Source organism: Electrophorus electricus, chromosome 25 (genome assembly GCF_041902795.1).
Source record: "Electrophorus electricus isolate QZ-2024a chromosome 25, ASM4190279v1, whole genome shotgun sequence".
NCBI lineage: Eukaryota > Metazoa > Chordata > Actinopteri > Gymnotiformes > Gymnotidae > Electrophorus > Electrophorus electricus.
In genome coordinates, this window is record NC_137521.1 from 436,147 (window position 1) to 580,325 (window position 144,179).

Below are 144,179 nucleotides of genomic sequence, written 5' to 3' on the forward strand. Positions count from 1 at the left end.
AGCTGAGGACGTTTAACATCCCTATGAGTTGACTGAAGAAGCACTGAATCTGGAAGTTGCTGCTGAACATACTGTATGAAAGACTGACTGTACATACTCATTAGTGTGCTGAAATGGGTCTTGAGTCAATTATCAGAGCTAAGCTGTCAATACGCTCCTCTTCAGCTTCTTCTGCTGCCTCATGCACTCTGCCTCTGCCTCAGAGTATGCAGGGCCCTATGTTGTGAAGCTCTAATAGTGCTCTAATGGCATAGATTATTCAACATCTTACCCTGTGTATATATACATTTATGGTACTGTGGCAACCCTGGACTACCTAGGAAACGCACAGATACATACAAGGTTCAAGTTCAAGTTTGGTTTATTTGTCACGTACATAGTCATACATAGTATAACTCACAGTGAAATGGTTTGAGAGTGCTCTGTCCAAACTGTTCAAAAAAACAGGGGTGCATAAGGATATATATATATATATATATATATATATATATATATATATATATATATATATATATATATATATATATATATAAACAATGTATGTACAATATATGTATTATATGTATATATACACAATGTACAATGTATATATGGATATATGTGTATGTACACAATGTACAATTCCAGTTTACAAATTTACAGATTTACAGTCACATGGTGGTGGTCACCACACTTTATCAGTTGCCCTGATTCAGGGCCTGAATGGCTTGTGGGAAGAAGCTCCTCTTCAGTCTCTCTGTATTGGTTTTCAGGGAGCGAAAGCGCTTCCCTGACCTCAACAGAGAGAAGAGCTTATTGTTGGGATGGGTGAGGTCCTTCACAATCCTCCTGGCCTTTTCTGACACCGCTTGTAATAGATGGTCTGCAGGTCAGGAAGTTCCGTATGAGTGATGCACCCTGCTGAACGCACCACCCTCTGGAGTGCTTGTCTGTTCTGCTTGGTGCTGTTCCCAATCCAGACTGTGATGTTCCCCATAAGCATGCTCTTGATAGTACAGGTTTAGAAGTTCCGCAGTACCTTGGAGGGCAGTCTGAAGTCTCATAGGCGTCTCAGGTGGGAAAGACACTGACGAGCCTTCTTTGCCAGGGAGTTGGTGTGGCGTGACCAGGACAGGTCCTGCGAGATGTGAACTCCAAGGTACCTGAAACTGTCTACTCTCTCCACCGTGGTTCTATTGATCCTCACAGGTTGGTAGTGCTGCTCCTGCTTCTTGCTGCAGTCCACAATCAGCTCCTTTGTCTTGCTGACATTTAGGAGAAGATTATTTCCCTGGCACCAGTTTTCCAGGTGTTTAATCTCCACCAGGTAGGCCCTCTCATCGTTGTCCGAGATCAGGCCCATGACGACGGTATCATCAGCAAACTTGACAATGATGGTGGCTGCGCAGTTGTAGGTGTACAGTGAGTAGAGCAGGGGGCTTAGGAAACAACCCTACGGAGCTCCAGTGCTGAGGGTGAGGGTGGGTGAGACACAGTTGCCCACCTGTACTGATTGTGATCTGTCTGTTAGGAAGTTGGAGATCCAGTTGCACAGGGATGTATGCAGTCCTAGATCCTCCAACTTAGTAGTGAGTAGGGAGGGGATGATAGTGTTAAATGCTGAACTGTAGTCGACAAACAGCATTTTAACATAATTACCCCTCCCTTTGTCCAGGTGGGTCAGTGTGGTGTGGAGCAGATGTGCAATTGCGTAGAACTAACTAAGAACTAACACAAAATATACAGTGCAAATCCTACCATAGAAATGTAAGTTCTCATTTTTATGCTTTTTTTGCTATTAACATTGCTTAAGTTTTAAGATTTTATTAACTTACAGGCATATATTTTCCAGGCTCAAACATAAAAGGGTGAATATGGAAGGGAGTGCAGTACAGCTTGCCTAAACTATGACTGAATACAAAATGGAGGATGACTTACTATGTACAGATTAAATGCCTGCAGGTGTAACCCAGCATTTGTATCATTTTATGCTGTCGTTGTTACTGTTTATACTGTTTGTGTATTCCTGTCCATTAATGTTATTATGTGTGAGTACCACAAGTGTCCTTTATGTTTTATGTCATTAAATGTTTCACATCGTCAAGGGAGTCTATGCGTCCTGCTCAACGCCCTGTGGCACTCGAACCGATACAGGAGCTGACGCTGGATAAACAGTGGCATTTTGATGTCAAGCCCCATTCTTTAATAACCATTATCCCGTGCCCTGAAAATGCAGCCAAATATAGACCAATTTTGTTCTGATGGTGAAATTCGATGTGTGACAGTAACTATGTTCACCAGTGTTGGGCCAACACTGCAGTCATCAGCATTCAACTGAGTTCTCTTGATTTCGGTGGCATTCCAAGGTGTTAGCTAGTCAAAGTAACATTTATTACTAAAACATACAGTTTCGTTTTAATACGTTACAATTAGCTTAGAGAGAAAAACAGTTGCAGTACCTCAGACATTTCTTTGACAATGGGTCCTTAGCAATGCACCTGCTCACATGCTTTGTAGTTAGAAAGTAACTATATTGTAAGTTGGATACTATTGAGAAGCATGTTGTATCTGAATGAAAACAGGACACAAAAGTATTTTTTACAGATTTTTTCTGGCTACTACCTCTTAGAAGGATAGCATTCAATAGTAGGAAAGTAATTTATTCAAATCAGTTGAAATCAAGATTAAGTGGAGCACAATAGACCATGCTCAGACAATGCAAATAAGATACAATTCTACATATAATTATAAGAAGAAAAAAAAAAGGAAGGAGGAAATATGGTAGTGGTTATCTAGAAAGACAACAGAACACAACTGCACAAATTAATATGCAATATCCTATAAAACAATGCAGTGCACAAATGAACTGTTTCAGTGATACAAGAATTAAATTTACTTCTCTGTATACCCAATGGCCCTTACCATTACTGGGTAGACATCTCTCACTCACTACCTAAAATTGACAGTAATTGAGAAACATGAGATCCATGAAAAAATAAGTAAAATTTAAAAAAGGTAACAATATTAGCTTTATTGGATGACTGCAAGAAATACCTACAAGTTATAACAAAAATGACCAATATTAGAACATACCATGCTAGCTAGTGTAGAATGAGCATGACATCCAGTTCCAGTTTTTCATGCTGATTTAGCAAAACTTCAAGATACCAATGCAAAAGGTCACATGTGCGAATGAATTAATATAACTTCACTTCAGGTCAAGTTTATTTGTAATTTTTATAAACATTTTCATGTATTGAAATGTTTGTGGTAAGGCATGGGTAATTCCAGCACTGGCATTGATACATGTAACTAATAATGTACTATTTTCACATTTGTATTAATGTACCAATATTTACTGTAAATATTATATGAACGAATTAATCAAAGTCAGTAGTTTGTAACTTCAAGAAAATATGAAAATAATTAAACTGACTGTCCCATTAGCTTCACACATCCTCTGGCTTGATACTTTAGTTTGTAAACTTCATTCTAAGACCATGAGGCATTCAATTGTTTAAAAAATATATGATTGTTTGTTTTATTTAGTTGAATTCATTTGTGGTGAACCATGCCCATATGTCTAGGTCATGCTTTAGTTTTAGTAACTGCTTAGTGATGGAACACACTTCCCCCTAAACTTTACACAACCCAGTTCCTTCCACTAGGGCCTCTAAACTCACCTTTTCAGGCAGTACTTGGGGTAACTTTTTTGTGTGCTAATTTACACTTAATTCTCAATAAATTGTCTTAACAGCTTAGCTGTATTTAACTCACTGTTAACGCTAATACTAAATGTATATTATGTCTCTTGTTTCTTAGGGTACAGATATGTGCACTCTAATCTCCTATATTATTGTATTGCTTTAGCGACCATTGTTTTTACGTTTTGAAAGTCAAATCTGTATTTCAATTTTCTTATTTTCTGTTATGTCTTTGGGTAGAGCAGTAGTAATTGCAAAGCAAACAAGTATTAACTAAGTATACATTTCGATTGGCTTAACAGAAATCAGTTAACAGAGGGTTTCAAGTACCTCTCAGAACCATCACCTTAAGCATTATTGATGGAGAACAGTGCATCAAGTTTGTTATTTAAGGAGGAATAACAAGTCATTAGAGTAGAAATGTAAACAGTGATAATGCTATCTAAGGTATAGATGGGCGGGTTATGACTTTGTTTTAAGAATTTAAGGCAGTTAAGAATTTGTTTCACGGATGTACCACCATAAATTTATATATAATATATTTACATGTCGGTTATAAAATGAAAACTGAAATAAAATAACCCGTGTTGAATGTAATTCTACGCTCATTCTTTTGATCAACATAGAACTAAAATAAACAGGACTACCTCCATTGGAAGTTGTACCGTAACATTTAGTTGTATACCGCAACATCTGAGTAATTCCATCAGCGATTTCCATCACTTTTGACTTAAATGTGTGATCTGGTCTTTCTTTTGATCCATATAGAACTAAAGTAAATGGACTGCATCGGCTTTCGCGTGAACCTCGCACCGCGCACGCTCCGAAGAAGGCGATGTCTCTCTCGGTAGAAATGCACCTCTGTAGCTTGTTCCCCCAATCATTTTTGTTTTCGTGCTTTTCCCTTTTCTTTTTTTTTCATTTGTTTAACCACACTCGGTTCACTACGAATCTCATTTGGGTTAATTTTGTTTTCCTACGTGGTTTCTTACGTTTGTTTTTTCTATAGCGGGTTTAGAGAATTCATTAGCTCTGGTCATTAACATCTTAATGAATGGTCTTTGTGCATATTCCTATTTCTTTTTATTTAAAAACACGTCCCCTTAATTGCAACGCTTGTGATTCAAGAGTGGTATTCTCATTTTTGGTAAACTACAAATAATTACGTTGTCGAACTTACGACTTTCATGAGTTGAGACTGAATTAATAGTCATTGATAAAGTCATTAAAGTGTATTATTTTCCCCCCTGCTAATCAGGGCAATGCCCCAATTAATCTCATCAGTTCTGATTGACAATTTATTAAAGTATTCATATCGCTACATACTTCTGTCACGGTCCCACCCTGCAGGAGGGACACAAGTCTAGTGGACACTCACAACACAATTAAATTAGGCAGTTTAGCGATGTTTTAGTTTTCATTTGTGATATGTCGCGACTTTAATATCAGCTATCTACGTCCATGTTCCATTTGATCAATAAAAGCTTCTGAGTGAAATACTGCAATGCTTCTTTATTGAGAACGAGCTTGAACAGTGTCCATCAGTTGTTCACTACATTTACGGTGCACCATGAGTAACAAACAACATAGTGAAATATATCGTCCCCTGGATTATCCTTATAGATGGGCGATTCCGACTGTTTCCGGGTCACGGACTGACGTGGAAGGACCGAAGATTAAAGAAATGCAGGGAAAACCAGCGGTACTTTCTGTACGTTATTTCAAATGTCTTAAAACGTGTATATTTTAATTATTCCGAAAATAACAATGTGGACGTTAATGATGTCCGTGATGATTTGGTTCAGTGATATGGAAGTTATTTTCTGCAAATGTCTGTTTCTAGGGTTGTCCTGAAGCAGCAAGCCTTGTAGCTAGCTAGCTAGCGTTAGGTATCGTAAGTAACGTTAGTGAGTTAGTTAGTTCCTGAGTCAGTGGTCATTGCATAATTTGGTTTTGACACAACTAGTCTAGTATTCCTATCAACCCATCGGTCTTTTACATATCTAGCTAGCAGTTTAGCGTTACCAGCTTGATCTTTTCTGTACAGCCCTTTAGACTTATGGCTAGATATATAAGCTAAGGGTGTATTGCGCTTTCTTATTTCAGTGTGAAGAAGCGCAATAAAGTAAAAGAATGCCCTTTTTACACGGCTTCAGACGAATAGTTTACGAATACCAACCTCTTGTGGATGCAGTGATGTGCGTTATAGGGCCGAAAGAAGAAGAAGAATCTAACCCCACCAGGTAACTAGGCACTGATATGTTTGTTAGCTCTCTCTGTGTGTGATATATTACACACACGCTCGCTATACTTCTGTTGACTGTACTAACCATGTTTCAAGCGTGCACAAGAGGGGCTGGTTTGTTAGCTGTGTTTTTATTTTCAAAATTTACAGGTTGGAGAGTGATGAAAATGTGTGTAAATCTCTGATGGAGCTACTTGAAAAAGAGTCACAGTCACTGGTATTTACAGAAGGAATTAGCTACTCTCTTTTTAAAGTGGCAGAACTTGGGAGAGTGAGTCCTGCCAAAGTGCTCTTACGTTATGGAGCTGACGTAAACTTTGAAGGTGTGTTGTCTGTCTGATTGATTCGAGTTTTATTTATATACATTTATTATGTAGCTAAATTAGTGCTCCGCTTAATCGGCTGCATGCAAAACCATTCCTACATACGTGTTTATTTTAAATTCGCTCGTTTAAGAAAAATTAACTTGCTGCATTTGCTAATTTATAGTTTATTTAGAATTCCCTTTAGACATGAGAAAAATGTCAGAACCCTATTCAAATGACAAAATAAGCTGTCTAGCAGTTTGTAATGACCCGTTAAAGGGACCACATAGACACATGGTGTGTAATTGTGAACGCAAGCTCTAGTAGGTACACAAATGTTCATGTAAATTATATAGGATCACTTTAATTTTTACTGATAATTGACAGTTTGATGAATCTAAAGTGGAACAGTTACGAACTCTGAGCTGACTTTACAAAAAAATTGAATAATTTTAGATAATACAAAAAGTTTTTGCATAAGGTTCAAAGTATTCTTATTTATCGTCCTGAAATATATATTTGTGAGACTTAATCAGATTTCATAGATGACAATAGGGATAGGTCCTTTCATCAAAAGACTAGTCTTCTGCCTTATATTCTTATCCTTAACAGATCCAGTGTCTTACTACACCCCCCTGCACATTGCAGTGCTAAGGAATAAACCACACATGGTACAAATGCTGGTTGGTCATGGGGCAAAAATTGACAAAAGAGATAGGGTAAGTGTATTATGACATTTTAGAAGCCATTTTGCTATTCTTCAGCTTTAAGGTGCTGTCTTTAATGCTGTGTTTTTAGCCCAGTAAGTCTGACTAATGTTTCACACTTGCAGGTTCATGAGAGTAGTCCTCTGGACCTTGCTAGCGAGGAAGCAGACAGACTCTCTTGCCTCTGCATGCTTTTGGATCTTGGAGCTGATGTTAATGCCAAAGACAAGAATGGTACTTTTAAATTGACAGAGTATTAACCACGATATTAAAATCACCACTGGCACTATTTTACTGTTCATAATTTCGCATTGTTATGGTGTAAGCGTTGCAGGGAGATTGGGTTTTCTACCATGGTATGTCATTAAAACCAGTAAGCAGTTTGTAACATTTCTTGCAGGCAAGACTGCCTTGCTCCATGCTTTGGCTTGCAGTGATGGCTTGACAGTCAATAATACAGAGAACATTCAGCTACTGCTGGAGAGAGGTACTTTATTGCACATCTAATTTTCTTTAAAGGTGTATAACCACCATGGTTCAACGATGTCATTAACAGTGCTTGCTGTATTTACTGAGTTTCACTGTGTGCCTGAAACCTGGAACAAAATGCAGAACAGTCTAAAGCCTCATTTTTATCCTAGAGAAATTTAAATTATTTATTTCTTCATATTTCACTTCTATCTGTTTGTTATAGTTGATGCATTGTTTTTTATTATTGTTATTGATATTATTATTATTATTATTATTATTGTTTAGTTGATGCTTTTGTTTTAGGTTTTGCATTAGAAATAATTGTAGTTTTAATGTTTTATTGTTTTTATCATTTAAAGTTTTATTGTTCTATTTTATCACCATTTTAACACAAGTTTCTTATTTGTATTTGTCTTATTTGCATTTGTCTATTTTGTATTTGGCTATATTGTAAATGAGATGTCTTTTTACTAGTGATACACTTGGACACATCATCAGTGATGTTACCTGTGGGTCACTGGGTGTTTAAGGTCTTTCAAACATTAGACACCCTCTCCCCGATGATTCAGATGAAACTGGGAATGATCAGTTTCCAGCTTGTGTCCAAGTAGCATATGCCAAGGATCCTTTTGATCCACATACATTGAGGCTTTTGCTGCTGCCTTTTCTGCTTTTTATAATATTGCTGGCTTGGATGGCTTTCCGTTATGCTTGTGATACCCAGGAGACTGTAGAATTTACACAGAAACTGAGATGCAAAGTCTGTGCAGCCCATCCATATCCACCCCTTTCTGTGGCATTATTCCACCAAGTCTGCCTACTTGCCTCACTTCCTTTCGTTGACTTCTTCCACATCCTCTCCTCCTCACAGGGTACACTGAGCTCTGGTATGACCACTACTTTGATGTTTCTGAAACCAGCACAGTGTCTGGTCTCATGGAGGTCTCTTAAATTTGGAAATATATTGAAATCACAATGAATTTGAATAGTTTATGGTATTCATTTATTCTATTAATGTTGACTTATGACCAAAGATGAGTAAGAGGCATTTTGAAATGGTGCAAATGCAATTCATCAATAATCATTTATTAGAGATATTGTGATGAAAGACTGAACTAAAGATACATTTGCTAGTTCTTAGTGGCCTAGACCCATTTACTTGACAGTTTGGTTATTCACATAGAAATAGAAGAAATCTTTGCTAGGTTTGGACCATGGAAGTTACTAAGACACACTTTTTTTTTCAGATTAATAACTCCCTTTCTTTTTATTGTATTGTCATTTGTTGGATTTTTTAATTAGGTATATTTTTAGCAGATTCTGTTATGTTTTTTATAATCATTCTCAAACTGCTGATTAGAGGCTGACACCTTTTTTTTTCTTTTCTTTTTTTTTTTTAACTCTAACTTCATACACTTTTTATATAATATATAGTGTGTGTGTGTAGGCAGGCAAATGGGAATCATATATGTATAAACACAAGTACTTTGGAATCCCACAGGCAAATGGGAATCATGGGGAGGCCCCAAAGAAAGCAGTTACAGCCAAATACTTACAGAGAGTGAGGCAAGTCCTGAGAGGTCAGCTAAATGGGGGTGGGGGGAAACAAGATCTGTGCCCTACCAGTCATCAGGTACCCTGTGGGAATAATAAGATGGCCTAGGAGGAAATGACAACAAGACAAGGAAATGCATTACAATGCATGGAGGGTTTCATCCCAAATCCAGCACTCTGAGACTGTACACTAAGCGGAAGGAGGGGGGCTGAGGACTAGTGAGCATCAGAGCCTCTATCCAGAATGAAACAACCTCAAGTTCCAGGAGCACACCAGGATAATGGGCCCCACGTGACAAAGTGCCTCAGACAGCTGAAACACGATGAGAATGGGAATGAGAAGGAACAGGAATAATCATGGGAGGAAAAACCTGGCAGATAGTGGAAGTGGCTGAAATGGAGAAATCCTACCAATGGGTGGAAAAGGCTGGATTGAAAAACAGCACAGAAGCACTAATCATGGCAGCACAGGAACAAGCACTGCATACAAGATCAATAGAGGCTGGGATCTACCATACCAGTCAGGATCCCAGATGCAGGCTGTACAAAGTTCCTGCATTACAATGGCATACAAGATGCTAGTAAGCGGGGTGTGCAAGGAATGCCATAACCAAGTCACTGGCATAGTGTACAGAAACATTGTGCTGAGTATGTGCTGGACATTCCAAAGTCTAAGTGGGATGTACCACCAAAGGTGTGGAAAATGACCATGCTAAGATTCTGTGGGACTTCAACATACAGACAGACAAAATGGTAATAGCTAACTAACTGGCCATAGAAGTAGAAGACAAACAGCAGAAAATAGTGATAGATATGGCAATCCTGAGTGATGGCAACATCAAGAAAAAGGAACATGAGAAACTCGAGAAATACCAAGGCCTGAAGATGGATAGAAAGATAAGATGTGGGGGGTGAGGGCAACTGTAATCAGAGCCCTAGAGTCTGTGAACTCCAAACTGGAAGAATCACTCCAACAGATCCCAGGACTGCAGTCTTATGGACTGAAATCTCAGATGTTGTTCCTGGTAACAGCTAAGATACTATGCAGGACACTTAAGCTCCCTGGCCTCTGGTAGAGGACATGAGCTTGAAGGGAAAAGACCACCTAGAGCAGTGCGAGTGGGGAAAATTCTTCACAGGCACAATACTGTGCAAACGTCTTAGGCTTCCATTAGATTTTTTGTGGTGTAATGACCATATGTAATTATTCCTCATAGTCTTTATTAGAATACAAACAAAATACAGGAAACTTGTTTGCATTATTAAAAACTAAATCTAAAGATGAACTCTGAGAAGTGCTGAAAGATGAAAAAAGTGATATTCTGCATACCTTGGTGGAGGACCCGATGACACTGCTGTAGCAGATACCGACACATCAGCGGGCTAAATGGAGATAATGTACAGTGTGTGTTGGCAGTCTGGCAGATGAATATAATCATGTTGCTAAGAAACTGCTTTTGTAGTTGAAAGTCATCTAAAGATAAAAATGTAATATTGTCACAATTCCATATCTAGTCTTTAATTCATTAGCAGACCAGTAGAGCCGAATTGGCCTAATTTGATTGAAACTGCATTAGCCATCAGGTATGGTAAACTCCGGAATCGTCCCAGAGAAAACGGGGTCACCAGAGTGGAAGCTAGGGATATGTGGATACAACTCCTTGCTCAAGAGTTAAAAAGATCACCCTTTTGTTTATTTCAACACTCAATGTAATCACCAGCTAGGCTTTAAGGGAAACATGGTTAAACAATCTACTAACAGTAGCTAGAATGTAAAACACATAAGAACATAAGCAAGAATTACGTTAAATATAGTCCTGTATCCATGTGGTCACCATCAATTGTCAAATAATCATCCAAATAATTCTTCTGTGTGTTTTTTTTTTTTTTTTCTCCCCCCCCCCTTGTTTAATTTGTTTTTGTTTTCCTTCAATGAAAAACTTGTAATGAAAATCATACGTTTGGAACCAAAAACTCATGCATATGTTTGCTTCTCTGTAGGTGCTGATGTACATGCCACCACTCATGATGGTGAGAACCCCTTATCCTCACTCATCTTTCTAGTAAAAGAGGCCCTAGATAGTAGTGTGGAAGATGCAACAGTAGTTGGACACTTCTGCATCAGAGTTGCCAACCTTCTTCTTGACCATGGTGCCGACCCTAGCTGTTGTTTGAACACCAATGATGGAGAGGAATGGGAACCTTCTCTAACCTACACTAGCTTGGAGCACTTTGACTTGCTTTTCCCTTTAGCTGTGGTTCTCCTTCAGCGAGGTTCTTCATTTTTCTGTTCTTGCCACAGCATGTCATGCTGGACAGGTTACAACCTGATTTTCACTAGGCTAAAAGAAGCCCTCCATGAATCTCTAAATGCTGTTAATGTGGCTGACCTACTAGCTAAAGCTGAAGTACTGATAGAGATTGCTCAGCTGTGCTCCCCACATTTTCCTCCTTTTCCTACTCATTCTGTGTTGTCTATGCAAGAGAAGGAGTCAATCCCTGAGCCATTGCTGGAGCTACAAAAACGACTTGGGGAGCAGGAAGCTCGGCCACTACCACTTCGGAGTCTCTGCAGGGTCCATATCCGCCACTGTTTGCAACCCTGGCCCCTAGACAAGAAAATTAAGGCCTTGCCTCTGCCAGACAGACTGAAGGATTATCTGATGCCAGACCACAGTCTAACATGTAGACCAGGGTGGGATAGTTTCAAGCCCCTCTCTACACTTCACTAGAAAAGATATGAGACAGAGTATGTTATCTTAAATACTGTCTCTTATCCTGGCTTTTTTTTTTTTTTTTTTTTTTTTTTGCCAGATAAGCCCGATGCAAGTAAGTAAATGAGAACCCATCTTTTGTTTGTGTAGACAAGCAAATAAACATAGATAGTTCTGTATCTGTGACCGTTTTCTGTATTTCTGTCATTTATTTCTAAGCACACTTATTTGAACCACATTTAGATACCAAATCATTTTGATAAAACATCATGATAGTGTACCTCTATATACAAAAAATAAAAGAAAACTGTATATATTTGAATTATTTCCCTTTAAGTGTAAATTAATCTTTCCATCTGATCATTTTCTATTTAAACATGTCCTGATCACAGTCCTTTTGGCAGGAGATCAGTAGAAATTGAGTAGAAAGTCATACAACATTGCATCATCTTCACTTGTCCAATTGTGGGTGGGTGAAAGAAAAAAGACTATATATGGGGTTGATAAAATAATGTGTAACCCAATATCATTCTGGTAGACATTCACACATATGCCACATTTGAGTATAACTAATTGTACTAAATCATCTGAACACAAACTATTGTTTACAGGATTTATTTAGTGATACTGTAGCAAGTGCTGCAGAATTTTTTCTACGTTATTTTTTATGTAGTAGCTAACTATTGTCATGGTGTGCTGTCAATATGTATAGCTGACCAGTGCCTTAGCGTGACCTGTTGTCTTTTAACAGATTCCAGAAAAATTGATAGTCATGTAAATAGTACAATATTGTCATCCTTTGTTGGTAGAAAATCTCATGAATTATGTTTCCTTGTGAATGTTAGATTGTTCCCATATGGTAGGTCTTTTAGGTATTGTTAAGGTATGTCTGTGTTGTTAAATCAGGATGTTTTGCATCAAACAGTTAATAGCATGGAATTATTCACATATTTATAAAGACAATGAAGTGGATGTTGCATTTTACTTTGTGAAACAAGTGAAATAAAAGTGTACCTTTTACCTAAAGTCAAAAGGTATTTATGAATGGCAAGCTACCTCAAATACACAATACAGAGAAATATTCTTTGTATTCTGTTGTAGCACCTTAGCCATTCCATGTAGACTTTGTTACTAAAGGTGTTCTAGATTGCATTTATTTATTTAGTTTCTTCAAATTTTTCTACTTTTAGTAGAAGGTATGTGACTTTGGTCAATGAAAAAAAAACAAAAAAAAACCTCAGATGCAGTTTTACGTGCCCATTTACAACCCAGTGATTTGGCCCTTTGTATATATTTTCTGTTTTACTTTCTTTTTTTTTTAAACAACCCTGTTATTTTGGTGGGTTCATGGATATTTTATTAGCATTGCTCTCATTGGCTAACTTACAATGAATTTAGTAGGAGCTTAAGAGAACTTGCACGTTGTTTTATAATTTCAGATAATTTCAAAGTTACTGCAAAGTTTTTTGCATGGGGGCACAAAGTGTAGGCAACATTTTACTTGGATTCCTCAGTTTTGCATCAATTGATAAGATGAAAAAAACAGTACATTTTGCTTTGTCCTTTAGATTCAAATTTACAAATATATTTAAAAGCATTTACAAAGAGATACTAAGTAGTATACTGATTTATTTGTGAGATTCCTATGTAGCAATAGTATTTTCGTATTGAAAGTAAATAATTTTTTCAGTCTATTTACAAGTTCAAAAAGATGGTAATTGCTAAAACGGATTTGGCAGCAGCACTCATATCATAGCTCAGTATGAGCATCTGGCAAAGGGTAGGTGTGGTAAAGTTAATAACGTGGTAGAGAACATGGCCAGACACAAAGAAAACTTTGGCAATGCTATAAATGAGGCTGTGGAGTACACACACCTGCTGAAATGTTGAGATTTAGAGATCCTAATCATGCTAATATTGCTGACCATTACACAAAAACTATTATTTAATTATTTTTTAAATAGTTTGAGCTCTAATCATATGAATTTTAATTCAGTCATTTTAATGTTTAATCTTTGAGCAGAAGAATATTTGTGAATTGGAAAATGAGCACAGGACAATGAAGAATGGAATGGATTATTATCTCAATATCAAAACCTGCTCAATGTTGGACATTGAAATGGCAGCTTACAGGTTAGTAGTAACAATGAAGTAGCTGGAGATTTGTCCCAACTGAACAAACACATACTGGTAGGTCATTTGCTTGTGACACTGTCACTGCATCATTAGCTGCTAATGTAATTGCGATCAAGCAGAGGCAGGATGCAAGGGCCGGATGTTTATTGAAAGCAAATCCATAGTTGTAGGTCTTATGACCATCCGTGCTGGAAAACCCAGTGTAATCATTGAGAAACACAAAACTGATAAAATAACAGAAAGAAAGCAAAACAACACTAAACAGGAAAATGAGCAAAATTAAGTAAGTACACAACGTCACGGATAATTTGTAGCCAAACCATAGAACAATTACTAGCAAACAAAACTAGAAAAAATGGTTTAAAAACGTTGATAAACACTGACTAGACACAGGTACACTGAAAGAAAGCAGATTTAAACCAAAACAGCATATGGCAAGGCAAGTAAAATATCTGATAAAATCCAAATATATATGATTGTGTGAAATCAGCCTGTTTATTTAGCAGACATTGTTTTTATATTTTCCACAGGTCAGAGTAGCTTTGTTTTATATATTTATGTATGCAATACATATAAATTTGTATTGTTTGTGCTGCCCTCTTGATCTTCCTAGTGGACAAAATAAAGGGGTTTAATTTACTATAATTTATACATAACAGCATCTGACCTATGAGAAGTGAACTCGATATTACCTATGCTGATTAAAACTGCTTTTCGTATCAGAGCCAATCCTTTCCAGGGGGGCACAGGTAAGAACCAGAAAAATAAGATGCAATTTTAGTGGTGGGGGTACTACTTTCCGTTTAGGTCATTGATATTGCACATAATTGAATAACTTAAGGCAATCCTTGGTTCTGTAGAGGAAGATTTTTCATGTTTATTACCATACCTATAGGAGTCAGATCTGACAAAGAGGCCACTGGAATTAATGGCTTAATTGGAATCAATAAATTAAAACATGGACTTGATTTGGGTTGAAAGGGGGAATAAGTATTATTGCCTTAAAGGAATAGGTAAAATAGGAATATTATAATTATTTAACAGATTTTAATAGTAAGGATCATTTACATACATATATATATATATATATATATATATATATATATATATATATATATATATATATATATATATATATATATATATATATATGACATTAGGTGAGACATGAATTTTAAATTTTTCAGATTTTTGCATGGCATTTAGTATCACCATCACCAAGCTGAAAACCCATGTATTGTTTTTATAACAATCCTAAAACCATTTTCATTTAAGAATGCCAGATTTTTTGGTAGGCTTAGCTATACTTTGCATTTCTTCCCTCACATGCAAATATTTCATACAACACACATGCAATTGATTAGGTGGGTATTTTCTGGTAGCTGTGAATATTCTGTTTTCACAATTCACTTCATATGGTGTCTCCTCCCTAGTTACTGCTATGTTTGAGGTTGAGTTGAGTCATTTTCACCAATTATCGATCTTCCTTTTATTTCCTTCACTGTTTTCTTTTTTTTCTTCTCCAGAGGTTCTTCTGGAGTGATCTCTTTACCTCCATTAGTGATGGTCTCTACAGTTCTAGTTGAAACCTCTCTGCAGTTGGGTTCTACTTTGATAGGTCCCCCCTGGCCATTATCAAGAAATAGATTTTCATCCTTTTCATTCTCCATTCCATTCTCTTTTTCTGTTACCTCTTCTTCTGTTTCCTCTTCATCATCATCTCCTATGGACCACTCTGCAGGCTCATTCTCCATTTTCTCATCCTCATCCTCCTTCTCTTACTCCTCTTTTTCTCCTGCTTTTTCACTGGTCTCTTCTTCTTCTCTGGCACCTTTATCTGGCTTACTACCTGTTGATTCAGATGTGCTTCCCAGTTCTGTTTCTGCAATCAATTCAACTTCCGGTCCCTCCTCTCCGACTTCTGACTTTTGCTCATCTCTGTCCTCTTCTCTCTCTCTCTCTCTCTCTCTCTCTCTCTCTCTCTCTCTCTCTCTCTCTCTCACTCTACCTCATCCTTTTCTTGTCCTGGTGCTACTATGCCTTCCCTCTCATTCTCTTTCTCATGCTCTTCTACTTCACTTTCTTCTTTCTCTTCCTGTTCAGAATTTACCTTTGCTTCAGTGAACAGTACAATCTCTTCCTCCATTGCTTTATCATTGTCCTCAAGTTCTTCTTCCTGTCCACAGGCTTCCACTGACATCTCTTTTGCCATATCTGCCAAGTCATCATCTATGCCACTCTCTCCTGTAATTTATTAAATTATGTCGTTCACAACTTTCTGCTGGAGTATGGGATTCTTGGAATGATTATAGGTAAATCTAGCATTTGGAGCACCAGAAAAGGTTACAGAGCACATCTTTTCTCTCTCTAGACGTTTCCTGCAAAGAAAATAAACAGTAGTGAGATCTTTATACATACTTAAACAGAGTACAGCATTAAACAGTCTAAATGTCATAAATGTAAATGTAGCACCTGTAGACTGCAATTTCAGCACCTAGGACCATCTTAACATTGAGCAGGTCCTGATATTCTTGGAGATGGTGAGTCATTTCTCACTTCGACCCCTTCAGATCATTTTCGAGCTGGTAGATCATATCTTAAAAATAGAAGAAATTAAGCAATTCCAAAACAGTATAATAAATAATCAAGTTATTTAACTGATTGCACATGAAATAAGAAGTAATGTAAAGTATAGAATCCAGTGGCTAAATTTAATTTATGGTTTCCGGATTCACGCATGGATAACTTTTATGGATGATTTCCCAGTGTATCCGGTACTGTTTTTGAAAGGACAATTACATGCATTAATTCACAGGCATACTGTGCGCAATAGTGTACAATTACACATGTAAAATGCAGCCCAATTACATCTGCCTTTTTTCAACAAATAGGCTTCAGACGTGCAAATCTTTCTGTATCTCTCTCTCTCTCTCTCTCTCTCTCTCTCTCTCTCTCTCTCTCTCTCTCTCTCTCTCACACACACACACACACACACACACACACACACACACACACTTACATACTTACATATGCTGAACAGAAAAGTGAGTGTGAACCTGATCACTGCATATTTCGTTGTTGTGCCAGTCTTGAATATCACTGAGTTGACTCTCCAGTGATTCCTTCATGCTACGCAATGCCTCTAGTTCAATGTTTTGGGCTTGTAATTGGCAGCGAGAATCAGCGATCTCAGCTCTTACAGACTTGATTGCAGTCTTATTCTGTTCAGCCACCTCTGTTAGCACGATATAAAGGCACTTGAGCTCATTTTCACCTTGCTGAAGGTTTTTCGAAGAGAGGCCATCTAATTGCGCACGGATTTCTCGTAGCGCAGAAATAATGTCAGTCTTCTGCATATTTCTCTCTACCGGAACCTGGGCAGTTTGCAACTGAACTAGAAGTTTGTTAACTTTGTCTTTATGGTTATGGCATAAAAAGTCCAACTCATCCAAAACATCCTGGACCTTCTTTTCCAACTCCATTTGTTTTTGTAAGCATTTTTCTTTTTCATGTCATTTCTTCAGTCGCTGAAAATCCTCATCAATGTGGTCCTTGTCAAGGAGAATCTGTGCCTTGTCCCTGTTAAATTGCTCCACAGTGAGGCAAAGCTCCTGAATTTCCTGGTCGTATGCATTCGCTCAAGTGAGCCTGTGACAGTTTTTGTTGCCATGGTTCCTGAATCTCTGCTTCGAGGTGTTTGTTCTGCACCTCGAGGTATCGTACCGTATCGATGTATCCTGCAAAGCAGATGTTGAGCTCTTGGAGCTGCTCCTTCTCATTGCTGCGCATGTGGTTTCCATTAAATACAGACATAAACTCAAATATGCCTCAGGTAAGAGCACACTGGAGTTGTAAGTTTTGCCAATTTGTGAATTTGATGTTCTTTTGAATGAAATAGGCATATTGGTAATTGGTAAAATTGAGAATATTTCGAAAGTTACCCTGATGTAATTTAGGCCTATTGTTTATTATAACATTTTATATATCATGCAGAAATGATCACCAAATATTTTGTGTAACACACATAAAATAGAAACAATTTCATAAGAATTAAAAAAAATTAAGAACATGTCCAGAGCAACTTTTGATAATTTAATGCTGTAAGAAATCATACTAATTCATATCATCTTCACTTTCATACAGTACAAGGCCCATGTGATATCCTGATTAAAAAAATAAATAAAATTCTGTTCAAGTCACTGGTCCACATGAAATATAAAAATAAATAAATGTTTAAATCTTCTGACAGGTTTTGTTTCACATAGATTAGATGACTACCACCTGATCATACAAGAGTGTGCATTCATGAAATGAGAATTTATGTATTTGGCTGAAACTCTTATTTAGAGCAACAATTTCAGTCATGTTACAGAGGTAGGAAAGTGTGGTTTTAGTATTCTTGCTCCAGGACTCTTATAAGTATAGTGCATTATGAGTTCATAAATTAGCATAATCGATGCCCAAAAATTGCTGGGTGTCCTGTAAGTCTGGAAGTGTCATTCTTAAATATGATATCCAACAGTAAAAAATACAATAAAATACAGTCATAGTATTTTAGTTTTTTTTTTTTAAAGTAATGTTTATTAATTAACACGGTGCCTCGAAATAGCTAAAAACTTTCATACATTTTGATGATTTGACAAATTCTCTTTAAAGCAGCCACTAATGACATATTTTGGAAGGCTAAAGGCACCCTTATTTAAAATCAATTAATTTACTTAAATAAAAAAGAAATCATATGAAAAAAATATTTGGGGGAAGACTGTTCATTAAGCATTAAAGGTCAGTATGAGTTAAAATGCCTTTAATATTAATTTACAATGGACTATTGCTAACAAAATTTTTGATACAAAGCTCCAGTGCATAACTAACCTGCAATTAAGTTTCCATTTTAATAGATGTTTTCTTATGAGCTAAAAACTAAACTGAAGTTCATACACAAAAACGTATTGTGGTAAGGTGGTGGTTATGGTGGTGTTCTAAAGAAAGCCAGAGTAGTCAAAACTTTATTCAAACAAAATGCGGTTTATTTGTAATATCGCGAAAATAAAGCGGCATTTTGGAAGTTTTTATATGCTGTTATTGTTCACTATGTCCGCTGTATTTTACGGTGTTTAAATGTCAGTTTAAAATGCCGTAAAAACGCCGCTTGAAGCGCTCTAAAGCGGCGGGTTTTTTTTGTTTTTTTTACACAGCTTTGCTTCCATCCATCGTCGTTAAATGCGCCGTTTTACAATGAAGTAATGACCTCCACATGCCAGTTTTTGACAACCAGTAGAGTTGAAATTTCTTCACCCAATCGCTCACGAACAAGGTCAGACCAGACCAGTTCACTACAGATCTTGTCGGCTGATAAACCAGTGCTCAAGTTTGTTTATTTTTGGGATTCACTAATATGTTAATTTGCTCGATAATTCGTTTATTAATTCATACAGGTCTTAGCTAACTAGGTCTTAGCTAGCTAGTGGTTTATTAGACCTTGCAATAGTGACCATGGTTAGGTACTTTGGACATGTACTTTAAATGGGCAATATACAATATTACACAACATTATACAACATTCTTTCAATGCATTTCTCTCCTGTGTGTTTTTACTGTTATAACTGTACAGCTATACACACACTATTCCAGTCAGTCTACCTGGACCTGACAGTCAATCTACTATTCTGGCACCCTCGGATACTACTTAATGTACTTTGTCTAAGGACAATGATCATCAATGAGGACTGTATCTTCAATGAGGATTAAAATCAAAACATTGAGATAATTTCATACTTTACTCAATGTAACATAATTTGTCTTATTCCATGCTGTCACCATGTTCCTTCAATAATCAGTGCCTAGATTTCTGGCTGTGGTCATGGCTGACACCCCCGCAGACTCATTGCCACTCTACTCCACACCCTTAATGTAAAGAATCCTTTTATGACTCTGCCTATGCAGCAGAGAGGGGCACATAGCTAATGCTCAGCAATAACTGAGAGTGCTGAGCTCTCATTTAAGGCCCAATCTTGGCAAAGTAGAAACACTTATGCCTAGTTTTATTGTAGCTTGTACCTGATGGTTGTTCACATAATAAACTAGTAAATATCAGTAGAGAATAAAGACAATAGAGAAAAAAGAGAAAAACATTTTAGATAATTTGTGTTCACATGCAGGCACTTTTATTTAAGAATTGTTTTGACTACCCACTTTAGTTTTAAGGTAGACAGTTGTAAAAAATATTCATTTACAGTGATGTTTGATTCACTTACCACACACACAAATCCATCATACCTGAAAAAATAAACAGAAAGTAAAATGCAAAAACTGAAAAACTAAACAAACAGGTTAACTGAGAGAAAAACATGAACAGGCTTAATAGAAACAGATAACAATGTAGGACATGAAACACATGCTACATAGATGAATTTATGGCCCTTCCTTGATCAGGGACTTGTTGTGGTTGAGCATTAGGCTACTGGTAGTGCCTCTCATGATGAACAAATGTGAGGATACAGATCCATGCAAACATGGTACATAAAAACCTTTTTGAAGAAGAGAACCACGGAAACAAGAGAACCACGTATTGGGTAACCTGCCTGAAAAAACAATGGGAGTGCCTGGTGGTTGGGTAGCCTATATAACACAGTTGGGCTGAGCCTGAAGAGGCAACGAGGGAGGACCATGTGGGCCCATCACCTGAAAGGTCCAGAGTAACGCTGCAGTGCAATGCCTTTTAGGGAAACAGCAGGAATGGAGGGGCCTGTGGTGTTACAGACCTTTGCAATAGAAACTAGGTAGGAAGGAGCTGGAGCTAGTGTGTGAAGTTGAGAGATACCAGCTAGATATAGTTGGGTTGACCTCTGCACACAATGAGTTGCCTCCAACTGGAGGTATATCAAAAAGGTCAACAGCTAGGAGGGTAGAACCACTCGAGGGATTATATTTCCCAGCTGGATTGGGAACACCTTGGGATCCCCCAGGAGGATCCTGACAGAAGGAAGTACCTTACAGAAAAACTGGTCTCCTTTCCTTGCCTTATTGTCACTATGACCCTGTAATGGATTAAAGCCCCTGTCAGCTTGGTAAAGCCCATGTCAAGCATGGTTGTTTTAATAGCAAAGATGTGAATGGGAATAAGAATTTACCAATGTCATATTAAAAAAATGTGTAGATTGTATATCTAATATGCAGTATATCAGATTGATTAATGGTTGACGATGGTGTCTCTTTGGCAAAATAAACAATCTATTGTTCGTGGTGGTGGTGACTGACACAGCAGGCAGGATCAGTGTATTTTAGCTGTATTTATGAGCCATCCTGCTCTGAACTATAATCTCTCCCATAGGAAAATAGACCACAACAAAACTGATATGAAACTCTATAAAAAACAAACAAAAAAAATATTGAAAATACTAGCTGGTTTAAACTAAGGTTTGTGCAGCCATTGTATGTCAGAGTCTGCTTTCAGATGGGAGAACATCAATGGAGACTTAACTCTCTCTGACACACAGTCCATTTTGTATCTCTTCTGTGATTCTTTACTCTGAAAATCTAAAAAAAAAAAACTTCCAATGCTGTTGTTTCTTCTCCTCCAAATGTTTTTAGAAGGTTTTAGATGGCATTTACTATGTATGTTACAGGACCTAACACTCTTTCTATTACACTGTTATTCCAGGCCTTTTCTTTCCCTCCCTGGAAATCTCAAACCAGCACCTGTTTTGGTATTACAAAGTTTTTAGTCTTTTTTTTGGTTTCTCTGTTTAGCTTTTTCTTGTTGCTTATTCTGCACAGAAGTAGAACATTTATGGTTCACCTGAAATAACCTTTTATGCTTATGTCTTTCAAAAACAACTGCTGAGGTTTTTCCTGTTATATTTTGTGGTATGTTTCTATAAAACTGAAAAGAAGCCTTTTCACAAAATGTTTCAGCAGGAATCTTATTTCCTATTGTCTCTCCAAAGACTGTTGAATATTTGGATCAGTCTTTCCTTTAAACTATTTGACAATTTTTCATTGTTGGACAATGAAAGGAAGTCCAAATTGCAAAGAGTTCTCTCAAGGCCGCTACCCTGGATCCAGCTGTTATTGTAATGCTGCCTTCCAATTGCCAGTAGCCTCTGGCATGCGATAGTGGCTGAGCATGTGCCTGCTTATGTTCTGTGTCTGTGTCATATGTGCTTGTATGTTTTGATTTTGTGCCATGCACACTCAGGTGGTGTGTGTTGTACTTTATTAAACATATGGTATGTTTTATGTTGTTTCCTATTTAAATCTGTTGTGTTTCCTTGACTGTTGCTCGGCCATTGATGTTCCATTGACTTCTGTTGTTCTCGTTAGTGTAGCTTCATTTTTGTTCATTTCATTAAATGCTTCAGTTGGAAACAGAGACAGACTTTTATTGACAGACACAAATAACAGTGGCACTCAGATATAACGTAAACAGCAAACACGGGCATTGACAATGTGAACAAGGACACAAACAGAGGCAATGACTGACAGTGATGCACAAACTGACAGGGGTTTAAATACATAAACACAGAACAACACTTAACTAGGTGCAGGGGTGTGCAAACATGTAGGCGTGAGTACAGTCAAGCCAAAACAAGAAACTCCTACTTCATGTGGCGGGCTGTACCACGTGACCAGTGAGAGGGGAGCATTCTGTGACATCTGCACGTTTTTCACCAATGACAGTTGTCTTTACTTTCACCTCAGGCCAACTTGAATATACATATATTATACTGGTAAAAACTGATGTTTTCCTTAAAAAAAAAAAAATCAACAGTGCCTATGTTGCATTTGGTTGGCTTTGAGCAGTGTCTTGTAATATTTCAGTTCAGTTTTTTAAAATTGAAAAAATGCTAAATGTTTAGTATAACACTGTAATTCGGTATCATACAATATTTTTTATTAAATCATATCAAAGTAATTTTACAATATATTCCAATACAGTATGTTCCAATCCAAAACTTACTTGCCAACCAAACAACTCATATTGTGAGCATTGATGCCATGATACTAGCTATAATGTAAATATCTGCATGATAGCTATGTGAGGGCTATTCCTGAAAGCAGCTTTAAAAAACTGTAAACATGTCAAGCAATGAGAAGAAAATTCAGAAGGTAGGTTAGTAGATACAAGCACTTTTATTGAAGTACAGTATAAATTAACCATGAAAAGGGAAACAAAACAAACACTTTCAGGCTTTCATTCTTCTTGATGTGAACACTTTTGTTTAAATTGCAAACAACCAAACCCATATTAGAAAATGCACTGTCCTTAATTTATTATTGTTTGTCTGTCCTTCTTTTCCAGGAAGTAATAACTTCAGAAAGTACAGGCAAAAATGTAAAATACAGATGCAAGCGGTAATCCCCAGGGTTCAGGCAAATTTCACAAATAATCAAAAGTGCCATGCCCATAAGTCTTCATACATTGATTCAAGAAGGCAAGAATTATTTCCAGGTCAGTTTTCAGACCACTGAGTGAAATCCACAGTACTTTTTTTTTTTTTTTTTGAGAACAAAATATTCAAACAATAGTTTTAACAAATTTTTCTGTTTTGAAATACCTTTTTACATGTTGTAATGCCCCTTACTGTCAGAAATTTCCCAATATAGGTAGGCTAATTCAAAGTCCATAAACGAATGTTTCTGTCAAGTTTCACAAGAATTACTCTGGGAAACAAAAATGGTTCCTTGACGCTCGCTGGGGAAGTCAGAGCCACTTCCATCTTGCACCAGGTGTCCTGTTCTGACTTCTTGACCCAAGCAGCCAAGAACCCATGATGCGATTGCCACATGAGGGAGAAGAGTCCTAGTCTAAGTCTACAGTAGTCTACCCCTAGGACTGAGTTCTCACTATCTGGGACCACCTTGGTTTCTGAGGAAAGGGGTCACACCTTTGGGCGGAGGGATTGGGGGCTGCTCTTCAGGGGCCAACCAGTCCACGCTGGACAACTGTGTGGCAGGGCGGTCAGTCTGCAGGCTGTCTAGGGGCATATTAACCCAATGTTGTTGATGCATGCACTGGCACATCTGCTTTAATGTTTCTCTGTTTTTATTAATATCTTTGAAATAACACAGTGTACAAATATGGTTCAAACATTTCCTGAATCTGTGGAATCTGGCATTTCAATTTTGTCAATTGTCACAATTAGTCCCTCGCATATTCCATGTTCCGTGTTTTCCCTGTCTTATGTATTTTAGTTCCATGCCATTGTTTTGTTTTCTCTGCCCCTTGTTTAATTCAAGTATTTAAGCCCTGCCTTGGTGCTGGCTGTTCATTCTTTATTTGAATGGTTGTGTTTAATTGAATCTGTGCATTTATGTGTTTAGTGAATGTTTTTGAAAGTCCGTCTCTGTATACCTGTAAGTTTGTACTCCGTGTATCCTAGCCTTTGTGTTTCTTAGCCCCGAGTTTTCCCGTCTTTGTCATAACCTGCTTCCCTTGTTTGCCTTTGTGTAGCTTTCCTTTGTGTTTCTTAGCTTTCGTTTATCCTTGTCTTGTTTTGCTCATGTATCCAGGTACCCTCTCTGTTGGCTCTATGACCCTGGACTGCTACAACAACTCTGATTTTGGATTTGCCCATAATAAATCTTGCTCTTCTGCACACATGCGTCCGCCTCCTTACCACTCACCGTTACATTGATAGTAAGAATAAAGAGCCTAGATAGAGAGGTAAGAAATAGGTTAAGATACATGTCATCTGCCTCTCACCATATAATTTGTGTGTTCACTCAGGTCTTATCCATCTAATCACCATGTGTGATATATTTCTGTGTCGGTCTGTGTTAAACTTATAAACAATCCAGTCAAGAAATCAGGTTTTACCCTTCACTTGAGGAACATTTCCTTCCTGGTGCAATCAACATCCAGCTAACTAGCTAGCTAAAATGTTGTGCAAAAATGTACACCTGCTGTCATTGCAGCAATTTTGGAAAATAGTGATGATAACAGAAGTTTGAATCCTTTGATGAAGAATATGAAAATAGAAGAGATAGATGGATAACTTAATGTTATTTTACAGTATGGCTATAATAGTGGACGTAAATAGCTACCGTCACATTTAGCCACAATGTCTGCTACTAGCCAGCTAGCTAGCTAAATGCGGCTTGTGTGCAAAATTTATAAAATTGATTTCTAATACTATCACGGCTCGTCCCTCCTAGCTTCCATGTTCCATGGTTTCCCTGTGTTGTTTGGTTTTGGTTCCATTCCATAATTTTGTTTTCTCCACCCCTTGTTTGTTTTTCCACACCTGTTCCTCATTTCTAGTCTTGTTAAAGTAATGTATTTAAACCCTGTCTTGTGCCCTGTGTCTTTGCTGTTCATTGACGTTTTTGAAAGCTCATCTCTCTCTCTCTCTCTCTCTCTCTCTCTCTCTCTCTCTCTCTCTCTCTCTCTCTCTCTCTCTATATATAATGTGTGTAAGTTCCTTGTCTGTTCATGAAAGCCTGTATCTGTTCATTTGAAATCTAGTTTGAGTATGTACTCCTTGCCTTTATATTTATTACAGCCTCTGTGTATCATAGTCTGTCTGTTAATCCTAGCCTTCATTTGTTCAGTTTCTGTGTGTTTCATTACCTCACAATATCACCCAGCCAGTTTCTGTTCTCTTAGATCTGCTGGACCTGCCGAAAGGCACTGCTATGCCATATCTTCATATTTCCCTCCCATCCTACCCCTGTCTGTGTTTGCTGCTTCCACTGCCTTGTGGTTCCCACCCGTCCCACCTCGTTTGTGTCTGCTGTTCCTGTGACTCCGCTGTTGCCTGCTCCTGTCTGCCTATGTCTCCATTGTTACCCACTGTTTTGCTTTTGCCTTTACCATCTGCCTGGTTTTGTATCTGTGTCTCCTTTTTTTCTGTCCCTGTGCCCATGCATGTGTCTGTTCTGGTGCCCATGTCTGTTTTCATCCCTGTTCTGCTGCCCCTAGTCTGGTCTGTGTTGCATTTTTGTTTTCCTTGTCCAGTTCCTCAGCTTGTCCCTCATCATTTGTCATCGTCTGTCATGGTTTCTGTCCAGCCTGTTCCTGTTCCTAGCCTGAAGGACAGAGCCCAGCCTGATCAAGTTCCTATTCCCGATGTGAAGAGCTCCACCCAGGCTATTCCAGTTCTTGTTCCCAGCATAAAGGATGCCGCCCAGCCTGTTCCTGTTTCTGTTCCTGGCATGGAAGATGCCACCCAGCCTGTTCTCGGCGTGACAGACACCACTAGTCTTGGTCCTGTGTTTTATACCAGGTCTCTTCCTCTAGCCAGATCTCTGGACCTGTCGGACTTGCCTCTGCTGATTGCCCCTGCACCTCCAGAACCCTCTGGGGATTTTGGGGATAGGGCTTTTAGTGTAACAGACCTTAAACTCTGGAAGACTATCTCTTTACACCGCCGCTCTTATACCTTCATCTCATTCAAAACACCAACTGAACACCTCTTCCAGACTGCTTTTCCTCATATATAGTTCCAGACTACATATCTTATGACTACATATACAAAATATATTCTAAATGTAGCCATTTAATTATCTTTTACTGTAGCTCTTTTCTGTTTTCTTTTAATTTCATCTTGTGTTGTGTCCTTGGGTATTGTGAAAGGTGCATACAAATAATAATTATCCTATTATTATTATTATTATTATTATTATTATTATTATTATTATTCCAGCCTGTGATGCCTAAATGTCTTAGTAATAAATTACAATAAGTCTTGATGTTAACAAGTACTTGTATCATATGCATTCATAAAAAAGCCCATGATGGTCATTTTTGCATGTGCTGCTTAGTTTTCAATTTTATAATTTATTTGTGAATCAAAAACAAACTATTTCTTGTTTTCAGTTTCACATTAACAGTACCTAAAATGAGAACTGATGCATTTTTATTTTTCAACATTGGTTTTTGAAATGAAAATCAAATGCTGTTTGAAAATACAATCCTTATTACTTTATGAAGAGTAACTGATTAGCTATATATAAAAATATTATTTATAAAATAGCATTTAATCATTTTCTCTCTCTTAATCCTCACCTTCTTTTATCTCCACAAAAATTATGTCCTTAGTGCAGCACCTTTTATATCTTTCCTCAGCTCATCAACTTAAAAGATGTCATGATGCATCATGATGCATCATGATGAGGAGAAGTGAGCCCATCAGTGATGTGTCAACTCACTACTGCATTGCATCCATAGCAGTTGAGCCTGGCTTCAAATTTAAGGTTATCTTGTAAAGCTCTTTGCACTTACATTCTGCCTCAACATTGCAATATTATTTTTCAGTTCCAGCACATTTGTCTTTAAACATACCATCCTTTACATGTTAATATATACTGTCAGGATGTTAGAGAGCCTTTAAAGTGGTACTTTAGAGGGAAACAGAGGATCTAATTGCCCATATTGTTGAACATTGTACAGATATGAATATAATTCAGTTAATAAAGGGAGAAACATAAGAACCTCAAGATGAATTGTGAATGTTAAAACACAGGGATGCCAGAGATCCAGTTAAAAAATGAGAAAAAGATTATCAAATCTATTTATCTCAATCTTCATAATCAGCATTTTCGCCAAAGGCCACTTGTCTGCATTTCACTGTCAGCTTGGCTGCTGAGGTTGTAGCTTCAGTGAAGCTGTTTTAACAAAAAATGCTGCTAGCTAGCTAAATGTGCTGGTACAGGTTGAGCTTGCATTTACAAATTGAATGCAGTCTTGACTGCTGATAGATTTAGAGTAATGGCTGAAAAACAAACTTCAGAGGGTAATGAGTTTCATCTAAATTAATCAATTTGGTATAACTTTTTCAAGGGTCAGACACCAGTAATCAGACCTCAAACCAACTAATCTTAACCTCAACCTGAAACCTAATTCTAACCTTGACCATAATCCTAACCTTAACCAGTTACAAACCCAACCTTACTGATCTAGTATTATGGCTACCATTGTCTAGCAGCTAAATATACAATAAGTATTGTTGAGTATGCTAAGATGGTATGTATTATAGCTGTTACATGTTCAGTGACCTCTGAGGTTAAAATCTAAAGATATGAATTTGAAAACTCCAAATAAAGTGAAAACAACTGAATTCTTCAGATAATAAACAAATATTATTTACTCATTTAAAGTCTCTTGATTAGTCTACCGAATGTATTCAGATGCTTCACTACTGCTACATCATTGATATGTTTCTGAGAGTTAAGTCAAATGTATGTACATAGCAGTTTTATATAATAGTTGTTGTCACAAAGCAGCTTTACAAATGTCCGTCAAAGCCCCCAGTGAGCAAGCCAAGGGCAACAGGGGCAAGGAAAAACTCCCTAAAACATGAAGAAACCTTGAGAGGAACCAAGATTCAAGGGGCGGGAGGGGCGGGTGGGGGGGGGGGCATCATTTTCTTCTTTTAGAGCTGAAGCTATTTTTTTCCCCTTTTCTCTTTTTATTCTACTCGGACAAATCCCTCAAGTGACCCATACATTGTGGTATAAATCTACATTCATTCATGTTATAAATGATGGGTTTTCTGATTACTGTCTCCCCCTCCTTTGAAACTAGTACTAGTGTGTTACAAGTAGTAGTCATTCCTACTGTGAGTAACCGCTACATTTATATATGCTACCAGTAGGTAAAATTATTTGTAAACATGGTGCCAGTTTCCACTGCTATGCTAATGACACTCAACCAAATCAGAAGACAAATATTATTAATATTAATATGAATTGAAGAATTAATATTATTGAAGAATGTGTAAATGACATCAGACAATGGATGTTAAGAAACTTCTCTTATTTAATCCTGACAAGAAGTTCTGAACAGAAGTGCTTCTTTTAGGCCTAGGAACTCAGGAACATTGCAAAGATGAAAAAATCTACTATCATCTGATAGGACACCTGAACATTTCCCATTTCCCTGGCAACTGAGTCACTTCCGGGTTCTCGTCTGTCTCCATGGTTCCCTATCTCCTCCCCTTTATCCCCAGGGGTTCCTATGTAAAACTTGTTCCTGCGTCTCTTGTTTGTCAGTCATTGTTTTTGTATATCTCGCTAAATCTCACTTCTTGTTCACATGTACTTTCTCCCCGCGCTCTATGTTATCATCTGTCTATTTTGTTTTCCTTGATCATGTTAGCTAAGTTTCATTCTGCTTTCTCGTCTGTTGTACTTTCTCTCTGTGTTTTCATCTACGTTACTTCCTCATGAGTATTCATCTGTCTTATTCTGCTTTCTTTTCTCATTTGGTTTTCTCCCCATCGCTTCACTTCGGTTTACGTTACTCTTCCCCTGTTGATATATGCAAGCGCTGTCTGGTTTTACTTTCAAGTTCTGTTACCTGTGTTTTTTTTTACATAGCCCAGTTCTGTGTAATCCCCGCTTTTTCTAGTTTTAATACCTCTTTGTTGTTGTTGTTCTCCGTTAGTGTTTCCTTTATGTTTAATTCCCTTGTTCCCTAGTTCTTGCCCTCACCCTGTTAGCCTGTTTGTTCTTAGTTCTATTCTGTATTGTTAGTCTGTGTCTGTTATTAAACATATTTAGTTATTCTATCCCATCCATCCCTTCTATTATGGCTTCCCTATATCATTTAGTTCAGTATCATGTCCAAGACGCCGGCACTCTGCAAGTGTGTTCGCTCTCCACCTCTCCTACGTTACAGTAAGCAATCAATGTGACAAACAAAAGTCCCAATGCAATACTTACCTTTATTATCAACAAGAAAACTGTCCATTTGGACTACAAATAAAACATCAGCATTTCAATTACTGACTGGAAAAACTAATGGACTACATTTCAAAAATGATCAGCATCCATCAAAAACAAACTACTAATTTGATTCAATCTAGACACCTCTCAACAATTATCTGCAACGGTGACTATTTCAATTCAACACCACAAGGAAAAAACAAGCACACCAGATCCCCAGCATTACACAATACACCCTGTGTCATGTTGAGGAGTTAGGAGGAAGATGCATACATGGAGAAGAGTGAGATTTATTATGGGAAAATCCAGAATCGTAATAATGAGAACAGTCCAGAGTCATAGAGCCAATATGAAGAATACAAGAATCCATAATAAACAAAAAGGAAACAAAACACATCAAAACAAAAAGGGGAAGAAAGCTATAACAATAACAAGTGACGACAAGAATAAATAACTAATTATTTAATTATTAACAATGAACAGCACACACACAGGCAATAAGGCAAGGTTTAAATACACATACTAATAAGAATTCACAAGACACAGGTGATACAAAAGATGGGTGGAGAGAAACTAAACACAGAAGCAAAACAAATACATGAGGCAGGGTAACCATGACAATGAAGATGCTAGGAGGGGCCAAACATGACACCTACAAATGAATATCCCCCTGGGACAATTACACTCTCATGCACACACTCACACCCACTCATTAAACAACAATTCTATAATTTTAATTCTAATTAATTATACTGCATCTCCCCAACTGGACATGCCAGACTCATTGTACATTGGTTGGGCAAGTCTAAAGGAATTGGCGTATCCCACTGAAAATGAATGGGATAAAAAAAGAACAAGCAAAGCTTACACAAGGAAACACTATTGATTTTATTTGAGAAATCATCAATAGTCTCTCATTAAGGAAACTCAAGTCTCATTTTATTTTCTTGTTTTATTTGTCTTATCTTTTAGTGTATGCTCCTCATAATTCACTCATCACTTTTTTTTTCTTTTTTGACCTACATTTTTGTTTAAGCAAATCCATGTTTATTTGTGCTGACAGAGATGGAAGTTATTGTCATGTGGCCAGTAATTACTTGGTTCTTGAATCTCCAGAAAAGATAAGAATATACATATAGAACATATCTACATCATGACTCCTGTTATGTCATTGTCTAGAAATGCTACAATGCAAATGTAGCTAGTTCTCTGAGTGAGCCATCTTGGAAATGAAGTCCAGTGAATCAGGAACTGCTGGGTCTTTTCTGTGCCCATTCCGTGCCCATATGAGTGCAGGCTTGTAAACCCAGCAATGTGATCCGAAGGGCTGCTACCCAGAACAGCCAGTTCTGACCTGGTTGAACCCATCGAAGTATAAGGCCTGTATCTTTTCATATGTTCATTACTTTGGTACTGGTTAGGTCATCGTAATTTTTATGCATTGGAATTGGATTAGGTAATCCCCTTCTCTTCCGTTTACTAAGTAGCCTAATTACTAATTTGCCTAATTATCCTAATAGCCTGAGTTTGATGAGACCTCTGGGATCATCAGAGTTGGAGGGTGGCTTTGTAAGGCTGTGAAGAGTGCATTTACACCATTATTGAAGGACAGTCAGTCACAGAGGAATTGCATGGAACTGATCAAAGGCCATCTCTACACAGATGCACACTTAGAGGCTGCTCAAGAGCGACCTGACAGTAATGACTGCAAAGAATTCTTTGGCATAAATCACCATGGCAACTCAAGTCAGCTTGGTCCTTTTCATGAAGCAAATATGCACAACATATTTGGGAGCAGTTTTAAAAATGGGCCAATGGGCTGAGCACAATCAGTATGATTGAGTTGCCATAAGTCAAGATTTTGCCCAGAAGCTGATGTCCAGCATGCCAAGGCAAATTGCAGAAGTTTTAAAAAAGAAGGGTCAACACTGTAAATATTAAGTCTTTGCTTAAACTGGATGTATTTGTCAAGAAAAAAAACTTATGAAAAGCTTATAATTGTACTTCACTATACCATATAAATATGTGGCAAAAGGAGCAAAAAAAAACTGAGAGTAAACTTTCTGAACTTTGTCAGTCTCAGTGTGTGTGTATATATATATATATATATATATATATATATATATATGTATGTGTGTGTGTGTGTGTGTGTATAGTATAATATAATACACAGTGTGTACTGGTCATTGTTAATCCATTCTTTTGTTTGCTCTGTGTAGATGTTTGTTCCAGCCTCTGTGTTTTTGTGCTACCTGTAATTTTGTACATAGTCTGTTTTCTGTTGTGTTCCTTATTGTAGCCTTTTTTAAACCTCTTCTGTTATTGTGTGCTTTTTTTCTCTTGTTTGCCATGTATCCCAGAACTCTTCCTATTGGTAATTTGACCCTGGACAGTGACTATGACTCTGATTATGGATTTGCCCCTAATAAATCTCACTCTTCTCAGCAAATGCATCTGCCTCACAATCGCTCTGTTACAGAATGGCTACCAAGGATGCAGCGAGGGAGCGAGAATCTGCTATGTGGTTGTTCCGTTGGGACAAAACCCCGGCTGTTTCCACACGGTCTGAATCTGCCATGTCTCAGCACCACCAAGCCAGAAAGAGCAAATCTCCTGGTGCTGCGGGTTCGTGGGCATCTCATTGTCCCAGGATCCAATGTCTTATGACTACAGCGAGGTGCCAGGTAAGTGCCATGAGCCTGCCTGCCTTGATTAATGCTGCAGGGAGAAGTGATCTGCAACATAAGATGTGAGTATGCAGAGTGAAGGCTCAGATGACCTGTTTTAAGGTATTTGGTGTGTTCTCAAGTGCAATTGTGAGTTCACCATAGCCCATGTGAGCCTTGGAAGCTTCAGAGTGGGTTGTGTATCTGTGTGTTCCTTCAGGGTCACTCCTCCTGTCCCAGTCGCCGTCCTTCAGGCCGCGCAGTTCCTGCTCCCGGCGTGGAAGACATTGGCCAGCCTGTTCCCGGCATGACAGACACTGCTCTGCCAGTTCTTCTCTTCATGTCCAGTACCAGGTCTGTTCCTGTGGCCACACCTCCAGACATACAAATCTCCTGGACCCGCCGCCACTGAATACCACTGCCGTGCCTCCGGAGCCCCCTGCACCTGTTGCTGAACGCCGCAGCCGTGCCTCCAGACCTCCCAGATCCATTTTCAATCACCGCCACACTTTTAGACCTGCCTCCCGACTCATCTGCATCGTAGTTCCCACCTGTCTTTTGTTGTGTCTCCTTGTCCTCAGTCTGTTTCTGTTTGGTGTTTTGCTCCTGCTCCTTATCATGTCCTGTGTTCTGGTCTGTCTGTTCCTGTGTTTCATCTGGTTCCCCTCCCTGCTCCTTGGCTTCACCGTTCTGTTCCTGTCAGTGTCTCGCTCATCCACGCCTATGTGGGTTGCATAAGTTCCCTTTATAATTGTCACTGTTATTTACTGTTTTACTACAAAGAAAAATGATAGGACTTAATGTATAGGGTTAGTGTACTAATGTACAGGGTTATGACATCATTTAAAAATTGATAAAACAAACACTGAGACAGCAGCTACAGTGGACTATTGGTGGTCCCAAAGAAAAGAATTCAAACCTAACCTGCCTAGTCAAGCCTAACCTAACAACAAAAGTACAGTAGCTGACATTTGTCCCTCACCTAATGTATCTACACAAAGCAGTAATACTGGCATGTTAAATATAAAGTTGCACTGTTTCTATGTTATGATGGAGGAATCAAAGTCAAGGTGAAATTAATATAGCAATTCTTACATCAGCCATTCACACAAAGCAGCTTTACAAAAGTTTGAGTCCAAGCCCCTGGTGAGCAAACCAAGGGCGACAGTAACAAAAAAAATTCCTTAGAGCATGAAGAAAAAACCTTGAGAGGAACCAAGATTCAAAGGGGGGGCCCATCCTCCTCTGGCCGACAACGGACACTACAATACAACAATACAAGCAACAATATAAACAAGTTGGAAGTAGTGAGAGAGAAAACAATTATGATAAAAATAAAGAAATAAGCAATCAATGTCTATTCTGGTTTTCTAGAAGTCCTAGTCTGGTCTCAATGGTGTGTGCATATATATATATATATATATATATATATATATATATATATATATATATATATATATATATATATATATATATATATATACACATATATACATATATATACACATATATACACACACACACACACACATCAACTTCATGTTTCTTAAATACTGGCACCAACCTGACATGCCAACTTGCATCAAACATTGCATTTTCTGGAACAGGAATAGCTGGACGAGAATAGCTGGACGAGCCATTACACTGGAGGATCGAGGCTTAGGAACCAGAGCTCTGGCACATGTGGCAGAAACTGGTGCTGGTGAGACCAATTCCTGAGGAAGAGACACAGGCTTTTCCAAGCCCATACTCATCCTCATTAAGGCAACCTCTTACAGCTTCCACCTGAACCCCCCCGCACTCGCAAGTAGTTCCATCTCATGCTCCAGTCGTTGGATTTCCAGCTCAAGTTCTTTTACTCTAATTTCCAACATAGGATCCCTCCCCGGAGACGAATACCTACCAGAGTCCATGGCCAACCTGCCTGCAGAGCCAGTCTCAGCCTCCACTGTTTCTGCGCTCAGGGCTGAGTTAGCAGCAACACCTGGAGAACTGCCTCTATGCGGAAGGACCCAAGCTTTGACTAAGCGTGCCTCCAACAACAACTCCCTCTTAGGAGCTTAACGAGGCATAACCACATCATATAAGTCAGCTATGAAAAGCAAGTCAACCTTACGGCATTTATCAAACTGCTCAATAGTGGGACAAACAGTAAACTTGGCCAGGTCAAAAGTAGACATGGCCCAAAGTCACAAAACCACAAGGTGCCCCACCCAAAAAGAAAGGAAAAAAACAAAAAACAAGACACCAGCCAAACAAAGACCAAACCAACCAAACCAAAGACAGAAAACAGCAAAACCCCAGCCACCAAAGAAAAAGAGGGAAGGAACAAAACAGAGGATGAGCCCCCAATTCTGTAACGACCCTGTCTAGGCGGTGAGGTTTCAACAGCACTGAAAATACTGGTAGCAGGATGGTATGTGGAATGATTAATCACTGGAGTGAACTGGCAGACGAGGTCAAATTTTGTGTATTTAAATCATGAACACATACATACATACATACATCTATTTAAAAAAACAAAACAAAAAAAAAACAGAATAACTTCAGGAGTGGCTAATTGCCAACGTAAAAAACGCACACTAACAAACGAAACACAACTAACTACACTACACAGGACAAAAATAAAATACAATTCTACACTAACTCCCTGACAATAAGCAATAACCTCAAACCCAAACAAACAGGCATCACTCCCTACAATCAGTAACTATACATATAAACATATCATAAACAAAACAGAGTGAATGCCCACATACAGATCTGCACATACACAAACGCAAGATAACTAGGGATATCACAACACAAGGTAAGCACAGCAATGATGACAAACTCACAAATCATACACAAGTATACCAATTCAAGAATGAGCTTGGGCAAGCTGCCATCTTCTTCCAGCAGGGTCTTATATAAGCCACAGCAATCACTCAAGGACCGGTGGGGCCAGTAACGAGGTGCACAGACAGTTCCAAATGCCAAACTGGATCAGGAGTGCACTGCAGCAGTGTAACAACAAGCATAACATTTTACAACAGATTCTTAGGATCAGTTGTGAAAGTGACACCTGAATAAAGTACAACACAGATATTGCTCAAGCATCTACAGCACACACAGACTTGAGCACAGCGAGCGAGCGAGAGAGAGACACGAAGCAGCTGCAGCAAGAATAGTGGATTCCAGACATTCTTTCTCTATAATGGGTAAGACAGACCATAACAATGTAGGCACATCAACATTGCATCATCAAGGTCATGCCCAGTCCTGGCTCCTGACTGAATGTTTGGACATCTTACTTTCTTCTTTTTGCTATTTTTGGTTAATAAAAGTCAGGTAAGAAGTCATATGGGGCAATGCTTCAAGGACGTTGTTAATACTTTCCGTGCACCCATAAGTGTTACTTGACTACGAAAACCTTTATAACTAGGGATTGAGCAGTAGTTTACAGAGTTCTGCGCTTTTTACTCACGCCCGCCCCAAATGAGTCATGAAGTTAGAGTAAAAAGCGTGCCCTGCAGTTATGTGCGTTTTTATTGCTTGGACAGCGTTATTTCTAAATGCCAGCTCTGCTTCTAACGTACTTAAAGCAATTTCTGATTACGCTCTAAATGTTTCTCCTTAAAAAATCAATGGCTAATACTGCCCAATGAGATGGAAAGTTCTACTTTATTATGGTCGTATTTCGCTCCTCTGTAAACCCCCTGTTTATTAAAAAATAAACCATGATTGTGAGCTTAGTAGAAGATCTATAATATAAAAAAAGAAAATTTGATCATTAACGCAGCAATACGTGTGTTGGCGCGTCCGACGTACGATAGGCTTGTCCTTGCACGCAAACACACTTTTTCCCAGCACACTTTTCTTTGCATAACACCGGAACTGTGATGTCCATACAGAAAACGGTGGTATTCACCGCTGGTATTTATATATATTTATATTTATTTTATCCCACAGAGTTTCACCACAATGACTCGGTGGATTCCGACAAAGAAAGAAAAATATGGCGTTGGTGAGTCTTGACAAACCATATTATTTTGTTGCCGTGTTGGTTATGTTCATGTGTTCACACATCTGTCGCCCTAGTCGAACGGGAGTTACCAATTCAAAAACTGCTTAGCAGTTAGTTCAACTTACCTTTGTCATTATATGACCTAGTTAGGAGATGTTGAAGTTGGTTGGTGGATGTATAGATTTGACAGGATTTGTAGCAATATGCAGACCTGAAGTGGAAAAATTGCGACGTCTTAGATTTGTAGACGTCTGTCACAGGTTACAGAAGTTTTACACGGGTTCCGTGTTCCAGATGTACCATCTGAACAGTCCATCACTGCAATTTGTTACTACAGCCTATTAAAAAATTTATAAGACAATTTTTTTTTTCTTTCGACTGGAGTAGATTTCGTTGAACTTTACGCATAGTGATTACTCCAGAAATCTAATTGGGCTTCTCTTAAGGTGGTGTGACGTAGACAATAAGTTTCTATTGCCTTTCTTCAAATTTTAAACTTGTGGACAGAGTGCATACTGCACGAATTTAATCAACCTGTTGTTGCTGGGTTTGTAGACGAAGTGAGCAATAAGAGTAGTCAACTTTTGTTTATAGAGTAAATGTTTTTAATGTGCATAGGTTCTGTATGTATAATAGTAATACTATAGACAGATTTATATTTGGAACGATATATAAAACCTAAGTTAACTATCTTACGTATGTAAAGTATACTAGCTGGGACAGCATATGTTTGTGTTTTTCATAATCTAAATAATGCAGCTGTGTGGACACGAATAGCTGATCCTAGATCAGTATTTTTTACCATGTATGGATCAGGAAATGTTTTATTACCCATATGTTAAATGGTTTAATGTTTAACTTTACACATGTAACTTTGCTGAGTTATTAAATATTTAAATGACTATTCTAACTTTAATTTGGTGGGGTATCCTATAGTATTGCTATAGTAAATGTAACAAGAAAATGTCTAGTTTTGGGCTTTGTTTCTTTAAAAAAAATTTTTTTCTTAATTTTTTGGTTTATTTTTCAAATTTATTTAATTTTCCCAATTTTATAACCTTAAACATGAGTCAAGTAAGTACAATTTAGCAAAGCACAGATAGCATAAAGGCTTGCAAGCTATTCTATGTTATTTTTACAGGTTGTAAATGAGCTTATATATTATCGTCCATCAATTAGTGTTTCTCTCAGATGATGTTACAGTTATTACAAATGTAAAATAATTTTCTTTAGTCCCAGCAACGACCATTAATGTTATTAAAAATGCATGTCTGCTTTCTAATTCTTGATTTACCATGACCCAGGAATACAGGAAGGCAGGGAAACTCATGTTAAAAGCTTAAATGATCAGATTGATGGGGGGGGAAAAACAACAACAACAAAACCATTCTGCATGATAGTATTTTGGGTTTAGTCTGTTATGAAACTGAGATGGAAGCTACCCTCGTTATCAGTACTATTGTAGCTGAGAGTACAAAAATGCAGATACTACTGTCATAATTTTTTATTGCCCATTTAGATCACACATATTAACATGCTTTATATTTTCTTAATTTCTGAATTGCAGGCTGTCATTTGTGTTTGCACATACTTTTGTACTTTCGCCTTCATTTTGTGTCTAGTAGTTTTTAATTCATTGACAGAAACATAACAGTATTTACCTTCATGTGCTACTCCTCTTCAAGACCTAGATTTGCCTGGGTGTGGACGCTGTAAAATTAGTCATCTGGTCCATGTTCTGTGTAAATGATTAAGCTGAAAGGTCAGAATAACCAGGTTTGTCAGACAAGCTGCACAGTGGTAAATGCTGTGCTGAGAATATATGCCCACATTGTTTATTTTTGATATTTGATAGCCTAATATCAAAAATAAACTAACACAAATATACTTCCATGCATTTCATGTGTTGGCATGAAGTTCAGTAGTATTAAGTAAAATTGGGTTATCCTGTGTGAGTCAGACTTAAGAACTGTTAGAAGTGTTGTTAGAAGCCTATAATGAAGGCTTCCTTTCCAGCATTAAGGTTCAGAATGGAGCATGTCTAGACAAAATCTCAATTATTTCTGGTCTGAGAAAAGAAGGTTAATTGAGTTAATGCAGGCCTGTTTTCTCAAGTATAGTCTTTTTTCATCTTGCTTATTTGAATGTTTTTTTTTTCATGATTTAAACCTACTTAAACGTTGAAGTTATACATTATTATACATTATAACATATTATTATTATGAAGTGCTATATGGTATATCTGATGCTCAATTCTGGTCCTTGAATTCAAACTCAGTCAATCTTTTGTGATCACTGAATAATTATTTCCAGTTGGCCACTGCAGTATTACTCTTGACTTCTAGGATGGGTAGAATGTTGCAGAAATGAGCCTCACAAACAGTAATTGGATACTCTTGGGCAAAACGTGGGCCAAACCCAAAATTAAATGTAATGCTCTAACAAAAGAACAACAACAAGAAAATTGCTTGTCACTTCTCATTGCTGCAGTGAACTGTTTTTGGGTCGGAAAGTTGGAAACAGGTCAATTTGCTTAAAAGGCTTTCTTGTACACATTGTTTATATATACAGGATAAGATGTTGAATATCCTGTGCCATTAGAAAAGTATTAGAGCTTCACATAGGGACCTGCTTCCGGTCCCTGTGTTCTCATCAGGTAGGCACCTCCTTTTGTCTGATTCATTGAATTAAGCAATACCTCCAGGAGGCTCAACAGTGAACTCTTGCGTCCCAACCCTCTCCAAATTGACTTTAAAACAAGCCAGGCCTCTTAAACACTATGCCACAAGCAAACTTTGTGACATCCCTTATGCACTATGCCACTAGGAAACACAACTGTAAAATCCATGATGGCCTTCCCAATGACTAAGGCCATACCCAGCCCCACTGGCTCAGTGCTGCCAGTCTCACATGAATATTGACTACAAGCATTCTCCAACACAAATCCTTCCTGGGCTCCCTAGTGACTAAAGCTGGCACCGTCAATGCCTGCTCCACGCCAGCAACTCCATCTGGATCTACCACTTTACACTATGACATGACAACCTCAGCCACTCTGCCTTTATGGGGCCATATCCCAACCAGTCTAAGCCCCCCTTACCTACAACCACTGATGGCCCTTCCCAGTATAAACTATGTAGTTATTTTTTGAGTACAACACCATGTCTGGACTCAGCAGTTAATGCAGTACCATGTTGGACATGTGGTTTTTAGTCTATGGCCACAAGCAATTTCCAATTGCGTGCTTCACCTTATTGATCAATATTTAAAGCCAGTGCTCATTCTTCAATGTGCTCTCCTTGTACAAACTTAATCACTTTATTAGAAATGCCACATCAACGCGTTAACCTCTAGAAGTTTACTATCAAACATGCTAACACTCTAAGCACTTGATTGTGTCTTCATATATAATGACTCTTTGCTGTTGAGAACATTAAAAGCTTATTATTATGCAGTTTTGGGTTTGGCCTAGCTTTTTTTTTTTTTTTTTTGGCCAAGGAGTGTATGTATATTGTAAGTTGGTACTAAGACCATATCAAGATTTTGAAGAGTGAGTTCATCTCACATTTTTTATGAGTGATGGTATAATAAGCATGTTTGTCCACAAATTATATTGAAAGATATTTTGCAATATGGAGAGATCAGTATTCTGGTGAGCATATGCTACTGCCATCTCATTTAGATGCATTTCAGAATGAGAATGGGAAGAAAGGCCATTCAGTGTAAAAATACATCCTTAATTTAAAAAAAGTTCCGTTTCTGTAGTGCCTTTCACAAACCCATGGAGGCTTTGCAGTAAGTAATAATAAATGGATATGTATTAGAGAAAGATTAAGAAGGGAAAAGAGAAGAAAGCTTTAAGCAAGGATATGAAATAAGAGAGTGATGAGCAGTTACACAGAGCTTGAGGTAGAAAGTTTGGGGTCAGCAGCACTGAAGGATCTGCCACCCATGGTTGAGTGTCATGGTTGAACAATAAGAAGTCCAGAGATGGAAGATCTAATTGTGTGAGAGGGACGGTATGGGAGAATGAGTTCATAAAGGTATTATAGGAGCCAAATGATGTATTGCTTTGAAGGTTAGAAGAAGAATTTTTTACTTTATCCATGAAATGACGGGGAGTCAGTGTAAGTACTGCAGAAGAGGTGTAATATATGCAGTGTGCTTGCTAGATGTAAGGACACTAGCTGCTGAGTTTTTGATGTACAGGAGGCAGTCGATCAGGTTTACAGGAAGGCATTAATCAACATTCTAGAACAGAGGCATCCAAGTCCGGTCCTGGAGGGCTGGAGTCCTACAAAGTTTAGGGATTGCTCTGCTTAGACACACCTACTAAACCTAGCAATTGATTGATGAATCAGGAGTGTTTAACTAATATTATTTAATGTAGCACTGTCTCCACTCTGATCAAGTGGGCAAGAGACCAGTGTGATTTCGAGATTGCATACATAAATGCACTGGTAAATTCCAAGCATAGCAGTGGAATTTAAGTCCATGATAGCAGATAATCTGGCCAAGTGAAGAAATGTAGTTATATGAAGAGCGGTCCAAGAACAGATCCCTGGGGTACACCTCAATCAGAAGGGGCTATAGATGATTTGTGTGAGTCTGTTGAAATGAATTGTTGTATATTGGTGATGTAAGACTACAACCAGATAAGGGCTTATCCAGTAATGCCAACAGGTGATCTTGATTAACAGTGTGAAATGCTGCTGTTAAATCTAAGAGAACCAGGATGTTGAGAAATCATCAATCCTTATTGCTAATGCATTAAGGGAACATAAACAAAACCATAACAAAAATCAAAGAACAAACAATCTTATAATGTAACTTTTGCTCTGGAGTCATACCCCATTGATTTTTCAAAAACCTTTTGGTAGTAACATTTATTTGGCAGTATCAGTCCATATTTAAGTAGTTCACTCAGAATTTCAATGTAGCACTTTGTGATAAAGCACTTTGTGTTCTATATTTGGTTTTCTGTTATACCCCTATCTCTGGTTGTAAAAAGGAAAAATAGCTTTAATAATTAATTTTTCTTCTATTCTCTTTTGTCTGTGGATTTGCCATGCAGTTATCTATAACTATGATGCAAACGGGGAGCAGGAGTTGGGCCTGCAGGTGGGGGACACAGTACACATACTTGAGATGTTTGAAGGTGAGTGTCATAGGTAAACATGTCCTGACAGATCTGTCTGGGTTCATTTTAAACATGATTCCACAGCCTAAAGTACTCTTTAATATGCTGGCTTTCTACTGCAGATTTGTATATTCTACAAGTGTATGACCAGGTGTTTTACAAATTCATATTTATTATATTATTTATTATTATTATTATTATTATTATTATCTGGTTTGAGATTTGATATCAGTAGTTGTACTTGTTTTCTCTTCTTACTCACTTATTTTCACTGAACATAATGTAGCGGTTAAACATCTAGTGAGTACAACATTAAAAATGACTTCAGGTATTGCGTTGTACGCTGTGTGTCTTGTTTTGGAGGTGAGCCTACAGACAAAGGGTTGAAAGTGTTCCTCAGTGATGTTGAGAGTGACAATAAAACATTGTTCCATATTTGTCAAGAATGTCACTGTATGCCTTTAATTTAACTCATTAGCATTCCATTCAGTTGGCCCATGATGCTGGGGTCAAAGTTTTTGTGTTTCTAAAATTTTAGAACTGATAAACTTGTTTTTCATGATCATAACTGTTGCCTCAATCATTCACACAAACATACTCTCTCACTGTGTTTCTTAGGGTGGTACAGAGGATACACTTTACGCCAGAAATCCCAAAAGGTTGTGATTTATTAAGAAATTAGATAAACATTGATTATAATTATAATCATCAGCATTCATATGCATACTAAATTAATAAACTTCTTTAATAACCATTTTTTAAATTCAACTCAAAGGGAATTTTTCCAGCCACGTATATCCACTTGAAAGAAGCTAAAGTTGAAGGGACAGGGTAAGACATAGTGACACAGCAAAATAGCTTCTTCTGTTTTATTGCAGTTTATAGAACATCATCTAGTTGATTCCTTTGTTCTTAAGTTAATGACTGCTATAATAATCCTTTCTAACCCTATTTCTGTTTTAAGAATATATGGGTTTGTATCTTTGTTAAAAGATAAATATATGTATAATGTGCTTCTGAGTCCTTTTTCCATATTTATTTTCTTTTTGTGTATAGCAAAAAAGAGACAGTGATACCAGCAGATTTGCCACTGGTGCAAGAGCTTGGTGCTACACTGAGAGAGTGGGTACAAATATGGAACAAGCTTTATGTGGTATGTGGATACCTGATTTTTCATTATACTCTGAATGTTTCCTCCTAACTTATTCTCAAACCTAACATCCATTTTAACTCTGACTTACATACTGATAACAGCATGGCTTGATATACCAATCATCTGTTGGTGTGCCTTTATTTTATGTTTAACAAATGCTTTTAAGCATTTTTAATTATAACATTTCATTAGTTATTTTACATCCAACCTGTTTTTCCTTATAAAATATTATTGTACAGTACTTGATTATACTATATAACAAAAATATTGCATAGTTACTTTGTAAACCATAAAGGAAAAAACTTCAAAATTATATGAACGTCTATACATAGAAAGATGGTAAATTATTGGTATCATGCAAATACTGTTATACCTGGTAGAAATGCAACATTTTTTAAATATGGCAGGCCTATTATCTCATAAACTATAGTGTCTAATAATGTTGTAATGTATTAATCACACATTTGCAATGATGAGTGACTTATGAACATTATAGTGCCCCTCCGAACTTAGCTTCAATGGGGGTACTTTTCTCTGCTGTAGAACTGCTGAGCCTCCCCGGTTCCCATGAAAGACCTGTTACCAGTTCATTTGTAAGATGTAATATAATTTTTGACATCTGTTTATTTCCATAAAAGAACAATAAGGCCGCACTCTTCCAGACCGTTCAGCAGATGACCTACAACCTAATTGAATATCGCTCACAGATTGTGTCAGGAACGCTTCCAAAAGATGACCTTATAGAGCTCAAGAAGAAAGTCACAGCAAAAATTGATTATGGAAACAGGTGGGATGCTGTTTCTCTGAAACTCCCTGAGATGATTCTCTTCCTCCCAAAGCTGATGTTCAGACTGTTTTCACTAGAACAATTTTCAACCTCAGGCACAACTATTAGTGCTCGTTTTGGGAGTGTCTGTCTTGATTTCAGTAAGTGAAATGCATGTTCACTGGAATTCAGGTTATGTGATCACTGAATGGCATTCCATTTTTTTTTTTTGACCGTCTTTGACCCCATCCCAGCCCCAAACATTTTTCAAGTTTCATTATATTTGTTTATAATGCCATTATTTGCTAGCTGATTCATTTTGCTAGGTAACAAAATGTCAGCATACATTTTGTGGCCATATTTACATTTTATTGGAGTGTATTGCTTCCCTTTATGACTGCTGTCAGCTTTGTGGGAGTGTCAGTGAAATACAAGCAATTTACTTAATTAGTATTCTTAATCCAGGATTACTTAATCCTAGAGTTTTCTCTAGGAATCGAACATGTGCGCTTAGTGTTACTAGAACCTTACCCTACTGCTCTACCAGGTGAGTTCCAGCAGCACAGCTTGAAAGATGGCAGGTCTCTAGAAAAAAGCATTATTCTTAGCAGAAAGACAGTAAAGACCAATCAAATTCTATGCTTCTTCCAGAGATTTCCATGCATCTCAGATATTGTACTGTTGACACATGGTGGAAAATGCTGTGCAGTTGATAGTCCGACAAGCTAGATTGGGCTAATTGTTGTTTTTAATTGCAGTTTCACTGTGAGAACAAAGACAAAACAAACAAATCAATTAAAAATAGATTATATTCAAATAAGATATGCACTCCTGTGCAGTTTTTTTTTAACATTTTATAACACAGAATTTAACATTTCTTAATGTTTTAATTTATTTTTTCTGAACATATTATGCCATAATATTTTCCTCTTAATTATGAATGTAGAAATATTCAGTAATTATAACATAATTCAGGAATGTACCAATCCAGAATATGTCTAAATTGTGTGCATATTTATTAGTTGTTTAACTAATATTTTAATAATCTAATTCTGTTTCTCCTAAGGATTCTGGGGTTGGATTTACTTGTTCGTGATGAGGCTGGAAATACATTAGACCCAGAATGTACCAGTACAGTTAATTTATTCAGAGCCCACGAGTCTGCCTCCCGCAGTATCGATGAGAAGATACAAGAAGAGAAGGTAGACTCTCTCTCTCTCTCTCTCTCTCTCTCTGTCTCTCTCTCTCTCTCGCTCTCTCTGTGTATATACATTATCTCACACACATACACACACACACACCTACACAGGTAGGTATACCTGTTCATTACAGCAAATATCTAATCAGCCAATAACATGGCAACATTTTGGCATGTAGACATGGTCAAGTCAACCTGCTGAAGCTGAAACTGAGCACAAGAATAGGGAAGAAAGGTGATTTAGATGACTTTGAACATGGTCTGAGTATTTTAGATACTGATCTACTGGGGTACTGATCTACTTCAAGCACGGTCACCTCTAAGGTTTACAGAGAATGCCGCGAAAGAGAAAATATACAGTGAATGGCGAATCTCTGGGTGAAAATGTCTTGTTGATACCAGAGGTCAGAGGAGAATGACTAGACTTGTTCAAGCAGATAGAATGACAACATTAACTCAAATAATGACTCTGTAAATCTGAGGTACACAGAAGAGAAAATTGGAAAAATGTTACTTGGTCTTATGAGTCTTGATTTCAGCTGCAATGGTAGGTTCAGAATTTGGCATAAGCAACATAAAAGCATGGATTCATCCTGTCTTGGATCACTGGTTCAGGCTGGGCGGTGGTGGTGTAATGGTGTGGGGGATATTTGCTTGGCACACTGTGGACCCCATAATACCAGTTGAGCATCATTTATATGCTACAGCCCACCTAAGTTTTATTCCTGGCCATGTTCATCCCTTTTGACCACAGTGTACCCATCTTCTGAGGGTAGATTCAAACAAGATAACACTGCATGTCACAAGTCATGTCAAACCTGTTCCTTGAGACTCCTTGAGAGTCATTACAGCTCAGACATCATCCAGATTAACAAGATCTGTGTCTAATGTCAAGGAACCTGAACAATTTAATGGAACAAACCAGAGATAGATAAACTGGATAATATGTTACTGGAATGCTACTACAAATCAAGTTAAATGAAAGAGGCTACATGAAGCACATGAAGAAAGTATGGGTGAGGGGAAGCCCTTCATTGATTCACACAGACAAGCAACTTGTTTCCCAGAGGTAAGTCATCGTCAAACATTGCCTTCTTTCACATCTGGAAATGGATGAAATAAAAAGGTAATACCACTGCCCAAATATAACACCTGTTCCTAGTGCACCTGAGACATGGTGCTGAAGCACTTCACATCAAACTTTATAGTTCATTTCACATTAAATCACTGTCACATTAAATTCAATAATGTGAGCATTAGCTGGCAATTATTAGCTAAATATCTCATTATCTTGAAGGATTGAATATGTTAATCTAGCTAATGTTAATTGTGAAATATTTTGCTACGTTGGTAACATATTTTTGTGATGAAATAATTTTTTATCCCAAAACGTAGTTGATGGAAACTGATTGCGGGTGATCATGTATGTGTGTGTATGTGTGTATGTGTGTTTATATATATATATATATATATATATATATATATATATATATATATAATTTTTATTTTATTTTATTTTTTTATTTTTTTATTTTTCTTCTCTTTGTGGTGGTGTTTGCTCTCAGCATAAAGAGAGGGGACATGCAGTATCAAATTTGGCCAGGGTTTGGGCCAAAAATACTGTCCAACCTACAGTTCCTGCTGAACTTTGGCTCAAATTTTGATCTACTGCACATGTGCATAGAAGATGGCATCTTCAAAAATTCACAATGGAGTCAATAGAGACATCCATTCAGACATACATTTTATGAATACAAGATACAAGCCACAGACCATGTCTGCTGTCCCCCTTGGAAAGAAAGTGTGTAAACCAAGATAAAAACAACTGACAGAAGTCAACAAACTGATAAAACTCCAGAGGGGCATAAAGATCAAATATGATCTCTGGCCATGGAGGAAATAAAATTGGAAGCCTATAAGTCAGGTCCTTGAGTCTGTTAAACAAATGTTAATAACATGAGTAACCAGACTGGAAAGATACATGAAAGAAGCATCAATCAAGAACAGTTCAACAGTTCAATCCTAATTTTGGATCCATCCAGAGTTGACACAGAACAGTACTGGAAGAGCATATAGGAGAATGACTGATTACACATCACCAGCGCACAGTGGTTAAGAGATCTGAAAGAGGAGTACAGCAATATAATAATAGATCAGGAACCAGTTAGCATTACAGCAGCTGTCCAGAAGTAGGTGCTCATGTGGTGTTTCAAGCATAGTAAATTTCCAAGTTTACCATGCAAACATCTGCCTTAGTTACTGGCACTGGATTATTGTATGTGTATTATTAAAATGATTTCAGTATTTAATTTTTTAAATATCATGTCAAATATCAAAGATTTTAAATATTATCGTTAATAGCGGTATGACAACCCTTGTATATACCCAAGAGAGTCACTCTCCCAACTGCTGTTCTGCATAGGCCTGAATCCTCTCAGTCAGATCATCAATACAAATGGGTATGGGAAAATTGGAACTACAATCATCTACCTCCAGTACATGTGTGACATCAAGGTGTAAACCAATATGGAATGGGGCATTTACACACTGCTCCACTTGACTAGAATCTATGGCATGGTCACTGGAATGTCACTGAAACCTGGAAAATGTGGTCAGCTAATAGTAAAAAGAGCAAATGTGATCAGGATGGGGCACTGAACTAAGACAAGGCCATATAACACACAGCTACAAATACCTGTGGATTCGCCAATCACATATGTGCCAGAAACAACAAGCACTTCAATGTCCACTGGACTGAAGGACATTGCACTTAGCACTACATCATTCGAAGTAGGGGCACATTATATAAGAAAAGACCCAAGACGTGCACTGCACAAAGGAGCACATGAAAATCCAGCACCTAGTAGCAAGATGCAAAGTTATGGGGAGACAACACACACTGAGAGACACAACTAAGGGTCAGGGATCATGTATAGAATATATAGATCTTAGATAAGTTGGACACTCACAGGTCCAAATGAAAGGGGCCAAAGAGCATGGTTAAGGAACATCTAAGCACCTCCACAGGCTAAGGCAGGACCTCAAGAGCCAGTTAAATGAGAGCATTTAGAGCAAAGCTATAAACGCATATGCCCTGCCAGTCATCAGATATCAAGCAGGCACAATAAGATGGACAAGAGAAGAGCTGGAATTTGTCCATGTCAAGACCATAAAATTCCTCACAATGAATGGTGCACTCCACCCAAGATCCAATATCCAAAGTCTGTACGCCAGCTGGAAGGAAGGGAAAGGGGCATACAAAGTGTAAGAGCTGTTCAAGATGAGACATGAAACATCTATGTCTACATCCAAGCAATTGCCCCCAAGGAAAGGATAATGAAAGAGTGCCTCAGGTAGACAGGGAACATGATCACCATGGAAACATATATACACATGTCTGTACATACTCACACCTGTACATTCACTCACAAACATTGTGTCCACTAGATAAAATTTCACAGTCCTGTATCAAAACAGTATCAAAACAGACAATGCATTTCATTACCCATTAATTAAAGTGTTTGTGCTTTAAAGATTTACAGTAATCTACATTTTCAGTTTTTTTTTTTCCTGGTGGTTGCAGTATGTTTATCACACATATTAGATCCTGTTAGAGGTGTTTAGAACTTAAGGTATCAGATGCATAGCAGAAATGTGAACACATCAGATTTGCCTGAAGAAAATAAAGCATTACATAAGCAATACACTTATCACTAAGCACAAGAAGGCTTATAGAAATACTGGTTACAAGTTGAGACATTGCTGAAAGTTGTGCCTGCTTCTCTTAGACACGTCTCCAAAACCTGGCCATGCGACGGCAGTCTTTCTTCAGCATAGCACACACCTACAGCCTGCTTATGAACCTCAAAAACTTTGTGTGCAACATTGGTGAGGATGCTGAACTCCTCATGTCCCTCTATGACCCGGACCAGTCTGAGTTCATCAGGTCTGATCTTATTCCAAAATATGCAGGAAGAAAATAAGTTGATTTCTATGGCAAGTGATGAAATGACAAGATGAGATTTATGATTAATTCATTTGAACTTAAAAATTTAAGATTGTGTTCTTAATGATAAAACTTTGAAATTAATGTCATTTCAAAGTTCATTGTTCTGAAATTGTTTACTGATAATTGAAAAATGTTTGTCTTTTTATTGTGTGTGGTTAAGGACTGTTTATTTCTGAGAATGTCTTTTATTCTATTTTATATCATAAATTGTCTTTGCTTATTGTTTAGCCACTCATTTTCTCCTTTTCTCCTTTTCTTTGTGCTGAGGTCCTTTCCTATAAAATAGACTTGTAATCTCAAAATAATGTGATATTTGTCCATATCATACAAATGCCACACATCTGCTTAAAGAGGTGTATTGCAAGCTTCTATGACGGGTGCAGCATTTATTACGTTAAAAATAGTTTAATATCTTGGATGGATGTATGATTGTCTTTATTTTCTTTGTCCCTCTTTAGTGAAAATTTTTTGGTACGCTGGGACAGTAAAGGCATGCCTAAAGAGATTGAGAAGCTCAATAATCTGCCTGCACTTTTCACGGTAACCCTTTGATAAATCTAATTTGCACGGCAATAAAACTGAAGTATCATCATGAATTTCATTATAAATTCAGTAATGTTATATACATGGGTATGTGCAAAAAAATTTTGTGTGTGTATATATATATATATATATATATATATATATATATATATATATATATATATGAACATAATTAGTCAGGTTCCACTGCTTTCTGTTCACATGAGATATTATGAGTCAGATAAATGCCTTTCTTCAACCACGACTCTGTCGAGAGGTATAATGATTTGTAAAGGGTGAAACTACAAATGAAAGGAATATAGCCTAACATTAATAGGCTATAGGTTTGCCTTAAATGTAACAATTTGCCAAAAAAAACTATGAAATCTACATGGCAGAAGTATGATATTACTCTCCAGATTCACAGACTAGTATACCAAGAGCTAACACAGCATGAAATGTTATTTTAGTAGGCTATTGCAATTCTCAGGTTTAACACTATTATTAAACTTTCTGAAATGCTCAAATACTCTACAATATTAATGTAGATTTACAAGAGAACATATATTATGGTAGATATACACACAAGGGGTGCCATAATTCTAGCAGATGAATAACCTGTACTAATAGTGTGTTAGAACTTCCTGTATGCTATCATTCAATAGGCAACCATATAATATGCCACAAGGTGGCACCAACTATAAAGGGACTTTTAAAGTTATTTTATTATTGTATTTATGAATGTAGTGAAGAGATATCACTGATGATTGTCATAACCACTTGTGTATTATTCTATGGGTTGTATTAAGTGCCATTAGCTGATATTTTACTCTTTCATATTTCTGTGTTAAGGACCTAAGCAGCAGTGATCTGATCAGGCCTCGTCTGTTCCTGGTGTGTCAGATAATCCGTGTGGGTTGCATGGAGCTGAAAGATGGCAAAAGGCACACAGGAGGCCTACGGAGGCCTTTTGGCGTAGCAGGTCATAAATTCACAGAATGGCCCTTAACAGATTTTCTAATAACATCAAAAATGCTTTCACAGTTGGATGCTAAACTAAACATCAGGATGTACCTGTACCTGTGTTCCCACCATGTTGGTTATAAGTTTAATTAGCCTTATTCATTCACTCACTGACAGAATTAGGAATGTAATTTCTAAATGGGAGCAGATGAGTAATGTTAAATAATCAAATAGCTATGTCTAATCATTTAAACCTTTATGGAGTTTAGGTGTTGTGCTTACTGCAGTGATTCTTTTTATATTGAGGAAGGTAGTGTGCCTTTTTTGTAAAATAAACTGTCATCTGAAGGCTAATGAGCTTTAGCAGCATTTAAAGGCTCTTTGAGGCTACATGACTTTCTTATTGTTATTGTTGCCTTGTTGCAGACCTTTAGCCTGCTATGATCATAGAACCGTTTGCATATGATGTATTGGGAAATAAAAACACTGCACTCTTCTATATGGCCAAAGCGCTTTATATTTTCTGTCCTTGGATCATTTTACCTGAAGGTCCATCACTGAGACTGGAGCTTTCTCATTAAAGTATGTGAGAACTTAAGAGGAATATTTCAGTAGGGCATTTTCAGCAGTTGGCTCCTTGTCATGAAAGGCTAGCACTCCATGGACTACCATGTGTTTAAAACAGATGGGTCTGTATTATGGTTCTAAGTGTTTTGCGTTGCTTATTGTAATTTGTATGGACCAGAAGGTTGCACAGTCCTCTGTTAAAGGCAAATCTTGAATAAGAATACTATATTACTATCATATCTAATTTTACATGAAAATGTCCAGCTTGTGTTCCAAAATTGCATAAGAGTACTTCACTTTAAATTATCTGTCATATCATGTAAATAAGATTTATTTAAGGGTCTAATGCTGTTTTAAGTATTTAACTCATATTTGACTGTTGTCCCACAGTAATGGATATCACAGACATTGCTCATGGGAAAGCTGATGATGAAGAAAAACAACATTTCATTCCTTTTCAGCAGTGAGTGCATATACTACCTTAAGCCACACTGGTCACATTCAGGTTTCACTGACCTCTCAGAGGTTCTTAGTAATGATCAGAGACATTTATACAAAAGTGCACTTAGTTTTACTACTGACTAAGCCATTTTTTCTGTCTATATTTTCTTCTCAGGATTGCCATGGAAACATACATCCGCCAAAGGCAACTGATCATGTCTCCTCTCATCCCATCTCGTGTTATTGGAGAAAATGAGCCTCTTACAGCAGTTTTCAACAAAGTAATTGCAACACGAGAAGTCAACCATAAAGGACAGGGTAAAGTCAATTGGACAGATTTACTAAAGTTATTTATTCTGATCACCTTGTGATAACCATGCAGTATCACGTTGAACCTCATTTGGCCCTTTGAACTTCAGCAGTTTGTCATGGCATAGATTACACTAGGTGTTCACATTGTTCTGGAGGAATCTTTGCCCATGTGGACAAAATAGCTTCTCAAAGTTGCTGCAAATTACCGACATGCTCTGAACAGCCAATTCTACCTTGTCCCAGAGATGATCTACAGGATTAAAGTCTGGGGGATGTGAAGGCCAGGGAAGCAAGGAAAACTCGTTTTCCTCAATCCATGACTATGCGACCCTTATGGCATGATGCATTGTCCTTCTTACAATGTCCTGCCTTAGGGTAAACAGCTACCATGAAGGGATGAACTTGGGCAGCTTCAATGCTTAGACAAGCCCTACCGCCCAAATGTCCATCAACAGTTATCAGAGGACCTATGGTATGCAAAGAAAACATTGTCCACACCATTACTAAACATCCACCAGCTTGAACTGCTGACACCTGACAGGAAGGACTCATCGATTCATGCTTCACCAAAATCTGACCCACCCATCAGCATCGTGCAACAGAAATATGGATTCATCTGAGCAGGCAATGTTTTTCCACTGCTCAGTGTTTTTGCACTCTCTTGCCCACTGGAATCTTGCCTTTCTGTTTCTCTTAAACAGCAATGGCACATGAACTGGTCATCTCCTGTTATATCCTATACATGCTAAGGATTGATGAGTTGTGTATGTGGACATGTTTTGAAACACAGGCCCCAGCTAGTCTAGCATCGATGACCATTTCTTGTTTGAAGTTGCTTAGATTGCTTGATTTTCATGTAAATTCACACTGAAACTGATCCACAGAAAACATGCTCATCTGATTTTATGCTGCACTCTGGGGTCACATGTCTAATTTTCATACAGGGAATCTCCAATCATGAAAGTGTCTCTAATAAAGTGACCAGTCAGAGTGCATATAGTTTGTTAGTTTGTGTTTGTTTGTACATTTAAGCCCTGTTTATACAAAACCAGGTCAAAAGTCTAACATGTTTGTGCTGTACAAAAAATTGATAACATCTTTTCAGATGTTGCACATACATTGTAAAGTCACCCTGACCCATTGACTTTCATTGATATATAATGTTTTATCTCATAAACCAAACTGGCACAAACTATAATTCTAATGACAAAAAAAAATTACAAACAAATGACAATAGTTTAATTGAACACTAGATGTTGTCTCAGTGCTTAAGGTATTTGGCTTGTAATGGGAAGGTTGGCAGTTCAAGCCCCACCGCTGTTAGGCCCCTGAGCAAGGCTCTTAATCCTCAATTACTCAAAAGTTGAACTCAGCTATGATTGTAAGTTGCTGTGGATGAAAGCATCAGATAACTGTAAATCATCTCTGCTTTTGTTGCTCACAGGTCTGTTTGTGACCCTAAAGTTGCTCCCAGGTGATCTGGCACAAGTCCAAAAGGACTATCCTCATTTTGTGGATCGCACAACTTCCATAGTCAGGAAAATGGGTTTTCCTGAAATCATCCTCCCAGGTTAGTAGGCATTTCCAAATGCATGAAACAGTCTTTGCTTATGTTTTTTGTCTTTGAGTGACTGTGTTTCTGAGGGGCTCACTGTTTTCCAGTTTTTGTTGAACTACGATGGTGTAAATGTCTTTCAAACAGGTTTAATGCTTATTCTATCTGTGTATGTTTAATTAATAATTTTCCATGCACTTTAATTGGAGTTTGTTCAATGTGACATGTGTTTGATTCCACACAGGAGATGTGAGGAATGACATCTATGTGACACTGCTGCAAGGAGAGTTTGATCGTGGCAAGAAGAAGACACCTAAAAACGTAGAAGTTGTGATGAGTGTGCTTGATGATGAAGGGAAACAAATAGAGGTACAGAGAAATAACAGTTATTCGGGTTACCCAACTCCAGTCCTGGAGATCACCACCCTACAGAATTTAGTTTTAACACCTGGTTCTAATTTCAGATGCTATTGAATAGTTTGATTAACTGGATCATGTGAGTTAGATTAGGGTTGCAAGTAAACTCCATGGTGATGAGTGCTCCATAAGTGTTAAAAGAGAAGGACATAGGATGTTAATATTCAGAAAGTATTAAAAAGTTAATAAATTGGTTGGGATCATTACATAAGTAATGTACTTTTTCAGAAGGCTTTCACTGCCCTGTCTGTCAAATTCCTTTAAAAATGTTCACCTACTATGCAAAAATGTTTTTGATTTAATAGGTGAAAAAGGTAACAGTGCCTATAATATCTACTAAATATTTTAAAAGCTTTCATCTGTGCTCAAGCAATGAATGACATCCCAGTGATGCCAAGGAGTTTAAGAAAAGCAACATAAAAATCCCTGATCATGTCTTTTGAGGACTGGATAAATAGATTTTTTTTTTTCTGTTATGAGATCTCAGTACTACCCATATTGCATTAAGCAAATTATATTGCATTAAGCAAATTATATTGTGAGTTGGAGCCCTGTTGGCCCAACAGGAATCTTAAAAAAAAAAGCAACAACAACAAAAAAACATTGCACATTGTTGTTATCATTCCTCCTTCATTTAGGGCATTAAATAATAAAATTGTTTCTTAATGAAGCTTATTTCTGGTTAGAATGCCATATTTCCTGGAGCAGGCTATGATGGGATAACTGAGTACAAGTCAGTAATATATTACCAAGTCAAGCAGCCCTGCTGGAATGAAACAGTAAAGGTAGGGGCGCTTACACTGTTTTTATTAATACATGCATGTTTCAAAATATGTTTCAACCATATAGTAATGGTGGCCTAAAATGACAGAAACAAAAGAGAAAATGGATATATACAGTAGCCACATCTTCAATTCAAACTTAATCTATCCTAACACTTCTCAAAGCAGATCATTAAATGTATTCGAGAGTTTGCTCATGTTCAAGAATCTCCATCAGCCGAATGAAAGCTGTCAGTAGAAGATTGTTGACTGAGAAAGATGAACAGAAAGCTGTATTATTCGTGTGTGAAATTGTCATTCATGCATTTGCTTTTCTTTGGATTAGGTGGCAATCCCCATAGAGGATGTGTGCCGCTGCCATCTCAGCATGACTTTCAGACACAGATCTTCTCAGGATGGTGGGCTATTCTTTATAAATTTCTTTCTTAGTGAAAGAATCGTCTTAGATTTTTTTTCATACTAATTTTACTAATCTAAATATTTATTTAAATATATTTATATAATATTTCTTATTTATCTTAAATAATTTACATTGTACATTTATTACATTTGTTTGATTATGTTTTGTTAGTTTAATAAGCAATATTTTGTGCTGTTTTCTGTTTTACAGCAAGAGATAAATCAGAAAAACCATTTGGCGTGGCTTTTGTTCGGCTGATGAAGTCGGATGGTACAACTCTTCGAGATGGAAGACATGACCTTGTAGTCTACAAGGTGGACATGCAGGCAGCATTTTAAGCATTTCCTTTTGTTTTTGCTTTTGCCATCTAATACAGAAAAAGCAACATTTGCAGAAACATTGCTTGCAAGGCTTAATTTTGTTCCACAAACAAGATGCAAAAATGTTTTGCTGAGTATTTTCATTTTCATATTTTCATCTCATCATATTTAATCCCATGCAAATTCATTATTTTGGTATATGGCTTCTTTTTAGGACTAGTGTGTAAGTTCTGGCAAAAATCTTCTTTGAATATTAAGCAGAATTTGACAGCTGAAGAATAAGAATAAGGCAGCTGAAGTAAGCTAATTAATATGTTTCTGTCTTATGCCAAAGGTGGATGTGAAGAAAGCAGAAGATGCCAAGACATATTTGACTCTGCCTGGCTCATGGGCTGAAGTGGAGGAGTATGAGAGACAGAGTGGAAAACCCATTCATCATTCAACCCTAATTCCCATCACCAAGGACAGTTTCCAGATAAGCACGCTCACTTGCTCTACAAAGCTCACGCAGAATGGTATGAAAACCTTGCTAATTTAATATCATTAGGATGTTAAATTTTTAACATCATTAGGAGACTCAGTCTGTTTGAAGGGCAGGAGTTGGAAAAAAAATGGTACCTAATGCATGAAATGGGGGACCTATCAGTGTACAAAAGGCTATGATGTATTATGCATAAGGAAATAGTCTTCAGTCTTGATTAACATTATTTTATTAGCTGTTCCAGATTGGGTGATCTAGATTAAAAGATAACCACTCCTCTGTCTAAGCAGGGTTTGAAATGGAAATTCTAAAAGTGTTTGGCAGCACCCCAGGGCTGATGTCACATTACCCCTCTTTGGGAAAGCCAGGCCTGGGGGGCATCTTGTAGGGGAGATTGTTGGGCACAGCATCACATTTTACTCACTGGGATTGTTTTCTCTCCATTGCAAGGGTACTTCATTGTGTTTTTCAGATTGGAAGGGCATCTAATGAGTTGTGTTAATCAGAAAGGCACCTGTAGGCAATATCAAGTGTATTCCATTTTGAGGAATGCATTAATGGAATGCACTAATGCAGGCACTCATTAAGACATGTTATCACATTTTCTAGATGTCACTTTAGCAATGCCTTTTCAACCACGCGTCACCAGAGTTGCCCTCACTTGAGTCCATGAGTGTTTAACATGTACAGACTCTTCTCCTTCCTTCTCAGTGGATCTGCTGGGCCTTCTTAACTGGAGATCAAATCCTGAGAAATTAGAGGAGAATCTTCAGAGATTAATGGAGGTTGAAGGAGGAGAGATTGTTAAAGTAAGATTTTGGATTCTTGTTTGGCAACTATACTTTCTGAAAAGCCCTTTTATCTCAGATATTTTCTTCCTTTAACTTCAGTTCCTTCAGGACACACTGGATGCACTTTTTAACATCATGATGGAGACTTCTGAGAAGGATACTTATGATACTCTAGTATTCAATGCCTTGGTGAGCACAGCTATTTCTCATACTTTGACACATTGTTTTTCATATTTTATCGCTAAGTTATCAGACTGATGAAATGTTATAAGCATATTTGAGCACAGCTATTTCTCATACTTTGACACATTATTTTTCATACTTTATTGCTAAGTTAGCAGACTGATAAAATGTTATAAGCATATTTTACCTTTAGAAGTTTCCTATAGCACAGTGTCCAAGCTTATCCACAGTTTATTGGTGACCAGGAAAGTTCAGGCATCTATACTGTGATTTAGTGCAGTTTGAGGAAATGAGTGAGGACAGAAGGATAAGTCTTTTTGCTCAATGACATAGATCAGCTGGGGAGTGTCTTCAGGTATTCAAATTAGCAGTTGACTAAAAACAACTCATACTTTCTAGTATTGGTGAATGGTGCAGTAATAACTTTACTAAGTAAACATTTCTTTTGTTCAGGTGTTTGTAATTTCGCTTATTGGGGATGTAAAATTTCAGCACTTCAACCCAGTCCTTGAGGCATACATAAACAAGCACTTCAGCGCCACGCTGGCTTACATGTAAGAGTTTTCTGACTTGATGATTCTTTTCTCTTTTTTATACCTTATTTTCAACTTGTAGTCACTCGATAGCCTTGTAGTCATTTAGTCTTCTCTCTTTCCCACTTTTTTTTCTATATATGCACTTGCATATATGCCATCACCATTATGTCTTGATGTCTCATTTTGCCACTTCTTCTCTATAGGAAGTTGACCAAAGTGTTGAATTATTACATTAGCCATGCTGAGGACCCAGTTCACTCAGAGAGGCTCTATGCTGCCCTTAAAGCCTTCAAGTACCTCTTTCGTTTTATTGCACAGTCTCGAATCCTTTATTTCAGGTGGGCCTGGTCTCATTGTGCCCAGCAATATACTGGGTTTTAATTAATGTGGTTAAATGGATTGAAAAATCTTGTTTTTTCAGTATGCATGTACACATACATTGTATGTCAAAGCATGGGGAATGTTACTTCTCAAAGGAAGAGTAGTCTCATTCTGAATTATTATTTTTTGCATTAGGATGCTTTTTGCCACAAAGTGCAGTAATATTCAGTATGTTTTTATTTGTTCCATGTATGCTCTATATGCATGTATGCAGTCAAAACGTTTCAGACTTGTGTGTAGTGAATTTTTTGCTGAATTCCATCCCTCTTAGATTTTATGGCAGTAGCGAGGATGGTGATGATTTTTTTGACTCCATTCGAACCCTTTTCCTGTCTGTTAACACTTTGATGGACCGGCCTCTGGATGAAGCTGTGAAGATAAAGGTAAGTGTGCAGCAGTGCAAAGAAGCCAAAGATAAGTAAACGCTAAACCGAAAATGTGTAATATTTTCTAAACCATCACAACTTGAAATACAAGAGGATTGTAAGGCGAAAGTTAAGGGAGTGTTAAAGCCACATGTAAGTATGGGAACCTGCATTTTTAAAGGCTGTTGGAGTTTGTTTTACAATAGAAAAAGTTCTATAATTCTTCAGTGTGTGGATTAGCCTACAGTACCATGTTGCTGATCTGTAGTTAACTGAACAGGACCCCTCATTTTTTGTTTGTTTATTTTTCTTCTTTAGGGGGCAATTCTGAAATACATTCCAGCCATCCTCAATGACATCCAGCAGGTTTTTGATCCAGTGGAGCTTAGGTAAAATTACACTGTCAGTGTCTCAGGAGCAGAATATCTGAATATCTTCAGTTTCATTATTCAGTGAGCACATTAAATAAAAGCAGATTTTTGTAAAAGCAGTCCTCACACAAGGGAAAGATGCAGTTGAAAAAAACGTTCATATGCCTTAAATGAATGTACTGATGAAAGCCTTCTTAAGCATTTTTCTAAAACATACATTTAAAGTACATCAGTTTGACACAGGTTTTCTCAAACATTTTCACTCTTATTATCTATCTTGCCGTAACAGTGTCCTGGTGGCTAAGTTTATTGAGAGTATTCCAGACACCCAGCTGGTGAGGCAGAAATTGGGGTGTATGGTGAAGATTGTGGAGGGTGACCTTTTCAAACTGCCTGGTGAGAAGCCTCTTCCCATAAAATTAAGATTTGGCAAAAATACTGCTCATTTTTTGATAATGTTTGTAACCTCTTTAACAGACTGCCGTGATGTGCTGTTACCCCTGTTCACGGACCAGCTTAGTGGTCAGTTGGATGACCATTCCAATAAGCCTGATCATGAGGGTTGCGTGCACCTCCTCAGTGCTATACTGGATATGCTGGACCGCAAAGATGTGGTATGTCTGTCAGTGGAAACCTCCCTACACATATCAAATCAATAGTTCTAACGCATTATGCAATGGTGTGATGCATAATGGTAGATGACTGTGCAATAGGTTAACCATATTGATTGACAAAAGGTACAATAGCAGTATTTTCAGCAAGAAACACCTTTTTGATTCAGTCATGTTCAGTTATGTTCATTTTATTTTCCGGTTGTACCTTTGGTTTACTTCTCAAACTCAGTGATTTTACTCTACAATACTCCATGACCATCTTTATGGATATATATTATTATATATCATCCATCAGTTCTTGTATGTCTCTGTTCTCTGTATGCTTTTTTTCCAGGGATCCATGAAGAGTCATGTGCAGTTAATTATGGAGCGACTCTTAAGGAGAGTCAACCGCACAGTCATTGGAATGAGCAGAGACTCTCCTCTAATTGTAAAGTACACTAAATATCTTAGCCAGAATACACTGGTCAGCAATGATTTGCAAACAAAAATAGTTATTTAGTATACATATGTCTTTGTGTGTAGTGTGAAAAATCAGTAGTGAGGTGGGTCTCCTCTATGGTGACAAACTACTACTGTACACTGAATGGCATAAGTGCCCTGTCATATGAAACCATATGTGATAGAAAACTTTGAAACCAGGTTCAAATTCAGCATTAAAAGTATGACAAGCTATACCTATTTTAGTTTGGGAAGCAAAAAAACATGAAACGTTATTGTTCACTGTTATTTACATCTCCAGTCAGTTACTACTGAAATTAAGCTACTTTTTCATACAGCAAGATATGCTATATTGCCAAAAAGTACTCGCTCGCATGCCTTCGCACGCATATGAATTTGAGTGACATCCCAATCTTAATCCATATGGTTTAATATGATGTCGGATTGCCGGACGGAGAAGCGTGATTCATCAATCCAGAGAACACATCTCCACTGCTCTAGAGTCCAGTCGTGGTATTCTTAACACCAGTGCATCTGACGCATTGCATTGCACTTGGTGATGTAAGGCTTGGATGCAGCTGCTCAGCAATGGATATCTATTCCATGAAGCTCTCTATGCACTGTTCTTGAGCTAATTTGAAGGCCACATGAAGTTTGGAGGTCTGTAGCGATTGAGTCCGCAGAACGTTGGCAACCTCTGCGCACTATGCGCCTCAACATCCGCTGATCCTGCTCTGTCATTTTACATGGCCTACCACTTCGTGGATGAGTTGCTGTTGTTCCCAATCGCTTCCACTTTGTTTTAATACCACTGACAGTTGACTGTGGAATTTTTAGTAGTGAGAAAATTTCACGACTGGACTGGTTGCACAGGTGGCATCTTACCACGCTGGAATTCACTCAGCTCCTGAGACGTTTGTAGCAGCAGTCTGCATGCATAGGTGCTTGGTTTTATATACCTGTAGCCATGGAATTCAATTATTTGGATTTGGCAGTATAGTGTAGTTTTATTGTTTTAGAGGAGGGAACAGTTAAGATTAAAGAACCATTAAGTTGAGTATTAATGCACACAGCAGTGATTTTCTTTTTCTTCTTCTCTTTATTCAGTGCTCTAAATAATAACAATAAAAATGTCTTATGAGCACAGGGGCATTATCTGGCTTGCATGACTGCCATTCTGAAACAGATGGAAGATGACCACTATGACTACTATATTAGCACCTTTAAAACAAGGCAGGACATCATTGTAAGTTCTCCAACCTAGATGTCATGATATAAATTGTGAAAGCCCTCTATAAGAGGTTCCTGTCCTTTTAGTTTGGCACTGCTTACTGATGTAAATGACAAATTGTCCTTAAATTAAAATTTATCTGCATGTATAATGCCAATGCAGTAAAACAAGCAGACTCACCTTTTTAAAGCATTTTTTTTAATCTCTGTGTTTGAAAGCGTAAAGACTTATTAACTCTGAAAAATCATCATATAGTTACCTTTGCAATTCTATCTACACCTGCTAAAATCCTGGTGCAAATGCTCTCTGAAAAAAGGAAAATATCATTTAACATATGGAGTTTGTTTTACAATAGAGATCAGATATTGTCTCCTTACCAGGACTTCCTGATGGAGACTTTCATCATGTTTAAGGACTTGATGGGGAATGTATTTCCCTCAGATTGGATAATCATGAACCTCCTGCAAATGCAAGTGTTTATGCGTGCAATAAACCAGTACTCTGAAGTTCTCAATCATTATTTTTTGGATCCTGCACACTTCCATCTCCAGGTCAGTCTGTTCATGTACTGTGTTTGCAAAAAACAAACTGAGCTTATGTAGCCTCATGTTGTTCATACTGAACAATAATTTATATAATAATATATAATAATTTACAACAATGTGTAGTGGGTGAAGTTTGCTTTGCTTTTGGAATGTGCACTTTTTGTACATATTTTGCTCTTGGTTATCATACATTCAGCCTTGTAAAAAATTATTTATCTAATTATTTCATAGCTATGGAACAACTACTTTCACCTCATTGTTGCATTCCTTACCCACAAATCTTTGCAACTGGAGTCCTTCTCTCTTGAGAAGCGCAATAAGATTCTCAACAAGTGAGTTTATACTCTGTGTGTGTGTGTGTGTGTGTGTGTGTGTGTGTGTGTGTGTGTGTGTGTGTGTGTGTGTGTGTGTATTGTATTATCATTCACTGCATTTTGTTATTAGGACTGAATGGAATGCATCATTCTGAACTAGTTATTTCTAACATTTTCTTTCATAGGTATGGGGACATGAGAAAATGCATTGGATTTAGGTTACGGGATATGTGGTACAATCTTGGTAGGGAGGTTTCTTTTGTCTTTTATTGTGGAAATGTTTTTGTTTCAACAAGACAATGAAATGGAAATTCTTCTTGTCAATGTTTCTGCAATTAATACAATGTCTACTGCATGTAAAGTCTGTTCATACTACCTTTCAAAGGTCTTGGTAGCAAGAAGTATTTTTTGGATTTTATATATATATATATATATATATATATATATATATATATATATATATATATATATATAAACACACACACACACACACACACACACACACAAATGCCTAGTTATCTGCTTTACAGCACTTGTCCACTCAACCATAAATTGGCCTTAAGTAAGGTTTTAATTGTTATGCTGTGTAGCCTCCATAAAAAAATTGATGAAGGAATTTATGAAGGAAACAAAAGTTGTGAATATGAACATGATCTGCTTAAACAAGAACATAAATACCTTAAGGAAGAACACAACTAGATTAAGTAAGATTGCAAAAGTTAAGCATTTTAAAACTTTACATTTGTAGAAACATTCAAAAGCTTACAATAAAGAAACATGAATGTTGCATTAGCATTAAAATACAACAACAGAATTAACCAAAAATTAGTTTAAATATTTTTAAAAATAGTTTAAAAATGCTGCATTTACTTTCAGTATTTAAGATAAATTTGTGGAGTTCCTCAAATGGCCAGGAGCACTTCTGTGAGTGACCTTAAACACAGTGTTTCTGAAACATTTTCATTAATGCTTTTGTGCTGTGGCTTAATCACCAAGTGTAATTATGTTTGGCGTTAATGTTTGTGTTCCCGCTTAACTTATTTGTATTGTTTTATGCAGTCATGTTCTCGATTTTTGTGTACTTCATAAATACTGTTGTGATTTGACTCTCTGGGGCACTATACCATATATGATACTTTTATTATTATCATCTGGCAGCACTAAACAAGTAAGATTAGGAGTATTCTTAGGTGTATTGTCTTCAATTGTGTGGTTTTATGATCATCAGGTCCTCATAAGATGAAGTTTATCCCTGGAATGGTGGGGCCTATCTTGGAAGCCACTCTAGTCCCTGAGCCAGAGCTGAGGAAGGCCACTATACCCATTTTCTTTGATATGATGCAGTGTGAACACCACTTTAGTCCCAACCGAACATTCCAAAGGGTGAGTCTTCTGAGGGCACGTAATGCTGGTCTAACTCCTAGCTAGATTTGTAGCCAAGAAAACTGACAACTGAGAAAAGCCAAGACAAACACAAGTAGATCAAGCTTGACTGCTTTAACTTTCTGTAAATAGTAGTGCCAGTGGGTAGATATAAAAAGAGTGCTTACGGGCAGGTGTGCAGGCATGGTTTTTTCACCTTATTATAAATACACATTGTAGTGCATGATACAAGATGTAATGCATAGGAAACAAATATGTTGTTAAAACCAGTGATTAGATAATGAAACTAAAACATGTAAATATAAAACATATTGACATACTAGGAAAGTCAGCATTACCACATGTTATAATGGTAAGGATCTGTGCATGATTGAAGATGAAAAAAGCAGAGAGTAAACTTTTTGTTTAAATGAACATATTTAATTAAGGATGAACAAAGACTTTTTTATTGAACTGTCTCAAATATGAAAAAGATAATAATCTACTAGAAAACTGCCAGGCATATGCAATTTCTAGTCACTGTGAGGCTGGTGGCACAGCCATGTGTGTTTGTGTGTTTCTTCAGAGCAGTATATAAATCTGTGTAATGGTGGATAACAGTGTACATATGTGTTGCAGTTTGAGCATGAATTGATTACTAAGCTGGATCAAGAGGTTGAAGGAGGTCGTGGTGATGAGCAATACAAACTTCTACTGGAAAAAACGTAAGTTCTTTCTGTTTTTTTTTTATTTTTCTTTTCTATTTACCATAAATATATCATGTTAAACTATGCCTTTGTAGTCATTACGTGAATAAATAATCAATAATTAATAAATAAATACAAATCTTATTTACATAATAAATAATATTTGTATATAAACCTAATGTACATTAGGACTATGAAAGTCTACCTACAGTAGATTATCATAGTCCTAATACAAATACAACTGTATACTGCGTATGTATCTGAATGAAAACATTTTTATTAATCAATGTAGTTATTTTTTCATTTAGGTTTTTTGTTTGTTTATTTGAATGGCCTATCTGGCTAAGGCACTAATCCAGAGGAGTGTAGCGCTGAGCCCTACTGTAACCCTGCTGGAAGTTTTGTTGCAGCTTCATTGTGTCAGGGGACACAAAAAATGTAGTTAGAAGACACTTCATACTTCTTCTAGTTATACTTCTAGTTATAGTTCTCTGAGGAGTGTAAGATTTGCCTTTTTGAGCCACATAGTCATGTAGAATTGCTGAGTGTCTCACTCTACCTAAATGATCCCTACCAGCCAAACTCTGCAGCTTGTGAATTCTGCTAGTTGCAGTTCCCTGGACACTCAGCCACTGAAGAAAGTACAGTTTCTGATTTGTAGCTGTGCGCAATGTTTTGGTTTCCATTGAATGTTAGAAGTATTTATCAGTGACCATTTTTCATGCAATTTTTATGGTTAATTTTTGCCAAGGATACAAATCAATTCTGCATGATGCAGACTTGTATGGAAATATATTCTACATTCACACTTAATATTTAATCATACTTTTGTAATTTGATAAAATGCTTGGCTTTTTAAAATGTTTTTAATATAATTGGCTTTTTAAAATGTTTTTGTGCAGGCTGTTGGATCACTGCAGGCGTCACCGGTACCTGTCTCAGTCTGGTGAGGAGCTGGCTCTGCTGTTGAGCACTTTGCTGGAGAACCTGCTGGCTTACCGTACTATCACCCATGATGAGAACCCTGAACTCCGTATGAGTTGCACAGTCAATGTGCTGGTGAGTCCCACACTATTACCTCACTCTCTTAATCCACACATGCTCTGAGGGTATCTGTGACATCAGGTGAAGATATTTTAAACTGTGTTGTGACAAAATTTGGTATTTGCCCTCACACTTGTTAATTTTTCAGCATTTTTTGTTGTCTCTAGAACTTTTACAAAGAGAAAAAAAGGGAAGACATCTACATCCGGTGAGTGTGAATGGAAATAGAACAGGTGGTAGTGCCATCCTTGATGTTCTGATGCTCTGCTCCCTCTTTTCAGGTACTTATATAAACTCCGTGACCTGCACTTAGACTGTGAAAATTACACTGAGGCTGCTTATACACTGCTATTGCATGCTGAGTTGTTGGAGGTGGGCCTCTCCTTTCATCCATTATCTTAGAATCCTTACATTAGCCCTGCTTTCAGTATTGATATTTAGCTGAAATTACACCTTTGATTCTAAATGTCTTCATATTGCATTTGTAAATATGAGTATATGGTCAACTTCAGAGCTCACTAAATTTAAATGGGTTATTAAAAAAAATTATTAAAATGTGTAGTAATGTTATTTATTTTTGATTATCTTTTTGCCTCAGTCAAATTATCTTGTTGATTGTTTAGCCATGTATTTGTATTTTAAATTGCATTGTGTTTTTTTTTCTAGAATCATACCTATTCTTTTAATACCTTCAATGAGTGACTTTATTTTATTTATTTATTTTTTAATATGTTGGCATATTTAGCTTTATTTATTTTTCTTGACATTTTCATTGAAAAATCTACTTGCCATACCTAAAGGTTCCTCCTTTTAACTAATTTATTATAAAAACATTTTCTGGTGGCCTTATTCTGAAATGTTGTAGTTCGCCTTGAGGAACGTGACAGATTTTGGTCATATTTTTCTTCTCTCAACAGTGGTCAGAGAAGCTCTGTGCTCCCCACCTAATACCACGTGGAGCTCTGGGAGCTCCTGCATGTACCCAACAGGAACTGAAAGAGAGGCTCTTCCAGGAGATTATATGCTACCTGGACAAGGGCAAAGTGAGTTTCTAACACATACTAAAATAAATATATTCCATTGCCACACACTCAATGCCAAAATAAGGCGCCATTTTATGTCATTTATTTTTGTAATTTTTTACTATTTTCATTGTGAAAGCTAATATTCTGTGACTTGAGGGTTTTTTGGGTGAATGGATCCAACACAAGGCACTAGAACCCATAATTCATTATTCTAAGTTACAGTACATGTTAATGCATTTACTGTTTGCATGTTTATGTATAGATGTGGGAGAAGGCCATTGAGATGAGCAAGCAGCTTGGCAAGATGCATGAGAATCAAATCTTTGACTTTATGGAGCTCAGTCATCTTCTGGTAAGACATAATAAAACAAAAGCCTTCACTTATATATATATATATATATATATATATATATATATATATATATATATATTTTTTTTTTTAATTTTACCCTTTCATTTTAACCTTAAAAAAGTAACACGTTACACAAGATCAAAAAAGATGTTAAAAAGAAAAAAAGATGTTAAATGCATCAGACTAGAGAAAGTGAAGTTCACACCATGTAATTATTTCCATTACTTGAATTCTAAACCTATTTTTGTAAGTAAGTTTTTTTATTTGGTAACTAACATTTTGTAATTATTTTAGTTTTCTCTTCATGCTTGGGTAATGCTTATTCAAACAGATCAGAGCTAAAGTGGAATTCTAGGGTGAACAATGTAACTCTGGAATTAGCTCGGTTATTATGGGCTTAACAGTGTTAACCAGCCATTCGGCAACTTCATATCTTGCGAGGTTATTCACCTTTTCTTGGTAGGTTATAACTTAATCTCAGTTAAATTATGCTCCACAGCAACATGCTCTGGGAAAGAGCAGTAACCAGGAGTTTTTTTTTTAAAACAAATTCAATTCAAGACAAAATGTCAAATGACTTTTGCATAAATCCACCCTGCTCCATTGTTTTTCTCCAAAATGGATACTGTTTTTAGATTCAGGCTAATGACTAACTAATGCAGGCTAAATAATGATGATGATAAATAATAATTCTAACACTCTAACTGTTCCTTTCTTTGAAGATAAATGCTTCATGATTTAATTCACCTTGATTGCTGACAATTTAAAATGTATAGATTTGACTCACAAAAAATACAAATCATTGTCTAGATGAAAAGTTCAAAAAGATCAGTTAATGCCCATTGAAGAATTTATTTCAAATAAAGAAATAAGATAAGATAACATGGCTGAAATTTGCAATTAGTAAAGAAACACATTCAAGCAATTTTGCCTGAATGCTGGCACTATTTCATTTGTATGCCATAGTTAGACTTGCTCTTTTTAATAGACAGTTTGACCTGTAAAGGGCACACTCACAGAGAGAGATTTTAATGCACACTACAAAATCAACATAACACTATATATATATATATATATATATACACACACACACACACACACACACACACACACACACACACACACACACACTTTGAGATGGGCCGTCTCTCTCTTTCTTCTCTCATTCTTCTCTGACAAAACGTTGTTTCTCCCTAAACTCTGTGTACTTTACTTCAGTGCTGAATATCTCTACATCTCTTACTACAGTAAACTGCAGTTACTCACCTAGAATCTTCTGATTTTTTACATATATATTCCAGAGTGTATCTATAGTGTAAAAAATGTTGAAAACGTTTATGTTGTATGCAAGGTTTCCAAAGAAATAAAACATTTCAGACAGACATTTCATTTCATCAGCTATGTAAAGTGAAGTACTTCTGAAGCTCTATGAGGTCAAACATAAACCGATTGCACCTTTTGAAGGTTACAAAGCACTTTTCTTGCACAGCTGATGAAGGATCTTTGAAACCTATTTCCTGTTTCTTTAAAAACCTTTTGTAATATGCTGCAATTTTACCACTGTCCTCATTGATGTGTTGCTGAAATGTGCCTCTTACTGATCCAGCCAGGGGCCCGTTCATCAAGAGTCACTCTTGTCTCAGCAGTCCATAAAACCTTTGAAAAATCTGTTTTCAGATTTCCTGGCCCAGTCTTGACATTTCACCTTATGTGTCTTGTTGAGTGGTAGTCAGGTTTCAGCCTTCCTTACTTTGGCCAAGTCTATGCGTACTGAGCACCTTGTACTTCTGGGCACTCCAGGTAGGTTTCAGTTCTGGAATCAGCACTGGAGGATAATGGGTTCCTGGTCGCATCACGTTTGCTTCTTCTTTAACAATTAATTTGCATTTTTTTTTTCTCAACATGTTTTTTGTGACCCTGTTGACTATTTGCAACAAAACTATGGTTTTGACTATGGTTGACTATCATTCTGTGATTATACCACAATATCTTAGGAATTTTAAGAGTGTTGCATCCCTCTGAAATACTTTTTACACTTTTTAACTTTTCAGAGTCAATTAAATCTTTTTTTTTTTGGCCAATTTTGCCTGAGGAAAAGAAGATGCCTAATAATTATGCACACCTTGATATAGGTTGTTGATCTCCTTAGGCCATACCCTCCAACATTACACAAATCCGCATCACCTGATATGCTTAAATCCAATAAGCAACCAAGTTTATACAGCTTGGAGTTGGAAAATATGCATAAAAAGGATATGGTCAAAATATTCCCAAAATACATGTGCTCCCTGGGAATTGAACCCATCACCTTGGCGTTATTAGTACCATGCTCTACTTGATCAGATTTGGCCCATTGTCTAACACAGTAGTAAAATGAGCTACAGTACAGTAGCAGTTACACACTGCTTAGATGCCATTGGGGACTGATGCATCATTTAGTCAAACATCAGCTCTAGTCAGACCAGATGGTGCATGTCTGGTAACTAATCTTTTGGTTATTCAAACTTTGCACACATTTAAATAACAGTTCACATTAGTTTTTGCCTGATGTATACTTTTTTCTACAAAGAAAAAAAGTAGCAAAATATAGCAAATTAGTAATTTCTTAGTTTAAGAACTTGTTTTTGTTGTTTCAACTTCATTTTCTGAACATGTTTTTACAGAAACAGCAAGCACAGTTTTATGAGAACATCATGCATGCTATGAGGCCTCAGCCTGAGTACTTTGCAGTGGGTTACTATGGCCAGAGCTTCCCCTCTTTTCTCAGGGTAAGTGGCTCAATTACAAGCTGATATCATTATTCATTTTCTGTGGAAATCCACAAATTATTTTTGTTTTATAGACATGATGCAATGAATCAAAACCATTAAATAGCATAATTTGTTTTATTCATATTAAAGTATTGCTATTTTCAGGCTAGCACACATAATCAGAAACTTTCGCTGTTGCCATCTTCCATGTATTGCAGTAATGTAACTAGACCCAATAATCCTCTGGCCACTAACTTCCTGATATCGCCACGTTTAATATGTAATGTAATTAATTGTTAGACACAGCTGCTATATATAGTTGGAGACATTTGTTCTGAGATTTATTTGTATATTTTGATTTCTAACTCGTGGTAAGTCCTTGTGGTAATGTTAAACATGTTAAGGAACATTTTACTGACTACAGTGAAACATGAATTTAAAAAATAGCATTAAATAAATAAATACAGACCACCTTCAACCTAGCAGTAACCCTGACACAGTACTTCTGTGCTTTACACACTCTTTATTCAACACCTACAACCATGTCACTACTGTTTTGAAAATGGTCTACCAACCAACTACTATAAAACACCCAGTCAGCAGTTGACTTGTCAAAAATTAACCAGACATGAACAGGGCAGATGATGGCTGATATTTCATGTATGTGCATAAAGTGTGCATAATAAAAGTGTGCCAGCCAGTGTAAGGATGCAAGGTATGTGTTTCTAAATTTCCTGGTGAGACTGTACACCCAAGCCTAGGAAACAACCAAACACTGTGTTCCCAAGTAAGTTCAGTTAATTATTATTCATTTAATTATTTTGACCTTAGAAAATAGTAGGGAAACATGTAAACTAATAAGTAATTATAGTTATGTAGGGATTATGTAGGGATTACAGGTAACAACAAAGCAAATACAATTCCAATTACAATGTTTTTAAATCATGGAGTGCCACATTGTCATAAATAGTCCAGGATCACAGCATACAGTGGCTTTGCTCTTTTAATCTTTGTTTTTTTTAATTAGTTATTTTGCTTTAAGGCACCCACAGTACGTTATATTTAAATTTCCTAATTTAAAACTGACAAAATGTTTTTGATATCTCTGTTGGCAACCCTGTTTCATGGTTTTCCTATTTTAGAACAAGATGTTCATCTACCGTGGGAAGGAGTATGAATGGCTAGAAGACTTCAGCTTGAAGTTACTCTCTCAGTTTCCCAATGCAGTCAGGATGACCAGCACAGCAGCCCCTGGTGACAACATATGCAACTCAGCTGGGCAACGTATCCTACACTAACACTGTATTCCTTTGTGTTTTGAGTTTGAATCTATGGACATTTTAGCAAATTTTTCAAAGGGCATTTGTTAGACTTCATTTGCACATTAAATGCCTGACATTGATATTTATTGGAACTATTAATTAGCTAATGTAATACTTCTTGATTGACCATTGTGGGGTCTTTGTCAACATGTAGCCAATTGAAACTGAATATTTTTATATAACCCTTTACTTAAACATTGCAGATATCCAGTGCTTTACTGTCAAGCCTGTCCTCAGCTTACCACCACAGTTCAAGGACAAGGGGGTTCCAGAACAAATCCTTAAGTATTGTACCACATAAAAAAATCTAATGATCAAAATCTTTGAAAAACTCAATGTAGAATACTGGTACTTGCATTTTACGCTAAACCTTTTTCCTTGCTGTCCTTCCCAGTTACTACAGGACAAATCAGGTAGACCATTTCCAGTACTCTAGACCATTCAGAAAAGGTGAAAGAATTCCAGAAAATGAGTTTGCTGTAAGTTATTAAGACATTTACATTCCACTAAGTGCAGCTAGACATATGTTTTTTTACCAAATACTTTCTAAATAAGAATTCCCGGTAATAAGAATTCAGTTCATGCTATATAATTACATGTAATTACTTGATTAAAGTGAAAAGTTACCACCCTCAACAAGGAACAATTCACAGGCAGTAGTCTACTACTGAATATCATACAGAAATCACTGTTTGTTATTTATTTTATGTATTTTTTAAAAACTTGCCTCATAGACGATGTGGATTGAAAGGACCACATACATCACAGCCTACTGCTTTCCAGGAATACTTAAATGGTTTGAAGTGAAATCTATGTCAGTGGTGAGTGTGGTGAACATGTCTCACAAAATGTCCTCCTCCGATTCTTCAAGTGGCCTTATTATGAAGTGTTAATGATTAATTCCAAAGTTAAATGAACTGTATCATTATCAGGATGAGATCAGTCCACTGCAGAATGCAATAGAAACCATGGAGTTGGCTAACGAGAAGCTGAGTAATCTTGTGCAGCAACAGGCTTGTGACCACACTCTCAGTGTACACCCTCTGTCCATGATGCTCAGTGGCATTGTGGACCCAGCCGTCATGGGTGGTTCCTCGAACTACGAGAAGGTCAGGCCTTTTAATTCAAATTCAAGATGTTTCTAAGAATATTACATAATTTAAATGTTTGTTTTTTTCAGTATATATTGCATATGGGTTGGTACTTTCTGTTTAGCCATATTTATAGCCCTCTAATGTTTTCTCCACAGGCATTTTTCACTGAGGCTTATATGCAGCAGCACCCTGAGGATCTAGAGCGCATTGAAGTGCTCAAGCACCTTATTGCTTTACAGGTCCTTTTTTTTTGTTTAGACCTCTTTGCAAATTAAATTGAAACAGCACATGCATGCTGAATGTCCAGTTTATTAGAAACACATTATTTAGTCTTTAGAACAGCATATATTCACCTGGGTTTGTATGCTGGAAATGTGCAGTTACTACAAAATGGAGAGCTCAACTTGCCCTTTTAGCCTCATCTCCAAAGATGGGTGATAAGGCTGTGATCCAAGAACTGTGCATGAATAAAAAGTAATACAAGTTCACTGTATATTAAAATTCCCATCTCTCAGATCCCACTGTTGGATAAGGGAATACAAATCCATGGAGAAAAATCCACAGAACAGCTGAAGCCTCTTCACAACCGCCTTGTCACTTGCTTTCAGGAGTTGAGGGAGAAGGTGCAAAAGCAGTATGGCGTCATTACTCTGGTCAGTGCAGTTGGAGTCAACACCCCAAATATCAGAGATTTGATTACATCTATATTATTATATCCTGTTATTTTCCCACATATAGATTATTATGTTCATTTTCAGTCTAAATGTTCTCAGTAATTTCTCTTGTATAAACCTTGAGTACCTGGCTGCTTGAAATACCATTCTTGTATTAACTCGAATTACTATTTGGAGAGTAGCTATTTGTGTGGTAATAATGTACATGTTTTAATGTAGTACAAAAAAAGAATATTTAAAACTGAACTAAACAAAAAGATTTTTGCAGAGGCATCTGTTTAATTCACAGAAAGTTGCATCCACATGTCTTCATTAATCTGCCTAGATGTTTACTATGTATATCTATGGTATGTCTACATGTGCTGTGTCTGTCTCTATATCCATGGCTTCAGCCATGCTCTCTGACAGAAAAGAAGAAAAGCCGTGTGGGATCAGTGGTGATGCCTTACATCATGTCCTCTACGCTGAGACGCATGTCCACCATCTCCATGTCTTCTAACTCCATGTTGTCTAATGCCTCCTCAAGCCTCTCTAGTACTTCTGGGTCTTCTGAGGGCAACTCTTACAGAGCTGGTTCCCAGGAGTATGTAAACCACATTAGTCCCACTGTTGTCACCAACAGCTCTACTCCCCCCCCCAAAAAATCAAGCATGTTTTGTTACTTTGAAAAATCAGTTTTGAAACCATCACTGAATGTTATCATGTGCTTTAAGTTGTACTGTCATCTTTTTCTTTAATCCAGTTTTTGAAATCCCATGCTTCTCTTGAACTATAGGGCATTAACATATTGATTATTCTCTATTTTTTAATAGCAATATTTTCAGTAATCTTCAGTTTTCATTATTTAATATGAAAAGAAAAACACACGTATGCACAAACTATAAAGAACAGTACAGTGAATTCTAGCAGTGACAGAACAATTTGGAATGTAGAACTTCAGAAATTCAGTATATGTATTTTATCTTCATCACTAGCATAGTATAATTATTGTATTATTATTGTATAACATCAATTATAATGATGATGATGATGATATTATTGTTAATAATAATAATAATAATAATAATAATAATAATAACTACTAATAATAATAACTTTTTCCACGTTAATGATAGGAGAACATCGGTTCTGTCCGGCTGTGAGGAGGATAATCGAATCAGCAAAAAGAACAGGAAAGAATGGAGTATGAGCAAGTCTCAGGTCCTCTGTGAAAGACCAATAGACACAAATGAGGTGCCTCCTGTTTGCCTCCCATATAGTCACTTTATAAGGCAAAATTTACAAAAACCTGTTGCTATAATCCTCACTTATAATGTACGTTGTACTGTTTGCCAATGATTTCATATTGGTGCAATCACTGAGATGTTGAAATATTTTTGCAATTATTTTAATTCCCACTAATTAATATAGAATCAGAAATGTTTTCAGTCAATACATTTTTAAAGGACATTTACAATTGTAACGTGTGGTGGCCCGAGTGCCACAGGGCGAGGGGCAGGACACACAGACTCCAGCGACTGGGACGTACATTTATTTACAGATACACATGGAACACTCACAAGCATTACAAACGTCAATACGAACATGAAACGATTGACGGTAAACAAACACGAACACAGTTAACAATATCGAAAACGTAACATTACCACGAAACATCAACACGTTACATCCACACGCTATGTCAACAATAACCAACACATTGCACTCTTTGCCACGGGTTTATATACATTTAGCCAGATGAGGTGCAAGTGTGTGCAGGTGTGGTTACAAATAGAACAGCCCTCCCACTCTACGTGGCGGGCCCAACCACAGGACTCGGGAGGCGAGCGTTCCGTGGCAACAATGTGTGCATGTGTGTATTTGTGTGCACGCCTTTGTAAGGAGGTGAAATGTATATAGGCAGTTACATGAAAAAAGCTAATGGTAGATTCTTTCATATTCAAAACAAATGTGCACATTAGCTTTTTACTAAAAGAAACGAACATTAATTGAAAAGAAGTTAATATCCACATTGGCTTTCCATATGAAATATGCTAATGTGGGCATTTGCTTCTTTCTAGCTTGTGACATAAACTCCTAACTATATAAGGACAGGTCTTTTACAGTGAAATTGATAGATGGCAGTTTTAACCTTGAGATGCAAAATCATATTGCTGCTTAAACTAAAGTTTTGTGCAGTGTCATTAATCTTCATATACACGTGAACATGTTTGTGTTTGCATGTATACATACAGAGTTCCCCTAAGAAGCAGCAGAGGCCTAAGAGTTTGACTATCGGGGATCGACGACTTGCACTGTCTTTGTTTCATGGAGAGCCTGCTAATTTCAGCCTGCACAACCCTCTTAGCCCCCTGCCTGCCTCTCCTCACACCCCTCGGAGCTCTAGTGAGTGGAAACACTTCAGTGCATGAGGAAATGAACATTAGGGCTGCACGATTAATCGTATATTTGTTGTTATCTCGATATGAGTTTTCACAATAATAACATCGTAAAGGACCAATGATAGCATGACAAAAGTTGTGAATAACAGCTCCACTCAAATTGCATTACATGAGCATTACACAGTAACAGAGTGAGCACTTTACAATGCATAATATGGGCATACTATATATTTAGGTTGGAGCCAGAGTGAGACAGAGAGGTCCATAGTAAAGTCAACCTAGCTGGTTTCCCAAGGAAAAATTAGAGCATTTTCAGGCCAAGTGCTGAAAATGCACAGAGGAGTGAAGATCTAGTCGAATTGCTACAAAAAGGGGAGACATATCTGTAGTTTGGAAACACTTGGAAACGCATCCTGAGCCCTTTTAGCTATTGTCAAAGGGAACAAGATAAACAACTAGATAAAGTTAGTACAACTTGGTACAACCACAGAGTGTTCAGCAATAACATCTGAAAGCATGATTAGATCTACCTCTCACTGTGTTGTAAAACGATTAATTACTCAAAGCTGTAAAAGGATGCCACCATTGGGCTCCTGGTATCATAAAGAACCAATGATGCCACATATAACGTGGCTAAAGATATGATGCCATTTACAATGGTTCACAAAAGTACCCTTTATGCCCATATTAAATAAGATGAATAAACAATATTGGATTCAACCATGAAAGCATTTCTCCAATGTTGCAAACATGTACTAAAGCAAATGGAATTATTTGACTTTTTTGTTTTTTTAGATTAGTTATGTTATTTCTTTGATGTAATGTTAAGCTTATAGAGTTTGCACTAATGCCCAAAAAAGTATATTTTACTTGTCTTATATTATTTACTTATATGCATTTGTCATATTGGTTATTCAGGGAATACATCATTAGACTGCACAAATGTTTGCTATATAATAATTTGAACAATTGTGTAATATAAAGAGATTTATTGCTGAATAGTCCTGCAAAATAGTCTTTAACATAGTAAAACAATCTATTCCTTTCATGTTTTGAATGTGCAACTGTTCAGATATGCACTGAAATTCTCTATTTTAATCATAATATACCATGTTTCTCATCAGTATCAAGATGATCATGCATCACATTTTTTGTCCATATCATGTACCCTAACTGAACATGATCATTTTTGTAGGTTATTCATCTTTGTTGAGTAACCACAGTGCCAACACTTCTGACAACTCAACCACACCTCCACCAATGCCCCCCAAAAAGCATCCATATGAGGGTGACCATGCTCTTAACCCCTATGAGGTAAGAGGTTAAAAGGGTGCTGCCTATTTGGGGCTGTCCTAGCCTTCCCCCTCGTGCACTGTCATCACATCAGTTCTACTTCATCTCACAATTATTTCGTATTAAATATAAATAGCATTTTAAAACCAGCCCCAATTTGTTATGTTTTATCCATAGTTTACCTCTCTGTCACCACTGAAGGTGGACTGTAAGCCTCCACCTCCACCACCTAAAACTCGCAAGTCCATGTTTCCCACTCAGGAATACAATCCACAGTGAAAAAGTTGACACATTATACTGCCTTAGTGCACATGTGTGTAAATATGTTAGTTAAAAGAATGGGACTCTGGCCTCTAGTGTGTTATTTTAAATGATCTCCACACATTTTCAAGCAAAAGTTGGTGCGTGCTTTCTACTGTTTTTTTTTTTTGTTTTTTTTGTTTTTTTTTTTTCAGTTGAGCGAGTGGTTTGCATATGGTTGGTCTAGTGTTAAGACTTCTTGTTAAATAACATTGCCTAATAGTTGGTTAGAAGTTGCAGTAATTTTTAGGTGAAACTCAATGTATGTTTAGTACTGGGGAGTGTAATTATTTTGTTTTTGGACAATCCTGTGAGCAAATCTCAACAATGACCTCCTCTGTAAATATTCTTAAGCAAGAAACTGCAGTGATCATTTGATTGTTTATAAATATTACATTTTACAGTGAATGGTCAAAACATCACACGAAAAGACTGACTGAAATCCTAAATTAAAATTTTTCAAAATAAATTTTCTTGTGATAAACATACTGTCTATGTAATTGTTGTTTCCTTGTACATATGTGGCAGAAACAAATGTTTAAAGAAAAAAATTGTCAAAAAAAGCATTGCCATATTTAAATGCATATTTAAAAGTGTAAAATTGTATTTAATAAGATTAATGGTGGTGGGAAGCCAAGATTCATTGGATAGCATACATGCTCTTAAATTTGGAACTCATTTTGTTAACCAAAGTCAAATTTTGATCAAAACACATAAGCATTGGCAAGATAAAATGTTCAGTCTGCATCCATTGTTTGTTTAATCCTAATACGCATGTTAAATCTGCTTTAATTTCTCAATTTAAAATTCTAATGATCACTGCATTAATGTATTTTGCTAATTTTGTTTTTGTGACATTTTTGTAATGTTTAATTCCTGAAAATAATATGGTGCGATATAGGTGCACTCCTATATTTCTTCAGAAAGTTTTTGTACATGTTTTTATAATGATACAAATTTGGCATTAAGTGTAATAGTACCATACTAATATTAGAGGGTACTTCTGTTGAGCCTTGTTGAGCCAAATTCTATGGTCTTCTGGGGGGTTAAATGTATCTCAGCTTTGAAAATTCTTTGATGAGCAGAATAATGAAAAAGAGCACACAGTATATGAACTGTTCAGAGGAAATCTGGAACTGTGACTCAGAAGTTCTGCATCTTATTGCCTAGACATGCTACTCATAGAATGCTTATTTTCCTTTCTATGGTATACATAGCATCAATAGCCTTGATCTGTTTCACTATAGGCTTGTTTAGTGTCTATGATGTACATTAGTCTGAATCTTATTATTCAAAGCAATTAATAATTTGAGTCTACTCATGCACGTGCAAACTGAAATATAGAGATGAGATAACTAGGAAAAGAGACATTTTCATAGATTTTATGCCATTAGTTTATTTCGATTACAATTTGTACTTTTTTCTCACTTTTTAGCATATCTTATGCACATCCTGAGTGTTAATCTGTAACATATCCAAAGCACAGTTAATAGAGATTGACTACTTAAATGGTTAACTCTTACTTTTGGGAAAATAATTTTTAGGTTGTTCTCTTCAACTTAGTAGTTTTACTTGTTAAAATGCATTTTTTATTATATTGCAATTATTTATTTTGTATAAAACACCCTATTAGGAGAGCATAGATAAAGTATCCTATAACAACAGACAATAGCCTATAACAATAAACAGATAAAATAGACAAAGTAGCCTAAATGACACGGTTTGAACTGGATGACTGGAAGATATTTTAACATAGCCTATATGTCTAGTCTATAAATGAGATGAATATGACCTGTACAGTGAGTGACAAACCTGAAATAGGGTTAGTAGTATTACATAAGATGACACAGGATACATAGATTGCTGAATGAAACCACCGGTTACATTTTCTCACTTAATTGAACAAAATTGAATTTAGTGGTGAATGAAAGTTACACTTCCAGGAATCTAAATGTTTTATGAATTCTGTATGTAATCACTGATAATATTACTGCTCTTGTCTCAAAGACTAATAAAAGACTATAAAATAATAATAAAATAAGCAGCATACCTCAAACAGGGTCCCCTGACACAACTATATTATTCTAAATTCTTGTGCTTGTTACCACTTTGTCATTTATTACTTTTCAGGTATTCCCATACAATTCAAAGCAGGGTACACCTCCAAAAAAGGTTATACCAGAAAAGAAACTCCTTCTAGAAGCTATTCTTTCCATACATAAGCACACTCCGCTGACTGTGGTATAAATTGTGGAGAAAATAATGCTTAAACTCATTGTGTTTTGGATTGACTATAAATATCTCCAATCAGAAAACGAAGGAACACTACTACCATGGTGAGGTTCATCCTAATCATCTGCCTAATCATCATTTAGAACATGAATGTCATTGGTGCTTTCCTTCATGTGGAAAAGGTGAATAGCTAGGTGGTATGAGTTGGATATACTGAATTTCATCATCAATGTGCCTGGAACAATATCGGCAAAGACTACCAGGTAGATAATGTAGCTTTGTTCAACCTTCCCCTTTCCATTACTGCTGTTGTCAAATCCCAAGACATTTAGCAGTGACAGACAACTGTTGAATGCACACAAGAAAATGACAAACACCACAGTGAGAACATATTTTAGGATAGATCTGTGTGATCCGCATGATCACAATCTTTGTATTGGAGAAAAAGGTAAGGAAAGCAGTAGTCCATATGATTGAGAACTTTAATGAGTAATCTATCACCAATAGAATGGAGAGTACAGGGATACATGATTAAACAAAAACACACAAAGGCAAACAGGAAGTAGGCTAAAACAAAAGATGCTAGCAAAAACTCGGGGCTAAGAAATATGAAAGGTAGAATAAACAAAGGCACAGAGTACAAAGGAACATAACCATATAAAATAGTCAATGAACAGCCAAAACTAAGGGAACAAAGCAGGGTTTAAATACAATCAACTAAACGAGGGACAGGTGTTGAAAATCAAACAAGTGGAGGAGAAAACAACACTATGGAATGGAACTAATAAACACAAGAACAGGGAAAACACGGAACACGGAAGCTGGGAGGGACTGATTGTGACAACTGTGTTATACATACAATTTATATCCACCTCCAGCATGGACATCCAGAAGTATGACATGATGGCCAATGCTAGCCAGAGCTATACCTGTCGTTATGTCACCTGCGCACAAATGTGTGTGTGTGTGTGTGTGTGTGTGTGTGTGTGTGTGTGTGTGTGTCTCATAAGCCAGATCGCTATTTCATCACCAGAATCCATCATGGCTGAAGATTTGCCTTCATAAGGATTACCATAGTATATTCAAAATCTTAGTGAAATGGTGAGAGGTAACTGTCTGAAGCCTCATTAATATTCTGAATATTTTCTCTTATGTGATTGGTTTTTTCACTGAAAAAAATCATGAACTCATAACTACATGATGCTGCAATCGTAGCTTTGGTGTCAGTTTTATTCCTAGTTGTGCAATTGTATTAAATAAAAATCTAGGATTTTTTTTTTGTCATTTTCTATTATGGCAGAGAGAGACGTTTTTTGAGCAGTAATAAATTCCTTTATAAAGTAAAGAAGTTTGTCCTTCCATCTGGAAGACTACAAGTTAATGTGGCACCATTTGTGCACCTCAACTCTTTTGAGTGTTCTGTTTTTAAATTGTGAAAGTGGTACAAAAAGTGTTACAAAATGTTTTATACATTTTTCTTCTTAAGTGGATCAGTATCATTAAGAGTGTATTGAAATGCTGATTCTAAGAATTCATTCATTTGATTACGTTCTATAGGATGTGAAGGCTAAAGCTAGGTGCAGTAGCTGATGTGAGCTTGTCTCTGGTGTGGTAGCGAGGTGAGATGACTACATTGTGACTGATATGTAGATACCAATTAGTGAAAAATAAGCTTCTTTTCATTGGCTACATCATTTATGTTAATAAAAAGAATTTCAAAGGATTTGAGATCATAACAAGCTTCATGCTTTATGCCTTAATGTGTCATTATTAAAAAAAAATTTTTTATAAAACACCCAAATATTGCAAAAAGATTTTACGTTAGGAAGAGGTGGAAAAGTCAGAATATTGATAAAGCCGTAATGCAAAAAAAGGGTGATGGACAGGGTTTTTTGAATAAACGATAATGAACACTATATTGCCAAAAGTATTTGCTCGTCGGACTTCGCACACATATGACCTTGAGTGACATCCCAATCCTAATCCACATGGTTTAATATGATGTCGGCCCACCCTTTGCAGCTATAACAGCTTCGACTCTTTTGGGAAGGCTTTCTACAAGATTTAGGAGTGTGTTTATAGTGAATCTTTGAACATTTGTCCAGAAGCGCATTTGTGAGGTCAGACACTGCTGTAGGACGAGAAGGCCTGGCTTGCAGGCTCCACTCTAATTCATCCCAAACGTGTTCTATCGGGTTCATGCCAGAACTCTGTGCAGGCCAGTCAAGTTCTTCCACACCAAACTCGCTCATCCATGTCTTTATGTACCTTGCTTTGTGCACTGGTGCACAGTCATGTTGGAACAAGAAGGGGCCATCCCCAAACTATTCCCACAAAGTTGGGAGCATGAAATTGTCCAAAATCTATTGGTATGCTGAAGCATTAACATTTCCTTTCACTGGAACTAAGGACTCGGCCTGAGTCCAACTCCTGAAAAACAACCCCACTCCATAATCCCCCCTGCACCAAACTTTACACTTGGCACAATGCAGTCAGACAAGTACTGTTCTCCTGGCAACTGCCAAACCCAGACTTGTCCATCGGATTGCCAGACAGAAGTGTGATTCATCACTCCAGAAAACACGACTCCACTGCTCTAGAGTTCAGTGGTGGTGTGCTTTACACCACTCCATCCAACACTTTGCATTGCGTTTGGTGAGGTAAGGCTTGGATGCAACTGCTTGGCCATTCCATGAAGCTCTCTACATACAGTTCTTGAGCTAATCTGAAGGCCACATGAAGTTTGGAGGTCTGTAGCAATTGACTCTGCAGAAAGTTGGTGACCTCTGTACACTATGCACCTCAGCATCCACTGTCCCCACTCTGTCATTTTACATGGCCTACCACTTTGTGGATGAGTTGCTGTCATTCCCAATCGCTTCCACTTAGTTTTAATACCACTGACACTTAACTGTGGAATATTTAGTAGGGAGGAAATTTCATGACTGGGCTTGTTGCACAGGTGGCATCCTATTCCAGCACGCTGGAATTCACTGAGCTCCTGAGGGTGACCAATTCTTTAAAATGTTTGTATAAGCAGTCTGCATGCCTAGGTGCTTGGTTTTATACACTTGTGGTCATGGAAGTGATTGGAACACATAAATTCAGTGATTTGGATGGGTAATTGAATAATTTTGACAATATAGTGTATAAAGCCATAAGGCTGACTTACATTTCTCCAGTTTTATTGCTGCCCCTAATCAAGCATATGTCATTTAAAATTTCTTCACATAACCATAGTGGATGGAAACACGACTTAATCCACATTTCTTTCTTCCGAATTGTAAATGTGCATAAAAAAACACTGGTAAAGGCACTTGACTTGTAATTGGAAGGTTGCTGGTTCAAAGCCTGCGAAGTTGCCACTGTTGGGCCCCTGAGCAAGGTCCATAACCCTCAATTGCTCAAGTTGTACTCAGTCATAATTGTAAATCGATTTGGATAAAAGTGTCAGCTAAATGTCATAAATGTAAATGTAAAATTTGCTAACTGTTTGGATGGAAATGCAGCTTGTGACTTATGCTATAGGAAAGGAAAGCAGCTGCCTGCCTAGTAGGATAGATACCAGGCTTGATATTCGCTACACATTCAAGCCAGAATGGCCTGGTTATTAAAAAAATAAAGTGTACACACTAAAAAACATTTTATGCAATTTCTACCAATTGGGAACACATTAATTTACATTTATGGCATTTGGCAGACACTCTTATCCAGAGCAATTTGCAAAAGTGCTTTGTCATTTATTCATACAACACATCCTATTTAGTACAGTAGGTTAGAGTCCAAGACACTAATGAGCTAGAATGCTGTTGAAATACAGGGATCAGTGCTGATGCCTAGAGATGCCAAATACATAAGCTCTATCTCAGATAACTATCTGAGTGCAATAACCAATACCCTACAATAAGGACTAGAGTTAGTCAACATAGGAGCAGGATCAGTGGTCATTTAAACATTCCACAAATAGATGGGTCTTCAGTCTGCATTTGAAGATCACAAGGGACTAATCTGTCTGGACAGCAAGCAGAAGTTCATTCCACCATGTAGGAGTCATGACAGAGAACAGTCTTGATGCTTGTCTTCCATGAGACTTGAAGCATGGTATTTCAAGCCAAACCATAGTTGAGGTTGGAAGCACTCGTGGTACGGTTTGGGCTTTGACCACTGACGTCATGTATGGAGGGGCTGGTACATTTTTGGCTTTGTAGGCAAGCATCAAGGTTTTAAATCTGATGCAGGTGGCTACTGGAAGTCATTGACGGGAGTGCAGCAGTGGAGTAACGTGTGAACTTCAGAAGATTGAAGACCAGTCATGCTGCTGTATTCTGGGCATGCAGAGGTCTGATGGCACCTAGATGAAGACTAGCAAGTAGTGAGTTGTAGTAGTCTACCTTTGAGATTACAAGAAACTGCAAAAGTACCTGGGTGGCTTTCTGCAAGAGAAAGGGCAGAATCCTTCGCATGTTACAAAGAAGAAATCTGCAAGACCAGGTCAGATTTTAAACATGAGTTGAGAATGACAACTGGTTGTCCAAAGTTATGCCCAGGCTCAGCACAGCTTCACACGGTGATACAAGGGAGCGCTATTTCTGTTGATGTTCCGGATTGTAGCCAGACTGATGGAGATCATGGAGTTAGTTCTGGGTGACGAAAAGGAATAATTGATTGTAAACTGTTCTTTTGAGCCTTTTGTGAGGAAAGAGAGAAGTGATACCAGTCTGTAATTTGTTATGTTGGAGCTGTTGAGGGTAGCCTTCGTGAGGATTGGTACCACCCTAGTGTTTTTGAACATACTTCGTAAATGTCTAGAAGACAGGGGGTTGTTGATGGAGACAGAGATGGAAGGAAGCAAATGCCTTGTGATCATCTGGAACAGAGTGAAAGGAATGGGATCCAGCAGACATGTAGTCTGATTGCTGGAAGTCATGAGTTGAAGAATTCTTTTCTGAGGAGAGAGGAGAAAAAGAAGCCAGAGAGTTGGATGAATGAACACTGGTTGGAAGAGTGGGAACAGAGGAAAAGGACTGGTGGATTGCTGCAACCTACTCTTCAAAGAATGTGATGAAATCCTCAGGATTAAGAGATGGGGGGTTAAGGAGTGTGTGTTACTCACACAAAATGGCTTTCAATGCTGATAGCATTACAAGATGTGTAAAAATCATATCTGAGATATTGACGAGTTAGGGAAGACCTAAGGTGATTGTATATGCAGGAGAGTCAATAAGGAGATCAAACAACAAGATCTGTTCATTGTGCAAAAAACTGGTTTGGAGGTGTAAGAGAGGAGTTTGCTGTGATATATGCCATTTCTCCACAGGATCCCATAGTGGCACCTTGCTAGCTGAGTGCTTCCATGATGTCTGGCTCACTAGCTGTGCCCCTGTCATTTGGCTTCACATTCTGTGGAATAATGGGTGAGTAAGTTAGGGAGTGAACATGCTTTATTTGCCAAACCACAAATCAAAGTCAGAGAGAGCTAGGTGTTGCAGACAAAACCAAAATAACAAGGTTGAAGGTTGATTCGAAACTGGATCAATTCATTTGAAACACAGTGTTTCAAATATTGCTTCGAAGTCTGGAACAAAATGAAAAGTCACATGACTGTTCCAGAGAAAGATGAATTGTCACACTGTTTCAAATAACTGCCTAAGTAGGTGCAAGCTGCTGATCTGAGTTCATAATGTTTGGACCCAAAATGCTTCTAAATGAGAGTTAGAAATCTTATCTCTAATCACACATCTTTGACTGTTGTCAACATGACACATGACAACATTGCCACACCCTCACAAATTTTAAAAGAGATGGAAAGTGATGTAACTAACACACAATTTATTTATTGTTATTTGCTTATTATTTTGCAAATTATAGTATTTGTGAAATGAAAGGATCTCGAAAAAACACAAAGGTCTGCTGTTTGAGATAACTTTGAACTTGTTGGTGACAAACAAGTAAAGTGCTTGATTTGCCAGCAATATCTTGCTTATTGAAATAATAAACTATGTGGTGACACCTCTGTTCAAAGCATTCTTAATAGTCCAGGGCCAATGTGGCTTCTGAAGTTCCACATACATTATGACTTTTTTATTTTTTAAGCAGCCTATATATACAATAAACATTATATTACTTGTGTATTGTCAGTACAAAAATTAATATTTAGCCTGCTTAGTGTGAAATACACTCGATTTCATAGCAATTTTTTACATATTGTATTCATGTTATCATTTTTGACAGGAAGGCAAAACTAGCTAGATGAGGCTCTGATCAACTTAATAATAAAGGACTCACAACCATTTTTTGTTGTGGAAGATGAGTGCTTCAGAGATTTTGTTCACAAGCTTAAACATAATATTATGTACGTCCATGTAGAAAGGCCCTTAAAGCAAATGACAGAAGTCATGAAAGCAACAGTGATGAGCATGACATCTAATATATGTACCTCAGTAAACATGGGTGCCTATCTAACAGAATTGTGTCATTAAATCAACAACCAGAGCTTGCTCTGGACAACTCATTTTTCAAAATTTCCTGAGACCCACACAGCAGAGGACATAAGAGAGGCCAAGACTGCACTTCTGGTTTCATGGGGAATAAAGGACAAAGCCACATGTCTTGTTACAGACACTGCTGCTAATATATTGTTACCTGAGCACATCTTTTACAGGTACATGTGCCTTGTTTTGCTCACAATGAATCTAGAAAAAGGCCAGAGAACAAACTCAAAACTTTGCCGGTTTAGGTCTAGCACCACTGCAGAAAAAGAAGCTCTCAAAAACAAACACTTCAAACACTTTGGGCCAGATTGAATAGCACCTTTCTGATGTTGTAGTGTTTGCTTGAGCAGCGTGGCTCAGTAGCAGCAGCATTGGCCTCCCTCAGCACCAGTGTAACACCTCGTAAATAGTGGCCATCATGAATGAATTATAGTCAGTCAGTGTCAAGTTCTTGTCCATTTTAATCAAGACACTGTTTCAATTGTCAGAAGAATTTCCACTTCTAAAATTATTCCCGTAGTTTGGATGCTACTTCACAAGGTCCATGGGAAAATACAAAAGTTAACAAATCCAACAGCTTTACAGTTGTGCCATAACCTTCAGAATAACTTGAGGGTACGATGTTGAGTGGAATCTGTGAGGGTCCTTGCAATGGCAACTTTACTGGATCATAGATTCAAGGTTCTGGGTTTTTGATGTAAACAAATCAGTCAAGAATTTAACACTGGAGTGCTGTGCTATCATTTGTTCAACACCTAAAGCAGTCATTGTCAGCCATTAACATCAGCAGCTATAACAGGTCTGGCCAGTCAGCTGAATCAAGACATCAAGCTGAATCAAATCCCTACGGATTTATTTTACAGTGAGTGGGTGAAACAGCCCAGAAGCAGAATGGCACTACTGATGCCACTGTTGAGGTTCAGTGGTATCTCTCATCTCCATATCTGCCCAGAGGAGAGGACCCTATGGACTACTGTGCCAGATGACTCTGCCATCTTTCCATATTTATTCCATTTAATAAAAACATATCTCAGTTCTAGCAACCTCAGTATCGTGTGACTGATTCTTCAAAGCCTGAAAATTTTGAGCAAGAGGAGAAATTGTCCAACCCCAGTGGAATGGATCATGTTTCTTAATACAAACAACTGGATAAGAGAGTAGTTAAGGAATAATTGACTTATGAATAGATTGTTTATTAATCATTGCATCTATTGTCTGAATTTGTAAAACACAAAGTCATCCAACTTTCTTAGGAAATTCACAGTTATGAAAATATATACACATTTCCATTCTTTTCTGGAGGGTGTCTTTTTTAATAGCAAGGGAAGGTGTTTTTGCAGGTCACATGCCATGCAATGTGAAGAGTTGTACTGTAAAATATAATTACACTCTGTAGGTTTATAATAGATGGTGGTATTTAAACCAGAATTTTCTGACTTAGCTGAACCTTTAAAAAAAGGTATCCTCATGCCAGGATGTGCTATATTCCATAGCTGTGTGGAACTTGACTTGGAGAAGTCAAGAACACTTGGAGTCATTAGCATTTCTGAGATACATTGATGACCAAAAATGTCATCAATGTATCTTAGTAATCCTAATGCTACATGTCCAATATGTTCTTAAAAATGCTTCAAAAATGCTTTCACATTGCGGACTCATCCTTAGTTTTATATGCATCGGCATTTTGTATATTTACTACTTTAAGTTTGTTTTTGTTAAAAGAGACAGAGGAGTAACATAACATAGGGCAATTACTTTTTGCTGTTGTACATTGGTCTATTCAAAAAGTATGTCATTCAGCTTACTTAGCACTCATGTTTTCCTGGGTATAAATCTTTAAAAAAGGATCTTATCATTTTAATTAAACATGGCTTGTCCAGTTTACCTATGTGAATCTTACTATGAATCTTTTATTTCTTATATTGTCATTCCTAGATCTTCCTAAATTCAAGACTGTTTACTCAATACACACTAAATAGAAATAAAGATGCAACCTCTGGAATTAATTGAAGAGCAGAGCTGGTCCCGCCTTTATTCTGAAATCAGTGTTACAAATGAGACATTGTCTGGAGAATGTCTAACAGTCTCAGGTGGGCACACCTTTTATTTTCTTCATAACCATTTTTATTTTTTCATAAAAACTTGGCCAAGTTCCAGTATTGTTCTCCAAACCATACATTATTCAATGTGTGTAAATTGATATTCAATACTTACACCAACCAGTTCTTGGTAACATTAGGTTCATCCTGGACTACTTCTATTTTTTGAAAGGCAATCATATTCTATATCACCGGCTGCCCACATTGTTTCTTCTGGTGCTAGACTGGGATGTCCCATCCTTGAACCCAGGCTCCCCCCTCGACTGAGGCCCCTAGAGGCCTGTCAAAGAGGATTTACGCTGAAGCCTACAGAGGCCTTTCCTGCATGAAGCCAGTTTATTCTGGACCATCCCTATTTTTCTGCTTACAATATCATTTTATTACTTCAATATCCTGGATAGACCAACATTCCTCTTACTGCTCTTTCAGTAGGCAATTTATGTGAATAGAAATCTATCTATATCATTAATATGCAGGCAATGACAATGTCAGGATCAAGATAGAAGCATAGGCCAGACCAAGTTTCAGTGCCTGAATGGACTCATGTCACCCCTAACAAGACATGTGACTTTGTGGTTTGTTTGGTACTAATGACACCCTGCAAAACCATACAATGACCCAAAACATTTGCCCAACAAAAAAAAAAGGCAACAGAGGCAACATTTTACATTTGTCTTTTTGAGTCATGACAGCGGCTGTTAGAATTATGTTGATCCAACACAATTTTTAATTGTGGTGATTTAACTTTTCACCAAAAAATAAATGAAAAATAAATGAATTGCACATTATTACACAATTACCACAAGACATTTTTCTGTCATTCTTTTTAATGTCAATCCATTTTACATTGTTTTTGTACTTTGCAAAGATTGACAATTTGGATTCCTAAAGTGAGGCAGCATATCTAAAATGATATCAACTGTTCCTAGATCAAATACATACATAACTAAAATGCTTTAAATTCATTAGGAACTTTCTTAGATAGTTTGTGCACAAAAACAAACAGATGCATATTATTAAATGCAGTTTATGGTTTTCAAATAGTAAATAATGATTGTTTTGCTATTGGCAAAGGTACAAGGGAAGAGAGAGATTTATTGGCCCTAGACAAGGCATGAGTCAGTTCATAACCTGCTAAACCTGCAAAACCTGCAAAACCTGCTGTGTTTCACTGGTTCTCAGTTATTACCAGGATTGGCAAAATGTGAAAAATGTGATCATGGAGAATCGGTGTTTTGCATGTTATTGCAGTCCATATTTATGCTTGTTTGCTATAAAGGTTCATGTGAATCATCCAAGAATTAGTGTATTACTACTGTTTAATAATATAAGATCAATTGTTTGTGTTTAGTGATATATGACAGTAGCATGATCTTTTAATTATGTATGAATATCTGAAAGCCTGTATGTGTATCTTAGCCTCATTTCTGCAGCAGTTCTACTAAAATTTGGCTCTACATTTTGTCTGTTTGAAAATTTTGAGATAGATATTGTGTATTTTGAAAATGTCTTTAAATATCATGGTTAAATATTTTTGCCATATTGCCTACTTCTATTTAGCAGTAAGGTGGTAGTAATGACATTTTTTAATTTTTTAGGACTATTTCCTGACCCAGCACTCTTGTCAGCTAGAGACATTATGCTACAACCAGGAATTTGCAAGACTTTGTGCAGCTTATCTGATACAACTTTAGTGGAGTCATAGAGGGAGAGAGATAAAAACAATCAATTCCCTTAATTTGAATCTACCGTGTTGTAAGAAATCTCTACATTTAACACAACGGACCAAAAGCATGTACATTCATGGATCTCAGCTGCACTGCTTTAACATAGTTCTGCCACATGTACGGTTACTTAGTGTCTTTCTTCCTTTGTTCACAGCCCGCACAGTATTCCATGTAGATTTGTGGGTTGAATTCTTTAGTGTGCTTTATGATGAAAGTTCTGTTGGATCACATTATTCCGTCTGGCTAATTTCATTTTCTAGCTGGGTAGTTCACCTCAATGGTTGATTCAATTATTTATTTTAAAGAGGTCAACCTGGTGATGTACATGTGTCCTGTACTTGGGGCAGTACTCGGAAGAGCGACGCCTTATCTATGGACGCATGGTACCTACACTTAGATATCATGTACTTAGCATAAGAAGGATGACATACATAGTTGTCGTCATCTACGAGCTGGACCTCCTTGGATTCCTCCCCCCAGCAGAAACTTTGCTAGCTTGCATAGCAGTACTCCCTATTCGAACGTTGACTAGCCCAGTCATAAGCAGACCCCTGAGACTACTGGTCTTTCTCCCAGTTATTCCAGGAAAAAAAGCATGATACAGAACCAGTTTTCAGTCTTTTCCTACCACTTTTTGAAATGTAAACATTGCCACCTTGCTATATAAATGGACCTTCATCCCTTTGCATTAACCTCACCCATGTGCTCCACAATTCTTGGTCTTTCATGAAATCATGAAAACTCAGATATGGGCGTCTATGTTTTGAGGTAGAGCAGCCAGGTACGTCACAATAACACTAACAATATGATTGAGCCATTGCTAATCAAAACCAGAAGTGTGGACACACTGCTCCTCTCAGTTCCTAAAAACAGGAAACAGGAAGTGTGATAGAGGTCTATTCTGACCCTACCAACCAGAAATCAGACTCCGGCAACATTTTCCCTATCTTCTATTATCCAGTTTTGCTTAAACCATTTGAATTGTAGTCTCAGTTACCTGTTCTTAGCTGAAAGGATGGGCACCCTTTGAGGTCTTTCCTGCTTCCCTGCACATCTGCTTCAAGGTTCAAAATGTTATGCATTCAGAGATGCTCATCTGCATATGTTGGTTGTAATGATTTAAGTTAGTGTTTCATGTCTGTTAACTTTAACAAGTCTGGCCATTCTTCTCTGACCTCTGGCATCAAGAAGGCATTTATTGCCCAGAGATCAGCTGCTCACTGGATATTTTCTCTTTATCAAACAATTCTCTGTAAACCCTAGAGATAGTTTGCATGAAAATCCCAGTAGAGCAGCAGTTTCTGAAATAATAAGCAGTTGAATAGATGTACATAATAAAGTGGCCAATGAGTGTGCCATATATCAATCAGTATTTCAATCAATCAGTAGGCCAGTTGGCACATAGTTCTGCATACATTTGTGTATACCAAGTATGTAACCAAAGGTATTTGCTTCATGTTCACTATACAACTATAAAGTCACATTTAACAGTTAAATATAACACGTGAAAATATAAACACAGCATATATAAAAAAGGTGTGTTAGAGAGAGATCATTTAAATATTTATTCCATAAATCTTGGTACAGAAAAAATAAAAATGCTTCTTGTCTTCCGTCAGATGGGATTTCATAATTAATTAAAAAATATTTACAAACTCTCTCACTCTGTGGTTTATTCTTCCATCTACCTCTTTCATTAGCTAAATAATGATCAATAACTGATTTATTTTCATTTTAAGAATATTGTTTAGGGTCTGCACATTACAAAAACAAGGGTGTCACATAGCGTCACTGATGTGGAGTATTAAGTGCAACACTATTTAAGTGTTAACAGCACCCCTTGCGGTGAATTGTGTTGAGAGTGAATATGAGTTACAAGCCAGGTTCATGAGATGTTTTGCTTTGAATAATAACAATAATAATAAAAATACATTGTTGCCTTCAGTGATAACATTTTATATATACACAATATATGTAATACTTTACAATACAAGATTATCACATTATTATTATAATATATAAACTATGTACAGACATTCAGGACAACACAGAGATGTGATAGCTACACTTGGTCTATATTTTTTTACTATATTTGTTCCCTGACAAATGAATATGCAACCTTGGTTTTAGCACAATGCTCTGTGATCTACAGGGCACACTAAATAGAGTTCCTTAGTCTTTCAGGGTAGCCAAAAAAGTGTTATATCAAAAGACAGGATTGCCTATGTAATGAGATGGATCTATAAGAATTGATGACGCCTTCTCTTGAAGGCTGACTGATATGTGGCAGTCCTAGTACATGTTATAGTCAGCACTTTCATAGGTTACAAGAAAGATTGCCAGTTTGTTTATAGACCCTCATTGCAATGATTAAGTGAAAGGCCAATGACAAGTTTGAAAAGTGCATTTGACAATGCCATTTAGGTTTAAAAGGGAAGAAGAAAGCAAAGTGATGAAGTAATTTGTGTAATGCTGTGTCACACAATTCATTGCACTGATTAAATTGAATTTCTTATCCTAAATATTCAATGGGACTGATATTTCTTAGATCATAAATATCTTTTTATATCATGTAAAGCACTATGTTAGCAAATTGCATCAAATTAGCATGCTAATCAGTAGTATTTATGAAATTACTTAATAAAGTTAGTAAAAGAAATTGTAAAGTTTGGACTCACTCAAACTATCAAAACAGGGAAGATTTTGCACATTTTGAACTTTGAGCAGATTTTAAATAGATTTTTAAATAAATAATAATAACTGGTAATAAGTTGCTGTTTGGCTAATTTAAGACTTTGTTTCTTCACTTTGTCAAAACCTGAACTGTTTTAACATTTACTTTTACATCTTGCCTTTTAAAAGCTCTCTGAAGAATAATTATTTCCACTATTTCTTTTGGATCAATTGCTAATAATATATAAATAAATGTATTGTTTGGAAAAGAAGGGTGGAAAAAGTATGTAGGTTTCCAAATATTTACAACTTCTAGCATAGCCATTGTACATTTTTTTCCCCATTTCATACTGCTTCCAAATGTACAAAGATTATGCAATCATTTACATATAGATATATTCTTAACTGCCTGTCTTTCTCTCTCTCACTCACCCTCCCCACCAACATACACATGTAAAATAAATCAGTGGTGTATATCTTATTTTCTGTAAAGAACAGATGAAACCTTTACTCTTACAGCTTGTTTCTTTGTGTAGGCTTAGTCTATATTAGCTTAGGCTTAGTCAATTTTTTTGGAAAGCCAACCTGTAATGTTTATGCATTGTAATCTGTCCCATTCTAGAGGAATTTTTATTCAGGCTGTCTTTCCAAGGTCACAGAACTTATACAGGGTATCCATGTTTGCTGCTGTATCTTTGTGGGGGCTTATAGTTATTGGCAGAGGAGCTTCCTTGAGGAGGTCCTTTGCTGTGATTGGTATAGCTACTGCTGCGGTTAGACTCAGCCCTGTAGGGTTGGGCATTCCTCACTGAGCTATAGGCCAACCCCTGATGAGGGTGGTAGCCCATCATGGAGCGGAAACTGGAGTACCGGCTCTCTGGTGCTGCAGCATCTTCCCTATAAGATGATAATATAGGGAATGATAAATTACTAATAACATTTTTCATTTTAAATCACTAATTTCATTTTATTGATGTGAGGTGGATTTTGGATGAAATAGGTAAATAAAAAACTTACTGTAAACACAGACAGACTATATCTGGCCTGTATATGGTGCCAGGTTAGGTACATAATGTGTAAGGTGCTTTTGCCCTTCCTAAATGCAGGTTATTCAGAACACTTATCTGGGCACCAACTCAAGGTACACTTGATGGAAAAAAAAAAAATGCATCCACTGAAATGGTGAAAGTAAGTAGGCTTCAAATATAAACATTTTCTTTCCCTCCAGTGAATCAACTGAGCAAATAGAAGCATATATATTTTATTCAGTCAACACATGATTATGTAGTCTTGAATTTCCAAGCTACAACAACCAGACTAAGCATAAAGCCTCAATAAGTGACCCCAAACATCAAAGTGCATTTTATACTTGTAACATTCATCTATCTAACCCTTTCTTTCACCCTTCCACATTGCAGTAGGAACCCTCTGATTTTGATACCAACATTTACAGCAATGTTCATCAAACTTTGTATAAAGCATCAGCTCCTGACCCCAATGACCAAACTGTAATTCATACTTATGGCAATGATCTCTCTAACCCTTTTATCCTATCTTTCATCCTTTCTTTCTTCTTTCCTTCCTTCTCTAGAGACTAGAAACTTAAACCCTCAAAGATTTCACTAAAATTTCTCCATGCTAATACATGGCCTCCATATTTTTCCATAATAAACTGTCTCCATTTCATACTAATAGTATGTGTGTTTAACCCTTTTGTCCTTTCTTTCATCCTATTGTCTTTCTAATAGATTTAATTGATACTTTATTGGATGAAAAGAAGAAAAATCTCACCTAATCTCATTGGCAGTGTCCTTTTCCTTTCGACGCTTCTGACAACAGCAAATGAGAAGCCAGATCAGCAATAGGAGAAGGAGGAGCAGCAACAGAGCACCTATCACAGCACCTGCAATTACTCCTGCCTTATTGGCTGCTAGAAAACAAAATACCAATTTTATATTAAAAAGGAGGTTGTCAAAAAAATTAAAACTATGTATTATTATTAAAAGTATGGTGTCTTAGTCAGAACATACTTTTCTACCATATTGTTTTTCAGTAACAAAAGGGTAAGAGGAAAGCAATTTGCACACAAAATCTTGTAATATAGCAAATACCTTGTATATTATTAGGTGTTTTTGATTAGCTTCAAATGTCAGCCTTTGTCACATATATACTGTGTATGTTTACATATACACACAGCACACACTCAAGCTGCAAGAAATGTCTTTACTCTCATGCCACACCCAGACTTACAGCTGTATGCTCTCAAAGAATATTTGCACTGCTCCTTGCCTACTTCATTGGTGACCTCACACAGGTAGCTGCCTGTGTAGCTCTGTGAGTGGTTTTGGATCAATAGTTCCCCAGTCTGAGGATCTTCAAACACAGAAATCAACCAGACAATGACCAAATTAATAAACTTTACTTTAGATAAGGTAGAAAGAAAGTATATTTTAAAATACTCAGTGCTTGCTGCATTTTCAGTTTACAGCATACATGTTGCTATGATCAGAATCTGTTTTTTTCAAATGAAACAGCGTACAGATTTCATGTCTGTCAGAGAAAGTTGAACTTTGTTGACTTCTTTTCCTATACTAGCTTACTTTGGGTTGCTGTGGGTGGCAAACTCCCACCACTCTCTCTGATCCAGTTGTACTTTAGAGGACTGGTGCCCTCAGAGGATTTGCAGCGTAGTATGATGGTGCTTCCTATTTCCTCACCATTGTCCACCCAGCATTTAGGCACAGAGGGTCGCACTGAAGGGTAAAAAGAGTAAATGTTTGGGTGAAATGGTGAAAGAGATCACTGGTTTCTGTTACTGACTTCCATCATAAACCATTTTTTTTATAAACCATCTGACCAAGACTGGACTGGTTGAATTATGATTGTAACAAAATTTGTATAAGGATTTATAGGGAGTGTATCCTCCACCCATTGCTCCCCCACAGTGAATAACTAAATAATAGGGAGGTCAATGACTCATGAATGGGTGGAGAGGAGGAGAACCGGTAAAACAGAAACTAGAAAGAACTGTGAGAAACACGCATGTCTTGATCTTTACCAAGCACAACTAAAGTGACCTTCCGTGAGTCAATTCCAGGTGGCTTCTTCACTTTGCACTCATAGGTGGCTGTATCTGAGGCTTGCAGTGGGGAGATAAAGATGCTAGCATCTCCTTGGCCGGGGTCACCCACACATTTCAGCCGACTCATCAGGCCTGGGTCACCCAGTTTGTACACCGTCCCTCCAGAGTAGGATAAGATCTTAGAGATAGGCAGGAAAAGAGATTCAGCGCAGATTTGGGGCGTTAACACAGAGACCAGTCTTATCTGAAAAACAGGTTTATCCACCCAGCATACATGACATAGTCCCTAAACACCCACAGCTGGAGGAATGTTTAAAATTCTTACTGTACATGTAACATAAAGTACCTGAGAAAACTAGTTTTTCTCATTTACTTACATTTTCTTCAGTTACTTAGCAACAGTAAAAATATAAACACATTTGTCAAAACATATGTAACTGTGGCTGAATTTAGAAATAATTGGATGTAAAATCCATGTGTGATCAAGTATAAAAGTCCAGTACAAATATGTACTAGGTAAGCAAAATGCAATGTTTTTATAGAAACATAAATATCTTTACAGTTTTAAAAAAGCTACAAACTTTTACAATTTCTTATATAATCACTTTTTCAGTACAACTAACTTAACTCCTTACTTTACAGTCTTTCTATGAAGATTGACTTGTGTAGTGTTGTCACTATTTGAACAAAAGCAAGATACTAAATACAATTATAAATCCATCATATCGCAATATAGAGCATACATACATTAATATGTATTAATATACATCATAGCACTGATGTATATATATGTATATCATAGCACTGATGTATATACATGTATATACATATGTATAGCACTGTTCCAAAACAAAACTACAAAAATAGCAGAGTTTATCGAGTTTCAAGTCATAAGATCTATAACAGTCACGTCAATCTGTTGTCATGTTGTCTCTAATATGCTATTGTATAAAGAATTAAAGAAGTAAATAATTAAAAGCAACAGTTACACAGATTGTTTATGTAAAATTATTTCATAAAATTATTTCATAACATGAAGTTGATGTGTTGGCACTGAGAAAGCAATTAGTGTTTTATGAACTGGTCTCCTGCTATAAACTTTGATGTGTTGAATAGCTGACAAAAAGCTGACACGTCATATGTTGTCCAACCTGACTAACTATGCACTGTATTCATCAGAGAAGTGGCAATTTACTGGGGTGGAGTTCTGAAGTGGCAGGGCTCTTGTAAACCTGTGAACCAACACGAGACAATGCATTTAAGGTGCATGCCACAAAGCCATGCCCTTCATGCAAAGGTGTGAGCACTGTTTGAACACTGAAGTACTGATCACAGGCTATTAATTTCTCACTGTATGCCCTAGCTCCTTGTATTCTCACCAGTCTGTCTTTCTGGGTCATGTCTGGACTGACATTGGACCACTCAACATCCAGCTGTCCAGTGTCTGATGGGCTCTGAACATATGTACAACCCAGTGTTACATTCTCTCCCTGGGCTTTCTTGATGGTCTGGGGCCCCGTGGATATCACCTGTATGCTTTCTGAATGTTTAGGGGGTGAAAAGAAGTTATGGAGTTATGGTTTGCTTTAAATTGACACATCTCATTAATCTCTTTCTCCAAACAAAAATCGAATATCATTCAAATATCACTGATAGTTATTTTTACATTAGAGAGAGAAAACTAGAAAACAGAGAGAAAGTTTATTTTCAAATTAGTTAAAAAATCACTTAATAATTAAAATGTACAATTCTATATAAATAAGATAAATTGGCACTGACAAAAGCCACAGTTTAAATGTTACGTATGTGTACATAAATTATGTTCATATGTACATTTCATACTTTTAGTTTATATTAGTATAAATGGACCGCCTATAAAAGAATACTTAATACTTTATCTATCTATCTATCTATCTATCTATCTATCTATCTATCTATCTATCTATCTATCTATCTATCTATCTATCTATCTATCTATCTATCTATCTATATCTATATATAAATATATATATATATATATATATATATATATATATCCACATACTTTATAGAGTGAATGGACATGTAGATGACAACAAAAATTAAATGATATCCAAAAATGGATAACTGCTGTTGTCATGTTACATTTCTTCTAGCTAATAAGTACACAGACACACAGACACACAGACACACACACACACACACACACACACACACACACACACACACACACACACACACATGGAAAACACACTCTACAGTAAGAAGTAGCACTTCACACATAACAAGACCGTGTGGCTTAATAAGGCCTATAACTCCAACATTGTATAATTCAATGCAAATTAATAACTCTTCTACAACCATATACTATAATGTGCACACAGTGGATTAACATATTGGCAGCGTTGGGCAAGCTACTTGGAAAGTGTAGTGAGCTAAGCTACCTTAAATGAAGCCTACAGTGAAGCCACCCCAGAGAAATATAGCAAGCCACATCACACCAACATGTCAAAAGTAGTTTGCTACATGAGAAGCAACTTTATTTATTTTAAAAATTCAACCAACTTTATGCCAAGCCAATGTTATTTCAGTGATCAATGTAAATGTCAGTCAAAACAATATGCAGGTAAAAATATTGTTAAATTGTTTATTAAACAGCAACCAACTGCTACAAAACCAATTTTGCCTACAGAGGTGAAAACAAAACTAGAATAGCTAGCTAGCATTTAGCTGTTAACAAATTGCTGTTGATTAATTTGGTTAACACATTATAGTTTCCTAATTTACACACCCTCGTACCTGGACATGCCTAATAATCTATTCTCTTCTTCTGCCGAGGTACACCTACCCCTGACATGATGTTACTGAGCCTCAACCCATCTCAGCTGCCATGGCTACTCCCACCACCCCCTGATGCCCCTGCTGTAGGTCACCACACCTCCACCCCAGCCAAATTCTTGTCCATTGCCCATGATGGACATTCTCATGCAGGATGGGTTTCGTACATGCGCACATTATCAGGACCAGACTAGGACTTCTAGAAAACCAGACTAGACATCAAGTGCTTATTTTTTCATTTTAATATTATTTAGTTATTTTTCTCTTTCACTATTTATCCTGCTCCTTATTGTCTATATTGTTACTATTGTGGTGACCATTGTCAGCCAGACGAGGATGACCTCCTCTCTGAGTCTTGGTTCCTCTCAAGGTTTCCTCCTCATGCTCTAGGGAGATTTTCCTTGCCACTGCCATCCTTGGCTTGGTCATTGGGTGTTTGGACACAAACATTTGTAAAGCTGCTTTGTGACAACATCTGTTGTAAAAAGCGCTATATAAATATATTTGTCTTGACTTCACTCGACAATGGTTGTTTTAACTTATTCAGTAATCATCTGATTGTGTGTTATTAAACTAGTGTTAGATGTCTTGGAGTTGTGAGCAGGTTTTTCATGGGATTCACAGTAAGCAGTTAAAATCATGTATTTTTTTAAGATATTGCCACGGTGACACCTTCTCAGTCAGTTCCTTTCCATCCTTAGCATTACACCTTCCCTCTGCCATCTTTTAAGCAGCTAAACTTAGGAGTGTGTGTCAGTATCCCCCTGTCATAGGCATCAGCCTGAGGCTTAGCACGCAATGTCACTGTCATACAGAAGTGCTTCTGTAGTTTGTGTGTTTGTGTGTGTCCTAAACAAGATCCTCAGTTTTATTTCAGACAGCAGTAGAAAACTTTGCTGTGCTTGAGCTTCAGAAATGTTCTGGAAATGTAATTTGTGTAGATGCCACTACACTGCTTGACAAATAAAAGAACTTCACTACTGAAAAGCTATTTGGTAATGAAAACAGCAATATTATCACTACAGTACTGAGAAATGTCTTTAAACTAGTGGCAGTGCTACTGCCCAACATTGGATATTGGATTTTTAAAAAAATCCATGCCATTTATTCAGTCTGGCTTACAATGGTGATGTAGCCAATGCAGATTCATGATGATCAGATCTAATTTTACATATTACAGTTACACTCATTTTCGTAAAGGAACTTCATCTGATGACACAAAAGCTGAAATATTGATGTTTAGCAAATGCTGACCTTTGAGAGAAAATAAAGAAATAGTACTTACCTGCATAGTTTAAATAAATTGTTGTAGCATATAGCACAGCCAAGGAAACTCTGAAATCATTACAATGCTTTACCATGGTCAAACGTCACTGTCAGAGAAAAGCTTGCATGGAACAAAGGGAACATCACAATATTAGAGATTTATACCACTTCCTATTGCATATAGATTTTAAGTTAACCTACTGTATAGGAGAAGGCAAAATGATTTATATGCCTCTGTCATTAAACATCATGAGTAAATACATATAATTAGGCATATTGAATTGTACTGTTTATTTAGTACATTTACAGTTACATTTAAGGTATTTAGCAGATGCTCTTATCCAGTGCTTATTATTTATGCATTTGGTTAGTTAGTTACATATTCAGGGTCTTTAGGACACCTTAACAATGGCCTAGGACTTCCTATTAAACTAGTGTGTAAATATGAGATAACACATAAAACTCTTACATAAACATGAAAAATAAACTGAGACAAGAGCAAAGTTGCTAGTCTGATCAAGGCTCATGCTATTATACAGAACAGAACATTTTGCTTACAAACATCAGAGCCATGTTTGGCACAAGGAGGAATGATAAGGTAAAAAGATTCTAATCTGCACTATGAAGTAAAGTAATGCATATATAAGCTATTGCAGAACTTTATTGCTCCCTTTGACTTTTCTGTTTGGTTCCCTGAGAACCTTATTAGGATACATAACATTATGAACTCCATCAAGTTCTAGAACATTTTAGAACAAAACATAGCTGGGTCTTCCAGAATTATATATGTATGTTTCACTGACCATAGAATCCATTTTGAATCCCTTTTCAAACAGGCAAAGGACCAAAAGGCCTTCTATATGTTTTAGTTCCTTTATTATAGATCATATTTGTTCACCACGCCAAATATCAAATATTGCAAGAAAATAACAGAATGCTATTATCTAGGCTAAAGGAGGCTACGAGGAGTACTGCATTTAAAAAACTGCTTTCTTTAGGAAGAAAGTGGGAATCACAGAAAAACAAATAGCAGGTGTCGAACAAAGAAGCCATTTGCTAAAGCCTGTGCTAATTCACAAATTTTTTTTTATTTCATCCAGGTTTTGTTTTCAAGTTGCTAATATTTCTGGATCTTTAAGCAAAAAGAGTGAGAAATAGAGTGAAAGAATACACCTGACAGAGACTGAGCAGAGATTTAAGGGTGCATGACTATGAATACATTACTTTATGAATGGATAAAAGTACAAAGTCCAAACTCGCTTCAGGTATTAACAGCTAGTCCAGCTCTCTTTTATTCCAATTATTGCAGAAAAATACAGAAGAAAGTTAAATGAAATATTTACCTTTATACAGAGATCAGAACCTACGTAATCCAAAAGAACTCTGTGACAAGTTTGATTACTGGCTTTCCCTCAGATCTCCTCGTCCTTCTTGTTTACCTGAAACAAACAGAAAGGTGTTCCTTCTCTAGCCCCACCCTCTCTCTGCAATCACTGTGTGATGTATTAAGCAAGCTAAATAATTTGCACTTTAAAGTCAAAATAATTTGCAGCAAATGTTTTTTCTTATTTCTTTCCCTTTCTTACATAACCAAACCTCTTGATTAATTCAATTAGATCATTTTGTTCAAATCAAGGAAAAAAGTTTACTTTGCCAGTAACTATTTTAAAACATTTCTAATGTTTTATAATAGATGAACTAGAATATGTGTTGAATAATAACAAAAAACAGTTCTTCATTATTACATGCCATTCATGAGTATAACCAGGTGAAATGTAATATTTATACAATACAGTTTGTTGATAGATTAGTGTTTTCTAGATCTCCATATGATAGCTGGTTTTGTTGTGGAAGTTGTACTTTGAACTGCTACATATTCTTGTATTCCCAAATAATCAAACAACATAGCAAATAACTGATTAGAGGATTAGAGGGGAGAGCTTTTGCACAAGCAGAGAACTGTTTAGCTATAGTGCTAACTCAGCTAAACTATCCAATCCCAAAAATCAAACGGAGCTAGTGATTAGCATCACTACTGGAGGCTTGCCTGAAGGGGAGGAGATTCCTATTCCTATCATTATATAGACTAATGAGGGGAGGAAATATTAACCTGGACAGAATTATCTCTGTATGTATGTGACGAATAAACCGAACTTGAACTTGAAATGCAACTTGCTATAGACACCCCGAGAGAGCATATAAATGGAAATATAGCTCTTATGTCAATTTCAAGGGAAAATTCTCTGTTGGCCGGTCCGTCAGCACAAGGGGGTCATTGAAGTTTAGGTGTGGCCATGTTTGGGTGAAAATAACACCTGATCCCCAATCTTCTCTATGCTGTCGACAATCCTGCACCAAAGGTTTTCCAGGACTGGTGAGCCTGAGCTTCACCGAGAGTGTAGAGCTGGGATGGACGGTACCTTGACTTCGCAGGTGTCAAAGTGAATACATATCCTAGACATAGCTTTGTAAATATCTAAGGTTTGATAACCAGCACTAATTACTGTTGGCCAAACAGGATTAAGTCTAACTTTACTAATGATGCAAAAACAAAAATTTTGTTGACGAAGTAGAGGAAAACAAAATGGGTTACGACAGACTAGCACACTAGATATAAAATGGACATAAAATAATACACTTATTCTAAGTATTTAATTCTCCTTGTGAGAAGTTTCAATTTCCAACTTTTTCTCAACTTTTAACTCCAACTTTTACCACCTTAACCTAACCCATTGTTACTGAGTTTTGTTTTTATAACCCCTGGCTCATGGGAGGGAGAGTGAAGATATCATGCCAAGGCTTGCTCATGCATATTCATGTGTCTTTGTCTCATCCAAGGCTTTGGTGGAATGATTAAAAAAAAAAATTATAAAAAGAGAAAGAGGGGAATAAAACAACTAAGTAGTGATATTTGGTTAAGGTATATCCCTTAAGGTATGTCTTTTAAACTATAACAGGTGGGATCAGTTACCTTAATATCACCTAAGCCATTTGGTCCACATATGCATAGAGTGCAGACGTTTTTGTAAGCAATGTAAAGCACACACACACACACACACACACACACACACATATATATATATATATATATATATATATATATATATATATATATATATATATATATATATATATATATATATATATATATATATATATAAGAGAGCAGTTACATTATTATCAAGATACACCACTTAGAGACAAAGTGAGTCATTTAGACAGATAGAACAGCATAGAATAAGGAGTTTTCCTGTCTATTATACTTGAGATGAGGAGGTAAACACTAAGTAATACAAGTATAAAGGTTAATATGGAAACACTAGAATAAGATCAAGGGTTAAGCATACATATAAAAATGAGTATGAGTGACTGAAATAACAAGGCATAAGAAATTTAACATAAATTTAGAGAGATGGGCTTTCATAACAGTTCAATGATGATGGCTAGTTAGAATTCACGCAGAATTGAATGTGTTGAGACTGTTATGTATATAACAATGCATTGTTGGCCATACATCGTTAACAAATCCAGATGGGGGAGTCTGGAATCACTAAAGGGTGTTATGGATCCATTGTCTGTGCAATAAGTATGGACTATAACATCTTGTTTTTAAAGTTATATTCTGTATATGAATCTGGTCTTGTTGCAATGCTCGTGAGAAGGCCTTTTGGATGGGTAAGATACATTTCCAATAGTCTTTCAAGAATACGGTCTTTATAAGTTTCTCTTGATTTAAGCATTCCAGGCTGTGAAGTCATCCCTAAATTCCAAGCGGGGTACTTTATGGCCTTTTAGTTCCTCAGCCCAGATCGGAGGTCATAAAGTTTTGGGCAATGTGTCCTGGCAAAGTAATAAACCTTCCTTACAGAGTGGTTTTGGAGACCTGATAAGGGAAGGGAATGCCCTTTTAGCTGAGCAAAAAGAGTTCTGGTATTTGTAAAACTAGGCCTCTCAGAGAGAGTGTAATGAGTTGTCCTAGATGTGAAGGTCTGGTCGGTTAGTAGGGCAGAGACTGGTATTCCAGAGCCTCTTGATATAGAGCCTTTCTGTGAGGGGTGTTGGGGCTATCTTAGGGTTAATTTCAGGAGCGGGCAGCAGCTCCCACTACACTAGTGTATGTCACACTACAGAATGCTTCACCAACATGCAGATATAGACTCTTTCAATATGGGAGTCAACAAACAGGGATGGCTCCTATGTTTTACCTAGTCTGATAAGATCCACATCCAGCATCAAGGTGAACAGCATAAACAGATGGTTCACACTGCAGACAGCATGAAGAATATGTCCATTGCTTTGCAGTCTATGTGCTTTCCTGATGCTGCACCGGTGGTCAGGAGTGTTTCCACTCTGTACTGTTAAAGGTAATATTCCCAGTGATCAAGCCTGATAAATATAATAAGAAACCCAATGATTGCAATGTCCTCTATTTTAACAACCCTCCCCCAAGCTCGACTCAAGCATGCATTTTGTTTGTAGTATCTCATTTAATAGGCAAGTCACTGGATTTGGCTCATTATACAGGCTCAAATGTCTGTTTTTTGCAAGAATTCAGGGCGTCCTTTGATCATCCCCATGAAGGGAGCTGAAACTGTGAACTACTGGCTAGAATCCACCAAGGCAATTATTCAGTTTATTATGGGTATACCAAGCAATTACTGACCACCAATGTATGAAATTTGAGCAGATAGAGTGAGTCTGCTTTATTGGTAGTGTATCACAACGGACTGCATACCAACATTCTGTCCAAGTTGACTTTTAAGGATGAAGGACTGGACTTGGAGGAGCTCATTTCCCGCACCATTTTCCTAGCTCATCAGTTACCCACCGCTCTTGTACAAGTTCTTGTAATCCTGTTGATCTGGTCTTTACCCCACATTAGTGCACTGTTACTGAAAATCCTTAGAGCATGACCATCACTCAGAAGCTTTGATCTGTGACTCTTCCCATTTGTTCCATGAAGAACAGCGCTATAGCTGGGGGAAGGGGGGTGGTTGGGGTGTATAACAAGCCATACATGTAAACGTAGAATGTTTATCTGACAAACTGTTCAGTTGTTACATCCTTAGATTTCCAGCTCAGAAATTTAGGTTTTAGACATGGTTTTAAAAATGGTTGTGGAAACAATGGTTTAAAAATGTTTCATTGACAAGAAAGTGTTCAGTTTTCTTAATTTATACTGACCGTATAAATACAGTACTGACAGAATGTGTAGATGTGTAAGTTCCTAGGATGTTTTTTGTAGGTGTCATGGTTCCCTCTCTGGTGTTATGTGCTCTTTTGTTTTTGTTTCTGTCTCCACCCTGTTTTCCTTCCCTGGCTAATTGTTCTTGGGTGTTTCTTGGGTGTTGATAATTATTGTAACTACTGAAATTATGACTGTACTGTGGCCTTCTCTGTATGTTTAGCTATCTATTTCATTTATTTATTTCATTCATTTCATTTATGGCATTTAGCAGACACTCTTATCCAGAGAGACTTACAAAAGTGCTTTGTCGTTTACTCATAGAATATATCCAAGTACAGTACAGTAGGTTAGAATCAAACATACCAATGAACTAGAATACTGTAGAATACAGGGATGAATGCTGATACCTAGAAGTACAAAATACATAAGGTCTATTTTAAACAATGATAAGTGCAATAAACAAAACGTTCTAGAGTTTATTAAACAACATAAACAATACCCTACAATAAGTATTAATTTAGTCAGTCAATATGGGAGTTGTGTCAGTTGTTCTTTAAATATTCTACAAATAGATGGGTCTTCAGTCTGCGTTTGAAGACTGCAAGGGACTCTGCTGTCTGGAGTTCATTCCACCAATGCTTGTCGTCCATAAGACCTGAAGCAAGGTATTTCAAGCCAAGCCTTGAGGTTTGAAGTACTCGAGGTACAGATCGGGCTTTGACCATTGACATCATGTATGAAGGGGCTGGTCCATTTTTGGCTTTGTAGGCAAGCATCAAGGTTTTAAATCTGATGTGTGCAGCTACAGGGAGCCAATGAAGGGAGCGCAGCAGTGGAGTAACTTGTGTGAACTTCTGAAGATTGAAGACCAGTCGTGCTGCGGCATTCTGGACAAGTTGAAGAGGTTTGATGGCTCTTAGAGGAAGACCAGCAAGTAGCGAGTTGCAGTAGTCTAGCTTTAAGACACTACACAAGCACCTGGTTAGCTTCCTGCTTCCTTCCTTTCTCTTTGTGCTTTTTTAGTTTTGCTTGTTATTAGTGATCTGGTTATGTTTATTTGACACATGATATGGCGAACATGGACTGTAGCCCCAGTCTCATCAACAAGGAGTGTCCGAACTAGTATGCAAGAGCTCACACCTGGCTGAACCCATGCAGCTTGGTAACACCTGCCTCTCCGACGCAGAGTGAGAAAGGCACTACCAACAGTGCCATTACTTGTATGTTTGTTGGGTTACCCTAATACCAATTATTATGAGGTGCTTTGAGGAGGTTGTTATATTTCACATCAAGGCCAATATCCCCACTGATCTGCACAGCTACCAATTTGACTATCATGAAAGCAGTTCGATAGAGGATGTAACCTCAATTGCACTTCAGATAACCCTGTCACATCTGGAACATTCCAGCATGTCAGGATGCTATTTGTTGATTTTACCTTTGCTTTCAATACCGTACCTCTTCACAAACTGGTAGATGAGCTCGGTATCATTGGATTAACCACCACACTTTGCATCCTGGACCCAACTGCATAGCCATCAATTGCTCTAACACTATAGTGAAGTTCTATGACACCACTACAGCAAGACTGATATCTATGTAAATGTTGAGTAGGTAGAGAGGGTCAACAACATCAGATTCCTGAGACTCCACATCTATTGTTGTTCTCCTCCCACCTGCTGAAGAAAGCAGCTCTGCAGCATCTTTTCTTTTTGAAAAAGTTTATAAAATCCAAGCTCTCCTCTCAACTCTTAGTGAATTTTTACAGGAGCACAAAAGAGAGCATTCTCTGCTGCTGCACTGCAGAAAACCCAGGAGATGTGGCCCGGAGAGTTAAGACTGCTCTGAGAATTGTAGAAACCCAGCTCCCAAATCCAGGCACAGCTTGTTAGAGACCTGCATATTACGGCAAGCAACATTATCAAGGACTCAACTCATCCAGGTCACAGACTGTTTGCCCCCTCACATCAGGCAAAAGATCCCCACTGGCTCAGGCATTCATGCTTAAACTAGGCTCAGGAAGAAGCAACTTAATTGAGACATTTTCATTAAAATACTTAAATAAGGTTGCCCATAAACACGACTAGATACATTCCGTTTATCCTGGCATGGACATATGACATCACTGAAAAGAAAATTAGCAAAGAGAAACAGAATATGATTAATAAGAAAATAGAATCCAGATAACACATCTATTGTTATCCTAAAATATTTAATCACCGCTCAAGTTTACAACACAATTCTATGACGCTATGTTTATCAAGTCAAACTTCTTTGTAAGACAACATGTACATATATTTTTAACCAGGAAGGCAATTACACTGAAAGGTTCACATATGTTGAGGGTACAACATGCCTCATTACAGTCACTAGATGGCACTGTGTGTCCATGGAAGAAAGCAGAACTAAATTATTTTGGAAAATGTAGACCATAAAAAGGTAATCTTGTTTTAATGTGCACGTCAAGTTATGTTGTCCAGGGAAGGTTAAAATCCAGTAGCATTTTGGCAACATAGAATTTTAACAGGTATCAGAACCTCGCAAGGATGTTGCAAATATAGCTATCTACACATTCTCAGCTAGTAACTTTCTGACTCTTAGAGCCAGGAGAGGAGGAGAAGAGTTCATAAAATTTAGGCCATGTGTCCTTGCAGAAGTCATAAATCTTGCTTTGTTTAAAATTCAACTCCTGTTAATGGTGGTGTGGCCCAGACTTACAGGCTGTGAGGACAATTTGTTCATGGTAAAATTTGGTTATCCTAAGGGTGAAGTGCTGGATGGTCACCTGAGAATAAGACTGGAAGATAAATATCCATATTCCAATACACCCCATTCAAGTGCATTTTGGGCTTTCAACCACCTATCCCTGGAACAGTCTGTCCTTGGGCCTTCCTGCCATCCATTCCTGGTTTTCTCTGAGTATGGTATGGGTGAAGACACTGCTGTTGCCATGCTGCCATCACCACCTTTAAAAGAAAATCCATCGCTGCCCTCAAAAGACATGCAGATAGACACAGCAAAGAAACCCTCATATACCAGCAGGGAGACTGGGTGTTGGTAGCCACTAAGGATGGCAGGACCTATACACCATCCAGCAGCGCACCAATGATGTAATGTACAGGGTTAACCTGCCTGGGGATAGCTGCGTGTCATCAGCCTTCTATATCTCTGCCTTCAAGCCATTTGTTCCAGTTCTGTTGGAAGCTGCTGATCAGCCCTTCATCCCTGCCACCCATGGATCTCAAGTCAAGTGAAATTGATTTATATAGCACTTTTTACAACAGATGTTGTCACAAAGCAGCTTTACAAGTGTCTGGGTCCAAGCCCCCAATGAGTAAGCCAAGGGTAACAGTGGCAAGGAAAACCTCCCTAGAGCATGAGGAGGAAACCTCCATCCCCCTCTGGCCAACACCACAATATTAACAATATAGATATTAGGGAACAGAAGAAATAGTGAAAGAGAAAAATAAATAAACAATAATAAAATGAAAAAATAAGCAATTAATGTCTAGTCCTGTTTTTTAGAATTCCTAGTTGGTCTTGATGCTGTGCGTGTTTCCAAAACCCATACCACATGAGAACATCCACCAAGGTTCCATGGAGAAGTAGTTGGCTAGGGTGGAGGTGTGGTGACTTACAGCAGGGGACATCAGCGGGTGGTGGGAGTGCAAGCCCTCTATGACAAAGCTTAAGCTGTCATCATCAACACTGTTCTGCAACATTCTCAGAGTTTCCTCTAACATAAGATGGCCCCTTATCTAAGCTGAAGTATCTTTTTTTGTTGTTGATGCAGTGAGTTTTTTGTAACTTTCCAAAGGATTCACATGCTTTCTCTATGTATACAGAAGACAGACACACACATGCCAACACCACTGTTTTGGGATATTAGCCCTTACTGCTATCTACCTGTTTAGCAATTTTTTTCTGGGACTTAAGTATTGAACCTGGAAATGGTCAACTTCCATTAGACATCAAAAACTGACTATCATCAAAAACTACATCCAAATAACTAACAAAAACATAAATAATGTTAACATTTTGCTTTTCTATCATGGCTGCTTCCGTTCTCCTTCAGTGCGCTGAGTGCAACATGTTTAGAGCGCTGGACATTGCAAGTGATTTTAAGGTCTTAGGCAAGCATAGGTACAGTGCATCCGGAAAGTATTCACAGCACTTCACTTTTTCCACATTTTGCTATGTTACAGCCTTATTTCAAAATGGATTACATTGATTTTTTTCCTCAAAATTCTACACACAATAACCCATAATAACAAACTGAAAAATGTTTTTTTGGAATTGTTGCAAATTTATTAAAAATACAAAAACAAGAAAATCACATGTACATAAGTATTCACTGCCTTTCCCATGACACTAAAAATTGAGCTCAGGTGCATCCTGTTTCCACTGATCATCCTTCAGTTGTTTTGTCAACTTAATTGGAGTCCACCTGTGGTAAATCCAGTTGATTGGACATGATTTAGAAAGGCACACACCTGTCTATATACGTTCCCATAGTTGACATACATGCCAGAACACAAACCAAGCCATGAAGTCCAAGGAATTGTCTGTAGACCTTTGAGACAGGATTGTATTGAGGCACAGATCAGGGGAAAGGTACAGAAAAACCTCTGCACCATTGACGGTCCCAATGAGCACACTGGCCTCCATCATCCATAAATGGAAGAAGTTTGGAACCAACAGGACTCTTTCTTAGAGCTGGCCGCCTGGCCAATCTGAGTGATCGGGGTAGAAGGGCCTTAGTCAGGGATGTGAACAGGAACCCAAGGGTCACTCTGACAGAGCTTCAGCGTTGCTCTGTGGAAAGAGAAGAACCTTCCAGCAGGACAACCATTTCTGCAGCACTCCACTAATCAGGCCTGTATGGTAGAGTGGCCAGACAGAAGCCACTCCTCAGTAAAATGCACAAGACAGCCCACCTGGAGTTTGTTAAAAGGCACCTGAAGGACTCTCAGACCAGGAGAAACTAAATTCTCTGGTCTGATGAACAAAAGATTGAACTCTTTGGCCTAAATGCCAAGCGTCATGTTTGGCGGAAACCAGGCACCGCTCATAACCTGGCCAATACCATCCCTACAGTGAAGCATGGTGGTGGCAGCATCATGCTGTGGGGTTGTTTTTTGGTAGCAGGAACTGTGAGACTAGTCAGGGTCGAAGGAAAGATGAATGCAGCAATGTACAGAGACATCCTTGAGGAAAACCTGCTCCAGAGCGCTCTGGACCTCAGACTAGGGCGAAGGTTCATTTTCCATCAGGACAACGACCCTAAGCACACAGCTAAGATAACAAAGGAGTGGCTTCAGTACAACTCTGTGAATGTTCTTGAGTGGCCCAGCCAGAGCCCAGACTTGAACCCAATTGAACATCTCTGGAGGGATCTGAAAATGGCTGTGCCCCGACACTCCCCATCCAACCTGATGGAGCTTGAGAGGTTCTGCAAAGAAGATTCGGAGAAACTGTCCAAAAATATGTGTGCCAAGCTTATAGCATCATACTCAAAAAGACTTGAGGCTGTAATTGCTGCCAAATGTGCTTCAATAAAGTATTGAGCAAAGGCTGTGAATACTTATGTACATGTGATTTTTTTTTTTTTTTTGGTTTATTATTTTTAATAAATTTGCAACAATTCCAAACAAACTTTTTCAACTTTGTCATTATGGGGAATTGTGTGTAGAATTTTGAGAGGAAAAAATGTATTTAATCCATTTTGGAATGAGGCTGTAACATAATAAAATGTGGAAAAAGTGAAGCACTGTGAATACTTTCCAGATGCACTGTATAGGGACACTGCAGACTCCGAGAGCGACGAGCCTCCAGCACCCAAGGCTCTGCCCAGGGTGTGCCACTCCGGAGCAAGCAAGCTGCCCCGGGTGACTTGCAAGGAGGCGTCTTCGTCAGAGTAAGACACTTCTCTCCCTAATCCGAATAGCCCCAGAGCGCATGTGCCTACGCCTAAGCGTCGTAGAGGAAAAAAGGTAGTGGCATGAGTGCCTGCCCCAGAAACGGGCAAAACAGCTGGTGCACTTCCCGACATGCATGCGCCTAAGCCAGATCAGCCACCGCTACCTAAGTTGGCGAAGGACAATCCCACCCAGGCTGGTCAGTCTCCAAACCAGCCGATGACTGGGGGACTGGCTGGGGTTCCATCTCCCTTTCCAAGACTGTTTTGCAACCCTCTGTGCGGTGTTGTTCATGTGCCTGTCTCCGTAACTGTGCCTGTCCCTGTTACACTTAACGTATCCATCACTTCGTCCCCCTTTGTGTCTGTGCCCGGCCTTGTTAGTGTGTGCGTCCCTGTGTCTGTTTTTATTCTGGTTCCTGTCCTTCCCCCCACTGTCCTGCTCGTGCTGGCCCATGCCGGGTCACTCGGTCCTCCAGCCTCGCCATTTGGCGTTGGTTTCGGGGCCGTAGCCTGATAGGCTGGTGCGCCAGGAGTCTGTCTTGGGGCTCTGTCATAGTATGCCCCCCTCCCTCAAATGTGTGTGTGTGTGTGTGTGTTTGTCTGCATGGTCACACCTCCTCATGTTTCTCACCTGATCCTTGTTATCGTATGTGTATATAAGTCTCTTGTCTTATCGTGGATGTTGTCAATGTTTGACCCATTAACCTGCGTGCTAAATAGTGTGTGTTAAGTGTGTAAATAAATATATGTTTTTGTACAACGTGACTCATCCCCGCATCCTGCTTAGCCTCCTCCCATCACACAGGGTCAGATCTAGAAAAACGAGTTCAGTTATAAGCACAGTCTAAGAGTAAATATAGTCCAAGTCAAAAAACAAAAAAACAGGTAGACTAATTGGAAGGGGCAGGCAATAGGTAGTCAGTAGAAAATGCAAAACAAGATCTGGTACCCAAATGGTCAAAACAGGAAAACCTCTCTGTAGTGAGACTTGAGGTGATACTTCGCAATTGGAAGAAGGAGTAGGCAAGTTTAAATACACTGGGGATAGAAGAACAGGTGATGTTAATAATCCAGTGATGAAGATCTTATGAACTGTCTGTGATCGGCTGGGTTGTTAACTGGGTGACGAACAGCATGTTGGGAACTGTAGTGAGCTTGGGACACTGGTGGCATGCCATTACTTTTTCAAAAGAGGAAGACCTCTCCACCATTAAATCATACAAACTTCAAGAGAGGACCGGTCAACTTGAAATACATTGGGATGTCTGACCGATGCCATTGTTACACAACCAGTTTCTCCCAGCTCAGCCAACAATCAATATCAGTACATTACCATGAATCCTGTTCACAGTAAGGAGCAACATTCTGCCAAGCACCTGACTATTGAAGTCACCTAATCCTTATTATCCATGCTTATTTAAACCTGTCTGTTTCTTATTGTTACTGTGAAGTATTGCCACTATTCTTCCTAGTGTTTACTGAGTGGGGTTTTTTTGTCTTTGCCTACATTGTGCTTTTGACCCTGTTGTGCTTTTTGGATTTTTGCCTCTTGTCTCTCCGTTTGGATTTAGTCTAGTCTATTTAATCTAGTTTTTCTTTCTGCCAAGGTACACCTACCACTGATGTCATGATGTTACTGAGCTTCATCCTGTCTCAGCTGTGATGACCATCCTCTGATGTCCCCTGCTTTAGCCCACCACACCTCCACCCTATCCAACTACTCTCCATTGCCCTTAATGGGTGTTCTCTTGTGGAATGGGTCTGGGACAAGACTATGACCTCAAAAAAGTTGGACTAGATATGAATTGCTTTTTTTTTTTCCCTCTTAAAATTGTTATTATTGTGGTGACTATTGTCTGCCAGAGGAGGATGGGCCCCCGATTGAGTCTTGGTTCCTCTCAAGGTTTCTTCCTCATGCTCTAGGGAGTTTCTCCTTGCCACTGTCACCCTTGGATTGCTCACTGGGGGCTTGGACTTGGACATTTGTAAAGTTGCTTCGTGACAACCTTTGTTGTAAAAAGCACTATATAAATACATTTTTATTGATTCATTGATTGATTTGTTTGGTTGTATTTTTCTCTCTGGTTATTGCAGTTTTGGACTGGTTATATTCTATGTATAAATACATTTCTTGTATAACATGGATACCCTGAAATCCTTTGCAGCAGTAAATATGTTCTTCCAGAACCTCAGTACACCACTGCTTGCCTCAGCAGCATGTGAGATTCTTTTTAGCAAAACCGGACTGAGTTTTAGTCCCAAAAAGGCATGTTTGGATTCAAAGAAATTTGAGAAACAACTACTGTTGAGATTAAATAATACATTCTGGGTATTTTATTAGATCATAATAAAGCAATACCATAATTGGTCTGAGGCTATCATGGTTTTGAGTTGTAAATATAACTCTTGTTGACGTCCAACCTCTGCTAATGTTAAAATATAATGCTCACCAATTGGAAGACCCTTTAACAAGTTTTTTATAGTAATTATGAGAAATGTCCTAAAAAGCTATATATATATATATATATAAAGTTGATTATTGTTCAGTATTTACAATCAGTGATTGGACATGTCAATATTCTTATTCAACCACTGCTTTGCTTAATAGTTTTTCATGTTAGAACTTTTGTACATTCAAAAAATATATCAAAGCATGGTACACGTATCTCTGATATACACAAGATCTCAGATAAGATTCTGTCACGGAACGCTCCCCTCTTACTGTCACGTGGTATGGCCCGCCATGTGCAGTAGGAGTTTCTTGGGAGTTTCACATCTACATGTCTGCACACACCTGCACCTAGTTTTGTTCTGTGTTTATGTATTTAAACCCCTGTCGGTGTGTACATCACTGTCGGTCATTGCCTTTGTTTACATCACCTTTGTTCATGTCTATTTTCACATTGTCAGTGCCCATGTTCATGTTCATTGTTTACGTTGTACAATGTTGTATGTGTCCGTTAATAAATGTCTGTTGCTGTCGAGGGAGTCTGTGCGTCCTGCTCCGCGCACTGCGGCACTCGGGATGTTACAGATACTTGTTAAAGGAATAGAATAAAACTGAAGCTATTTATTGTATGTTTTCATGTGATAGTGCTAGAGCATTCAGTAATGCTCATTAGTAGCATCATGATACAAGACATGGGAGTAGCTGGAATATTCTGTGTAAAAAGTTTTCCATGACAAATTATTTGGTAATATTATGCTGGTAAATGTATGTTAGAACAATCCTCCATTACATGCTGTTATTGAAGCTGCATACTAGAAAAAAATGCTCTGACTAAGATCAACTACTTTGTAACATAGAGTTTTCCTCAAATATCTCCAGCATTCCTTATTTGTCCTTCCCTTTTGTCTGTGTCCACTTTCCTTTGAAAAAAAGAAAAAAATATGATGGTGTACACATTTTCTCTAATGTGATTTAAGGTTTTTCTTTTCTTAAGGTTTTGGTAATATCAGATGAACAGGTACAGACTGCACAGTATAGACTCTTTAGAACATCTGCAATCGGTGTTTAGAGTACTTTAGCTTAGGCACTCATATTCCACATAATAAAATAATTCATATGTATGTGTTACCATCTTGTGTATTCCATACTATTGATTGAATAGTTAAAGGTAATTTGCTTCATTTCCAATCACCCTTCATATATTTACCATCATGCCTGTCAGTTGATCTTAATGAAACAGTCATTCTGTCTCTCTTTTTCTCATTCAGCATAAAATAGGCCTCTAATGATTCATTAGCATTAATCACTGTAATTAATAATTGAACTCTGTGCTATGCCAAATGGCTCACAAATGCAGATCCTATTACCTCTCACCTTAGTACCGCCAAACTCTGTCCATAGTGCTCATGCCCCTTAACACTTGTCATTCACCCAATTTGTCTACATTTGCCATAGAGATCGCTCATCACCCTGTTTGTTTGCCCTGTTCTATCACAGGAGATGGGCCTGGGCCAGATAACTCATTAGCCTCTGGCTATACGAGATGGGTAGAGAGCATTTAATCAGAGAGAGGCTGTCTTTACATCTCTGGTCTACGGGCCATTTGAAGAAGTCATGATAGATTAATGCTATTTCATATTGTCTGATGAAATTTCCACATATAAAGAAGATGGCTGACATGGCAATATTTGGTAGTACATTTGAAACAGTTCACATTAACAAAAAATACATGGCTTATAAAAGAAACCACAAAGGTGCATTATATTCAGTTTCCTGCCTATCTTTTAAGAAATTTGAGTAAATTTACAGCAAACTACATTACATCAAACATTGGATACCAAATGTAAAATTTTTACCACTGACCTTGATCAAGGGTTAGGGTTATGGTCAAAAAATCTTAAAATACTCAGTAAATATATAAAATGCTTATTCATCCATAACAATAGATCAAGGTGCTGTAGCTATTTTTGTTACTTTGTGAAATAGACTGAAATATATATATATAGATTATTCAACTAGTTATATATGCCCAAGGGAGACCAGCAGAGAAAAACTGAAAACATGGACAATTCTCTTCAGCATCATCCTTTGCACTCTCTTGAGCTGATCTGACATGAAATAGTAAATGAAGGTTTATAAGTCAATGACTGACAAATGTTCATGTCTTTGTGGACGTTCTGAATAAATTGTCAACAAGAATTAAGAAGTGCAACAGCTTTTACAAACTAGGTCATGTCCTATGAAACAGTTTAAGCTGATGGAGCGAAGAACTGATATCCATGTAAGAACTTAATAATGCAAGATCCAGAAGTATAGCACCGCAAGAACATAGTTCTTCTCTAAAATAATAATGTACAGAAAATTAAAAATGCTTTTCTAAAAACCACGACTCTGTGTAGCTTACTGGAAATTAATTCAGTTATAAAAATAGCTGTGTATGTTTATTTGACTATTCTGTGTGCTAGCCAAATCTATGCTCAGTCTATTTTTCACTGCAACAGAGTCAGCTGACCACATTAAGCCTCAGCCTCATGCTGTTCCAGCACTAGTGACCCAGCAGAAACAAATGTATTTAATGATCAGAAAAGCAAAGAACCTACCTACAGCATCAGCAGGGGGCCATTGTGTTATTACAGTTGAGCCAAGCAGCAAAACCAAGTTTGGTGCTGCAGTTCTTCCAAAGGTGTCATTATGTTTGAGATTCCTGTTCCAAATGTATGCAGGGTCAGTTATAGACCACACATATATCACTTTGTAATATCTCATTGCATATGATATTGCAAAGTCATTTATCTTTATATGATCGGGGCAAGACTGAACATTTAGAGGCGTGGACACAGATTCCTTGATGTAACATGACTCCTCTGCTCTGCTCCTACTGCTCTAAGAACATTTTAGCTTGGTAGCTTTACCTACTTCTTTACACCCTTTACCCCTGGGGTCTATTTTGCAAGTAGAGTTTCCTATGGCATGGCACATTAGCAATATTTAGCTCTGGAGACAGCCTTGTGATTTCATGTCTTGGGTTGCCTTGCATGAAATGACTGGGTGCTCTTCAGTCACATGAGGTGACCTTAGTTTTGATGTATATCTCACTTTCATTCATATTTGCTATGGGAAGCTTAGAGCCTGCTGACTCAGGGGCCATGGGGAGTGAAACGCTCTCAATGCATTCATCATTAGATTTACAGGCTCTGCATTTCTCCAGAGCACATGGTTTATTGGATTTATGACATAATTGAGACCCTTTATTAAATTCACCGCCTGCGGCATCAGTTTGTGTGTGGGAGGACCTGTGCTATATCTACTTTTTCAGAGCATAATCTAATTAGATAGCATCAATATTAGCATAGTAATACATAAATCTGAATAACCTTTGTTATAAATTAATTTTGTGAAAGTGAAAATTTCATTTTTCTTCTTGTGACATGTCTATAGGCACATCATTTGTTAATAAATGATATATAACTAATCTTATATAAAATAAATGTCTTGACTTTTTCTGCTTTAAGTTTACAAAAATGATTAAGCATACACTGGTTCACCTACTCCACCTAGAGGTTACCTATCTTTTTCAACAAATTCAATTAACTTTTTATTAATTAATTAATTGCTGTTAAAAGTCTTGTTCTCTGTAAAATTGTCAGTTGCCTCTTTTATGAATTAATATATAAAAAGAGCAGGTGATGTTTGTGCATTTTGTGAATATATGTTAATATTTTCATTTACGCTGAATTCGTCATTGTTTTCATAAGAAGTATTTGCAGACGCATCTACAGCATCAATGTATATTAGGCATCTACATCACCTAATCATGCCCATCATGGAGGCGAAGCTCTTGAGGCAGTCCTCTTCCTTGGCTATGGGCTATGGGTGGACCCTCCACATACTCATAACCCACCCCAGAGGAGAGAGTGAAGAGCAGCAGCAGGACACCCAGCCAGGCCCACTAGACCACCCGCATAGTGGTCACAGAGGAGCTAGTCCTGTCCCTCTTGTTATTATGTGTTTTCTGTTACTTTTATTTACTACGTTTTCCCAAGCTCTTTGTGTTGACTGTATGACCCTTGGCCATGATTATGACCATAATTTTGGATTTGCCCTTAAGAAATCTCTCTCCTCTCAGCATTTGCGCCTGCCTCCCATTAGATCCACGTTACAGAATGACCAGCCTACCAAGGATGCAGCGAGGGAGCGAGACTCTGGTATGTGGTTGAAATTATGGCTGTTTGTACATAGTCTGCGTTTGCCATGTCTCAGCACCACCAATCCAGAGACAGCAAGTCTCCCGGTGCTGCAGGTACATGGGCATCTTGTGGTTTCCAGAAAATTTTAAAACAGGATTCCTTGTTTTCTGACTACAATGAAATCCCAGGTAAGTGCCATGAGGGAGGAGCGACCTGCAGCACAAGATGTAAGTAGGCAGAGAGAATGCTCAGATAATCCATTCTATGGTATTCAATGTGCTCTCACCCATCCTGTCCTGGTGGCTGTCCCATAGCCACAAAGCTGAGCACCATTCATTTCAAGTTCACTTTCAGTGTCCAACAGGTTTGCCCCACAGGCACCATCTGAGCAGCCTGCTGAAAGACCTATAGGAGACATGCTGCTTTGGAATGTGAATTAAACGGCCTCTCTAGAGACTCCAGCAGCCATGGTGAAATGCATTCCAAAGTGCTGACATCAGAGCAAATTTCAAGGTGCAAATCTTAGTGTAAATTTTCCAAGATTGTTATATGTCCCGGCACTAATAATGTGGGGTTGAGGCAGTCAAAGATTACCAGCAATAATGTTAAAGGGGTGTGTGAGTTAATGAGGACAAGGTTGGTTGCTATAATATCCTCTGGCCCCATTCCAATTTGGTGTGTTGCTGAAACCTACAGCATGTTTTGTGTACTTAATTGCTGGATGTCTAAATGGTGCTCAGGGGGGAAAAAAAGGGATTTTATAGAGACTGGCCTTTTATTAATATGCAGGATGGCATCCACCCATCATAGGAGGCTGATCCTCTCATTTCTTCAAGCATAGCCACTAGGCTTTAAAGCATTAGTGCAGCATTACAGTTTATAACAATTGTCTGTAAACTGCAATGAGGTGTCGCCTAGGTTCCACTCTTGTCTCTGTTCCTTGTGTTTTCCAAAATAGAATCTTTGTTAAATCTTAATGTTAAACTGGACAATGCTAATACCAACAACCTCTCTAATCTGAAATTAGGATTACTCAATATAAGATCTCTGTCATCTAAGGCACCAATTGTTAATGAAATAATAATTACTGGCCATAATCTGAGCATGCTTTGTTTAACTGAAACCTGGACCAGACCAGATTATAATATGACCCTGAATGAAGCCTCTCCCTCTGGCTGTAGCTATGCTCATAACTCCTGTCGTATTGGTTTTAGAGGTGGTGTAGACACAATAGTGTCTAGTGTTTGTGTAGACACAAAGGCAGACATTTTTAAAAATTAGGCTTCAAGGTTAACTCTTTTGAATTATTATTTTTTTTCCTCAAACTGTCTTTTGCAGGCCAATCACATCCATAAACTATTTCAGTCTTGATTTAGAGCACATAACAGCAATGAAACTGCACTAAGGAAGGTAATGATGTCTTATTATCTGCTGATAAAGGATACATCTTTTCAAATTATATTTCAATCTTAGTGCTGTGTTTAACACTATCAATCAACACTCATTGGCATTAGAGGATAAGTACTCTCCTGTTTCAACTCTTATCTGACCAAGCTTTATCAATATGTCCTTGTACATAATAAATGCTCTGAGCTTTCAAAAGTAAAATATGTGTCCCACAAGGGTCAATAATGGGACCAGAAGATAATTTCCAAGCTTCACTGCAAGAAAAAAAAAAGATTGTTGGCTTAGTGTCTACAATACCCCACACTTTGAAATTGTGCCACTATTACTACATAATTAATGATATTTGCTAAATCTGTATACTGGTCTGTATATACTATTTTGATATATCTGTATACTAGTCTGTATGTGCTACATCAAGACATCTTAGCTAAATAGGATTTCTGTAAAAGAAATACACTAGCATTATCTTAACTTACCTGAGTAAAGCTAATTCAAAACTATCAATTTGAAGTTTGTTAGCTAGCTAATGTTATAGTGCTGGTGCAGATCCACTAAGAAAAAGAATCACCTAAAATGATCTTAAATTACATAAATAGCCATATTAGTTCCTTGTGACACAAAGTCTTATTGATAAATAATCACAAATCACAATTCTTTTGTGGGCAGTGGTTAAGGTATTTGACTTGTAATTGGAAGGTTGATGGTTCAAGTCCCACCCCTGCCAAGTTGGGCCCCTGAGCAAGGCCCTTAACCCACAATTTCTTAAGTTGTACTCAGTTATATTTGTAAGTCGCTTTGGGTAAAAGTGTTAGCTAAATGCTGAAAATGTAAATATTTCATATAACCTGCATAGACCAACATTCATATTGCCCTTCAGTAGTAAATGTATGCGAATTGAAATATTTCCTATTCACTAATAGGTAATACAAGTTATAAAAGCATAATAGTATCAATAGCATAATAAGTGGCTATGGGATAGAATGTGAAGAAGGGTTTCCTTCTTGAAGACAGAGGGTACAACTGCCTGCTGTCTCTTATGACAGCACATCCTGTCCTTGGTACAGTCTCACCCACTGCAGCACTAGAGGCAGTACTAGGACAGACACACGTAGGCCAGGACATGTTCCAGTGCCTTGGGAACTCTGAAAAGGCATGTCACATTATTGTGGCTTGTTTGGTATAGCAGACACCCTACCATATCACACAATGACACAGAGGCAGAAAACATGGCAAAGACGGTCAAGTCCTTAAGAAACACAAGTGGCATAAACTTACGTCTCACTAAATGCTCAAAACCATCACCTTCCCACTGCAAAGGTTTTAGAAAGGCAGTAAAGAATTGACTGAAAAGATGAAAAAGGTTCTCAAATTTGTTCCACGTCAAGGTAATACTTAAAATCCCAACCAATTTGGAAAAGGTCTGTAAAAATCATAAATCCTCTCTCCTTTCTTACACAATACATTTTTTCACATATGCTGCCCATGAACTTACAACTTTGTACACATATAGATCTTATGTAAGTTGATGTACAAAACTGGTGTCTTCTTGTATAGATATACAAACATTTGTCTTCTTGTAATCTGTAGAGTGAAGCTCAACTATAAGACTACCACTGTCTGCATATCACTACGTAAATGAAGTAACTATGAGTAGAACATCTTAATATCTTGAATTATGCTTAAAACATTTGCTGTACATTTTCTTTACTGTCTCTGCTGTTTAATTACCCCTGGATTACAATAGGATACATTAAAAGAGAAAGTCATCATAATTACCTTTTTTTTTTTTTAAAGAAAAAAGCAGAAACAAGTGAAATAGCTGATATGTGGTGAATGCTTAAATTGGCTTTAGGCTATACAATTCTGCAGTTTTATGAACTCGTATCAACTGTCATTCCTTTGTTTAAATTGCTTTTTAAAGTATGTAAGTCTGCATAAGTAACACTATTTTAAAGTTCTGATAGAGTGCAATAAGATGCTTTTCAGTTTTTTAATGTTGAATCCCATTATTAGCACTCAACTGATGATGGCGTTCGAAGTTAACTGTGAACACACTTCAGTTAAATTCAGTCTACTCAGGGTTGACTGTCTGCAATCCCTGAAATTTTAACTGGCTGTTCTGGAATCAAATAACTCTGGGTATGTTGGGTTTGACTTAATTCAACTCACAGCTCAAGATTAAGATTTGTTAAACCCACTTTCTGGAATATCCCAAAGGAGTGGTCTATTGGTAACATACTAAAAAAAACCTACACTAAAAATAAACTGTAAAACAATACAATGCTACACTCACTCCCTAACAATAAACTCAGATAAATAATACCAAACCAATCAACAACTCCCTCTACTACCAGCAACCAAAATAATATAAGATATGTACCTGACATTAATCATAAAACCAAAATTGTACTCACAATTAGTGAACTCACACAGTTCACTAATTAGCAGTATGAATACACACCAAATGATTGTGGAGCCTAACAAATATTCCTATCACATAACACATACAGGACTCACAACATCTATCATAAAACATAACACTAAGAGTACCCTAAGAGAACATCAAAACTAAGATCATGAACACACAGTATATCCAAATCATATGCTGCCCAAAGGTGTGCTGTCATCTTTTTCCGAAGAAGGTCCTTTCATAGGGCACAGTGGATCAATCAAGGGAAGGCAGAGTCAATAACGATCCAGTAATGTAACAGCTATCATTTGTTCAACATCTCAGACACTATGCAGTGATTGTCAGCCATCAAAATCAGCATCTACAGCAGTCTTTCCTGAGAAATAAGACAACTGGAGAGAATTATCTGACAACAGAAGGGGTGAAACAACCCAGACTCAGTGTTACTGCTGATGCCACTGTTGATGTTCAACTGTATCTCTCATCTCCATATGTGCCCAGAGGAGAGGACCCTATGGATTACTGGCACTGACACTCTGCCATCTTTTCTCATTTATTCCAGAGGAGAATCTCAGTGAAAAGCAGAGTGGATGTTTCTCAATAAAAACAACTTATTTATTGTATGGTTTAATAAATAAAATATTGCCTAGCCCAGTTTCACAAGCTCTTTCCCTACTTTTTGGATTGTATAGTAAATGGATCTCAATTATTAACACACTGACTAATGCATGAATTCCACATAAAAAGTAATAGAGGAAATACAATATAATGGCATCATATAATTACTTATTTTAAAAATCCTGTTCTCTGCACAGTTATGTCTGCTTTTCATGACTCTATTTATTTCAATGAGAAACATAAAAGTAAATAGTATTTGCCATTTGCCTATTCCGCCCCCCCCGATTATGTCAAGGAGGCTTAATATCTGATCACATCACTATCATGAAAATTTACTTCTTTTTGTGGTCTACAAGCCTGAGGTTGCTGTTTTGAGCCTTGATTGGCCACTAGATGTCACTGTGCTGCGATTATTTCACATTTCACAAGCTCATTTGTTTCAGTTGCTTCAATCTCTCAAAAGCCCCACTTATGCCATCACTAGCTGCAAAGCAACAAATCAGCTACAATTCCTATGAAGGTCAGAACAAACACTATGAACACACTGAATGAATGCACTGAGGGACAGGAATGGAACAAGACACAGGTGAAGCATGGAAGGAGCTAACAAGAAGGACATTGCAACATGTGGAAAGGGGGAAGTAGACAAAGAGGACATATTGGCATGCTGACAGAACAAAGAGAAAAATGCTTCCTACGGTACAACCTAAACATCAAGATATGTCTCCATAATTCTTTTGATCTGAATCAAACCCTACAGGTCCAGAGATAATATTGAGAGTATAATTTTGTCAGGTATTATAAAAATGCTGCCAAAATCATACTCCTCCTAATATTATCCCTCTTGATGAACTTGTAAGAAAATGCTTCCTATGGTGTAACCTTCACATCAAGATAATCTCCAGAATACTGTACATTTGAATTGAATCAAACTTTGCAGGTCCAGCATTAATAGGAGGAATATAATTTCAACAGGTGTCAAAACAGTACTGCCAAAATTATACCTCTCCCTAATTTATCCCTCTTGATGAAGAGAAAAATGATATAACCATGATATAACCTACACACCAACATACGTCACCAAAATACATTTGATTTGAATTAAACCTTTCAGTTCAGCAAAACAAGGCAGAATTATAATACACCGAATTATGAATTTGTATTTCAAATTCAACTTTTTAAAAAATATGGTTGTCCTGGGTATATGTAACAATTAGCAGAAAATAGAGGAAATAATAGTCTAGTTCCACATCAGGTCATTATATGTGTTAGGAGTGGTTGTGCCAGGCTTGGTATTCCACGCTGAAAGCTGCATTCCCCATTCAAAACTCTATCATAGTTCATAGGATGCTATAATTTATATGCATTCAATTCACTAAGTACTATCAATTTCACTGTCGTATTTGTTACTTGACTTTACACCATGGTGTTATATATATATATATATATATATATATATATATATATATATATATATATATATATATATATATATATATATATAATCACAGCTCCAGAAAAAAATAGGAGACCACTACAAAATTATCAGTTTCTCTAGTTTTACAATTAATGGGTATGTGTTTGACCAGGCTGAGCAGCTTTGTTTTATTCTATAAACTACTGGCAACATTTCTTCCAAATTCCAGATAAAAATATTATATTTTAGAGCATGTTTATTTATGAAAATCACTAATGGTCAAAATAAAAGTTACAGAAATTTGAGACCAAAAATAATGCAAAGAAAACAAGCTCATATTCATTTATAACCAAAACAGTGCTAATATTTCAACTTAGGATGAGTCAAGAAATCAATATTTTGTGGAATAACCCTGATTTTTAATTACAGTTTTCATGCGTCTTGGCATGCTTTCCACCACTCTTTCACATTGCTGTTGAGTAAATATATGCTACTCCTGGCACATAAATTCCAGGAGCTTGGCTTTGTTTAATGGCTTGTGACCATCCATCTTCCTCTTGATCACATACCAGAGGTTTTCAATGGGGTTCAGGTCTGGAGATTGGGCTGGCTATGATAGGGTTTTGATCTGGTAGTCCCTCATCCACACTTTGATTGACCTGGCTGTGTGACATGGAGCATTGTCCAGTTGAAAAAAAAAAACAATCATCAGAGTTGGGGAGCATTGTCAGAGCAGAAGGAAGCAAGTTTTCTTCCAGCACAGTTTTGTAAATGGATTGATTCATGTTTCCTTTACAAAGACAAATCTGCCCGATTCCAGCCTGGCTGAAACACCCCAAGATCCTGCAACAAATTTGATAGTGGGTGCGATACACTGGCTTGTAAGACTCTCCAGGTCTCCGTCTAACCATTACATGACCAGGTTTTGGACAAAGCTGAAAATTGCACTCATCAGAGAAGATGACCTTACTCCAGTCCTCTACTGTCCAATCCTTATGGTCTTTCGCAAACTTCAGTCTGGCTCTTCTTTGCTTCTCACTGATGAAGGGCTTTTTTCTAGCTTTGCATGACTTCAGCCCTGCCTCCAGAAGCCTGTTTCGAACCGTTCTCGCTGTGCAATTCACACCAGCCATTCTTTTTGTAAGTCACTTGACATCATCTTACGTTTTTTAAGTGACATTTGAATGAGGTGCCGATCATTATGGTCAGTAGAGATTCGTTTTCAACCTCTGCCAGTCTGTATGTCACGGAATGCTTGCCTCCCGGGAGGCACGTGGTTTGGCCAGCTACATGCAGTAGGAGAACCCTTGTTAGTGGCCACGCCTGCACACACTTGTACCTCATTTGTATGTGTGTTTTTAAAACCACGTCAGGGAATGCAGCGTCATTGGTCATTGTTGCCGTAACGTTTCATTGTGGTGTGTTGTTGTTAATAATGTTAAATGTCATACTCATCATTGTTAGATGTTAGATGTATTTATCATGTTCGTTTAATGTTAATTGTTTCATGTTTGTGTCCTCTGTTTGTAACACGTGTGAGTGCCCTTGTCTTTGTGTTTGAATAAATGTACGTCCCAGACAGAGTCTGTGTATCCTGCCCCTCGCCCTGCGGCACTCGGGCCACCTTGCGTTACACAATGACCAACCACCACAGGACGCCTACTCCCTCGGCGAAGAACAGACTTCCTAGCGGGAGGTGCGTGGACACCCCCTGCAATGCTGCCTGGATCACAGGATATTGGGGAGAGGACCACGATCACTGTTCGTGTCTACTCCGGAGGCGGAGGGGAACACCCCCAGGAATTTCTTGGTGGGGGCCTGAAGCTGTTGAGCCGGGGCCGAGGAGGACCGAGGGGCATCACAACGACCAGAAAGAGGGCAGTTGGATGGAGCCAGCGGGACCTCCTGAGTCCCTTCCCCTCAGCGGACTCGCCAGCGAGATTGGAAGGGTCTGTCCAAAGCCTCGGAGGCAAATCGCCTCTGGGACGTTCCTAGAGCGGCGGGAGGAAGGAGGACCGTTTAAGGAGGTGGCACGTCTGGAACCGGGGCAGACGTGCACCCCCGCGTGTCCATTGAGGCCAAGGACATGTTAAGGTGCCTGCGGGCACTCGGGCCACACCGTTACAGATGCATGTTGACAAGACTACAAATTAAGATATATTTTGTGGTTGCTGTACTCATTACAGATTATGCACTGCTGCGTGTGTTGAGAATAGACCACACGTCATCCACTAGTGTTCTTCCTGACTCAAGATGGGTGTGATTGTAGCATATATATATATATATATATATATATATATATATATATATATATATATATATATATATATATATATATATATATATATATATATATATATTATATAGCAGAAAACATGAATGCAGTGTTTAGTGTCCATATATCTGCATCTATGGAAAAGCAAAGTAGTTGGCAAAGGCAATAATTTGCCTCAAATTCTCCTTTACAAAACAGCATTATAGTTCACTATACCATAAAATATGCCCCCAAATCACCCAAACTGCTGTATTTTGGTGCATTTAAATGTTAGTTTAAAACATCATTTTAAGTGCTCCAAAACTGCATTTTTTTTTTACACCTCTTTTGTGTCCCTTCAATGGCATTAAAAGTGTTGTTTTATTATAAGGTAATGGTGATACCAGGGAGTTCTCAAAGGAAAGAATGAGGTCATGGTAAGGGTTGGGAGTGTTACTGGGGTTGAGCTTCAAGTGGTAGGCTGTCATCCATGACGCAATGTCAGTCAAGCATGCTGAGATGCGTCTGGAGACCTGCATGTCAGAGGGTGGAAAAGAAAGAAATAATTGAGTGTCATTGGCATAGCAGTGGTAGGAGAAACCATGAGAAGATATCACCAAGAGAACAAGTATACAAAGAGAAAAGAAGGGAGCCCAATACTGAACCTTGTGGAACACCAATGGAGAGTCTACAAAGTTTGGATGTGGATCCTTTCCATGTCACCTGATAGGACCATCCATCTAGATAGGACTGAAACCATCTCCAAGCAGAGCCAGTCACACCAAGCCTGAAAAGAATAGATAGAAGAATGTTGTGGTACACTGTGTCGAAGGCTGCGGAAAGGTCTAGAAGAATCAAAACAGATGACTGTTGGGCAGCTTTAGCGGCATGAAGTTTCTCAGTCACCGCTATGAGGGCTGTTTCTGTAGCATGTGCCGGTTTGTAGCCAGAATGATTGGGATCATGCAGCTGGTTCTGGGTGAGAAAAAGAGACAACTGATTATAAACTGCTCGTTCAAGGGCTTTTGAGAGGAAAGAGAGAAGTGATACCAGTCTGTAGTTGGTAACGCTGGAGCTGTCAAGTGTGGCCTTCTTGAGGATTGGTACTACCCTGGCAGTTTTGAATGCAGTAGGCACGTAGATAAGGAGTTGTTGATGATGACAGAGATGAAAGGAAGCAGATCTCTTGCGATTGTGTGGAACAGAGCAGAAGGAATTGGATCCAGCGGATATGCAGTCGGATTGCTGGAAGTGAGGAGTTGAAGAATTTCATCTGTGGAGAAAGGAGAAAAAGAAGTCAGAGAGTTGGAGGTTGGGGAATGTACGTTGGTTGGAGGGGTGGGAACAGAGGAAAAGGACTGGTGGATTGCTGCAACCTTCTCCTCAAAGAAGGTGATAAAATGCTCTGGAATAAGAGATGAGGAAGGAGGGGGAGGGGGAGGATTAAGGAGAGAAGAAAAAATAGAGAAGAGCTTGCGTGGATCAGATGATGATGATTCAAATTTCCCTCTGTAGTAGGATAACTTTGCAGATGTTACTTCCAGTGAGAATTTGGAAAGGAGAGACTTGTGTGAGCTAAAGTCTGAATCTACGTGAGATTTCCTCCACTGCCTCTCTGCAGTCCTTAGTTCTCTCCTGTGGCAGCAAAGTGTTTCTGTTAGCCAGGGGGCAGGTGGGGAGGACTTAGCGGGTCTAGAGGAGAGAGGGCAGAGAAGATTAATTGATGAGGAGAGTGTAGAAATGAAAGTATTTGTAATTGTATCCAAAGAGAGAGATAGGGCTCACGACTGCTCTGTCCACACCTGGCACTTTATTCACTCTTTTCACTATCTTCTTCATTCTTTTCGCTCTTCCTGCTATCCCTGATATCTCCACAACCCTTCTCTCTACACCATGATGTGCATCTCATACAGTAGAGATGCTCTTTTTTCTCTTAATCTATATAGCACTCACCTCAAGCCATCTCTAACCCCGGACCCAAGATGGTTGACGGAGATCCTGAGGGAGAACAAAGGATGTGACATGAGGAAATGCCCTTGTGGGAAGCAAGCCAGCATCAGGAACAGGCTGAGGGCTCGGGCACACCAAGCTCCCTTACCCAGCATCCTGCTAGCCAATGTCCAGTCTCTGGACAACAAGCTCGATGACCTCCGGGCCAGGATAAAGTTCCAGAGGGACATTCCGGACTGCAACCTCCTCTGCTTCACCGAGTCGTGGATGAACCCAGTGGTACCGAGCCATGCTATCCAGCTCGGACAGGACGGCAGATTCGGGAAAGTCGAGAGGCGGTGGAGTGTGTGTGATGGTAAACAACAGCTGGTGCAATAATGTCAATGTCTTTCTACCTTCCTCGACAATCCTGGACAATCAACATTAACAACGTAAGGAAGACCATTTTAAACAAGTTAATCACTGAGTCCGTTACACTGGTGTTACAGCCTTGAGACGTTCTGAGTTGTTTCTTCATGCTGTGGTGAATTTGTTTTTCAGGTTACCCACACGAGGTCGCACTAAGAACCAGTGAGCTGTCAAGATGACATCGTCACAACAATGGCTGACCTAATTGGTTAAAGGGATAATTAACCTCTTCTTAAATATCTGTTTCTCGAATGTGTTGGTGCCCTGTGGTGTCTTGCTCAGTAGATACCACGCGTGTTATGGTAGATGACGTTCTGTAGGTCTCTGATTTGGCACAATCACTGTCTGTGGTACTCTTTTTGAGACTAGGGTGTTGGGGTTGACTGTTCTTTTTCTTGAATAGGGCCTTATGAGTTATTACTTGCTGTCTAGCTAGGTTCTTAGATAAAGCCTTAGGAGTGTACTTGCTCTTTAGAGGCTTTATACACAGGGACTTGATTAGATACATGTAATGCTTTGTTACAGCCAGCCATGAGTTGTTACAGCCAGTTTCAAAAGGACTACTGTATAATCATATACAGATATTTGATTGCCAGAAATATTGAGTATTGTTCTTTTCTGATTGTTTGGAGTTGTAGGGGTGGATGCCATGTTCTTTTTGCTTTGTTGTTGTACTTCTGGTTTTGTGATAAGGAATTGAGGTAAGAGTGATTGTATTTTATTTTATTTTGTCTTAGAGAAGTTAATGATTGAATTCACTTTAGTAGGTTTTTTATTTGTTGTGTTGGCATAAAGCCCACCCTGAAGAAACACTCTTGTTTAGATTCAGTTTATGTTGTGTATATATTTTGTATGTGCTTTGTTCCCATATATAACAAGAAAACAAATAATATGTCACTGAAAACCCCGTACAGAGTGCGTCTCCGTGTTTCTTTTTTATGTTGCGCCCTTTTTGGTCCTAGAGCTCTTGAAAGGTGCAGGTAATAGGGTCGTAACATTGGTAAAACAATAACCAAAGACAAACACTAACTGATAATTGGTTGCAAAACAAAGCTCAACCCAAAGTAGCTACAGCTGGCCAGGTGTGAGTTGTTTCTAGCACTAGTTAGAAAACAAGTTTGTCATCCTGTAGGAAGAAAATGCATAAAAGTTGTGTCAAACATGATGGCTAGTTTGTCACGAACACTAGGACACAGGCAGATGTGGGTCCAAATGTGGGAGAGTTTATTAGAATCAACAAACAGGTAGGAGCTGTGTGAGGAGTTGGTGGGATTGGCATCAGTAACCAGGAGATCGTGATGCAGAGAGTCATCAATCAAATCCAAGGTCAGAACTGGTAGGTAGAGTCCAGAGTGAGAAGGGCTAGGTACGAGGTATAGTATAGGAAGGAAACAGAGGTTGGTAGACAGTAAGATCAACAGGGGAAGAGAATGCTCGGTATGCATACTAGGAAAGTAATACTTCACAAAGTGGACTGGGCAAATGGGAGGCTTTAAAGGACGCAGATGGAGATAAACAGGTGTTGCCTATTAGTACTCAGGAAAGGGTGATCTAGGCCTGGGTGTGGGCTGGGTCAAATCCTCACACTATCAGAGGTGTGGCTTGTGGCGAGGTGTGGCTCGATTCAGATTTGGTCATGTATAAAAAAGGGCAAGGGAAAAGGGTTAAATAATGAATATATGGATAATTGTGTTATTAGTGCTGGAAAATCCCTGTTTTGTACATTTGTGTTATTGTTCCAAGTCTAGAAGTTTCAAGAATTGCCTGGGCACAAAGCTGTTCACAAAGCTTCTCAGTTTATTTGGTTATTTATTTGTACTTGAGCTGTGTCTGTTTTCAGCTAGGAGCAGCTTAGAAGATGTGTCACGATTAGTCCCTCCCAGCTTCCATGTTCCGTGTTTTCCCTGTCTTGTGTATTTTAGTTCCATGCCATAGTTTTGTTTCCCCTGCCCCCGTTTGATTTTCCACACCTGTCCCTCGTTTGGTTCATGTATTTAAACCCTCTCTTGTTTCTTATGTCTTGACTGTTCATTGTTGCTGTTTACTTCATTGCATTTAGGTGTTTCTATAATAATGTATCCAGGTACTCTATGACCTTGGGTGGTTATAATGACTCTGATTTTCGATTTGCCCATAATAAATCTCACTCTTCTTTGCACACGCGTCCGCCTCCTCACTGCTCACCGTTACAAGGTGGCTAATAAGCCATAGCCTTGTTCTTTAAAAACTGTACACAATTTAAAAAAGGAAAAAATTGTTAACTGTATCCATAAAATGTTCTTTCTCCATTCATTCAGTTTGTGTGGCTTTCCACTACAAAAATGGAGTTAGCTGCAAGCCCCACAGACGTTTCTACTGTGCTTGAAAACAAAGCACCTGCATGATCACTCATTCACCTTCCTGAGGACAATGAAAGCTTTGGCTGGAGATTTTAGTAAATAGAACATTATCTGTTTTATTTTTCTGGTAGGCTGATTAATCATAGTACTTCTGTTTAACAATTAAGCTTACTTCATCATGCTTCAAGTCTCATGGAAGATAAGCATTCTTTGTCCTGGCTCCTAGATGGTGGAATGAACAGTCCGGACACAGTCCGGACACAGAGTCTCTTGCAGTCTTCAAACGCAGACTAAAGACCCATCTATTTGTAGAATATTTAAATTACCACTGACCCTGCTCCTATATTGACTAACTGAAACTTATTGTAGGGTATTGTTTATTACACTGATGTTGACTGCTCCCTTGTTGACTAGCAAACTCTAGTACTTATTTTTTTATTGCAGTTATAATTGTCTGAGGTAGAGCTTATGTATTTTGCACTTCTAGGCATCAGCATTAATCCCTGTATTTCTACAGTATTCTAGTTCCTTGGTATATTGGACTCTAACCTATTGTACTGGCTAGAATGTATTCTATTTGTAAATGACAAAGCACTTTTATAAGCCGCTCTGGATAGGAGCGTCTGCTAAATGCCATAAATGTAAATGTAAAAGGTCTTCATCTTTCCTTTCTAATTCATTGCAAATTATTGTATGTTTTCAAAGCTTTTCTTAAATTAGCTCATAACTCAAATAGCTTTTTTTGTTATGCTTGTTGTATTATTTGGTGTCTGACAGAGGATGGGTTCCCCTTGCTTTCAAGGTTTCTTCTTCATGATTTGAAAGAAGCGTTTTCCTACTGTTTCCTTGCAATTGGACTTTGATTTCTGTTAAGATACTTTGATGATGCCTGTTGTGAAAAATAATATATTAATAAAGAAATTAAATACAAGCTCATTAAATGAAATTAAGGATTTTATAACCATGATGTGTCTGTAAAGTTTGCTTCATTCAATTTTCAGAACTGAAAGATTATATTATAGAATATATATACAAATTATAGAATAGTCATAACTCTTTGTGACACTCAGTGTGGTACTCACCCATCTCACACTTATTGTTCACACACACCATGTGTTCATCATAGTTGTTAGGACATAGTTATAGCTAACAAAACAATATATTTTGTGACAGGACAAAACATACCTTTTTGCAAAACCTGCTACAGCTATACTACAATACCATCAGGTCTTGCTCTGGTAATCAATGATGTATAGTGAAAAAAACATAGTTTACTATGGTGTGTATTTATTTAGTAAATTAGATATTGCAATGTATTTTTGTCTAGCTTGTGTAGGTAAAGGTAATTTGCTAAAGGTAGTTTTGCTAAGTGATTTGATCACCTCTTAGGAAATATCTTGATGCATATAATTTTCTGTACATTAATGGAATACATAAAATGACCATATGGAAAGATGCCGTTTCTTATTGATTTGTATAATATATTCAAAAAATTACTCATATTTCATTATTTTATTCCTTTTATTTGGAACCTTTGTGCAAATTTTCAATTAGACATATAAGAAAATATTAATGTATAAAATATAAAAATGTAAATAAAATTACTTTTCAAATATAGTTGCAAACAAAAATATATTTAACATGAATATGGTCTAAATTATCAAAGCCAAACATAATACTCTGTAGTATAACTGAGTATTATAATTGTATGTAATTCTAGCATTTACATACATATTATCTTTACATACATATTAGCATTATCCTCTCAGATTTCCCAACCAATTAAATACAGTTTAATCCAAATGCGTAGTCAAGGAACAGGCAATGGTCAATATCCAGTAAACAAATGACAGGTGAACAAATCCAATAAGGGAACAGGCAATAGCATAAATCCAACGAACAATTATACAAGACAGTAACCAGAGAATACTTAGAACAAACAATGGCTCAGAAATGTATGACAGGCAAAACGAAAGTTTGCAAAGACACAGTACAAATGGAGCTCATTGCATCATTGCAACTTGAATATGCCAAGAGACACATTGAATTAATTTTTGATTGATTGGAAGTCTGTTGTGGTCTGTATGGCCCCAGATTATGATGTGCCAAATTTAGCAGCAGATTGTGATTGCACAGTTATTGCATTTCATTGTGGTATAAATACCACACTGATCCAGACTAAAATTTGTGATGTGCACTGTGTTCACAGCAGTACATTGGAATGCAATATAGATGTGAGTTGGCTGCATTTCAAGGTGGTTACATTCAGTTGACACATTTAGCATGTAATTAATTAAATACAAATTCACATATATTGTTTTTTTCTATTTAAGAGACTGAGCAATGTTAAATCAGTGCAATGCTTTTTTACCTTTGATTGTGGCACATTTTCCACATGTCACTGTTTAAATGCACTGTTTAAATGATTGCATTGCAATTTATGTGTTCCTTGTAATGACTGCATTTCAATGAGGCATATACATTTGACGTGGAAAGCAATGTAGTTGTGTCTTTATTCAATTCTGACATGTATTCAGTGTTTTTTTTTGTTTGTTTGTTTTGTTTTGTTTTTTTGCAAAACCCCACATTTAGTTTTCCAGTAAAGAGATCAAACAACATGAAAACTATAATCGAAACTTTCCTTTTCGTTCTGGCACTTATACTGCATATTGCTATTAAAAGTAATGTGTGTATTGCATTTCATGTTTTTCCACTGTTGTAACTGCATTTCAGTTTGGCATGATTTCCTCTCCATGTGCATGTTCGGGTTTACTGGGAGTGTAATTGGTGCTGAGAGAGGAAAGGGAGCAGTGGCAAGTGGATCCATAAACATACAAGAAAACTATATTAGGTAGCCAAAGAAAAAAGTGGCTTTTTAATCTTATGGTCCCATTTTGAAGTGCAGTGTGCGGCACATGCTTGTTTAACATCTAGATCAAGTTTGATTGAGAAGTTGATGACCAAATAGATTTAACATGTCCATAATTTTGGTCAATTGCCTTGGAATTTGAGCAGTTTCACAAGGCAATTTCTCAAGAGGTCTCGTTCTCATGCTCTGCTAATCAACATCTCTCTCTTTCTCCCTCTCTTTCTCTCTCTCTCTAGTTCTTTAAATACCTATTTAAAAAAATCCCACCATCCTTAGAATACCCCCCCCCCCAAGAAAAACCTCCCTTTATGAATGTTTAACTAAATGACAACAAAAAGAACAGAACAAAACAAAGACTATTGTGGTCTAAATCTATATTGCCTCCTTAAAAAAACAAACAGAATAGTCAACAAAATACCACAAGATGCCACATGCACCTGGATGCTCTGCAATTGCCAGTTTGTACAGTTAACAAGGCCACAGAGTGGTATGCCTGTACAGTGTAAGCATATTAGTTGTGAGCTCTGGCCATACACAACATATAATGTGTAATGTGAGATGACACCAGTGAGGAAAATGCCCAACTTGCTCTCTCCATGACCAAATAAAAAGAAAGAGGAGTTTTTCCTACCTGTTTGTCTTGCATAATCTGTCTAGTAATGTATACAAATGACATGATCCATTAGTACCCCCTTATCAGTAATATATTCAAATATGCTATTTATGTCTGATAGAATTTACATATTTCACTTTCAACTTGTGTTCCTGTAGCCTTTTTAGCAACTTTGGAATGTGCCAAACATGATCCTCCAAGTTTTTCAAGTAGATCAGTATGTCAACAATGTAAACAATGACCAGCCTGTTAAGCATGTATCTCAATAACTCATTGATAAACAACTGGAACGCATGAGGGGCTTTCCCAAGGCCAAAAGCCAAGATTGTGTATTCGTAGTGGCTGTAGCATTATTGAAGGCAGTATTCAACTCATCTCCATCCCATATCTAAGCACTATAGAGGTTATTTTTAGTTATAGAGCAAAGGGTATCAAACTGAGGGAATAGCTGATGGTATTAAGACCATCCTATTATGGTAATGTGATGAAGGCAAAACAAATCTACAAAAAAAATCAAATCATATCAAATCAATTTTTTTATATAGTGTTTTCTTTATCTGTGACAACAGATGTTGTCACAAAGCAGCTTTACAAATGTCCATGTCCAAGCCCCCAGTGAGCAAACCAAGGGCAACAGTAGCAAGGAAAAACTCCCTAGAGCATGAGGAAGAAACCTTGAGAGGAACCAAGACTGAAATTGTACACATAGCACAATGATCATTCAGGATTCAATCTGAAGTAGACACTTGGGCCAAGACATCCATTCACATCCAGGCTTATTTTCCCATCATTTAGGTTCCATCTGTCTTCTCCCAGCAGGGTCCTTATATAGGCCACAGCAATCAATTAAGGCAGGGCAGAGCCAGGAACGAGGTGAACAGCAAGACTCAAATCCCGAAATGTACCAGGAGCGCACTGCAGCAGTCTGAGACCATAACAACGAGTCCATTGGGTCTTGGTTCCTAATGTTAGGGTGTGGGGATTATAATGATATTCACCTTCTGACCTGTTGTCTTGGCTCCCCCATGCCATAGCATTTATGTTGTACCTGCTCAATCTCGAGTTGTCAAATTTATTTATATAGTGTTTTTTTGCAACAGTTGTTGTCACAAAGCAGCTTTACAAATGTCTGTGTCCAAGTCCTCAGTGAGCAAGCCAAGGGTGACAATGGCAAGGAAAAACTCCCTAGAGCATGAGGAGGAAACTTTGAGAGGAACTAAGAGTTATTCTCCTCTTGCTGACAACAGACACCACAATAGTAATATTATAAACAATGAAGAGAAGAACAAATAGTGAAAGAGAGAAAATAAATAAATAATAATAAAAATGAAAAAATAAGCAATCAATGTTTAGTCTGGTTTCCTGGTAGTCCTAGTCTGGGCCCAGTGGTGTGCAGATGTCTCACACCATCAAGGGCAATGAAGAAGTATTTGGCTGGGGTGGAGTTGTGGCAGGCTACAGCAGGGGACATCAGGGGGTGGTTGGAATAGCCATGGCAGCTGAGATGGGTTGAGGCTCAGTAACATCATGATATCAGAGGTAGGTGTACCCCGGCAGGAAGAGAATAGATTAGTAGGTATGAGGGTGTGTAAATTACGGAACTATAATATGCAAAGTGGACTCTAGCAGCACAGCTAAAAGAAAAGAGCCAGAAAGACTCACAGACATGAGAGCACCCTGGAACATCAGCACTCAGTCAACAAACTTGAGTGACAAAAGAGAGGTGAAGGGCCAACATCATAACATCCCTGTTTACCATAACTCTCAATGACCATGGACCCCCAGAAATGCACCTTAACTAAGGTGGAAAGTAGTTAATAAAATGCCTGACTGTACAGATAAGTTTTCAGCCTAGCCTTAAATATTGAGACTGTGTCTGAGGTTATTCCATAGTGTGGGAGCATGATAGAAAAAGGCTCTGCTCCCTGCAGTAGATTTTCTTATTCTTGGTACTAGTAAATGCTTGTACATGCAAATTAGTGGAAGAGGCTGGGTGGGCTTTTTATCACTGACTACATCATTTATGCAAGTAAAAATAATTTCATGGAACTTGAAATCATAACCATCTTTTTGGTTTATACCTAATGAGTCCGTATAAATAACTGCAATGCCGCCTCCATGGCCAGTTAGACAAGGGCAGTGTACATAGCTGTAGCCATAAGGACATGCTTCATTTAAAGCTATGTACTCTTTTGGCTTGAACCAGGTTTCTATTAGAGAACATACATTAAATCTATGGTCTGTTAAGATTTCACTTATCATGAGCAATTTAGATGTTAGGGATCTAACATTTAGTAAACCAAGCTTTAGATGAAAGGTGCCGGCAGTGTTCTGTAAATCAGTTACTTTAATACTAATGAAATTATTAAGACATGTTTTTCTTTGTTTTCTGTATTTCTGCTTAGCTCGGGGAACAGATAAAGTATAATCAGTATAATATACCTCAGGTGATATCATGTAGCGACAAGCAGATGGTTGGTTTAGCCTCTGTCTGCTGCCTGGCCTCCACTCTTGATGGTCATAGATTATAAGTATTTTATAATCAATATGAAATTTTACTGGGAGCCAATGTAAAATAGCTAAGATAGGAGTGATGTGATCAAATTTTCTAGTTCTAGTAAAAACTCTGGCTGCTGCATTTTGATCTAGCTTAAGTGTGTTTAGGCACTTAATGGGACAGCCAGATACTAAGGCATTATAGTAGTCCAAGTTTGAAGTGGTAAATGCATGGAGTAGCTTTTCTGCCACAAGTGAGGAGTGCATATTCCTAATCTTTGAAATGTTCCTAAGGTGGAGAAAGGTGGTCCTAGAAATATTTACATGAACTTCGAACAAGAGACTGGGATCCATAATAACTCCAAGATCTTTAACTGTTAGAGAAGATGTGATTAGGAGACCATTGAGGTTCATTGAGTAATTAGAGAGCGAGGATCTAGCTGTCTCTGGGCCAAATAGAGGCACCTCTGTTTTGTCAGGATTAAGTGAGAGAAAGTTCCTCAGCATCTAATCTCTGACATCCTTATGCATTCGTCAATAATACTAAAATGATGTCCTCTGGTTTGGCTGAGACATATAGCTGAGTATCATCAACATAGCAGTGGAAACTAGCACAGTGTTTACGTATGTCACCTAGAAGTAGCATATATAAAGAAAAAAACCCTCGAACAGATCCTTGTGGCACACCATAGCTAACCTTGTTGTATACTTAGATTGCTCCATGTATGCTTCATTTATGTTAACAAACTGGTAGCAACAGTCTAGATAAGGTTTAATACAGGAAAGGGCTATTCCGTTAATCCCAACATTTTCAAGTCTACCTAGTAAAATTGTTGTGATCTATAGTGTCAAATGCTGCACTCAGATCAAGCAATATAAGCAAAGAAACATAACCCTGGTCAGAAGCCAACAACAGATAATTGACTACTTTAATCAGTGCTGTCTCCATACTATGATGAAGTCTAAACCCTGACTGAAAGACTTGATCTAAGAGGGGTGGATGTATCTTAACTTGAAAGCCATTTTAACATATTTATCCATGGCTGTGGCTTCAGGGGCAGACAAATTGTAAACACTTACAGGGGGCATGCTACCAGGTAGGAGATCAATGGTGTGACTGCACTAGGGATGATGTGGGGGAAGCTTGGCAGCTCAGGTTTTACTTAACACAGTTTTACTGGTCAGAGTAATGTGGGGAAGCTCAACACAAGAAAGTACCTCAGAGCTTTAAATGGCTGTATTGTGGCTAAGCAATGAAAGAGACATTAAGCGCTCCAATGTGTCATCACTCCAGTGGACCATGACAGAGTGGGATTATGTGTAGTTAACCAAGGCTAAGTTAAATGAAAAGATGACATGGGCTGATGGATTCAGCTATCCTTTTTCGAAGCTGGCTTAGTCAGAGTTATCTACATTTGCATATAGGCCTTTCTGGAGATAACATAGCAGGAGTCCTAGTCCCAGTGGATCTGGTCTTGTAAGCTGTTCTTGAATTTGCTGACGAATGAATTACTTACTGGTCACACGACGAGTCTTCAGTCTCTATCAGCATAAACCAAATACAAAAAGAAAGGAGAATAAGAAAAACAAAGATAGAAATTCAATAATAATAATAAACAAAAGAGAAAGAAAAAGGCAAATAATCAAAATTAAATGAGGAGGGACAAGTCTGATGACAGGTCTCAGGTAAAACATGAGCTACCTGGTTCCAAACTTTCTTTGCATTGCCAGCAACCATGATCCATCACCCAAGTTGGTATGGAGATGTTCCGGGTAGTTCATAGATGTTCCATTGCTGCAGGTTGTCCTGGACGTAGCTATGACTAAACTAAGGTTGACTAGTCTAGCACTAAGTAATGTTGACGGAGTAGTCGAAAGCAAATTAAACGAGTTAAGACAGACTAATAAACTGGATACAAGACAGACATGCAAAGCAAAAATAAAATGTTATCTTAAGTACTTTTTCTTGTTGCAAGAGGTTCAGACTTCACTTGACTTACTCCAACTAAAACAAGACTTCTTCTCTTATACCTTCTCTTGGTCTGGAGCATAGATTTTTATAACCCTGACTCATGGGAGGGGCAAGAGAGAATTGATTCCTAGATTTGTTCATGCATATTCATGCTTTTTTTGTCTCGTCTCTGGCTTTGGTGGAGTAATTTTTTTAAATAAGAGAAAGAAGGAAATAAATCAACTAGAGAGTGATATTTGGTTGTGAGATATATCTATTGTAGACTGTAACAGATGGGCTCAGTTACACTAATTAAACTGAGCCCTTTGGTCCATGTATTTCCAGATGGAGAGCAGGGATTCTTACAAGCAATATAAAGCACACTTATATATATGAAAGCAGTTACATTTTCTTCAAGAGCTAGAGAGACAGTAGAAGAGCATAGAAAAGAGAGATAGAGAAAGATAGAAAGCATGATTATTACGCAAGTACTGTAATGTACTAATATTAATAGTTCAAATAATCTTCCTCTATCTAATATACTGGAGATGGGGAGGTAATCACTTAGTGGAAACAAGTGTATGAGTTAATATGCAAATTGTAACATGAGGAGGCTTGGCAGGATGCAAAAGAGGAGCCATGATTCATACAATGACGTTTATTTTTGAGACACAGAAGACAACATAGCACTAAGGCTATTGTGGGATCAAACACTGACAATACTAATGTTTACACAAATGACTTATATACGCTCACATTAACAACACAATGAGAAGCAGGTGTGAAACACATGGGGGCGTGGCCACACGGACAAACACAAACATACATAGGTAGACATTTGGGGGGAGGGGCTGTACCATGACAGAGCTCCTCCCCAGTGGCGTGACTCCCAGTGCACCATCCTATCGGGCTACGGCCCCGAAAAACACGCTGAATGGCGAAACCAGAGGACCAACAAACCGACATGGGCCAGCGCGACCTGGACAGCGGGGCGATGGACAGGTAACAGCTGAACAATAACAGACACAGGGACAGAAACACTGATGGGTACAGGCACAGGGACAAAGGGAGACAAATCGATGGATACATTAAATGTGACTGGGACTGAAACAGTGACCAGGACAGGTACGTGCAACTAATTAAACAATGGGTTATGAATAAGTCCAGGGAAGCTGGCACGATCCCCATGCTGACATCCAGTCATCGGCTGGCTCGGAGTCTGACTCTGTTGTGGGGGTTCGCCCTTCGCTGAGTTGGGTGGCGGTGGCTTCTCTGGCTTTGGGGCATATGTCTTAAGAAGTGCACCAGTGGTTTTGCCTGTCTTTGGGGCGGGCACTGGTGACACCTCCTTTTTGCCTCCTTGAAGCTTGTGCGCAGGCACACATGTGCCCCAGGTGAGGGATGACGACACCACCTCTTTGTGAGTCACGTGGGGCAGCTTGCTGATTCTAGTGCAATGTGCCTTGGGCAGAGCCTTGGGCGCTGGAGGATCGTCGCTGTCCGAATCTGCTGACCACACGTCCATCATAGACATGGAATCCTCATGGAGGGCCTCCTCTACCTCCATTATGGGATTCTCCAAACAGTCAACCCCCGAGTCTTACTGGAGGCTCACGTGCTGACACTCCTCACTCCGCTCATACTCTCTGTAGTCCTCCCGGTAGTCCCAGTACAGATAGTAGGAGCCCGCGGTTTCCCAGAAGCACTCTCTCCTGTTGTGCCGGTGTGGAGAGATCCTAAGAACATGGGGGGTTTCCCCACAAGGGCTGGAGAAGAACGATTATGCACCTTCTTCCCCTTCTTCTTCCTCCTCTTCCCTGGCATCCTTCAGCGGTCAGTGTTTCTGTAATGCGGGGAGGCTTGGCAGGATGCAAAAGAGGACCCGTGATACATACACTGACATTTATTTTTGAGACATGGAAGACAACATAGCACTAAGGCTATTGTGGGATCAAACACTGACAATGCTAACAACACAATGAGGAGCAGGTGTGAAACACATGGGGGCGTGGCCACACAGACAAACACACACACACAAACACACACGGGTAGACATTTGGGGGGAGGGGCCATACCGTGACACAAATACTACAATAATAGGGTCCAACATAGTTATAATAATTTCATGAATAGTTGGGAAAACAAGACATAGAGGAGAAGTCAAAATTAGAGGGAGAAAATCTCATAACTGTTCAGTAGTGATGGCTAGTTAAACTTCACTCAGAATTAAGTGTAATTGGACTCTTATAAATATCATACTCTTATTTTGGAGGCTTCTCGGGGTGGCTGTGATGTGTTGTCCTAGGGGTGAAGTTCTGGCTGAGGAGAACAAAGGCTGGTCTCCCATCTTACATCTTGATTAGGAGACCTTCCAAGAGGGGTACTATGGGTCACCTCAGGGTTAATTGTAGTCGCAGGAGCAGGGGCTGCAGCTTCCATTACAAATACAAACTAAAGAATAGACACTGAGCAAAAACAAACAAAACCAAAAATAAATAAATGAGATTCAATATTGGTTTAATTTCTTAGTGAGATGCTATTGGCTGGGTTTCTCAAAAAATAAATCAATAAATAAACTTGGTGGGACAAAGTCCAGTGGTGGGTGTGAACATGGATGGGGTTGAGATAAGGTGTTTACTGGATATGGGGTCTATGGTGAGCACAATCACAGAAAGTTTTTTTAAATGTTTTAAGCATTTTGAGCAGAAAGGAGTTGGGCTACTGTTGGATTGTAGCTGGCTGGTGATGAAGGCAGCAACTGGTTTAGATCTACCATATTTGGGATATTTAAAAGTAGATGTCATGATTAAGGGAAAAAGGTATGGGAATTCTGGTGATGAAGGATGTGACAGACCCACATTTCCAGGCAAGAAAACAGACTGCCCCAGGGTTGAGAGGAATGACTATTATTCAGCATTGCTATCAGCGAGGTGAAAAATGTAATGCCACATTCAAACAGTTGAAGAGATGTTTGACAACAGCTCCGATATTAGCATTTGCTAATTTTAATAAACAAACATTTTTATTTGGAAATAGATGCAAGCCATGAAGGGTTGAGGGTGTTGTCACAGGAGCATAGAATTGAGAAGCACCGGCCTGTGGCGTTTGCTAGCTGTGGATTGTGGGTGACTGAAACATGGACTTGTGTAGTGCAATGAAATGGGGTTCTGGGCATTAAAGTGGGCTGTGTCAGATAAATTCAGGGACTATGTTGGGGTGGAAATTTACTGTCCTCTCCGATAATAATCCCTTGAGCAACCTTAAAAGAGCAAAATTGGCAACTATGGAACAGAGGTGGGCAGTACAATTGGGAATGTTTGATTTTGACATTGTTTATCACCCAGGGAAACAGAATACAGTGAATAATCTGAAGATATACTGGAAGTGGCTACTAAGGGGACTGCCATTCCAACAGAAGTTAGACGGTGATCACTGGATCAAGCCATTGGTGAACTTCTGTCATCTTTGAATATATTCCCTGAGTTTTCTCTGGTTCAGCTTCAGGCCCCTCAGAGATCAGACCCAGTAAGAGATCCATTTCTGGAACTCTGGAGCAAAGGGGAGAAGACTACTCAGCTAGATTGGCAGCAAATCATGCCAGAGGTACAAGAATCGGTGAGACAGTGGAATTCAGTGGTAGAAGATGAAAGTGTTCTGTAGAGACAAATTACAGATTCAGGTGCAGGGCCATTGAGGAAAATTTTACTTCCAACTAAATTGAAGGATGTGGTAATGAAACAGCTCCATAATAATCATTGGCATCAAGGAGTGGAATGCACTTTTAAGCAGGTTAGAGCCCACTGCTACTGGCCGAATATGTATAAAGATGTGGAACGTTGGTGTCCAAAATGTGAAAGGTGTCATGTAGTGAAGGATGTGCACATTAAATCCAAGCTCCCGATAGGAAGTCCTCAAGCCCTGGAAGTTTTGCATGCGTTGAGTGTTTTAACAGAACATTTCACAATCTTTTTCGCACTCTGCCAGTGGAGAAAAAAAAGTGATGGGCAGAATTTGCTTATAACACCACAGAGAATCAGAGTACAGGATTTTCACCTTATTTTTTGATGTTTGGTAGAAATCCCAGTCTTCCAGTAGATCATATGTTGAGATTGGGGCAAAAGATAAGAAGTGCATCAGCTACAGACTGGGTGACTCAGCATCAGGAGGTTTCTCAGCAAACACATAACAAGAACTCAGTTGATAAAGGTGTGGGATAAGTGGAGAGAACAAGGTGGCAACCCCTCTCATGCAAACACACTGGAACCAGATCAATTGGTCTATGTAAGAAATTGGTGAATGAGAGGCCGACATAAGATCCAAGATGTGTGCGAGAGACACCCGTATATGGTTGTGAAACAGTTCAAAGGAGGGATAGCCAGTGTAAAAGGTGATACCAATAGATGATGCTAAAATGGCAAAATGGTTGTATCATCACAAATTGCATCCATGTAGACCTACGAGTGCAGTATCTGGTATAAGTGCACCACTGGAAAGGGAAGTAGATGCATCAAGTATAGATCTTTCCAGTTCCAGTAGTGAGGATGAGTGGAATAGTGATGTTTAATTGCCATATTTATTAACAAGCCCAATAAGGGAAAAGGAGGCAAAATTTGGGGTGCCAATGGGACAGCAAGAAGAACTAAGGAAACAGGAGGAAAGTCAACCCAGGGTAAGAAGAACAATGCAGCAAAAGGCTGGAATGCATTGAAATCCTCACCATTTCCCCCTATCTGTGATGTGTGCAACTGACAATTTTCTGCATGGGGGAAGTCAGGCAGCTTGCTCATTAGGGGTGCAATAATCCTCGGGATGAGGATTAGTTAAAGGGGGGGGGGGGAATGATGTGATATAGTGAAAAGTGAACAGGACCAAGTGAGTGACTGATGAGAAGGTGCATGCACAGAATCCATATAATTAAGGACTGGGGAACCCCGTTGGTAATGAGCATGTGTGTTTAACTGCAATGAATTGAGCAGTATAAAAAAGGCATAGGTTAAAATGTGGGTGTATAGTGTTTGAAAAGTGTTCTAGTTGGTGATAACAGACAGTACAATAGTGTTGCAGTGGTAAGTGATTTGGGAGTTTTCTTTTTAATGTGACCCAATCCCAGGGCTGATATGGAGTCGTATTTTGTTTAAAGTGCTAATATATTTGTTTTATATGCAATTTAGGATCAGGTTGCATCCTGAATGAAAGGAAAGCAGTAGGAAAGTTAAAAACATTTTAAACAGGTAAGCACAATTTTGGTAAATATAGAATATGATGTAAGGTGATATTATGTTTAAGTATAATATGTTTTAATGTTTGTTGATTTACTCTTAATTTGTTGTGATGTGGGATAATATGTATTGTATTTTGTGCGCAGGGGGCTGAGTCATGTTTTTGTTCCTGCTATGAGTGTTTCCTGATTCTATGAGATTTTGTGATGTAGAATTTTATGGCAGGGTTTTATTAGGTGTGCTGTGGAAGTTATTACGACATGTACTAATGAAGTGATTTATGCACATGTATGATGGTGACCACGTCAAATGCTCAGTGAAGCCCTTTGTGCTTGAAAGTCAGAACCAGATTTTCCACTCATTGTGTTTAATTATATGGTTCTTAAATTGCATTAATTAACCTGTAGTTTGCCCAGGCCTAAGGTGGTACCTGTTACAATTTGTTTTAACAATAGGGAAAATAAATTCCTTTAAAGCAGGGTCACCATGAACAAATTCAACAAGATAAAATGATCATACATTCCTGGAACAATTTCATACCTCATGGTCTTTAGACACATGGAATATGTGAAGTAAGAAAACTTATTAAAGCAAAATAGCTTTATTACACATATTGACAGCTCCTGCAAATAGTTTCCTATGAAAGTTCCTTTGTTTTTGAGATGGTCACAGAGAATTTTGGTTGTCCTGGTAACTTGTCCTGCAGTCTGATGATTATAGTTGCAGAAACAGGCATACATTCCCTAAGTCCCTACATTCCAATCTGGGTTTATAACACCTGGAAGAAGTGGTGAAGGACAGTCAAATGATCAGGCAGTAGTGATAAACCCTGAATTAGGGTAATTTAAGGCTGTTGGTGTTGCCAGGTTTAGGATTTAAGGTGGTGCCAAAGGTATCCTTGAACCTGGGGGGGAAGGTCAGGAGGTGAGGACCTTCCAAACCAAAGTTCTATTAGAAGGATAAAGTATAATCTATTTTTCACTACAAAACTAAAGCATCATATTGTATCCCTGACTCAGTACCAACACAGCTCCTCAAACAGTTTTTTTGTAATATAGCTGAATCATATAATACAAAACACTAAAAACTACAAATATCTCTCAGCATTGGCTATATTCCAAAATCATAAAAACCTGTTGTCATTAAACCTACAATCAAGAAAATAAAACTTGATCAAAGACCCAACTATATTACCTATATCAAACCTCCCCTTCATTGCAAAAATCCTTTAAAAAGTGGTCTCAATACAACTATGCTCCTACATGCAAAATAATAACATTTTAAACTTTTCAATCTGGATTCATCTGGATTCAGACCCTGTACTGAAAAAGCATTAAATACAGTTGTCAGTAATCTACTGTGGTTAATTAATAGAGGCTATGGTACTATCCTTATGCTCTTAAACTTAAGAGCACTTTATACCACAGACTACAAGAACCTGATTGATAGGCTTGAAAATCTAGTAAGGATTGAAAGAAATGCTCTCCCCTGGTTTAAGTCCTATCTGACTGGCCGCTATCAGTTTGTTTATGTGACCAATGAATCCTCTGATTTTACTACTGTTAAGTATGATGTCCCACAATGGTCAGTAGTTGGCCCTTTGCTTGTTTACATGCTACCACTTGATTCTATGATTCACAAGCATGGTTTTAGTTTTCATTCTTATGATGTTGACATCCAGCTTTATATATCAGCCAAAGCAGATGATCCCTGCAGTCTCAACAACATAGAATGTGTAAAAGAAGTTAAATGCTGGACGGTGTCATGAATTCTGTCCAACCCTCTAGGATTGTCATAGGCAGATTCTCCTACACTAGGGAGACTCCCTGACTAACTAGATCACCATAACCTGAGTACTGATGCTCTACACTTGCTCCCTTTCTAATTAATTGCTCTCTCCATATATATAGAGTCCCCTCTCCATGACTTAATTGCGAAGTATTGCTGTCACATGATGCATACCAAGCATGGTTCTATTTTGTTGGTCTTCTTGGCTATCAGTTTTTGTTTCTCCCTCAGACTACATCTTTCTTCTAGTCCCTTGTTGCCTTAGGATTCTGCCTACAAGTCCTGACCCTGAATTGAAAAGAATGTTCTCTGGCTAGTGATTTCACTGCTATGAAAGCTGTACCTGCCTTTGCCTCAGCTGGTCCTTCCTGCATATTTTAACTGCACACAGGTCCAAGCTCCCCCACCACCTGTGGCAATGACCACAAAAAAAACCAGCTCCGCTCTCTCCGACACCGCCAACAGGACGCATCATCATCCACTGGTGGCTTGGACCCAGCATGCCTTCATTCTTTCCCATTCCAGGGCTTGTCAGAATATGGAAAAACAGGCATTATTTCAGATACCGTAAATGTGGCAAATCTGCATTATTTAAGATACAAGTGACAGCGTTTGGTGCAGGACACAAAGGTTATTAGTTAGCGTGTCTTAATAGTAGGTCACTCATTAACCAATCTCATTTAAATAATGACTGTAATGTATCCCATGGGCTTGATTTTAGGATTTTAACTGAAACATGGTTAAAATAATATACTGCCACAACAATATTAATTGAGTCAGCATCACTATAGCAGTTTTAACACTTTAATAAATTGTCAATCACAGTTAATAAGGTTAATTGGGGCACCACCTGTCACAGACTGGTATGGTTTGATATGGTCTGCCACGTGCAGGGAATCCACACGTGTATTGTTTATCTGTTTAGTAACCCTGGAGTTGCACACGTGTTGCCAACAAGTGTTGCCGTGTCTATTTAAACCCATGTCCGTGTGAACTTCATTTGTTGGTCACTACACAAGTCGTTTAACGTCAAAAACCCTCATTGTAACTA

General features: G+C 37.8%; 5 protein-coding genes and 1 pseudogene across 6 annotated transcripts; 3 read left to right on the forward strand and 3 right to left on the reverse strand.

The window, feature by feature from the left end:
• The first annotated feature begins 5,322 nt into the window (after positions 1 to 5,322).
• Positions 5,323 to 12,699, forward strand: asb6 (ankyrin repeat and SOCS box containing 6). 2 transcript variants are annotated; one of them, XM_027029148.3, is made up of 7 exons: positions 5,323 to 5,394; positions 5,790 to 5,926; positions 6,079 to 6,251; positions 6,846 to 6,952; positions 7,066 to 7,174; positions 7,341 to 7,427; positions 10,967 to 12,699. In XM_027029148.3, exons 2-7 carry the CDS (start codon positions 5,817 to 5,819, stop codon positions 11,695 to 11,697), a joined length of 1,317 nt encoding a protein of 438 aa, XP_026884949.2. In that variant the 5' UTR covers positions 5,323 to 5,394; positions 5,790 to 5,816; the 3' UTR covers positions 11,698 to 12,699. The 2 variants fall into 2 exon arrangements, with proteins under 2 accessions (XP_026884949.2, XP_026884951.2); XM_027029150.3 differs by having other exon boundaries at positions 5,353 to 5,394; positions 5,878 to 5,926.
• A 3,115-nt stretch (positions 12,700 to 15,814) lies between these two features.
• nefmb (neurofilament medium chain b) lies at positions 15,815 to 17,628 on the reverse strand. Its single transcript, XM_081707991.1, is given in 5 exon segments — positions 15,815 to 16,059; positions 16,150 to 16,193; positions 16,288 to 16,411; positions 16,880 to 17,447; positions 17,449 to 17,628. Coding segments are annotated over 5 exon segments (1,161 nt in total).
• An 18,370-nt stretch (positions 17,629 to 35,998) lies between these two features.
• On the forward strand, positions 35,999 to 75,742 carry dock5 (dedicator of cytokinesis 5). The gene is made up of 51 exons (XM_081707702.1): positions 35,999 to 36,156; positions 41,231 to 41,314; positions 41,915 to 41,955; positions 42,072 to 42,127; positions 42,353 to 42,449; positions 43,088 to 43,236; positions 44,282 to 44,417; positions 48,202 to 48,359; positions 48,881 to 48,962; positions 49,797 to 49,926; positions 50,865 to 50,937; positions 51,091 to 51,233; positions 52,672 to 52,797; positions 53,027 to 53,151; positions 53,886 to 53,984; positions 54,307 to 54,379; positions 54,592 to 54,695; positions 55,036 to 55,216; positions 55,894 to 55,991; positions 56,073 to 56,162; positions 56,610 to 56,710; positions 56,896 to 57,030; positions 57,345 to 57,456; positions 57,757 to 57,827; positions 58,099 to 58,205; positions 58,287 to 58,423; positions 58,758 to 58,853; positions 60,012 to 60,110; positions 60,476 to 60,646; positions 60,872 to 60,972; positions 61,140 to 61,198; positions 62,183 to 62,337; positions 62,956 to 63,041; positions 63,926 to 64,082; positions 64,235 to 64,275; positions 64,349 to 64,439; positions 64,985 to 65,110; positions 65,355 to 65,444; positions 68,108 to 68,212; positions 69,337 to 69,478; positions 69,720 to 69,801; positions 69,911 to 69,995; positions 70,251 to 70,337; positions 70,449 to 70,625; positions 70,766 to 70,849; positions 71,126 to 71,263; positions 71,677 to 71,867; positions 72,400 to 72,517; positions 73,519 to 73,669; positions 74,861 to 74,979; positions 75,136 to 75,742. The coding sequence occupies exons 1-51, from the start codon at positions 36,114 to 36,116 to the stop codon at positions 75,235 to 75,237; spliced, it is 5,604 nt and encodes a 1,867-aa protein (XP_081563828.1). The 5' UTR covers positions 35,999 to 36,113; the 3' UTR covers positions 75,238 to 75,742.
• A 1,635-nt stretch (positions 75,743 to 77,377) lies between these two features.
• On the reverse strand, positions 77,378 to 78,018 carry tas2r202 (taste receptor, type 2, member 202; the record flags this gene model as incomplete). Its single annotated transcript, XM_035522200.2, is given in 6 exon segments — positions 77,378 to 77,430; positions 77,433 to 77,486; positions 77,489 to 77,545; positions 77,548 to 77,620; positions 77,622 to 77,901; positions 77,903 to 78,018. Coding segments are annotated over 6 exon segments (633 nt in total), but the record flags the coding sequence as incomplete, so codon positions are not given.
• An 11,345-nt stretch (positions 78,019 to 89,363) lies between these two features.
• Positions 89,364 to 99,095, reverse strand: vsig8b (V-set and immunoglobulin domain containing 8b). Its single transcript, XM_027029159.3, has 8 exons — positions 98,989 to 99,095; positions 97,665 to 97,766; positions 94,942 to 95,102; positions 93,539 to 93,740; positions 93,081 to 93,233; positions 92,731 to 92,853; positions 92,272 to 92,410; positions 89,364 to 91,377 (listed from the first exon to the last, which is right to left on the reverse strand). Exons 2-8 carry the CDS (start codon positions 97,738 to 97,740, stop codon positions 91,143 to 91,145), a joined length of 1,089 nt encoding a protein of 362 aa, XP_026884960.2. The 5' UTR covers positions 97,741 to 97,766; positions 98,989 to 99,095; the 3' UTR covers positions 89,364 to 91,142.
• A 7,789-nt stretch (positions 99,096 to 106,884) lies between these two features.
• LOC145653781 (uncharacterized) lies at positions 106,885 to 108,045 on the forward strand (annotated as a pseudogene).
• The last annotated feature ends 36,134 nt before the right edge of the window (positions 108,046 to 144,179 follow it).

What these genes read in the sequence shown, in the direction of transcription:
- vsig8b (XM_027029159.3), bottom strand. Translation starts at nt 97,740, where the DNA reads ATGGTAAAGCATTGTAATGATTTCAGAGTTTCCTTGGCTGTGCTATAT. An exon ending in GGTCACTTTAGTTGTGCTTG is followed by an intron (nt 93,234 to 93,538) that starts GTAAAGATCAAG and finishes TTTACCCTTCAG; the next exon opens with TGCGACCCTCTGTGCCTAAA. An exon ending in GCCACCCACAGCAACCCAAA is followed by an intron (nt 92,854 to 93,080) that starts GTAAGCTAGTAT and finishes CTGTGTTTGAAG; the next exon opens with ATCCTCAGACTGGGGAACTA.
- dock5 (XM_081707702.1), top strand. Translation starts at nt 36,114, where the DNA reads ATGACTCGGTGGATTCCGACAAAGAAAGAAAAATATGGCGTTG. An exon ending in AGAAGATACAAGAAGAGAAG is followed by an intron (nt 44,418 to 48,201) that starts GTAGACTCTCTC and finishes TGCTTCTCTTAG; the next exon opens with ACACGTCTCCAAAACCTGGC. An exon ending in AGCGCCACGCTGGCTTACAT is followed by an intron (nt 56,711 to 56,895) that starts GTAAGAGTTTTC and finishes TCTTCTCTATAG; the next exon opens with GAAGTTGACCAAAGTGTTGA.
- asb6 (XM_027029148.3), top strand. Translation starts at nt 5,817, where the DNA reads ATGCCCTTTTTACACGGCTTCAGACGAATAGTTTACGAATACCAACCT. An exon ending in AGCTGACGTAAACTTTGAAG is followed by an intron (nt 6,252 to 6,845) that starts GTGTGTTGTCTG and finishes TATCCTTAACAG; the next exon opens with ATCCAGTGTCTTACTACACC. An exon ending in AAATTGACAAAAGAGATAGG is followed by an intron (nt 6,953 to 7,065) that starts GTAAGTGTATTA and finishes TCACACTTGCAG; the next exon opens with GTTCATGAGAGTAGTCCTCT.